General features: G+C 54.9%; 4 protein-coding genes across 6 annotated transcripts; all 4 read left to right on the plus strand.

Annotated features, from left to right (window-relative positions):
- Positions 1-7,104: 7,104 nt before the first annotated feature.
- On the plus strand, positions 7,105-65,338 carry TRIOBP (TRIO and F-actin binding protein). Of its 2 annotated transcripts, XM_060025632.1 has the most exons (23): positions 7,105-7,230; positions 8,180-8,340; positions 13,391-13,530; positions 15,033-15,222; positions 16,677-16,845; positions 22,365-24,717; positions 28,813-28,927; positions 29,625-30,755; positions 34,115-34,192; positions 36,391-36,528; positions 45,851-45,907; positions 48,506-48,574; positions 48,697-48,786; positions 49,178-49,287; positions 50,758-51,283; positions 51,926-52,057; positions 57,230-57,377; positions 59,369-59,471; positions 60,039-60,198; positions 60,277-60,390; positions 61,370-61,456; positions 62,216-62,379; positions 64,342-65,338. In XM_060025632.1, exons 2-22 carry the CDS (start codon positions 8,227-8,229, stop codon positions 62,375-62,377), a joined length of 6,186 nt encoding a protein of 2,061 aa, XP_059881615.1. In that variant the 5' UTR covers positions 7,105-7,230; positions 8,180-8,226; the 3' UTR covers positions 62,378-62,379; positions 64,342-65,338. The 2 variants fall into 2 exon arrangements, with proteins under 2 accessions (XP_059881615.1, XP_059881616.1); XM_060025633.1 differs by lacking the exons at positions 7,105-7,230; positions 8,180-8,340; positions 13,391-13,530; ... (5 more) ...; positions 34,115-34,192; positions 36,391-36,528 and adding an exon at positions 40,701-40,883 and having other exon boundaries at positions 64,342-65,326.
- A 23,201-nt stretch (positions 65,339-88,539) lies between these two features.
- Positions 88,540-90,876, plus strand: H1-0 (H1.0 linker histone). The gene has a single exon (XM_060025635.1). The coding sequence runs from the start codon at positions 88,931-88,933 to the stop codon at positions 89,513-89,515; it is 585 nt and encodes a 194-aa protein (XP_059881618.1). The 5' UTR covers positions 88,540-88,930; the 3' UTR covers positions 89,516-90,876.
- Positions 90,877-91,355: 479 nt separating this feature from the next.
- On the plus strand, positions 91,356-97,626 carry GCAT (glycine C-acetyltransferase). The gene is made up of 9 exons (XM_060025634.1): positions 91,356-91,607; positions 93,095-93,225; positions 94,468-94,569; positions 95,042-95,188; positions 95,762-95,916; positions 96,052-96,134; positions 96,330-96,501; positions 96,882-97,003; positions 97,280-97,626. Exons 1-9 carry the CDS (start codon positions 91,409-91,411, stop codon positions 97,429-97,431), a joined length of 1,263 nt encoding a protein of 420 aa, XP_059881617.1. The 5' UTR covers positions 91,356-91,408; the 3' UTR covers positions 97,432-97,626.
- Positions 97,627-101,042: 3,416 nt separating this feature from the next.
- On the plus strand, positions 101,043-104,161 carry GALR3 (galanin receptor 3). Of its 2 annotated transcripts, none has more exons than XM_060023948.1 (3): positions 101,043-101,325; positions 102,383-102,760; positions 103,384-104,161. In XM_060023948.1, exons 2-3 carry the CDS (start codon positions 102,402-102,404, stop codon positions 104,153-104,155), a joined length of 1,131 nt encoding a protein of 376 aa, XP_059879931.1. In that variant the 5' UTR covers positions 101,043-101,325; positions 102,383-102,401; the 3' UTR covers positions 104,156-104,161. The 2 variants fall into 2 exon arrangements, with proteins under 2 accessions (XP_059879931.1, XP_059879932.1); XM_060023949.1 differs by having other exon boundaries at positions 101,200-101,232.
- The last annotated feature ends 847 nt before the right edge of the window (positions 104,162-105,008 follow it).

Here is a 105,008-nt window from a genome sequence, read left to right on the forward strand (position 1 = left end):
TCCTGACTTTCCCAGGTGTGTCTTCCGTGTGTGCGTGGCTGCCGCTGAGACACCATGCCGGGCTCTCTTCTCCACCCCCAATGACATAGGAGGTTTTACAACTTAAACCTATATTTGTAATGTTTACTAGTATTAAGTTCTCATCCACTTTCTCCCACGTGTGCCCTCGGAAACCAGCAGACCAAGGAAATTGAATCATGGTAATTTTTGCCAATCCTAAGATTGAAAGTGATAGAGTCAGAACTCTCTGGAGAACTTGTCTTTTCTCTCCATGTTCTACCTGGATTCTTCCTGTCGCTCCCCATCCTGTGGGCCCTGTGGTTTGGGACCTCTAGGAGGTTAATCAGGAAAGATTAGATTTAGCTACATATAATATGAAACGAGATTTTAAAATAACTGGCTTATGTAAGAGAGGAATTCTCAGGTTAACAAAGATGGAAGGCAGCTAGCCTGGAGTGGAGATGGCAGGCTTTTAGCTTTTTGTTTTGTGCCATTTTCAACACATGGGTTCCACCTCGTGGTCCAAGATGGCTGCCTGAGCTTCAGCCATCATATCTGCCCCTCAGCTGCAGGAAGGAGGAAGGGATGAAGGTCAGGGCCCTCCTTTTAGGAACACTTGATGCTTGTGCTATTAGGCAGGCGGCAAAGGCTTAGGGCAGGAGGAAGAGGGAGCTCCTAGTTGCAGGGAAGGCTGGGGTCCGTGGTCTGTTCTGGAAAACCGTGTACCCACTAAGAATTGGGGATTGCGTTACTAATGGGAGAATTGGTGTTGGGGTGCAAGCAGCAGGTTCTTACACAGGAGCCAAATATGTAAAGGGCTGTCCAGAGGGGATCCAACTGTGGAACTAAAGCCATAGCAGACGCTCATCCAGACGTTCCTGTGACCGCACTGAACTTCCCAGATGGGTCAGGCCTGTGCTGGTAAAACAAGGAGCAATGGCCATGGTTACTGGGAGCCAGGCTCAGCCCAGTAGAGGAAAGAACTCTCGTAGTAGGATCCGTTTTGGGGTGGCCTGATTCTCCCCCGGGGGCTGAGGTGAGCAGGCTGGGTGGAGCTGCCCGCCAGCGCCTGAAACTGAGGAGGGGAGGGATCTGATGTTAAGCCTCAGCTTCCTTCCTCTCCAGAAACCCCTTGACCTTGATGTTCCCTAGACTTGAGCTGTTGCCCTCCCTTTAGCTGTGTGGAGGACTCTGGGGAGGGGTTCCCAATTCATCCTGAGCTCGGAGGGCTTACTGCCTGCTCTTTTGTGAGCAGGTCCATCTTAGAAAAGCCCTCCTGGGACTTCGTTGGTGGTCCAGTGGTGGTTAGGACTCCGTGCTCCCAATGCAGGAGGCCCGGTTCGATCCCTGGTCGGGGAAATAGATCCTGAACGCTGCAACAAAACTAACAGATCCCACTTGCTGCAACTAAGACCCGGCGTAGCCAAATAAATAGTTATTAAAGAAAAAGAAAAAAGAAAAGCCATCCTGTTCTGAGCAAACATCTGCCTCCTCCAGATGCCAGAGAAGCCCTTTAGGTGTTTGCACGCTGCCCTCCACCTTTCTCACCTCGGCTCTGAGCTGCCTCCTCTGGGAAGCCTTCCCTGACACCTGGCAATCAGTCATTTCTCCATCTGGGCTCCCGGGATACTTTGCGTTTCTTTCTTTTAAACACTGAACGTATTATAACCTGGTTACCTCTTTCCCCCCAGCCAGGCCCTGAGCTTTCTGAATGGGAAGTTGTGTCGGTCATTTCTGTGTTTCTGCTGTTGAAACAAGACCTGAATCGCTGTAGGTTTTTGGCCAGTTCTGGCTGGATTACACTGGACCCATTCCCCCTCCTCACAGGTGTTCCCACGTAACCCTTGAAATAATCTTTTTGAGATTTTCTTGGCCCTAGTGCCATTCTTTCCTGTCTGCAAGTTTCCGAATCTAGTTTTTTTTTTTTTAACATCTTTATTGGGGTATAATTGCTTTACAATGGTGTGTTAGTTTCTGCTTTATAACAAAGTGAATCAGTTATACATATACATATGTTCCCATATGTCTTCCCTCTTGCGTCTCCCTCCCTCCCACCCTCCCTATCCCACCCCTCCAGGCAGTCACAAAGCACCGAGCCAATATCCCTGTGCCATGCGGCTGCTTCCCACTAGCTATCTACCTTACTACGTTTGTTAGTGTGTATATGTCCATGACTCTCTCGTCCTGTCACAGTTCACCCTTCCCCGAATCTAGTTTTTTCTCCTCATCGCCACAACCATCTCCCGTGGGCCCTTGCTGAAACCTTCCCTGTCCAGTGAGCTTTGCCCTCTCCCTTCCCCCTTAGCCATCATGATTGGCAAATAACCAAAAGAAGGACGGAAAACAAATTTACCAAGCACCTCCAATGTGCCAGTGATGACATTAACTCAACAGCAGCACTGTGAAGTGGGTACTAGCTCCATTCGACAGTTGAGAAAACTGAGTCTCAGTTTAAGTTATATCAAAAGTTACCCCGTTATAGATAATAAGACATGATCCTCACGTCTCATGAGGGAGACAGACACATAGAGATCACCCTGGAGGTCGGTTCAATAAAGTATAGGCCCGGGGGGCACAGAACAGAGAGGAGGCGACATTGAAAGGAGTCTTGGAAGATGGCTTGGCCAGGTGGATGGGAGAGGGGATGGGCAGGCCAAGAGCCCTTGGTGAGCAAAGGTGGGGGAGGGGTGGTCAGAGGAGAGGAGAAAGCTGCAGAGGCCGGCGGGGACCAGACCCTTAAGGGCCTCAGATACTGAGCTAAGGATCTGGACCCTTATCTTGGGGCAGCGGGAGCCTCCGATGTGGGAGTGGGGGTTGAGCCTGGGGAGAGTCAGTCAGGGATTCATTTGAGAGAACTCTCCCTGGTGGCAGCGTCAGGGTGCACCAGGGGGACTGGAAGCTCCAAGACCCTCCAGCAATAATCCGGGGGAGGGGTGGGTAGACCCTCCTCTCATGCAGGTACCACTTGCTCTCTCAGCAAGTGTTTACTGAGCACCGGTAGGGAAGTGCTTAGTAAAGCACCAGTATTGGGTGGTTAGCACTGGGGATACACTGGTGAGCAAGACAGCGTGGTCCGTGCCCTCCAGGGACTTAGATTGCCTGAGCTGTTTCTATAGGGACAGAGAGGAGGAGAGATGATAACACTTATTGAGCACTCACTGTATACCAGGCACTCTTTACCTGGTTCAACTCACTGAGTTCTCACCATAACCCCACAGGGTAGGGAATTCCATTAAGCCCATTTTGCAGGTGAGGCACATTGAGATGCCCCCCAACCCTACCCTGATGTCCTCCAGGACACTGTTTCAGCTGAGTTCTAACTGCTCACTGTCTCTCAGTTGGAGCTGGGATTTAAGCTGAGGGTCATCTCTGGCTGGGCACATGTACATCTCCAGGGAAGGATCAAGAAGGTAGATATACCCAAGCCATGGGTCCTTCCGCAAAGAAATAAGTCACACCCTAGATACCTACGTTAACACTGGTTAACACTGTCGGAGTAGCTGAACAAACCCAAAGAAACGGGAGGCGGAGATCCAGGATCTTACCTCCAGGGGGCGCCACTCACATGGTCGACAATGTGAAAGACACCCCAGGAACAACGGGAGTCTTGCACAGGAGCCCGGCAGAGTGAGCCCTCACTTAAGGCTGGGGAAGCCAGGGAGGGCTTCCTGGAGGGGGTGGGCATTTAAGCCATAACTAAAGGATGAAAATCTGTGATTTACCATTTCAGAGACACTGCATAAAAGAGAAGTCCTGAGGGTTAGTTTGATTTGACTCACATAATGTTTGAAAACAATTTGATTTAGCCATATTTAAAATTTTTTGAGGCTTTATATAAAAGTTCAGATTTCCAGCTTCAGCTTCTGTAGGCTTTGGATCACCACTTTACAGGGTAGGTAGCTTTGGGCTGGAGCCAGCCCTGATGACCGTTTTAGAGACTCATACCTTCCAGCCCCTGCTCCGCTGGGTCACAGCCCCCTGCATCGCTACCTTGTCTGCCCAGACCATGTGACACTCCAATAGGCCTGTGAGCCCGGAGGCCTGGGATGACCCTTCCCGCTTGATCAGTGAGGAAGCTGAGGCTCAGGAGGGTAGAGTGGGATTAGAACTGTCACTTACTGTTCTGCTTCCCCAAATCTCTGAAGAGGTATGTCTGCGCCGAGGGGAAGGATGTGAGCCAAGGGGTGGAGGTGAGCAGGCACAGACTCTTCAGGGAGCAGAAAGGGGAATGGGAGGCTGGGGCTAAATGGTGACAAGTGGGACGCTGCCCTGGCTGCCACCATTATGCCCTGAGCCATCCCACAGAACTTGAGTGTGTTTTCAGACCAGGCACTGTCATCGAGGGTCTGGGTGGCTTTGGGCAACTTGCTTGAGTCTTGAGTTTCCCATCTGTACAATGGGGTTGTAGCTGCCCTTCCCATCACAGGGATGAAAGTACCACTGTCCCCCACAGGAAGGGGCTCCCTCCAACAGACCCCTTCACTCATCCCAACACACCCTTGGCTCACCGGCCCCCTTCAGGACCCTGGCTGCTGCCCAACCCCGATCCCCCCACCACAACTGTTTTCCCTGCCCTGGAGGAATGCAACCAGGTAGCTCCAGAGCTGCGGAGAGCACTCAGGACAGCCCACCAGTCCCACCCACTGACTCTCCCCCTCACCTCCTTATTCTTTCCCCTCCAGCCTCACTGCTTCCTTCCCCTCAGCCTGAAATGCTTTTCCCAGGACCTGCAGGCTCACTGCCACGTCTTCTCCAGGTCTTTACTCAAAGGTCGCCATCTCAGAGAGGCCATCGCCGACCACCTTATTTATTTTTGAATGTTTAACATTTTCTAAATAATTTATTTTTGGCTTTTTGTAATGTTAAGAAATAGAGCCATTGGAATTGTTTTATTGACTAAATATATGTGTATATATATGAGATCCAGCTGTAAATACTTCCTGACCACCTTATTTAAAAAGTAATGCTCTTGGGCTTCCCTGGTGGTGCAGTGGTTGAGAGTCCGCCTGCCGATGTAGGGCACATGGGTTCGTGCCCCGGTCCGGGAAGATCCCGCATGCCGCGGAGCGGCTGGGTCCGTGAGCCATGGCCGCTGAGCCTGAGAGTCCGGAGCCTGTGCTCCGCAATGGGAGAGGCCACAATGGTGAGAGGCCCACGTACCGCAAAAAAAAAAAAAAAAATGCTCTCCCCACACCAGCCACTTCCAACCCCCCGACCCCTTCATTTTTCTCCTTAGCACCTATCACCAGCCGACATACTCCATGTATTGCTTCTTTATCTTGTTTGGGATCTGATCTGTTTGTCTCCACTAGAATGTAAGTGCCACAAAAATAGGAGTTTCGCTCTTTTGTTCACTGATGTGTCCTCAGCACGCACAACAGACAAAGTAGGGGCTCTGTAAGTATTGAATGAATTGAAGTGTCAGGAGTGCCACGCTGAGTTGGCCCCAGATTTTACTGGTTGGTGGGGGCTAGAGAGCTGGGGCCATACCCAGAGTTTCAAACTCAAACCAAGCACCCACCCACCCCCTGAGTCAGAGAGGTCAAGTAACTGTCTCAGGATCCCATGGCCTCACTACAAGAGCTAGAGCCTCGCTGCTCCCTGTTTTGCTTACAGTCATTGGGACTAAGCAGAAAGATCATTGTCCTTGTTATGAAGGTGTGCTTTCACCCACTCCGTCCTGTGCCAGGATGACCTGTTCAGGGGTCTGTCTCTCCCCCTGGTCAGTGGGCTCCCCCTCTCAGAAGAAGCCACGTTTTATTCATGTTACCATATCCCTGGTGCCCAGCATAGGCCTGGCATGTTCCAGGTACCTGTGAATGTCTGAGTGAACTAGTGAATGAAGATGCTCTGTATTGGCCAGTGGAGTCCAGACACACCAGGGTTTTAGTCTTGGCTCTGCCACTTACTAGCTGGGTGACACTGGCGAATTAGTTCATTTCTCTGATCCTAGTTGCTGTGAAATGAGGATCTTGGTACTTAATCCTTCAGGTTACTACGTCCTCATAGATGTAAAGATTTTGGAATAGAAGCTGGCATAGTGCAGAATGTTAGAAAAGAAGGCATATTTTTTAAAAAGGAGGAGCTTTGCATTTTGTGAGTGAGCTCCACATCAGTGGAAGTGTGCAAATGGATGTGCAAATGGTCGAAAACCCCTGGGCATTTCATTTCATCCTCACAGGTACTACTGCCACCTCTATTTTACAGATAAGAAAATTGAGACGCAGAGCCAAAGCCAGCCGAGGAGACTGTGGCGGGAACGAACCGAAGGGAAAGATATTAAAAAGAGCCAGAACCGCCAGTGCCAGCCCTCTCAAGAACCCCCTGGGAACCCTGCCACTGCTGCTCGGGCTGAGCGTGCAGCGGGTCTGGCACTCCGAGGCATCTGGGCGCCGCCCGCCTCTGCCCCGCCCCTTGCCCTCGGGTTGTCCAATCCCAAGGTCTTCATGTAAATGAAGCACCTAGAAAGAGCCTATGCGAGCGGCAGGGGCGTGGTCTTCGTCCACCTTCAAGGCAACGTTCTGATTCATTGTTAAAATAGAAAGGCTGTGACCCCTGGCACCTCACCCCAGCACCCCCTTGTGTGTGGAAACCCGAGCCGAGGTTAGTACCGCGAGCAGAAAGGTTGAGAGGGAGGAAAGGCTAGTGGGAAAAGGTAGAGGGCTGAGGGACACGAGGAGGGACTGTCTGACTAGCTGGATGGAGGGAGGTCCAGGGGTCCATTCCCCGGGTGGGGCATGCATGTCCGCTGAAGGTTTTTCATTGTTATATCCACACCTAAAGTGCATTTTAGAGAAGGATTCTGCCAATTGGTTGGGGGTGGGAGGGGGAAGCAGGAGCAGTGAGGGGCATGTGTATAAGAGCACCCCACACCCGCCCACAGGGGATTAAGCTGCTTTCTCAGTCCGAGGCGTTGCTCCTTTATGTGGCGGGATTGGGAAGGAACCGCCCAGGCTGGGCAGGACGGATGCCTACTCTCTGCACTACTGGGAACAGGGAACGACGCAGGGAGATAACAGCTCGGGGAGAATTGGAGACCCCGGGGCCACTGAAGTGCCAGTGGTGCCCCCAACCTCCACCGTGCCCTGCCACTTCCTCAGGTTTGATGGTGAAGGAGCCAGGAATCTTCTCCCTGGTTGCCCCAGGGGAGGATGTGAAATTCCCCAGCTCTCCGCCAAGATTGGCAACTAAGGCCAGATCCCCTGCGACGCTTTGGAGGAAACTCGACAGGTATGAGCAGACGACCTGGGGTCACAGTAAGGTGCATGTGTGTTTGGGGATATGGATTCCTCTCACCCCACCCCGCTTGCTGGGGTGAGGAGAGCATCTTCAAGTCACTCTTCTGACGGGGTTCCCCCGCCCCGCCAGGGCATGGGGTTGGAGCCCTCAGTGGCGCCCAGAGGAAGAGCCCTGTGCTCAGCACAACACCAGGGGTTCTCTTTGGCTGAGCTCTGCCAGACTTGCAGAGTGACCTTATGCTGTTCACTTTCATCCATGATTTTGTCCTCAGTTCTGAAAATACCTGGCTGGCCACTTGCCTCACTCTCAGGGTTTCCCAAGGGACCTGTGTGAGTTGGCAGTGTGATCCAGTGTCCCTCACGCCCACCTCTGAGAGGATGGGGAGGCACAAAGACTGGGTTTGAATCCAGTTCAGCCACTGGGCCTTTGAACAAGTTATGGAATCTCTGTGAGACTTAGTTGCCTCATCTGAAATTAGCATTAATTTTATCTACAGTGCAGGATAACTGTAAGGCAAGGGTACGCAAACTTTGGGGTGCATTGGAATCGCCTAGGAGACATGTATAAAATGCATTGTATAAATGCCTTGTATGAGTGCCTCACCTCCAGAGGTTCTGGCTGGGTGGATCAGGGAAGGAACTGGGGATATGCATGTTATGAGCAGCTCAGCTGAGTCTAGTGCAGGGTCCTCAAAATACACTTTGAGCAACACTGCAGTAACGACTAGAAATCACGTGTCAAATGTTTGGCAGAGTGCCTGGTGCTCAGGAGGTGCTTAATGAGTGTTTGTTGAGTGAATAAGTGAACAGGTGAAAGAATTGATGGATAACCTCATTTCCTCGGTCCTTGGCGGTCTGGGGGCAAGCTGGGGCTGGAGTCCGGGTGGGCTGCCAGCCAGTCAGCTGGTCTTTGCCTCCCCCCGACCCCTAATTCTTCCCAGGCCCCACCATCGGATTGCAGGAGCTGCCCTGGCCTGATTCAACTGATATGGAGGGGGTGGCTGGGAATGCCCCCTGTGACCACTTTGAAGCTAATGTGCTTGCCCAGAGATGCTGTCAAAACTGCTTCCACCCTGAGGAGGCCCACAGAGCAAGGCATCAGGTAGGCAGGCTTTCCTGAGTGGTGGTTTGGGACAGGGGTGTCTGTGATGGGGGTGCCTGGCTGGGCCACTAACTTGCAGCTGAACTCAGACACTGACCTTCCTTGTGGTCAGAGCCTCAGTTTTCTCAGTCTGTACAATGAGGTGGTGGGACCATGTTAATGCTTCTCAAATGCCAGTTATTCTCCTCCTGCTCTTATGATTTTCTGCCAAGCCTCATATAACCTATTACTTACCGTACTGTCCATTAAATCAATACGCATTTTTTCACTTATATTAAAACAAAACTTTACATCACCACCACAAATAGAAAACTAGAATCATATTCTTTATATAGAAGGTTCAAAGGAAAGAATAAAAGAGGAAAAAAAAACCAACCCAGAAATGTCACTAAATTCTAACTAGAGAGTGTTGTCAGCTCAAGGTTCTGAGCCTGAGCCCTGCTGTCTCTCTGTTAAAAAGGGAGATTGGTAGGTGTTAGCCATTAAAGATACACACATCCACTGGAGACTTTGTCCTTGAAGGTACGGAAGGAGTGAAAGGGGAGGCATTTTCTCACTTTGTGAAGGATGAGGTTTCAGGCTAAGCCCTGGTCCGAGTAAACCCAGAGCTATGCGAAGCACGGGACTGTGAATCTCCAAGGGCGCTGCAGCCTTGACCCCCTCATGGCTCTGTGTCATTCTCAGTGAGACTCGAGGCTCCCCTTGAGCCTGGCCGCCATCTCCGTGCAGGCATTAGCCTCTAAGAGGTGGCCATTATAAGCGAGTTGCTGTTCAGCTTTAGAGCCAAGCAGACCAGAGTTCCAGTCCTAGGTTTGCCATTTACCCGCTGTGTGACCTTGGGTCATTGACTGCTCTGGTTTCACTCTCCTAATGGGTAAAGTGGGGCAACAAGTCTTCTCACCCAGGGCATCTGGCCCTGCTTAGCCCAAGTCACATGTGGCTAATTCGATACACATTCGTTTCCTTTCTTCCTCCTTCCCGACCAGAAGAGTCAACCTGGGAGATTCTTTTCTACCTGTCCTGATACCTCCAAAAACAGCTCCCTTACCCTCACCCCCAAGTTCAGGGAGCAGTTGCCTGAAATCCCTTTGAGTCCATCTCCCATGCAAATGACCTTCTCCCGGTGGGTGGGGAGATGGCAAGCCTGAAACAGGAGGAGAAGCTTGGATTCAGACAGGTCTGAGTTCTAGTCTCAGTCCCACCACTTCCCAGTTGAGACCAGTTGGGCCAGCTCATGTGTTCACATATATTGAATCGGTGCTTAAAATGTGCCAGGCATTATGCTAGATATTGGGGAAACAGTGACAAATAGAACAGACACAGTTCCTGGTTCATGGGCTTGTAGTCTAGCAAGAGAAATGGAGACTAAGAAAGTAATCATGCAAATAATTTTTTAATCATGGTTGTGATAAATGTTGTAAAGGAGCAGCAAGTGGCATGAGGGTAAATGATAGGGCATTCGGGGAATGTTTCTCGAAGGAAATGCTACTTTAACTGCTTGGTAAGGGCTGGGAGGGCATCGCCAGTGAAGCTGGGGTAAGAGGAGTGGAAGGGAACAATAAGTGCAAAGCCCCTGAGGCAGCAAGGAGGAGGCACACTGGAGGGTGGAGAGAAGCCAAGGATGGAGAATGGGGTGGGGGCTGGGTCTCACCGCCTGTGGGGACTTGTGGACATGCTGAGAACCTTGGACTTTTTCCTGAGACGCATGGGCAGCCACTAAAGATTTTAAACAGACGAGTGATGTGATCAGATTTGCATTTTCAGAAGTCACTCTGACTGCAGGACAGAGAATGGACAGCAGGGAGTGAGAGTGAACAAGGCGACCAATGAGGAAAAAGTGCAATTACTCATATCAGAGGTGACAGAGACTTTTTTTTTAATTAACTAATTTTATTTTGGCTGCACTGGGTCTTCATTGCGGCACGCGGGCTTCTCTAGTTGTGGCGCACGGGCTTAGCTGCGGTATGTGGGATTTTAATTCCCCAGCCAGGGATTGAACCCAGGCCCCCTGCATTGGGAGCATGGAGTCTTAACCACTGGAGTACCAGGGAAGTTCCTGATGCTGGAGATTTTGAGATGGAGACAAATGGACACATTTCAGAACTAACTGAATAGGAGAATCTAAAGGATTTGGTAAATGAGTAACGTGGAGAGGCTGGAACATGGCTGACTGCTGTGTTATTTTCTGAGGCAGAGTTCTTGGAATGGGAGGCCCGTTTGGAGTTGTTTGGGGTGGTGAGTGGGAGGTGCCTGGGGGACACACTGGAGATGAGAGGAGTTTACTTAATATGAGGAGCTCAGGAGCCAGACCTCTGCAGGAGGTAGAGGCTTTCAAGTCATCAGGATCTGGCGCTGATGAACAGTTTCAAACACGTAGAGTCCCAAAATCTGTGTGTTACAAAAGCATCCCCCAGCCAGATCCTTAATTACACTCCAGCACACACTCATCCCTGAGGGGCCTGATAAAGGTATCACCTGGGGCTAGAGCCAGTTCTGACATCTTCACCTATGTTAGAAAATGCAGGGACTTCCCTGGTGGCGCAGTGGTTAAGAATCTGCCTGCCAATGCAGGGGACATGGGTTCGAGCCCTGGTCCGGGAAGATCCCACATGCCACGGAGCAACTAAGCCCGTGAGCCACAACTACTGAGCCCATGTGCCACAACTACTGAAGCCTGCGCGCCTAGAGCCCGCGCTCCACAAGAGAAGCCACCGCAATGAGAAGCCTGCGCACTGCATTGAAGAGTAGCCCCTGCTCACCCAAACTAGAGAAAGCCCGCGCGCAGCAACGAAGACCCAATGCAGCCAAAAATAAATAAATAAATAAATTTATTTGGAAAAAAAAGAAAGAAAAAGAAAATGCAGAAAGGGCCCCAGGTCACAGAGCAAACCTTTCGCAGAAGCTTGCTCCAGTTCCCCATGATCCTGGGCTCTGGATGCATCTCTGCTCTGCTCTCAGCTGAGTCTCCCAGGCTGGGAGGTGTGAGGAGGGCTTATCCCTGGAAATCACACAGCCTAGACCAGGTCATGGCCAGGTTCTGGATGGAGAGGGGAGGGTCTTGCTGTATGCCAGGCCCCATACATTCCTTTTCAATGCATCTATTCTTAAGTGTCTTTAACATTTTATTGACTTAACACTAATAAAATTCTATTGAATGTTTTTACATTATTTATTATATTTAAGATGTACAGACCTGGCGGTGTTCTAAGCCCTTTTACTCATATTAACTCATTTAATTCTCATAACACCCCTAGGGAGTGGGTCCATTAATCACCTCCGTTTTGTAGATGAGGAAACCAGGCTCAGAGAGGGAAGTCACTGGGCTGAGGTCACCCAGCTGGGAAGTGGAGGCGCCAGGATTGGGCCTGATGACTGTCTGAGGCCAGAGCCCGTGCTGACCCGCCAGACAGGAAATCAGAGCTGGGGATTAGTTGCTGGGCCTACTCGTGTGGATGGTGGGTAGTGACGGGGGCTGGAGGTGAAGGCAGGGAGGAGGTACCACGACAGGCTGAGGCTCCTGCCGGGCCCAGCTGGGCTGGGACCCCTCGATGATGCCCAGAGTGCCGCTCCCTCCTTATTCACGCGGCAAGGTCCCCAGGGTAGCCAAGGCGCCAGGCCGGGCTGCAGATCTGACACCTCCCGCTATGGAGCGCTGATCAGAATCTGGCTCCCGGGCAGGGGGCGAAACTGAATCCAGAAGGGCCTTCCTTCTCTGGCTTGGATGGCGCGGCAGACACCCCAGCCCCACTCCTTGGCACTGCCCAGGTCCCAGAGTGGCGGCCTTCTTGGAACCCGGAGACTCTGTGCCCACCCCAGGGCTGCGGCCAGGCTGTGGCCTCCGCCCCGGTTCTGGGCTCCAAGGTCCCCAGGGAGCCCGGGCCCAGGCCCCCGCCCGGCCCCGCTCTCAGGTGAGCCGCGAGGATCGGGTTCCTGCGGTTTCATGTCCTGCATTGTTCTTGGCTGGGCCCCGGCTTATGAAACAGTAATGAGGGGCCCCTGCTCCCGCAGCCGGCCCCTCTAAGGTTTCCACTGCCTCGGCTGCCGCCACCTCGGCCCAGAGTCGGGGCCTGGGAGGGCAGCAGCGTGGGGGCCTGAGTTGGAGCCCCCCGGGTACGAGGGTGCTGACAGCCGCCAGCCGCCACTGCCGGAGCCCGCCGCACAGGTAATCCGAGAGGAGGCGGGGTGCAGGGTGCCGTGGCCGCTGTCCCCCTCACCGGGGGGAGGGCCCTGCCACCCTGGGAGGTGGGGAGGAATGGGGGGGCCTTCCCGGAGGCGAGCAGCCGTTCCCCCGGGTGAGCCCAGCACCAGCCTTCGCAGGTGTGGCCCTGCTCAGGGCAGGAGGGAGAGAGAAACCCTCAGCCAGCTCAGGGGCCCTGACCCCAACCCCTGGAGCCTTGACCTTCCAGCCCTGGAGGCCCCTGGCCCTCCTTTAGGAGCGCACATCTCTCCTTTTCTCCAAGGTCTTCCTTCCCATCTCCTCCTCCCTCAGACTACCTCTTCCTGCCTCAGACATTTTCCTTCATCCTCCGGACTAGCTTAATCCTCCCTCTCCCTCCTCATCCTTGAGTTCTGGCAACAGAAGACCCTTTTGGATCCTTTAGTGCCCTTCACATCCTCAGGCACAGACTCATACCTATGTGCCGACACACACGTGCTTGCTCGTGTACACAGGTCAGGTGGGTATGCTAATGCGCGTGTTTATAAACACATATAAACAAACGTCCACGCACTTTCGCAAACACACATCAGTGTACCCACCAGACATGCACACACATGCGTGCACATGCGCATACTTGCACACACGCAGGAATTTATACGAACACATACCTGTAGACATGTGCGCATGCACATAACCTGTGCCTCTGCCAGCCCCCAGCTTGGGCCCCAAGGAGCACTTCCAGTCTGATGGACAGCTCTCCCTGAGAAGTGGAGGTCCCAGGAGGAGCTGTCTGGAGACTCTTCCACACCGCCTGGTGGGGGGAGGGGCTGCACAGGGGGAGGGGAGCCCCCACGTGGGCGACGAGCTGCCTCCTCTCCGACTCTGTCTCAGGAGCCCGGGAGCCCTCCAAGTGCTGAGGCGCCCTACTGCGACCTGCCGCGCTGCCCAGCCGCCCCTGAGGACCCGCTCGGTGCCTTGACCTCCAACTGCCAGTCTGTGGCGGGTTCGGGCCTTGGGCCAGGGCCTGAAAGGTGGGTAGAACCCTGGGGCCTGAGGAGGGGTTCCCGGGGTTGGATGCCCTCACCCACCCCACCCCACACCCCTTCATGCTGGCAGCCTCCGTCTGTGATGGCTGCTGTCGTGGGTCACATGGTCAGTCCACTCGGCCTGGGTACAGGCAGCAGTGGGCATGTTCCATGGGCCCTAGCTCAGGGGATGGAGCGTGTGCACCCACCCTGAAGTGGGCATGGCCCACAGCCCACTCACATTTCCTGGTTCCCTTTGCACTGCTTTAAAAGATTAAACAGTCTCAGCACCCAGGGGCGCTTTTTATCACCCACCTACCTGACCATGCACTGCCCCTAGGCTCTGGAATCCCTCCACCCCGGGGCCTGAGTTGGACCGAAGTCCCTCTTTGGGGCCATGGTGCCTTGGGAGGACATGGCTGAGGGTCTAGAGACCTGGGTTCCAGCTTCAGCCATCCTTTCCTGATGGGCTGTGGGACCTTGGGCAAGTTATTCCCTCTTTTTATACCTCAGTTTCCCTGTTTAAAAAAGAAGAGGGATTGAATCAAATCAGCATTGTTTTGCGAACATGTGTTCCTCATAGGTAGGCATTATTTTACAAAAAACAAAAAACAGCTCTGCCGTCAAATATGTTTCAGAAAGTCTGGTATAAACAAATTGGAATATTGTTTTTGCAGGACTTGTCAGAGCTTTTAGTTTGCTAGCATGCACTGTGCTTTTGGGTGGGGAAGGTAGGAGAAGAGTGTAATATGTCTCAAACTTATTTGACCACAGACCTCTATTAAGAGTCATCACTCATTTCTGTCTCATAGGCCAATTTGTGGGTCACTCTTTTTTTTTTTTAATTTTAGAATTTTATTTATTTTTTATACAGCAGGTTCTTATTAGTTATCCATTTTATACATATTAGTGTATATACGTCAATCCCAATCTCCCAGTTCATCACACCTCCCCACCACTTTCCCCCCTTGGTGTCCATTGTGGGTCATTTTTTGGGGATACTGCCAGCTCTAACCTACTGGCTTCTTTAAAGCAGGGCTTTCTCTACAGCTCCCTCCCTTGGCATCCAGACCGGTGGCACTGTCACTGCCCCTGGAGCCCTGCTCCCTCTCAAAGCCCCCTGTTAGCCCAGCATGATTCTGTCTTAGTCTTACAGAGCTTGGGGTCCTCTCTCCTGCTCCAGTAACATGGTGGGGGTTGAGGCCACAGCCCTGGTTCACAGTGCATCTCTGCCTTTTCCTAGCTCTGTGACCTTGGCCAGTCCCTTGACCTCTCTTAGCCTCAGTTTCTTCATCTGTAAAATGGGAATCTTTACACTCACTTCGAAGGGAGGCTGTTGGAGCTAAACGAGGCAGCCCACGTGAAGGGCAGAACACAGGCAGCCCTCGGTGTTAGCTCCCTCCTCCACTAAAAAGTGAGGTGTGTGTGCACCTGGGTGGTGGTGGGGTGTTACTCCTTAATTCCCATCACTTTGAGGGAAAAAGTCATGGGCCTGTCTCCTCTCCCAGGGGCCCATCAACAGGGCTCTCTGCAGAGGGCCTCACAGCCACCCCCAGGAGCCAGGAACCCGAGGCAGCACCCTACCTGGAGGGCCTGACCTCCTCCCTGTGCGGCAACTTCACCGAGAGCCCTGACTCTGGCACCAGCTCCAGCCCTGACTGCGAAGCCCCTGATGATACCAGCGACTCGTCTTCCGTGGTGAGAGGGGGGCGGGAGGCCAGGGCAAGAGCAGGTGTCTGCCCCTGGGCCAGCCCTGGGGTCCCACGCAAACCCCCAGACGGGGCTGAGCCTCTCACAACAGGGAACGGAGCCGAGGTCCTCTGGAGCCTTAGCCAGCATGTTGGGCTGCCCCAGACCATGCACCTGGGAGGGACCGGGGGCTCTGCAGGGCCAGCCCAGGGGGGCTGAGGGCCTGGCTATGAAAAGGTAGAGGCAGGTGTTTCCGTTGACAGGGAGCTCGTGCATCGTCAACGGGCTCCAGCCGCCAAAAACTCTCAGTGCACGGAGGGCCGGGATGTTGGGTGTGGTACCCAGATCAGGAGTGGGACTGGACCTAGGCCCCGCCCTGGTCACACACTGCTAAGCCCCATGGCCAGCCCTGGCATGGATCTCCAAGGGTCAGAGGAAAGGGAGCAGGCTGTAGGGCCTGGCAAGGGCGGGGGGCCATTTAGCCAGGAGAAGAGGAGACTCAGGGGAACTTCTTGGGACATGCGACCCTCAAAGTGTTGTCCCGGGACAGAAGAGGCCGGCTATCCAGGAGACCCCAGGGGAAAGTGATAAGATTCAGAATAAAACGACCCAGCCCTGCAGGCATTGTCTCAGGAAGGCTCACCACCCGCCTCTGAGGTGGAGAGTTTTATGTCCCTGTTTTGGGGCAAGAAATCTGAGGCTCAAAGAAGGGAAGTGACTTACTTGAGGCCACACATCTGGGAAGTGGTGGGGCTAGACTTTAGGGGTTTTTTTGTTATTATAAATTTATTTATTTTTGGCTGCATTGGGTCTTTGTTGCTGCGCGCGGGCTTTCTCTAGTTTTGTTGAACGGGGGCTACTCTTCAATGTGGTGTGTGGGCTTCTCATTGCTGTGGCTTCTCTTGTTGCACAGCATGGGCTCTAGGCGCGTGGGCTTCAGTAGTTGTGGCATGCGGGCTCAGTAGTTGTGGTGCACGGGCTTAGTTGCTCGGTGGCATGTGGGATCTTCCCGGACCAGGGCTCGAACCCGTGTCCCTTGCATTGGCAGGAGGATTCTTAACCACCGCACCACCAGGAAAGCCCCTGGGGCTAGACTTTGAACTCACCTACTTCTCTCTGGATCCTGGGGGTGTCTCTGGGGCAGGGACCGCTATTCGAAGGCCCTCCTACCACACGGAGTTTGACTACCCTGGATTCAAGTCCCCTCCCATATAAACCATTTCCTAGCTGTGTGACTTTGGGCAAGTTCTTAGCACCAAGGGACATACCTACTGCACAGAGTTGATTGAACCTTCGCTGAGTTCACACCTTCCAAGAGCCCAGCACAGTCCTGAGCATACAGCAGGTGCTCTTGCAATGTCAATTCCCTTTCCTTCCATCTATCCATCTCATGCTGGGAGTGCAGGCCCTGGGCTCTCTCTCCTTGCTCTCCAAACAGGCTTTCTCCTCCCCTTCCCTGGCAGGACTGGGACACTGTTGAGAGGCAAGAGGAAGCCCCCAGTGGGGACAAGTTCACCGTGATGATCCCACGGAAGCCACAGGAGGGGCCAAGGGCTGACAGTGCCCGAAGGGCTCCTCCTCTCCTCACCCGGTCCCCTGTAGGAGGAGACACTGCAGGCCAGAGAAAGGAGGGTGAGTACCTTCTGCCAGGCCAGGTTGGTCCCTGTGACCACAGGTGTGGTGATGGCCAGGGGCCTGGGAACCAGATAACCATTTCTCTGGCCGCGTGGGCCCCTGGGTACATCTTACTTTGACAACTTGAGTCTTAATAACAGTAACGGTCCCCATATAATTATGGAGCAGGCAATGTGCCATGCAATCTGCTTTAAATACATCATCTTGCAACTGGTGGGTCAGGATCTTCAGGTTGCAAGTGATGGAAACTGGCTGAGTAAAAGTCTAGAGGAATGCCTTCGGGCATGGCTGGATCCAGGTATGCAAATGGCATCAAAAATCTGGTGTCTGCTCTTCTCTCTTCATTCTCAGATCCTCCCCTGATGGTGGCAGGATGAGTAGCAGCGGTATCAGGCTGTATCCTACCTAATTTTCAACTTCCACAGTAAGCGGGCACAATCTTCCCTATAGATATAGCTAAAGTCCCAGGAAGGGTTCTCCCTGGGACCCAGCATGGGTCATGTGCCCAACCTGGAGATCAGGGATGGGATCAATCCCCTGTTCAAACTTCATGGTCTGAGAGTGGAAGAGAGGAGATGGCTCAAAGGAAATCAAGGAGGTGTTGTTTCCAGAGAAAGGCAGAAGGCTGCTGGTCAGGCCAAGCCCACAGATGCCCATGACACTGGTCAGCGTCTCACTGGTATGTGAACCCAGGATGCTGGACCCCCAAAGTTTGGGCCCTCCATCACTACTGCACTGTGTTGCCTCCTGGTCTGTGTCTTCAGCATCATCAGGATTTAGAGATGTGGGGCGGGGCATCCATGTCCTAACCCCAGAAGGCAGTCTTGGCTTCCTACGGCTCCTGTAGCATTCAATCATCAAACACATGAGCACTAACCATGTGTAAGACCTGATGCTAGATACCTTGGGCATTCAGGAAGAGCCAGACATGGTCCCTGCCCCGAAAAGCACATCATCTAGTAAAGCAAACAGATGGGAGATGACAAACAGCAGCTCAGGACAGAGGAAGGGTAGAAACAGCTGTGCGGAGTTGTGAGAAGGGCTGGGGGTGAGGGTCAGGGTAGGTCCGGGGCCTGGGGAGAAAGAGCTTCATTCCAGCCAAGGAAGGACTCAGAGGAACACCTTTTGGATGTGGCACTGTAGCTGAGGAAACAGCTGGGTAAAGGCATGGAGGTGTGAAAAGGGAGTATCCTGGTATGCACAGCTTTAGCAGGGATGGTGGTATATAGCTGGGCCAGACCATGCAGGGCCTCAAGAGTCTAGCCAAGGAGTCTGGACTTTCTTTTGTAAGTAGCAGGGGGCCACAGGAGGTTTTTGCGAAGGGGAGCGATGTAATTGGTCCTGTGCCTTAAGAATTTCACTAGGGCAAGGTGTGAAGGATGAATTGAAGCAGGACGAGGCAGAGGAGACTTTTGCAGTTTAAGAGACCATTGCAGCCACTGTAGTGATAACTGGTTTAGGCATGAATCACCGGCTGATGCTAAATTCCTGGGTGAAGGGTTGTCAGGGAACAGTATATTCACACGGTCTCAGAGTATCGCCCCTCAGATTACATATCGATTACAGAGGGAAAAGGCAGCCTTAGGATGGGAAGATCTGGCAGACAGCACCTTAACCAAGTGGACACTCAGCATCCCAGCATGGGGCAAACTGGCCAGGTGCCCCCATGTGTTGCACGGGGGAGGACGTGGCATCTTTTCCAAGTCCAAGAGAGTGGGAACTGATTTTTGGACAATTAGACAGGAGGCTGTGAGAGCAAGTGGCCCGTGGACAGGGAGGGCCTCTCTGGGGAGGCGACATTGTAGCTGAGATCTAAGTTCAGAAACAGAAGAGCCATTGCAGAGCCTTAAGGAGTGGGCAGAGGTGGCAGGTTCGAGGAGAGAAGAAAGATGGGGTGATAGGAGCACGTGGAGTGTAGGAGAAGGGGGTGCAGAGGAGGCCGGTGTTGGGGGCCACCAGTAACCTGACCCTCCCTCCCAGCCTGTTCCTCCTCCAATCTGTTCTATGTCACCACCCATCCGGAGGCTCAGGTCCCAAATCTCGTGTTATCCCGATTCCCCTTTCCTCACCTTTCACATCCAATCAGCAGCAATTCTGGCCAGCACCTCCAAAACACACCCCAAATATGTCTCCTTTCTGCCATCTTTACCACTGCTCCCCGACCAAACCAGGGGTTATTGCCACAGCGCCTTCAGATCTCCTGTTTCTGCCAGGCCCCTTTAGTCCATTCTGCCCCCAGCAACTGAGCCATCCTTTAAAAACATTCATCAGATCTTGTCAGCACCCCAGCCTCCACTGCCCTGCCCCATCAGGCCCTGGGGAGGGTGTGTATGGGAAGAAGCGCCTCCCCAGTGCGAATGGCCTGAGAGCTGGTGGGGTTTTGTACTAAATCCCTGCTTTCTTGCTCTTAAACACAGGGGCCGTGGGGTGGGGGGACCCTCACTATGTGACCTGCTTGATCAAAGGCAGTCACCACTGTCTGCCTGGCGGCAGGTTCCCAAACTGCAGCAGGAGGCCACGGCCTGGGGGGAATTAGCCAAGTCCAAGATGCTGGGAATGCCTTGACATCCCTCTCGGGGCACCTCTCAGTTTGCAGACACACTCCATGGGGCAGGCTGTGCCGAGCCCGGCTAGCTGAGGGACAAAACACAGATGCCCTAGAACCTCTGCACAGCCTGCCCTGTGTGCTCACTAAGGGGGCTGCAGGAATGAAGTCAGATCCTGGGTGGGCCAGGCTCCAAGGGATGCTTGTGATGGGTGGGAAAGGGAAGAAACCGGGGCTGGGGGTGCTGACCCAGCTGTGAGCCACTGGGAGTGGTGGTAAACGCCATCTCAGCCAGTGCACATGCTCAAAGGGTGGGAAGACTCCAGGACGAGGTGCAACTCAGAGCTGGAAGGTGGTGGCACAATATTATTGCTCACTTATGGTGTGCTAGACACTTTCCTAAGCCCAGTAGACACAGTAATAAACAAGAAGGCGAGGCCCCTACCCACAGGGAGCTGGGAGGCCGGTGGGGGCAGGCAGAGCCTTGCCACACATGGGAAATGCCTGAATTTTATTCCAAGTGCAGATGGGAGCCCTTGAAGTTTTTGCTTTTTTTTTTTTTTTGCGGTACGCGGGCCTCTCACTGCTGTGGCCTCTCCCGACGCGGAGCACAGGCTCCAGACGCACAGGCTCAGCAGCCATGGCTCACGGGCCCAGCCGCTCCGCGGACGTGGGATCTTCCCGGACCGGGACGCGAACCCGCGTCCCCTGCATTGGCAGGCGGACTCCCAACCACTGCGCCACCAGGGAAGCCCTGCATTTTTTTTAAAATCTTTTAGAAGAGTTGCAAGGATAGTACAGAGAGTTTCCATTATACCCCTTACCCGGGTTTTCCCAGTGTTGACATCTTACATAACCATAGCCCTATTATCAAAATTAAGAAATTAAAAAAAAAAATTAAGAAATTAACACTGGTAACAATACTACTGACTAAACTACAGACTTTCTTTGGATTCACCGTTTTTCCACACATGTCCCTTTTATGTTGCAGGATCCAATCCAGGATCCCACATTGTGTTTAGTTACCATGTCTTTCAGTTTTCTCCCATCTGTGACAGCTTTCGTCTCTCCTTGTAAGCAGGGGTGATCTAGCTAGATTTGCTTTTGGAAAGGATCTCCCTGGATGGGTGATGACCTTGGGCCCAGAGTGCACATTGTTGGGGGGCTATTGCAACCATCCAGGTGAGAAAGGAGGGTAGCTGAGAGCGGGGAGGTGGGAAGAGGTGGATGAGAGGAGCGTGCAGATTTGGAACGTCGTGGGGCATCAGACCATCACGCAACCACAAGGCAAATTTTTTTTTTGGCCGAATCGCCGGCTTGCGGGATCCTAGATCCCGGTCTCGGCAGTGAAAGCGCCGAGTCCCAACCCCTGGACTGCCAGGGAATTCCCAACAGCACAAATTTTAAGTGCTGCTCTGTGCGTGGTTCCAGTTCCTCGATGGGTGCTGGAAACTCAAGACTTCAGTGACACCAGCTCAGAGAGTTTGGAGGAGGCAGAGGTTTCAAAGTGTGAGAAGAGGGTTTCCATTTTTTTTTTTTTTTTGGCCACGTTGCGTGGCTTGTGGGATCTCAGTTCCCCCACCAGGGACTGAGCCCTGGGCCAAGGCAGTGAAAGTGCAGAATCCCAACCACTAGGCCATCAGGCAACTCCCCAGAGAAGAGGGACTCTTAAGTGTGGACTTTAATGAATGCAGTCGTGGCTCCTTCAAGACATGGCCACAATACCCGTTACTTCTCTCCTGAAGTACCAGCCCAGGGACACGCACACAGCTGGTGGCCACCACATGCTTGGTGACCAAGGGACTGAGGGGGGTGTAGGGTGACACCATGATCATGGCGGCCCCTTCATGGGGATGGGAGTTGTGAGGGGGTCACTGATAAGCGAAGTTACATGAATCCCTTAGATCAGGGCTTCTTAAACTGTAACGTGCATGCAAATCACCTGGGAATCTTATTAAAATGTGATTCTGATGCAGTGCACCCAGGGTGCACCTGAGATTCTGCATTTCTTAGCAAACCCCCGGGTGAGGCCAATGCTGCTGGTTCACAAAAGGAACTTTTTAGAGCGATCACACAAGTCTCACTGGAAGAGAGGGGGGAGTTTCTCGGAATCCAGTTGCAGGAAGTAGAACAGAAATGAAAATTTGTTGGTAGCTGCTATTGGATCCAGCTCTCCCTCTCGGGGTCACACAGGCTATTTTATGCTTCGTTCTTTCTTTTTCTTTTCTTTAAAGATTTTTTGATGTGGACTATTTTTTTTTTTGCGGTACGCTGGCCTCTCATTGTTGTGGCCTCTCCCGTTGCGGAGCACAGGCTCCGGACGCGCAGGTTCAGCAGCCATGGTTCACGGGCCTAGCCACTCTGCGGCATGTGGGATCTTCCCGGACCGGGGCACGAACCCGTGTCCCCTGCATCGGCAGGCAGACTCCCAACCACTGCGCCACCAGGGAAGCCCAATGTGGACTATTTTTAAAGTCTTTATTGAATTTGTTATAACATTGCTTCTGTTTTATGTTTTGGTTTTTTGGCCGCAAGTCATGTGGGATCTTAGCTCCTCGACCAAGGATTGAACCCGCACCCCCTGCATTGGAAGGCGAAGTCTTAACCACTGGAGGACCAGGGAAGTCCCTCACAGACTATTTTCAAAACTGCTCTTTACGAGTTTGCCTCTTTTCTAACTTGTTCGTGAACCCCCAGACTATGTGACCTTCGGCTCTAGAGCCCACCCGACTTTGACCGAGTCATCCTGGTTTTCAATTTCAAATTTCTGACATCAGCTTGAGAGTGGCATCTAAGCCCTCCTCCAATCTGTTGCTCAGAGGGGTGGAGTTGTGTGATAGGGAAAGTGGGTCCTCTAAGGAGACAGTGTGGGGTCTGCCCCAATCATCTGTCCCAGGGGACAAAGAAAGGTAGGCTGTGGGAGCTGCCTAGACCTCTGCCTTTACCTTGAACCTAACTCTTCTCTCTCTAGGCTCTGGTGGTGGGAACCGAAGCGCCGGACAGCACTGGGCGAAGCTCCGGGGAGAAAGCGCGTACTTCTTGGAGCGGCACCGGTCGGCGCTGACCCCGGTCTCTCCCGCGACACCACAGAGTGGTGCTCGAAGTACCACCCCCCAGGCTTCCTCTCTCCATCGCTCTGCTTCCACACAACTCGATACCTCCCGAGCCTCCTCTCCCCCACGACTTGCCCAACGGGACAACCCCAGAACCTCATCCACCCAGCAGGACACCCCCAGGACCTCTTCCACACAGCGGAACACCCCCAGAGCATCCTCTCCCTCAAGAGTCGCCCAACGGGATAACCCCAGAACCTCGCCCACCCAACAGGATACCCCTAGGGCCTCTTCCACGCAACAGAACACCCCCAGAGCATCCTCTCCCTCAAGAGTCGCCCAACGGGACAACCCCAGAACCTCGTCCACCCAACAGGACACCCCCAAGACCTCTTCCACACAGCGGAACGCCCCCAGAGCATCCTCTCCCGCAAGAGTTGCCCAACGGGATAACCCCAGAACCTCGTCCACCCAACAGGACACCCCCAAGACCTCTTCCACACAGCGGAACACCCCCAGAGCATCCTCTCCCTCAAGAGTTGCCCAACGGGATAACCCCAGAACCTCGTCCACCCAACAGGATACCCCTAGGGCCTCTTCCACACAACAGAACACCCCCAGAGCATCCTCTCCCTCAAGAGTCGCCCAACGGGACAACCCCAGAACCTCGTCCACCCAACGAAATAATCCTCAAGTTTCCTTTCCCCCCAGAGCCACCCAACAAGACAACTCCAGAGCCTCTTCTACCCAACAGGACAGCCCTCAAGCTCCTGTCCCTACTTGTACTCCCCAGAGGGACAACCCCAGACCTTCTTGTATTCAACAGAACACTCCCAGAACCTCTTCTACCCAAAGGGACAACCCCAAAACCTCTTGTGCCCAACGGGACAATCCCAAATCCTCTTCCTCACGGCGGGAAAACCCAGGAAGCTCCTCCTCTCAGGGCTGCACCCAACGGGACAATCCCGGACCTTCCTCTCCCCGTCGTTCCTCTCAGCAGCGGAACAATCCCAGGAATTCCTCTCCCCATCGTACTAACAAAGACATTCCATGGGCTTCCTTTCCCCTCCGGCCAACCCAGGGTGATGGCCCCCGAACCTCTTCCCCATCTCGCTCCAAGCAAAGTGAGGTTCCCTGGGCATCCATTGCCCTCCGGCCAACCCAAAGCGACAGGTCTCAGACCTCATCTCCCATCAGACCAGCTCAGCGTGACTCATCCCAGCGCTCCTCCAGCCCCACCCAGCACAACTCACCATCCCGGGCCACCTCCTCCTCCCACCCGCCAAGCCACCACAGTGCCTCCCGGACCTCCTCGCCTCTGCACCCTGCTACCCGCGGTGCACCCCAGACCTCTCCGGAGCCCTCCCAGCCCCCCTGCCCTGTGTGCATTGGGCACCGGGATGCCCCTCGAGCCTCCTCGCCTCCTCGCTATTTGCAGCATGACCCCTTTCCCTTCTTCCCAGACCCCCACGCATCTGAGAGTGAATCGCCCCACCATGACCCCCCCTATATGCCCCCAGCCGTATGCATTGGACACCGGGATGCCCCTCGGGCTTCCTCACCCCCCCGCCACACCCAATTTGACCCCTTTCCCTTCCTCCCAGACACGTCAGATGCTGAGAACCAGTCCGCCCAGCACGAGCCTCCTCAGTTCCCCCCCACTGTGTGTATCGGGCACCGTGACGCACCCCGGGCCTCCTCCCCGCCGCGCCAAGCCCCAGAGCCCTCCCTCTTGTTCCAGGATCTCCCCAGGGCCAGCACCGAGAGCCTTGTCCCCTCCACAGACTCTCTGCACGAGCGCCTCCACATCCCCAGCCCTGTATGCATTGGGCACCGTGATGCACCCTCCTTCTCGTCCCCGCCCCGCCAGGCCCCCGAGCCCTCCCTCTTCTTCCAGGACCCCACTGGGACTAGCATGGAGAGCCTGGCCCCCTCCACCGACTCTCTGCGTGGCTCCCCAGTGCTGCACCCTCAAGTGTGCATAGGGCACCGGGATGCCCCTCGAGCCTCCTCTCCACCCCGCCACCCGCCCAGTGACCTAGCGCTCCTGGCACCCTCACCTCCGCCAGGCAGCTCGGGGGGCTCCCGGGGCTCGGCACCCCCGGGTGAGACCAGGCACAACTTGGAGAGGGAGGAATACACCGTGCTGGCCGACCTGCCCCCACCCAGGAGGCTGGCGCAGAGGGAGCCAGGGCCCCAGTGCAGCAACGGGGGCCGCACCCGCAGCCCTGGCCGCGCAGAGGTGGAGCGCCTCTTCGGGCAAGAGCGCAGGTGAGCCCAGGGCTGGGGCAGCCAGGTGGGCTGGGGCGGAGGCTCGGCGGCGGCAGGACAGGTGGAAGGTTCACAGGCTTAGGTTCCAAACCAGGAAAGGGTTTAGGCCCCCGCCCTGCCGCTTACTGGCTATGTGACCTTAGGCAAATCACTTCACCTGTTTCCGCACCTTAGGAGTTGTTTTTGACAATTAAGTGATATTGTGCATAGCCTAAGAGTAAGAGCGAAGACCAGGGTCAGGCAGGCTGGGTTCAAACCCTGGGTCAACGCCATTCACCAACTGGTGTGATGTGGTAAAGTGATTTAATCTACCTGAGCCTCAGTTTCCTCATCTGTAAAATTAGAACATTAGTACATTAATTTAAATGAGGTTAAATTCTCAAACCCTTTGTTTGATCCAGAGTCACAGGTTTATTTATTTATTTATTTATTTTTTACACCTTATGTGAGGGAGAAGAAGGTGTCCCAGATTTTTTTTCTGCCTTAAAGAAGAAAGCTCACAGGTCCCTTGCATTTCCGAAAACAGAGATGTCAATTTAAAACGTATGGCCAGAGCCACATATTTTAAATAAGAGAACCCACAGGATGACAGACTTTTTTTAGAGGTTAAATATTCCTTTCCTGGGACGCAGCGACAGCACCTGAAGTCCAGGAGTCCCACAAGTCTCCTTGGTCAGTGGCTCCATTCATGCGGGTGTTTACAACCCAGCAGAACGTCTGCTTTTCCCCAGTCTTGGGGAGGAGAAATGTTTCCTCCAGATCCGGCTGAGATTTCTTTCTCCAGCAGTTCCAGCCTCAGAGTCTTTAAGGATCAGGGCTGAAATTCCATTCGCTAAGTTCAAGAGAACAAAAAAAACATAGGTCTGAAAGTCTCAAAACTTTCAGTGTAGAATTCAATAAATTATAGCATATTTACCGAGGCTGAGGTGTACAACCACCACCACAACATAATTTTAGAACATTTCCATCACCCTAAGGAGTGGCTAATATTTTGCATCCACAATTCCTCTCTTTGTTGTTCCTTAGAAAACATTTTCTCTTAGATTTGAATCTGCACGAGAAACCTTATCTCTTATTCTTCAAATTTCCTTTTCCAGTAAGTTTTATCCATTTAAAACCCAGGCGACAACCTTTGTGGTCTCCAGCATTAGTGTAATTCTTTCTTTGGCCTCTTAAAAAAAATACTTTCGTTTTTTTAGAGCAGTTTTTGGTTCACAACAAAATTGAGCAGAAAGTACAGAGATTTCCCATATACGCCCTGTTCCTACACGTGCACAGCTACTCCACTATCAACATCCCCCGTCAGAGTGGTCCACTTGTTGCAATCCATGAACTTACACTGACACATTATCACCCAAAGTCCATAGTTCACATTAGGGTTCACTCTTGGTGATGTACATTCTGAGTTCAGACAGATGTATAATGACGTGTGTCTACCATCAGAGTATCACACGGAATAGTCTCACTACCCTGAAAATCCCCTTTGTCTTTGGCCTTTTATGATGACTATTTTTGGTCTGATGTCAATTTGCATACCTTTGACTTTACCTGATGACTCAGCAGGGTCTTTGAACCAAAGTTAAATTTTCTTTCCTTCTTTTTTTTTCTTACCGTAATTAACTTTTAGAGAGATAAAGCGTTTATAGTAGAAGTCTGGAATATTTATACTTTTATTAATCATTTAATTGTTTTTACACAGATACTTCTATTCATTTTGCTCTCTTTGAAGTAGATTTACCTTTTTTTTAAAGCTTTATTGAGGTATGACTGATATATAAAAATTGCATATTTAGCATATATATTTTGGTGAAGTAGATTATTTGCTTTTAACCAAGGCTTTACGACTCTACTGAGTAATTAAAATTTTCCCTCTTGTATGGCATTTTTTCCAAGTAGAAAACCATTCGTCCTCTGAAGATAAAATTTTAAAACCTACTTAAATATCTCTAAGGGACAGACTGAAATTTATGAGTGGGTGGCTATAGAGCTGTACTCTTACTTTCTCCCATTCATTCATTCAACATGTATTTATTGAGCATCTACTCTGTTCAAGCATTGCTCTAACTGAGGCTGGACGTTTTTTCTTAAAGGGCTATTATCACATTAAAGCATTAGGAATTTTGGCTCGATATCTTCATTCCTGCCCTCTTGATGCCTTTGGAATTTCTTGTCTTAGAATCATATAAGCATTTCCTAGTATCTTGAATTCAAAACAGAGCCTTCATGGAATTTACCTGACTTGATGGTCGCTGTCCTTTAATACCCTCTGGAGGTGGAAGAGCCCATCCAAGCTTCTTTGTCATCCTCGGTGCAGAGCCACACCAACCCTCAGGAACAGGTGGCCCGAGGAAATACTGTTGCTTCAGCATCAGGAGGCTGGGTCTCTGTCCAAGTCTCAGAATTTTCTTGAGTTCTCTCCCCTCTCTCCATTCCACACGGGGGGAACCTTCTCAGATGGAATGCTCACTGAACAAGCTGGAGTTTATATGGAAAATGCATTCATTCGGAAGAGAACGCACGTTTGCCTCGCCACCCTGCACAGGGTAGTTTCTGCCATTATCCTCCCCACCTAGTCAACGTTGGGGTTTTTGCTTCGCAGAGGCTCCTACACCCCGGTTCTGAGGGAAATTCACTCTAAGGCATCAGATCTCACAGAGCAAGGAAACTCTCTCGCTTCAAATTGGATTAAAAATTGAACCTGATCAGGCAGCCATCAAACTTAGAAACAGTTACTCCAGAGCAGGGAACTTTGGTTTCCTGTGAGTCCAATGCTAAGAATGGCTAAAAAATCAAATTAGTTTATGGATCTGATTCCAATAACATTGGCAAAAGCCATAAGACAAGAACAAAGCCCAAGGCCTTAATTGTTTCACTTTCTAAAGCCTCTGTAGAGTTTCAGCCTAGTCCCCAAGCTGGAGGCAGACTGCAGGGTATGGGTCCTGGCTCAGACCTGAGGAGAGATTCTTCTTCCTGTTTCACTGGCTGGGTCAAGGTCAGCACCTGGTCATCTTTCCCAGCCTTCTGGTTTGGTTCAGCCACCAGAGACACAGCTCCATCTGCCAATTTAGATGAAGTCTGACTCTCAAACCCTCTTGCAATAAATATCCTAAATACCCAGTGGAGTGGTTAGGTCTTTTCTTTTGACCCCCTCACACAGGGGAGGGGAGAGATGTACCCAGATTCTGTTTAATGTTCCTACATTTCAACAGAGATGTCACGTTAAATATTAATAGCCATGGCTAACGATTATTAAGCAAGACAACTAGCTGGAACTAGGGACTTTCCACAGCTTAGAGGTTGTCTTCGCCGGACGTGGCAACAATGCCTGAAATCTGGGTGTCTTAGAAATGACATTTGCATGGGCGGTTTTATGTTGGCCTTTCTGGAGTTGTGGGGAAAAGAGGATGTTTCTTCCTTCTGATCTTGCTAAGAGCTCTTTAACCAACAGCTAGAGGGCTGCAGCTAGTACTGAGGGGAACAGGTTGGCCTGGGAAGTCCAAAATTTACCATATGGACAGAAAATGGGCAGAAAGAATGGAATATGGGGGCATATGTCATTCTGCCTCTCCTGTCTCCACCTCATGGATTGCAGGAGTTGAAATGAGATAGTACAAGTGCCTGGGACACAGGAAGTGTTCCATAAATGTTTGCCATTATGATCACGCATGCACACTGCCTGCGACACGGTAGGTGCTCAATAAATCTTAATTCCCACAAGGACCAGTCTAGCCTTTGTCTGAGGGTGAACTGTGGGCTGCCAGTGGGGTGGCGGCCAGAAAGGAAGTACTGAGTGAGACAGGAGGCGGTCAAGGCCAAGGCTGAGCTCCCCGACCTTTGCCCACCCCTTTTCTCATTTCGTCTTCCCAACAGCCCCATGAAGCAGGTAGAATAGGGCAGTGTCGACTATCCCCATTTTGCAGAAGGGGAAACTGAGGCCCTGAAAGGATCCTCCCTCACTTAAGGCCCTTCAACGAGCTTGTGGTGGGTCCCTGGATCTGCTACATCTCTTCCACTGGGGGTGGGAGTAGAGGAGCTGGGGTGCCGGGAGTGGGGCAGTCCCAAGGGCCCTCAGAGGGGCGGTGCGTTTGCTCATAGGAAGTCCGAGGCACCGGGGGCCTTCCAGACCCGGGATGAGGGGCGGTCGCAGCGGCCCAGCCAAGTTCAGAGCCAACCTCTCCGAAGACAGTCCAGCCCTGCCCTCAGCAGGGAGGTGAGCACTGCCAGCCTGCCCGGGGCCCCTGCACCCCCAAGGGGTGAGCCACAGCTTCTCCCCTCCCCCAGGTGCTGGGCGGGGGTCCTGGGAAGGGAGGTTCTTTACGAAAGGGTCAGAGTCCCAATCATGGGCGTCCAGCTCCTCCCTCTCCCAAAGAGCCAGCAAAATTGAGCCAGACCCCATCAGTCCATCCTGAAGACGGCCCTTCCATGCTGCCCCCGTCCTCCATTAGGCACCTGCCATCTTGAGAAGTTTTCAGGGAAAACCTCCCCATACGTCAGTCCAGCTCTAAGGGCTGTCTCTTCCAGGGTGGGGATTGGCATTTTTAAAGAAACTCTTAGATGGCAGGGCCCAACCCAGTGTGAATGGAGTATTGGTGGTGGAAATTCCGGCACCTGATAGCCCAGGTTGGAATCAATATCTTGGGGGGGAGGGGGAAGTCCGGAAAGTGAGCAGCTGTTTGCAGATCTTTTTCTGGAACTGAGGAAGGTGGGTGAGAGGTAAGGGCTGACACCCCCAGGGAGGGAAGCCAGAGACCCTAGGTACTTTTTGACCTGCTTTAATCCAGCCTGCCGTGAGGACAGAGCTTACAACTCCCTGAAGCCTGGCTAAGACCCCAGTTTCCTGTCCTCCTAGACAGACACCACCCAGTCAAGGTCCTGGAGCCTCACCCACTCCCTCACCTCATCCTCAGGTAACCAAGCCCCTCGCGAAGCAGGCAGAACCGGCCCGGCGGAGCCGAGCAGAGCCCCCTCATCCCAGGAGCCCCGAGAGGCGGCCTGAGGGGGAACGGCGGCTCCAGGGGTCCTCGCCGCCCCCGAGGACGTCAGCCAGGACTCCTGAGAGGGAGCAGCGGACAGAGAGCCCTCTGGAAAGAGGCCGGGCGGGCCCAAGACGGCCCCTGGGAGGGCAGCAGAGTCTGGAGGGACCGCCAGGATCCGGGGACCCACACGGACACCTGGAGAGAGGCTGGGGCAGGCAGGAGGGCCCAGGCCTGGGGGGCTGGCTAGGACTTGGGGGGCCCAGGCAGGGGGCTGCCAGAGCCCCAGAGGAAACCTGGAGGGGCCCTCCCAGGGAGTCTGAGGAGAGCTGGAAGCTGCTGGCTGGCCCCCCCTGCCACAGGGGGCAGGCAGAGGCCTGGGAGGAACCCCCCAGTGCTGGGCCATGGGAGCCCTCTGGCAGGCCAGCTCAGCGGGGCTGGGGCAGCCTGCAGGAGCTGTCCAGTCCTCACCAGCCTATGAGGCCCCCAGAGAGCTCCAGGGCAGGCCCAGGAGAGTTCTCGAAACCCCAGAGGCCTGAGACCACCCCTGCCACGGGCTGGGGGGCTGAGGGAGCCTGTCCACACCTGCGTGGCCCCGAGAGGCAGCCCGAGCTTGACTGGAGGGACCTGGTGGGCCTCCTCATGGCCCCCAGAGAGGGGGCCTGGACCCACTCGGGGGAGCCGACACTCGCCTCCACTCTTCCGAGGCTGGACTGGGAAGGCCTCCTGGAGCTCCTGCAGGCCCAGCTGCCCCGCCGGGACTCGGCTGGACACTGGGGTGGGCCAGGCACAATTTCCCCAGGCACGAAGGGTACTCTGGAGCTGGAGCCAGAGCGACACACCCAGTCTGAAGGAGGGGCAGGAGCTACTCTGGTCAACGGATACAGCCCTGGGCAGTGGCCCCAGAGCTCCGCCCAGCCACCCAGCCCTGCCGGCATCTCCACCCAGTGGCCAAAGACCAAAGTGACAAGTGGACCAGAGACCTCAACTATGGCTGGTCTGGAGGAGACAGGCCAACTGAGGGGCAGGAGCCCTGCAGAGGGCCCCAGCTCGCTACAATGGGAGGTAAGTCAGCCTCACTTCCGAGGGGCAGCCTGAAAGTCAGTCCCACCGCACACAAGTGTCCCGAAAGGCCTCCCCTCAGCTTCTGCACACAATCCTCCTGACCAAAAGCTTCCCCTAGCACAAACTGCACAGCGATAATGAGAGCACTGTTTCTGAGCATGTACTGTGTGCTAAGCCTTGGTCTCAATGCTTCATGGTATTTTCCTCATTTAATCTCCACAGCAGTCTGATGAGAAAGGCACTATTTATTTACAGACAAGGAAACTGAGACACAGAGAGGTTAAGCCACTCACCCAAGATCACACAGCTAGTCAGGGCCAGGGTAGGGGTGGACCCCGGGTCTGCTCCGTGCAGATCACCCTGAGGCCTCAAGCAAGATGCACTGGCCAGGCCCTTCTCCCCTCCTGGCCCTACAATACTTGGTTTGTGTTGCCTCTGGTGGCTTCTACCTGGCCCTGTCTGGGACTGCAGCCAGCGTGGTCGTGTCCCCTCGCCACTGCTGTATTCCAAGTTCCTTAAAGTCCAGGAGTGAAGCTTGACAGCTTCACTTACCTTTCTCTGGCCCATACAGCTCCTCTCAGGCACAGAGAAGGGGTTGCATAAATGCTCATTGGGCTGAGCTGGCTGCTGAGACAGCTGCTTAAATGGGGGCCTATATGTAAAGTAGGCCCAGTGCCTGGCGCATAGTAGGTGCTCACTAAATCCCTTCCTGTCTCTTTGGCCCAGGGGCAGGGTCACAGAGTCAGCAGTGCTCTGGTGCTGCCCAGAGCATTTACCTGAAGACGGTCAGTGGGAAGGGTCCTGGAGGCCAGAACCCTGCAACCTGGCCTCAGCTCACCAGGAATGCAGCAGGTGGTTTTGGACACCCAGACTCTCTTGGTCCTGGTCTTCCTCTGTAAAACGGGACCAACTACTTCCCTGACAGGCACTACTGGGGCGACGCGGCAGCTCCTGCTCTTTCATCCAGACCCTCCCCGTCTCCACAATGTGCAGCCCAGTACTGCCTCCCCCACAGATGACAGGGGAGGGCTTATGGTGTGCCGGGCCTTGGCCTTCGGGCTTCGCATGCTTTGCCACATGTGCCTCAGCTCGATACGAGGCCCAGACTCATTCAGCATTTGCTGGGGGTCACACAAGTATAAGTCGAGAGAAGTGAGATCAAAGTATTGACTCCAAAGCCCGAGTTTTTACTTTTTAAAATTTTATTGAAGTAGAGTTGATTTACAATGTTGTGTTCATTTCTGCTGTACAGCGAAGTGACTCAGTTATACATATATATACTTTTTCATATTCTTTTCCATTATGGTTTATCATAGGATATTGAATATATTTCCCTGTGCTATACAGTAGGACCTTGTTGCTTATGCATCCTATATATACTAGTTTGCAAGACAAAAGACATTTGTCTTTCTTTCTGACTTCATTTTGTATGATAATCTCTAGGTCCATCCATGTTGCTGCAAATGGCATTATGTCATTCTTGTTTGTGGCTGAGTAATATTCCTGTGTGTGTGTGTGTGTGTGTGTGTGTGTGTGTGTGTGTACACCACGTGTATATACACCACATCTTATTTATCCATTCATCTGTTGATGGACATTTAGGTTGTTTCCATGTCTTGGAAAAGCCCAAGCTTTTAACCACTATTTTGTGGAGCCTCTGAGCCCATGGAAGGACTAGGGAGCCCCCTTCCCTGCATTTCCCTGAGGCTGCTCTCGATTTCTCCCCTGATCAACTCAATGCACAGACACCAGAGATGCAGGGATGAGCCAGCTTGGTCCTGCACATGAGAGGTTGCTATCAGGCTTGTTGGGCAGGCAGGTGGACCACCACAGGCAGCTCAAGGAGAAGATGCTGCGTCCCAGTGGACGCTGGGATGCTGCAGGCTGGTCTGGTCAAAAGAGAAGAGGGAGGAAAGAGATTCTCTAGCTAGAGTTACTCCATGGTGAGGCTCAGGGGTCCCTGGGTGGTTAGGAGATGGTGACTGGGGAGGGGCAGGAACACCAGGTGCTTCAGGCCATTTCACAGATGACACAGCAGAGGCATTCACCAGGTCCTGCTGGGGCTCCAGCTGGTCACCTCTAGGAAACCTTTGGCATGGCGTTCAAGGCCTCCTGGCCTTCCTTCCCCCCCAGATTTGCCCTCTAGCTGTGCTGAGCTGGCTGCAGAGCTCTGTGAGCACATCTCCCTGCCCTTGTGCCTGCTGTTTCTAGCTAGGAAGCTCTTCCCTTCCCTCTTCACTCACCAAACATCTGTTCATTGTTTGAGTCTTAGATCAGCTGCCCTGTTCTGAGACGCCTTCCCTGAATACTCACGCCACCCCTGGATTGGTGATGTTTCCCTTCCGGGCTTGGTAGTTCTGCTCCTCTTCATCTGATCACACTCAGTTGTCGTCTTCCCTTAAAAAACATGAGCTCCATGCGGGCAGGAGATGCACCTACTTTATCTCTGTACCTCTGGCCCCTGGCCCAGGGTCTGACACAAAGGAGATGAGCTTAGTGGCTGGTTGACCAGTGAATACATGGATGCTTGAGGGCTTGCAAGAAACAGACGGAAGGTGGGTAGGTCCGTGGGTAGTTGATGGATGAATGATGGATGACAGATGTATGAACGGGTGATGGATAGATGATATATGTTGGACAAATGAGAAACAGATGTTGGATGGGTGGATGGATGAATGGATAGACGGGTGATGAATGGAACAGATGAAGGGTGCTGGATAGATAGATGTTGCATGGATGGGTAAATGTTGTGGAATATGGATGATGGATGGTGAATGAATGTTGGAAGGATGGGTAGATGGATGAATGGATGTTGGATGGATTGAGGAAGGATACGTGGATATAGTTTTTTTTTAATTAATTAATTTATTTTTGGCTGCGTTGGGTCTTCGTTGCTGTGCGTGGGCTTTCTCTAGTTGCGGTGAGTGGGGGCTACTCTTGGTGGCGGTGAGCAGGCTTCTCATTGGGGTGGCTTCTCTTGTTGCGGAGCACGGGCTGTGGGCGCACGGGCTCAGTAGTTGTGGCTCACGGGCTTAGTTGCTCCACGGCACGTGGGATCTTCCCGGACCAGGGATCGAACCCATGTCCCCTGCATTGGCAGGTGGATTCTTAACCACCGCACCACCAGGGAAGCCCCGTGGATACAGGATGGATGAATAGATGATGAATAAATTGAGGATGCATGTATTGGGATAATGGATGTTGGCTAGATGAGTGGGTGGATGACATAGGATGGATTCTGGATGGTTGGATGGATACATGGGTCTATTGATGTTAGATGGATGGATGACGAATGGATGCATAAGAAGTTGGAACCTGGGGAATAATCTGACCTAAGCTGTGTTCTTTCTTACCTCCAGTTCCAATCAAAGGAGCCTGAGGAGTCAGAAGGAAGCAGAGGCCAAGACTCACTGACTGACCAGAAGCAGGCAGACTCGGTAGTTGGGTCATGGGTGTGGGCACAGAGGGAGGGGAAGGGAAGGGAAATCAGGTTGGAGGTGCGCTGAGGCCCTCAGATCAGCTCTGGGGTCATCCAGGCCAAGGCTGGCTCTGCCATGGGGACATCGAGAAGAGGGGCTCCACCGCCTCTGGGTGGGTGGACAGTCCTAGGGTCAGAAGCCTAGGGCTCTGCTTTCAACTTGCTAGGATGCCCTGAAAGGTCGCTGCCCTTCCCTGGGCAAATGGCAGTTTGGCCCTGATGGTCTCTGAAGGCAAGGTCCTCCTGATTCTGGAGGGTTGGCCAGGCTGGGAGAAAGGGTAGAGCTTCCAGGAGCTGGAGCCAGAGAAGCACTGAAGAGGGCCAAGGAGGTACAGAAGTCAGCTGGGCCTGGAGGAGCTCCAGGGTCCTGGGGCGGGAGAGATGTGTGCAAGGGGTGGGACCCGCCGAGGCCGCTCTGAGGCCTGGCTGCAGCTGGAGCACATGCTCTGCCCCGCCCCTCCCCACAGACCTGCCAAACAGACTGTTCTCATCACCCGCAGCCTCCAGAGAGGTGAGGTCAGAGCTGAGGGCCTGGGGCAGCGGGGGGCGAGGAGAACACCAGGCGGTTTGAGGCTGTGCTTTTCTAATCCTGCTGTTGTTCTGCTGTTCCCCATGCCGCTTCCTGAGAAGCTGGGTGTGACGGGGGTGGGCGGGGGGGGGGTGTCTGTCTGGCAGTCTGGAGCCCCCAAGTCTGGCCCTGCCGCTAGTCAGAGCTGGAGGGATTCTGCCCAGCCCCTGACTGTGCAGATGAGGAAAGGAGGGGTAGGCAGTCATCTCAGATCACATAGCTGGTCGGTGGTCGGGCTCAAATTAGGACCTAGGGCTCAGGATCTCCTACCCAGCGCTCTCTCTGCTACCCCCAACGCCGCTTCCTGGCTCTGCCCTGATTGCCTGCGTGGCCTCGCATAGTAGAAGCAGCATTCTAACTGCTTGGTGGGCCAGTCTTCCCATCTGTGAAATGGGAGGGAACGGGGACTGGTCACCAAAAGCACTTCCAGCTCTCACAGGGACTCCGGCAACTTTGCTCTTCCTCTTTCTGGGTTATTTCTTCATACTTCCTGGGGCCAGAGTTTTGTGAACAAAGAGGAAACAGCAATACAGGTGTCCCCCTCTAGTCTCCATGAAATTGGCCTGCCCCAGCAACCCAGAAAACCTCTCAATCCCCCCCCAGGAAGCCTGGACTGGACAGAATTGATAACTGCCTCACTCATTCATTCACATACCCTTCGTGAGCACCTTGTGTATGCCTGGGTGTGGGCCAGGGGCGACGTGAAGCACCAGCAAGGAGCCCACGGTCTAGTGGTCAGGGCTGTGATGGCGATGAGGAGCAGGGTGGAGGCAGGCCTTCCCCCCAAAGCCCCCTCAAGGAGCCCACGGTCTAGTGGTCAGGGCTGTGATGGCGACGAGGTGCAGGGTGGAGGCAGGCCTTCCCCCCAAAGCCCTGGATCTGTGCTTTGATGCTTCATGTCCCACGTCCAGAGAATCCCTGGATTCTGAAGAGTTGGGACACCTGGGCTCTGCCCTGCCTCTGCCAGTAACTTGTTGTGTGACTTTGGGCAAATGCCTCTGCTTCACTGGGGCCTCAGTTTCCCCAACAAGGATGACTCCAAAGAGGGTGCACTGGGGACTCTGCCGGGTGTGTGGCTGTGGAAGTCTGTGACTCATTCCTTTCACAAAGGGGAGGAGAGTAGGCAGATGGAGGACTCAGGATTAGGGGGCCCTTGAGTGACCCCTTGGCTCCAGAGGGTTGTTGCCTTGGGGAAGAGGAGCCCAGAGTTTCTCCATCTTTAGATATTTCAAGAGGAGCTGGAAATATGTAGCTATGTGTTAAACTACATGATTATTTAACACTGGAACCTAATGCAAAATAATCTGAAAACCTTATGCGGGCTGAATACACATCTATGGTCCGCACTGCCCTCCCGCCGGCCACCTGGGGTCTGACCTGAGGGTGGAGAAGTGCACATCCCCAAGGGCGCTGAGCCCCAGGAGCCCTGTCAACCAATACCACGCGGTGTGAACACGTGGCAGTCCACCTCGGCAGTTCTGGGAGAGGAGAAAGATGGCAACCCTGGGCCTTTGAGGTGGGCATGGCAGCATGGGCAGGGGAGGCTGTCGTCAGGGACGTGGGGGCCAACACTGGACCCTGTTTGACAGGCAGACAAGAGGCCAGCGGAGGGCAAGGCTGAGAGCCCACTCAAGGGCCGACTGGTGACCTCATGGCGGATGCCCGGGGACCGTCCCACGCTGTTCAATCCGTTCCTGCTGTCTCTGGGGGTCCTCAGGTGGCAAAGGGTAGGCTGGCTCCAGTGGGGTGGGGCTCGGGTGAGGGTGGGGAGAGTGGGGGAGGGGAGGGAGGAGGCTGGTGTCAGTCAAAGAAAAGCCAGTAGGGGCTCAGAGTGAGAGATGTGGAGGCCCCATGTGAGGAAGGAGAGCTGGAAGCAGAGCCCAGAGCTTCCGTGGTCTCTGCAGCGAGGGGGACGTCCCACCTGCTGGACCAGGCTGGGGCTGTTTTCAGCTTTCAGGGTGAGGGGTGATGGAATAATCCACCCAGCTGAAAGCTCCCAATCAGCAAATAGGCCAAGGGGAGCCAGGCTGGGAGCAAGGGGGAGAGGGAGGGAGGGCCTGCGAGGGGCTCTGGGATTGCAAAGTGTGTCTCAGACCTGGGTCTGAGCCAGTTGCACAAACATCTGGCATTACGTAACCCATTCCCTGCCCAGAGAGGGCTGTAAACACTCAGGCCTCTGGTTGGTGGTTTTCTCAAGGGCAGGCAGCTGTGACTTGTGCTCTCCTGCCCCCTTCACGGTGGGAGGGAAGAGGCCTGGCCATCTCCAGGAGCCACAGCCTGGCTCATGGGGTCTCTTCTCTCGGTGACAGGCTGACTCTCATAGTCTCATCAGCTTGGGGTCTAGCTCTAGGCTGAGAGCCTGTATACCCATTCTACAGATGAAGGGACCGGGACTCAGAGAGGTGAGGTAGACTTGCCCGAGGTTGCACAGCTATGGTTTAGAGCAGCGTTCGCCAACCTTTTTGGCACCAGGGATCGGTTTCGTGGAAGACAATTTTTCCATGGACAGGCGGTGGGGGGGATGGTTCAGGCGGTAAAGCAAGCGACGGGGAGCGATGGGGCGCGACGGGGGAGTGGCAGATGAAGCTTCGTTCGTTTGCCCGCCACTCACCTCCTGCTGTGCGGCCCAGTTCCTAACAGGCCAAGGACCAGTACCAGTCCACAGCCTGGGGGCTGGGGACCCCTGGTTTAGAGGAACTGGCCTCTTGCTGATTTTCCTCATTCCTAGATGAGAGAATGGCAGCAGCCAAACTCACCAAGCCTCAGTTGCAACATCTGTCTAATGGGGAAAAAAAAATCTATGGAGATGATCAGGGCTGCAGGGAAGGCTCAGGGAAATCAGGATGCACAGAGGTGTGATGGGGTGGGGTACGGGGTAGGAGGGCGTCCAAACACTAGCTTCTCCATCCACTTCTTAATTTCCTCGCTGCTGCTCTTTGGGGGTTAAGGCACAAGGGTAACCAGGCAAACGTGGTTATCTGGGCAGAGTGGTATCTTCAAGCCATGGGCGGGAATTACCTTATCAACCTAACTAAGGGTCACTAACACACAGCAGTTCCGGCAGGAGGGGGCAGGTAAGTTTTTGGCTGGAGAGAAGGGGGAGAGAAATGGGGAAATGGACTCTGGGATGATGATGATGGTGATGATGGCCAGCATTTATTGTGCACCTACTATGTGCTCAGCTCTGTGTTCAGTGCGTGGCACATCTGATTGCATTGAATCCTCACCACTAGGCATACTAGGTACAGTTCATATTGTCCATTTCATAGATGAGGGAATGAAACTCACTTGTTCCAGGTCACACAATGGGGGAGAGCTAAGATTTGAACCCTGCTCTGGCCGACTTCAGAGCCCACCCCCCCACCTCTGTGCATCCGTATCTCCCTGAGTCCTCCTTGCAGCCCTGAGAGTCTCTGCAGATTTTCTCCATTGGACAGATGTGGCAACTGAGGCTCAATGAATTTGCAGCTATTCTCTCACCTGGGAATGAGGAAAATCAGGAGCTGAGAGACGGAACTGCTAGTGGAACCACCCAGTTACTTAAAGCAGCTTCACACATCTCTTGGGCTGGACAGTGAAATTAGTCCAAGGTCAAGAGCTAGGAAGCCTGGGCTTGAGTTCTGTCTCTGCCCCTAACTTGTGTGACTTTGGGCCATCGTCTCCCTTCTCTGAGCCTCACACTGTTATCTTCAATAGAGTAATGCTTTGAGACTGGATAACCCCAAGGTTTGGTGGCTCTGTTTAATAAGTCAATCCTGGGTCCCTGAAGCCGTGCCATCTCTGTCTTACCGGGGCAAGTTGCAATGAGGCAGTCATTCCTTCATTTGTGCATTCATTCACTCGACCAATGTTTACTAAGGACCTAATGTGGGCTGAGGCCCTAGGCTTACCATGATATAGACAAAAACCACTCTGTTCCTGCCCACAAGGAGCTCACAGTTTGTGAGGACACGGACATATAATTGATTAGAACACTGTGTGGTCATCAGTGGAGTTGGGGAGTGTACAGATGCAGGGAGCTCTGGGCAGGGAGTTCACGCAGGCAGCCCTGGGAAAGGAGCTTCTAAGTCTGTGCTGGGGGCACTCTGGCTTCCTTTGGGCTGAGACTTGAAGGGTAAGGAGGAATTTTCCAGGCAAACAAACATGTGGAGGGAGGGAAGGGAGAGAGTGAGTGTGCGTGTGTTGGGGCATAAGAGGACGGGAAGGGAAGTGTTCCAGGCATGGCACAGCACATGTGCAGTTAGGGAGGCACAGAGGACCTGGCTCGTTCTGGGACTTCCCAGCGTTGTGTAGCCCTAGCACGTGAAATGTGTGTGTCTAATGATAGAGGACAGCAGGCAGGGGCCAGATGATAGTGGACATGACTGCGGGCACAAGGATGTGTGTATCAACAGTGGAGAAGTGTTGAAGAACTTTGAGCAGGGGAGTGTTCTCATCACTGTGTTGAGGGTACTAGAAGGGAGTCCCAGAGGCCAGGAAACCAGCAAGGAGGCTGGTACTGCCAGGTGTCCACGCCACTGCGGTAGGGCATTGGTGGTAGCTGAGGTGTTCTGTTTGTCCATGCACTCTCCCAAGGACCAAATGCCTGAGTGAGGTACAGGGTAGTGTGGGAACACTCAGCACAGGGATGCCAGAAGGCCAGTGTCTAGGAGGACTTACCCTTGGTCTCATTCCTCAGGGTGGAGGAGAGAATTCCAATGGGAAATGCTGGGAAAACTTCAGCTCCCTGGGCCTCTGTTTATCTGTGAAATGCAGATAGTGATTATAATCATGACAGCAATAATTTTCGAACCCCAAACTGAGATGGCAGAATCATTGAAGTGGTAATTATTCCAAGCTCCCCTGCGCCCCTACCTAAGGAGAGCTAACTAGGGATAAAGGGGTTGTTCTAGGTGCTTTACTTAAATTAACACTTAATACTTACAGTAGCCTGTGAGATAACAGCATTATCCCATTTTACAGAGGGTGAAGTTGAGGCACAGAGAGGTTAAGGACCTTGCTTAAGGTAATATAGGGTTTAAGTCACAATGCCCCATAAGCCACCTCATGCAGTTAGCAACAAATTCCACCACAGTACCTCCTCAGCTGCAGGCTTAGAGGAGATTCTGCAGGGCAAATGTACTCTTACAAACCACCAAGTGTTCTGGGAAAGTGAGAAACGGGTATAGCCCACACCCAAGAACCCAAAATGAGGTTCTTAAGGCGAGAAAGACCCCCGGTGAGGAGGGCACGTTTAGGAAAGGCCCTACCAATTCCAGAACTCACTTTGTGCTTAGATTACTTCCTAGGAATCCCTTCTCTTCTTACTGTGTGACCCTGGGCAAGTTGGCTCACCTCGCTGAGCCTCCGTTTTCTCATTAGTAAAATGGGGACAAGGATATCACCTGTCGGGTTTGTGGTAAGGTTGAAAGTCCATTACATGGGTAACGAACAGGGCTTGGCGTGTGGGACCCGCTGAATTGGTAGTAATGGGTGCTTTGCCCATGTCGCCATCAAACCGAGGCGCCGAGGCCTAATGGACCCATCGCTCCGTCCGGCGGCTGGCGTGGGTCGGGAAGCCGTTGCTGGGCGACGAGGGTGCCACACCCGGCTGCCCCCACCCCGCACTCCCTAGCCGTGGCCCGACAGAGTCACCTGCACGTTAGGCCCTTCCTTCCTCCTAGCTTGCCCGCCGTCAGAGCTCGGCCCGCCCTCACTTCCCTCCGCCCCCATCCGCCCCCATCCGCCCGCCCCGACTGCCCCAGCTCACCCGTCCCGTCGCGGCAGACCCCGCCCCCGGGCCCCTCCCGCGCTCCTATTGGCCTACTCGCGGCCCCCGCCACTGTTTGTCTCGGATTCCCCGCCGCCCATTGGCCCGCCCGGATCCTCCCAGGAAGTTTGAAAAAAAAAAAAAAGTTTTATGGGCGGATGGAAGGGGCTGGGGCAGCGCCGGGGAAGGGAAGGGCCGGACGAGCGGCGGCGGCCGGCCGAAAGGGGCGGCGGCGGCGGCGGCGGCGGGATTCCCGCGCCGCTGAGCCCGGCCCAAGAGCCCTTTCCACCTTCCTGCCTCCTGCTCTCGCCGCCCCGGGGTGCCGCCATGACGGTGAGTGCCTCCCCGGGGGGCAGCCCCTCTGCGCCCCAGGTCCGGATGAGAGCAACGGCCAGAGCCAGAGCCGAGCCGCTCCCCTCCTGGGCAGCCCCCTCCTCACTTCTCGGAGGCGAGAGGAGGTCTCGGCCGGAAGACAGGGCGACCCCGGTGGCACGGGCCGGCCGTCCTGCCTCACCTTCCCCCGGCCTCCGCCTCACCTTTCTGGGCCAGAAGCCCGGGCAACCCCCGAGAAGATGGGAACTCTCGTTCCCAGGCACCACCCCCTCACTTTTGCGGGACCAATCACGGACAGATTCCGGGTGGCCTTTTCCCTTCTCCTTTCCAGCTCCCCCCTTGGTGAAAACCTGATCTGATCCTCCTAAGCTGCCAGATCCGTAGGGTCTCTCAGGGTTCTGGGCCACGGGAGGAGCGGAGATGGGCCTGGCCTGGATCTGGGTCTCGCCGGGGCCTGGAGAGAGGCGCTCCCTGGTTCGGATGGGTCGCGCTGATGTGGGCCTGGGAAGGCTGTACGCCTGTGTGGGCGCTGGCCGGAGGTTGGGTGGGTGAGAAGGGGCCGCCTCTTCCCATCCTGACCAGAGCCTGTCCTGGGACTTCTGAAGCAGCAGGATACCATGTTCTCTCGGGCTTGCCACTTCGAGCTTGCCACTTCGCAGCGGCGCTGGGACCTTGGGTGGGGCAGGCCCGCTCTTGGGGGTGGGGAACACGATGGCAGGGATTTGTCTTTCTCTTGGGGATGAGCCCTACCCAAGCTCTCTCAATACATGCGCCTTATTTATCATATTGCACCTCATAGCTGAGTTCACCATTACCCCCATTTTACAGTCAGATAAACTGAGGCTTGGGGAGGGGCGTTGGTGAGTTGCCAGAGGTTACCCTGATTGTAAGGGAAGGAGTAGCCCTTTTCCACGTCACTCTGGCCCCTTGACTGTGATGTTCTGGAAGAGAGGGGCAGGACTGCTTTTGGTTTCTGGCAAGTGACTTAGGGAGGCTCTGACAGCCTGATGAGGAGGGTGGGGAGAGTTGAGCAGGGTGCTGTGTGCAGGGGCCCTGCCCCTGTGAGTGTGATGACCTGCTCACTGCCTGGACTTCCTCAGGCTCTGCACATCCTGCCACCTCTCTGCCGGCCCTTCCTGTTGTCAGCAGCCTCCCCTTCCCTGTCAGGGAGGAGTAGAGAGGGATGTGGGGGGAGGAGCTGAGTCAGTGTCTTGGCCGCCCGCCCCCGCCCCCGCCCCCCCAGCAGGCTAGTGGGGGGTGGTTTCATTGCTGACTGGGTGCCTGCCAGGCCCTGAACTGGGTGCTTTCACATTACCACATTGGAACCCTGAAGGTTGATGGTAACTCCCCATCTAACAGATGAGGACACTGAGGTGTAGAGAGGTGAAGTTACAGGTGACACAGCTGGGCCCTGGCCGAGCCAGAGTTTGTAACCAGGTCTGTCCCAGTCTTCTCTCAGGATGAGATAAGAAATGTACACAGTTGCCTTTCCTGGGGAAGCACACACTGAACAAGGGTAAGGCTGCTAGAAGCAGCATGTGGAGGAAGACAGCACATCCCTGCTGATGGGAGGGGGCTTCCCGAGGGAGATGTCCTCCTGTGACTGTAGGACTTGGTCAGGTGGAGATGGGCTGGGGGAGGAGGGACAGTGTGGACAAAGGCTGGTGGCCATATTTGGGGAATTAAATGGTGAAAACGTAGAAAAGGGACTTGGGGAGGAGGCCTCAGAGGCCAGGAAGAGCAGCTTGGGCTTTGGTCAGGGGCACTGGGGAGCCATGAGAGGTTTCAGAGCGGAGGGGAGGCTCACAGTCACCTTTGACAGCGTTTACCGGATTCATCCTGGCCGCTTTCAGACCTGAGCCTGCTCCAGGCCGGGGTCCTTCCTGTTTCATCTTCATACCCTTTTCCTCTCTTCTGGCCCCATCTCCCCGACCTCAGGAATCTGAACGAGCAAGTGGCAAAGGTGCTGTGACTGGGTAAATGCTTAGAGGCTTCGGGAAGCCAGGCCTGGAGTCAGGATCTGCTCCACCTCCTTTTGCGCTAGCCGGGTGCAGCCTTGCCCCTGGAGCTTCATTCCCCAGCTGCTACCCGGCATCAAATTATATACCTGTGCGCTTGTTTATTGTCTGTTTCTGCCCTGAGTTTTCACCAGGGCAGGGGCCACATCTCTTGTTCACAGCTTATTTCCTGGTGTAGAACAGGGGCCTGGTTCCAAAGGAAAAAAAAAGAAAGAGAGAGAGAAAAAAAAAAGAAAGAAGAAGAAAGAAAGAAAGAAATTTTTATGAATGTTCCCTGAGTCCTCGGGTCTTGGGGCATGAACTCCCTGACTGAGTTGCTTCTAGTCTAGCCTGTGAGGGATAAGTAAATGGCTTCAAGACAATCACAGATGCAACAGAGGCCGTGGGAGGTCGCCTGGTGTGGTGTGTGGTGTGTACTGGGAAAGGGGCCTCTGCCGTGGCAATTAAGCCGGGTCTTAAGGCATGCGAAGGGGTTTGCCTGGTCGAAGGAGGAGGAGGCGGCGGCCTGGTATTTCAAGCAGAGGACACAGGCATGTGTGGAGGGCCCTACTAGTCCTGATGTGTTGGGCATCAGAGAGGATGTGTGATGACATAAACATGGGGCCCCCTAAGCAGTGGGGAGTCCAGGTTGAGGCTTTTGTGCCATCCTAAGGCAGCTGGACCTTGTTCTGAAGCCATCTGGAGCCATCCCTGGAGGTTTTAAGCGGCTTGTGACATTCGGCCTTTTGGATCGGGTCCCCTGCCAGAGTGTCCTTACAGGAGGCTGTGTCGATGGTCCAGGCCAGCGGGAGGCAGTGCTGACCTGTGGCCAAAGGAACGAGGGCCCACTGTGAGGACCTGTCAGTGCTCCGGAAAGGAAAAAGGAGAAAGGGAGCTTCCTTCGGGAGGAGGAATGGTGTCTGGGCCTGGGGGCCACGCGTGAAGGTGCAGGGGAGGCGATTTATGTTATCAGACCTTGTGACCCCTCGGGGGGTTCCAGGGTGACTTCAGGACCTCTCCTGCCAGCAGGTTTAAAAGCTCCTGTCCCCAAGGTCACTGCACCATCTCGTGCTTGATGCGGCACGTGGGCGGCACGTGTGTGGTGTGTGTGCTGGCGTCTCCACGTGTGGCCCATTCAGTTCTCTCACGGAACCGGCAGGAGGGCAGGGTCCTGCTATCATTAGCCACATCAGGCAGCCGGGCTCAGGGAGGGCATGTGACTTAGGCAGGTCACCGTGACCCCACTTCCCAGGCAGCCCTCAGGGTCCCAGCCTGTCATTCCTGCCCTTCCTCAGCCTCTGGAAGCCCACGGCTGGTCTCCCAGCCCTGGCTCAGCTCAGTCCGATTGGCTGGGTTATCTGCTTGTCCTTTCCGGGGGCTCTCTTCGGGTCAGCACAGTGATGCCAGCTCCGTGGTCCATCCCAGAAGGCCTACCTTCTCATTCTCAGCGCCAGGAGGTGGAGGTGCGGACTGCCTCAGCAGCACAGGAATTTAGATCAGGGAGGTAGAGGAGGGTGGATGTTTCTTCAGCACGTTTCCCCTGGGGCCACGGGGGCGGTCTCCATCTGCATGTGGACCCAGGTGACTTGGTGGCCCTGAGCGTGGCTAACCGGTTTTCAGTCTTAGCTTAGAACCACGCTGAGCGGCTTCCGGCCCACGTGGGGAACAGGGTGGGGAAGGAGAGAGAGCAGACAGGGCATATGCAGCCTGGGGTTTCCCAGGTCTGGGCAGAGCCTGTGTCCCTTCCCTCAGACAGGTCTCCGGGCAGGGGCTGCGATGCAGGAGTTGGGCTGCCGGCCTGCCGAGATCCAGGGGCCCTGGTCCCAAGGCCATGGCTGGAGACGGCTCAGGATGTCCAGGCTGCTGGCCCAAGCCCCTCTCAGGTCTCTTCCTCCACCTGAGGAAGAGGAGAATGGGGCTCCCTGACAGGAAGGCGGGTCAGGGGAGGTGGCCAGGTCAGGTGGCTCCGGTTTCCAGGTTTCCAGCCGCCACCGCCATCGCCGCCTACCCCACTGAGCCATGCCACCCGCTCCCTCCATGCAACCGGACACCTTGGCCTGGTGAGGCTGTGATGCAGGTGCTGATAGGTGGGCTCAGAGCCATGGCAACAGGTGGCCGCCTCCTCCCTGCCTGCCAGCCTGGCCCGCCAGTGGGCACGAGCTGAACCTCTGCAGGCGGACCGGGACTTAGACGAGAGAGTGGTCTCCCCAGCAGGCAGGGAGGGTCTGTGGATAGGCCTGGCCAGAGAGAATGCCTGGATGAACAGTTTCGTCATCTAGGGTTAGGTGGGGGACCTAGCTCACAGGCCCCTGTGGAACATGCTACAGCTGGGAGCCCCCAGACCCCGGGGCCGTGCCCCCCTGAGCAGCACCCGGCAGGTAGGGCTTGCTGGGACTGAGGTACCATCTCCCCGGCCCTTCCAGAGATCTAGGGGGGACCAGGAGGTCTCTGACCTCAGCCTGGGCCTGGCTCCATCTTTCAGGCTCTCCAGGAGATGAGGGAAGTGCAGGGCTGGTTGGACCATGGGAGGGTTAGTGGGTTGGGAATGGGTAGGAGCGTTAAGGCATTGTCCTGCTGGGCTGCTTGGGCCTCATCAGCGAGAAGAACTGGACGGTTCGCTCAGCCCTGCTGATCTGGCCTGTCCTCTGAGCTCTCTAAGGGTCCCTTTTTACAGTCAGAGATCTCCTGCCCCCTGTCCCACTCTCAGGTGAGGAAGCCGGCTGGTGGGAAGGGAGCTCAGAGGTCTGTGGTGGGTGGCCAGTCACCCAGCCCGCCTCTCAGAGATTGCCGGATGTTCGGGAAAGGGACCAAGGCTGCCTCAGTGGCTGGGGAGCCTGCCTGGATTTAGGGGGCTACCTGGGCCCTCAGCCCTCCCTCACTCGGGGGCAGGATGGTCAGCCCCCCCCTTCCTCCCCAGGCCCCTTTGGTTCTTGCTGGGCCTGACTCATCTGCCTCCTCCTCTCCCCATAGCCCGATCTGCTCAACTTCAAGAAGGGATGGATGTCAATCTTGGATGAACCTGGAGAGGTAGGAGGGCTGAGGCAGGGGTGGGGTGGGGGGTGGGAGGTGGGGTTGCTGCAGGGCCCAGGTGGCTGAGCTGCTTCCCTGGCCTGTCCGGCTTTCTAGAGACCCTGGCTTCAGGATGGAGAGGGTACAGGGTGGGGGCCGGAGTGGGAGGCTTGAGGGTAGGATGTTTCTTGTCCTGTTGGAAAGAAGGCCTTGGGCTGTGGGGTAGGAGGGCAGAGGCTGCTAGTCATCTCAGCCTCTCGGAGCAGTCTGCAGTCTGTAAAGGTCACCAGGGATGGCGGCCTCCTGGTGCTTCACGCCCTGCACCCCATCCCCTCCTCTCACCAAGAGCCCCTCAGCCCTCCCACCTCTTGACGACCCTGGCTGGGTATCCAAGGGTCTGGGATGGAAGCGTTCACAGAGATCATCCAGCCTGAGGCACGTACAGATTCCCAAAGACTCAGCTTTGCAGCAGCTCCCCCCAACCCTGGGGGTGGGGCTCAGACCACATTTCTTGAAGTCTCACCAACCTGGGGCCCCATCGGGTGAGTCACAGCTTCCTCTGGCCTCGGTGGCCTCATCTGTGAAATGGACATACTGGATAGTAATAGTTCTTTCCAGGGTGGATAATGGAGTCACAGAGATTAAGCATGTAAAGGGTCCCACACAGCCCCCAGTGCCTGATGGGCCTCAGCTAATAACCCTTCCCTTTTTCTAACGTGCGCCTCTTTACATCCAGAAGGGACAGTAGCCTTGCACCAGCTCTACCTTCTGGCTGCCAAGCTGAAGCTGGAGCTGGCCTCCTGCCCACCCAGCCTGAGAAGGGACATCTCCCCGCCCAGGTCCTGCATGCGCCTGTGGCTTGAGTCTGTGTGCAGCCCGCATGCCGGGGAGGGCATGGAGCCAAAGGGAATCTCATTGTGTTTCCTACCCACACGCTTTATTCCCTCCAGCCTCCAGCCTTCGTACCCGCTGCCTGCTTGCCAGTCCTCTGGTGGCTGGGCTCCAGGCTCACACAAGGCTGGGCACCCTGCCAGTGACCCTTCCCGGCCTCCCCCACCCAGGGTCTCTGGAGGGCAGAGATTATGGGCTCCACCCAGAACTGGCCGTTACTCATTCTCTTTCACAGGGTTTTGGAATGTCCGAGCTGACAGGGCCCTGGGAGTTCAGCCAGCCCAACCCCTCAGTGCACAGACAGGAGACAGGCCCACAAGGGCTTTAATCTCTTCCGGACCTAGCAGCACTTTGGGCAAACCCTGGCCTAGAACTCAGGGCACCTGAGGCCCATGCAGCTGCCATCTCAGGCAGTCACAGACTAGGCCTGGAGGGGCCAAAGAGATCAGTTGACACAGTACCCCTGCCCCACTTTACAGAGGGACAGTTGTCCTGAGCAGCAGCTCGGGCCATTCAGAAGAGCAGGGTGGTTCTAAGGCCAGCCTCTTAGAACGATCCCCAACAACCTAGTGCCTGACCCTATGCGCAGTGCCACGAGAGACGTTCCAGGGAGGGTTAGGCATTTCTAACTTCACTAGGAGGCTTAGGGTCTTATTAGCCCTACTTTATAAGTCAGAAAACTGAAGCTCAGAGAGGTCGAGACACTTGACTAAAGACACACAGCTAGCAAGGCATACAATAGTTGTAACCTTGGTCTCTTGGATGCTAAAATCGTATTTGTTAGGGGAGGCAGTGTGGAAAGAAGTAGAAAGTATCATCCTGGCACATCCTTGAAAACTTACTGTCTTCCTGAGGAAAGAAAACGAAGTACTTGAAGTAATAAACAAGGGCCTAGTGATGTGGGAGAGCACCAGGAGGACATGCACTGACCCTGGCAGTGGGTGGACCTCGACTGGCCTTTCAGTGAACGGTCAGAAGCCCAGAGGTGGGCTGAGCTTGGCACTTTCATATCAGGCTGTTCTGATGCCCCCACCCCTCTCTTATGTGTCCTGCCAACCTAGTCCTGGTTGGAGCAGAGAGAAGCCCACATCATAAATGTAGAGATAATGTATTCACATAGCTGAACACGCATGTAACCAGCACCCAGATCGAGAAACAGAATACGACCAGCACTCGGATGCTTCTCCCTGGGCACCCTTCCAGTCCTGCTCTCTGGTAGACTTGTCTTTGACCACTGGGGTGATTGATCTGGGGTCAGTGTACGGAAAAAGGTTTTTGAAGTTCTGGCCCCCGACTTGCTAGGCAAATGACCTTACACAGGTCATATCCCCTTCCTGGATTGCACTGGGTGGGATTTGCACGTAGGAGCCTTGGTGATCTTGGTGGAAAGTTATCAGGAAGCCTGTGGAAGTGTCAACAAATCAGAGAAGGGCCCCGAGAAAGAAAAGAAGGGTGTGGTTACTGAGGAAAAGCCGACCCATTTCACAGATGCTGTCCCCGCAGAGAGGAAATGGGGGGGCTTACTTCAAATGTGGATTTTGTGACTCTGCACTGTCCCCTGTCCCCCACCCCTCAGCAGAGCAGATGAGGGTGCCAGGCCCCTGCTGCAAACAGAACGGTTGACCTGGCAGCGCCCAGGATGCCCGCGGAATGGTGCACACACGCACGCACGCTGTCATTCCACACCCCCGCACCCCCTCCCTCACCACCATCTCTCCTTCACAGTGGAAGAAGCACTGGTTTGTGCTGACCGATTCAAGCCTCAAGTACTACAGGGATTCCACTGCTGAGGAGGTGAGACGATGAGATGGGAGGGCTCTCTCCCCCATCAGGTGCCGGGGGACACCTGGACGGGGCTTGGGGGTCCCGGTAGGGTCACTGGAGTCCAGGGACCATCGTGAGCCCTCCTGCTGCAGGCAGATGAGCTGGACGGTGAGATCGATCTGCGCTGCTGCACGGACGTCACCGAGTATGCGGTGCAGCGCAACTATGGCTTCCAGATCCACGTGAGCCTGCGGGCGGCTGGGGGGCGGCATGCCTGGAGGGCCCCCCAGAGGAGGTGTCGGGGTGGGGCGTGGCCCAGCAGACTGGCTCCTATCACTCATTTACCTGGAGATCCTGTCCTCAGAGCCAGTCAGAAGCCCTGCTGCCAGCGCTGAGCATTTCTGGGGCGATCCCGGATATCGTTGGCAGGGCTATTCAGATGTTGGAGAGATCTTGGAGCCGATGGGGCTCTCCTGAGGCTAGTGGAGGGGAGGTTTTGCATGCTCTGCTCACCTCCAGGCTTAAGACCTTAGATACCCACCTGGGAGGGAAGGGCACCTCTTTGGAATCCATAGTGGGGAGGGAGCAAGGGGGCTGGCCAGGTGGCAACCTACCTGTGGGGTGGACTTACAGACCAAAGATGCTGTCTATACCTTGTCGGCCATGACCTCGGGCATCCGGAGGAACTGGATCGAGGCTCTGAGGAAGACTGTGCGTCCAACCTCAGCCCCAGATGTCACCAAGTACGTGCTGGGCTGGACCGGGGCCTGCGGGGAGGCACTTACCCCGCATCCCGAGTGGGTTTCCGGCACTCACCTGAGGGCCCTGTGGCTCTACCTGCTGGGCCTCAGTTTCTCCACCAGCAAAATAGGGAGAGGGAGAGGGCACGGGGTATCCGTGGCACTCATCCAGAAATACGTTGAGGATTTGAGGTTTGCCTCTTGTCCCTCTCTATCTCCCCACATCCTGAAAAGGCGGGGAGAGGCCTTGGCTCTTTGGAGAAGATGCCGGTCAGTCACAGCCCCGTGAGGTGGCTGATTGACTGTGTGCCGCAGGGGCTGCGTCTGAGCCTGTGTCAGGGAGAGGGGATGGCTACTTAGTCTGGGTGGGGAGCTCACTCCCTGTGGAGGTCACTGAGGGTAGAGGGGCAGGAGGACCGAGTGACCTGGTGGTAGAGCCCCACACAGGATAAACCCCAGATGCCCGTAGGGGCTGGGACTCTGGCTGCTGGGCAGTAGGAACGGAAGCGTGGTATCGAGGGGTGCTGAGTGCGCGTCCACCTGCCTGGCCACACCCTGGCTGGTCAACCTTAGGCCAGTTGCCGTCTGGCCTGAGTTTCACGTTCCTCACGTGTCACACCGAGGTGTGTCATGCAAGGACGTGCATGGAGGCCCCTTGTAAACTCTCAGCTGCCATGCGGCTGGACTGTGACTTAGTATATAGGCTCCGCTGCTACAACAAAGAAACCCCAAACACGGGTTTAAACAAGGGACAGGTTTCTTTCTCGCTCCACAGCAGCCCACAGTCTTGCCTCTGCGCCAGAGCACTGTTCACATTCTCATGGGTCCCAGCCAGGAGCCAGGCCAGGGCACGGCTGGTCCTTCAAAACGTGCCGCCTCTCATATGCACTGGGCAGAGTGGAGTCACACAGCCACGTGTAGCCCCAAGGGGTGCTTTAGTGTTTGGCCGGGTAAGCACGTACTCAGTATTGCTATGGAAGAAGAGGGGAACTGCCTCAGTCGTTACGGGTCTCCACAGTTTGTGCTCTGTGCACCCACCCAGAGGCCACCGTTCATCTCACCAGCAGTGACCCTGGGCATCTCCCCTATTCCGCTGTGAGGCTCTTGAACCTAGGGCCTTGTCAAACAGTGCACCCTTAATACTAATGCTTCGATCACATTCTCAAAGGGCTTCCTGGTCGCTTTGCACACGTTTGCTCACCTAGTCCCTCCTGTGCGTGGCACTGTTGTCCCATATCACAGATGAGGTAACTGAGGGTCAGAGAGAGAGGCCAGGTATCCTGGACCCTCTGCCGGTAAGTGGCCGAGCTGGGATGGTTCCCAGGGTCTGTTAATGATGAAGCTCTAGTTCTAAGCTGCTTCCTCCACTGGGGTCTGTCCCCTGACCCCGGTGCACGGGCGACACTGCAGAAGTGCTTGTTTGGGGACCAAGAGGGCAAGGTCTCGCCTGATGTGGCTCTGCTGGCCCCCTAGGCTCTCAGACTGCAATAAGGAGAACACGCTGCACAGCTACGGCACGCCGAAGGGCTCCCTGAAGGCGGGGGAGCAGCGGGCAGGCTCTGAGGTCATCGGCTGGGGCGGCCCCCGGAAGGCGGACGGGCAGCGGCAGTCACTGGACTACGTGGAGCTCTCCCCGCTGACTCAGGGCTCCCTGCAGCGGGCCCGCACCCCGGCCCGCGCTCTCGACCGCCCGGCCAAGCAGGAGGAGCTGGAGCGGGACCTGGCCCAGCGTTCCGAGGAGCGACGCAAGTGGTTCCAGGCCACGGACAGCAGGGCCACGGAGACACCGGCCGGCGAGGGTCCGCGCCGGGGCCTGGGTGCCCCCTTGACTGAGGACCAGCAGAACCGGCTCAGTGAGGAGATCGAGAAGAAGTGGCAGGAGCTGGAGAAGTTGCCCCTGCGGGAGAACAAGCGGGTACCTCTCACCGCCCTGCTCAACCAAAGCCGCGGGGAGCGCCGGGGGGCCCCAAGCGACAGCCATGAGGCACTGGAGAGGGAGGTAGGCGGCACTGGCCTCTGGGAGCCTCCTCACCCTACCAACACCCTTCCTATCCCTGCAGTCACTCTATGGCATTTATCTTGCATACCTACAATGATGGGGAGCTCACCCCTGACCACTGACACCCTGCCCCCGCCCCCCCCCCCCCCCCGATTCCTTATGAACTAGAATCTTCTTTCCTGGACCTTGGGGACTTTTTGTTTTTGTTTTCCCATCTGAGTTCTGTCCTCAGCAGTCACATAGAAGGGAAGAGGAAGAGAAGGGAGAGACCATTTATTGAGTACCTTCTGCATCCCAAGCCTTGTGCTAGGCCCTCTTTACCTACATTGGCTCATGTAATCCTCACAGCAGTCTCATGGTCCCATAGGGTAGACCTCATCACCATTTTACTAATGGGAAACTGAGGCTCCAAGGCATTTCTCCCCACCTACATAACATGGGGGTGACCGCAGTGTCCTGCTCCCAGCCCTGTCGATCCTACTCTGGGCCAGCACTCTCCTGGGTTTCTGACCTGACCATCCAGGAAACACCTAGAATGTCCCCCTTGCCTGCATCTCCACACGAGGGCCACTTCCTCCCATCAGCTACATCCCCACTTTCAGGCCCTCACTGACCTCGCCTTCCTGCCCACCCCTGCAATAGGTCCAGTCCCTTCGTGCCCAATTGGAGGCCTGGCGTCTTCAAGGGGAGGCTCGGCGTCTCCAAGGGGAGGCTTCTCACGGTGCACCCAAGTCCCAGGAGGACGGCCACATCCCCCCAGGCTACATCTCACAGGTAAGGCCAAGAAGCTGTTGTGTTGGGGGTGGGGGCAGGTTTCTGGTTGCCACGTTGTGAGAAAACGGCTAATATTCTGGGAGCCCTTCCTGTGTACCGGAACCCGTGTGAGGCATTTGACATTCATCATCTCATTTAATCTCCCCAGCGGGTGGACGTGAGCACTGTGCCCATTTTTACAGACAAGGCCACTGAGCTATGAGAGGTTATGTGACTTGCCTGAGGTCAACCTGCCTGCAGATGTCAGAGGTGGGATTTGAGCTTGGGTCAGGCTGACTGCAGAGCCTGTGTGTGAGCCCCCACGTGATCCTCTGTACTTAGACCCCTTCCCCTGCATGTCTGGGGAAGAGGGGGCCTGGTGGAGAGTGGGATTCCTAATGGGCAGGCCCCTGGAAGTCGCCCCCTAAACACAGGGAAATCCTGCCCATGCCTGCCAGGCCGAGGCCCTGCGCAAGGTGGTCTGCGGGACGTGGGCGCCTCCAGTGGCCCTCGGGAGACGCACGGTCTGCCTAGGACAGCGGCTCTCAACCAAGCTGATTTTGTTCCCCTGGGGCTATTTGGCCGTGTCCGGAGACACTTTTGATTGTTATGCCTGGGACAACTAGCTCTCCAGAAAAAATACATGTGTGTGTACACACAGACACACTTGTATATGTTTATTGTAAATTTCACTGATATAAAGGATGTTTAGTGTGCAACTTACAAATAAAAAATATGTAATGTTTTTTATTGTGAATTCCATATAGCAAATTGATTTTTCTCAGAATACTTTCGTTGATTTTTTCCGAATGCTCGTATCCACAGCCAGCTGACAAGCAAGTATCGTTCTAACACGAATGTCGTTTGGCCTTTTCGTTTGTGTGAGTGAGTAAGACAGCAAGACAAATGTTGAAACTTTACTTGGTCAATGTCATAGCAACTTCTTTGCTGAATTAGAGGATAGTTTTGTGTTGAGACTATTTGAGGATATTCTTTTAAGAATATTTCTCAGGCTTTTGTTCTGTGTACAGCGTGACGGTCGTGGATAGGGCGCGCCGATTTGAAGTATAATCTGTACTGTGAGCATTATCAGCTCTTTCTCATCTCTTGCTTAAATCTGGACAATCAACAAAACAATAAATCAAGCCCTGATTTGTAACGTTTACCAATTTCCATGGTGTAAATACTCCTGCTATGGCTGATGTCCCTGAACACAGAGTTGGGAAGCTGTGTGCCCGCCGTCATAATGACATTTCCACCCTATAGATACAGGAGACGTAAATAACCTCAAAGCATAGCTACTAATAAAATGCAGTGAAATGATTAGGAAGTGATGAGTTTTGAGTATCAGCTTTGTTTTTAATGTAACAATTAATTATAAGTTTATATAATTTCTAATAATGGGTATGCTAAATAACCGTGCCACAGAATTCCTAAAAATTTTGACAGTCGGCTGCCCCCAGCCAGCACGCCCTTGACTGAAGCAAAAAAGAATGCTGGGATCCCAGGCTCTGGGCAGGGGGACCTTCTAGAAGTTCTGAGGGGGCGTGGGGCTCTCAGGAAGTCTTCCTGGAGCTGTGGGTGGGAGCGTGGGCTGCAGCAGGAGGTGGAGGGCCAGTGGGTGCCTATCGTGGAGACCCCCACTGCCAAGCTAAGGAGCTGGGATCGCATCCCACAAATCTGAGGAGGTTTGGGGTCTGACAGTGACATCGGGAAGGTGGGGTTGGAGTGCAGGGGGCTTGGGAGGGGGTAGGGCCAGAATCAGGAGCTAGGACTTTGCTGAAGGAGAGAGATATATGGGAGGGCATGTGGAGGGAGGTGAGCTTAAGGCTGGGCCACTGCCCCAAGGAAGGCAGAGGGGAGCGGCTGGGAGCTGGGGCCTCCATGCAAGGCCAAGGGCCGTCTGGGGCTGAGTGGTTGATGGAACGTTCAGCTGAAGGGAGACCAGGGCCAAGGGGAGTTGGGGTGTGATATAGAGGCCTAGCTTGGGGATCACCTGACATGGGGAAGGGGGAGAGGGAGGGCCCAGTGTTGTCAGGGCTCCCTTGAGGCCAGAGGAAGGTGGGGCATCTCTAGACAGGGTGAGGTCCAACACCACCACCACCTGAGGCATCTGGGGACCTCAGAGACCCCCACCCAGAGGGCTTCAGACTTTGCTCTGTGGAGGGTCCATTCTGGGTGGGTTCATTCACAGTCACCAGTACCAGAGCAGCTCCATCCTTGTCCATTTTAGTATTAGAACCTGCATTAGATTCCCTTTGGAAGAAGGTTTCTGTAACTAAAATGAAGTTTGAAAAGCACTGCTCTGACTTCTCAGCTTACAGATGGGGAAACTGAGGCCCAGAGAGGGAGCGAGACCTTGCAGCTGGCAGCAGACCTGTGTCTGCAGTCCAGGTTTCCTGGTCCCCAGGCGCCCACTGGGCACCCCAAGGCTGTCAGCATTTCATCCTGCTAGGTTGGGATGGGCAGGAGGAATGGGGGGTGAGAAGGGCATAATGGGGAGACGGGGTGGGGGAGGGGCACCAGAGGAGAGGAGCCGAGCCATCTGCGTCCCCTCGGGTCCCTGGGGAGGCAGCCGGAGAGTCACTGGACCCTGGAGAGGTGACAGCAGGGGAGGGATTCCCCAGCCTGGTATCAGGCCGAGTGGGCACCCCTCTTCCAGCTTGTGGGGCTTTGCCACCACAGGACAGCAGCCAGGGGCCTGGCGCTTCACCCCGCGGGTGCTTACTGCAGTGGGGGCCACGCGTACTTCTTTATCTACTTTGATCCATGTCAGAGGTGGCGGCCAACACGTTGGGCCCTCGGGAAGGCAGGTCAGAGGGAGCAGCGCCTGGCCTTCTGGGAGCCCCTCATCGTGGGCTGGTTCCCACCTCCTGATGTCAGCCTCCAGACGCCCTATTGGCTGCCGGGTCTGCCTGCCTGATCTAGCTCTTTAAGAACAGCAGTCCCATCTCCCACAGTGCTCCGGTCTCTACAGGTCGGCGATCTCTACAGGTGGACTCTGACTTACCTTAGGGACCCTCCTGAGTTGGTCTTATGGGGTCTGTTTTACAGATGAGGAGATTGAGGCTGAGGGAGGGAAAGGAGCTTGCTCGAGTTCGCTCCATGGTACAGCCAAGACTAGGACCCAGTCTGTGGAATTCCAGAGCCATGTTCTCTTGCCCTTACTGGGGGCACACACAGAGGACAGGCACAGAGGCTCAGTGGGACAGGTGTCCCTTGTCCACCACTCAGAACACCTGGACCCAGGGGACCTGGCCCTTGCCCTTCCCCCAAACTGGCCCGTGCAGCCCCCAGATGTGGCTGCTGGCGAGGTGGGGGTCAGTCCCCACCGGCCGTGAGGTGCCCTGTGGCACGGGGGAGAATGCAGCCTCTTAACTGGCCCTCCGTGCCTCAGTTTCTTCCTTGGCTCTTCCCCTTCCCTTTTTAATGATCTTAAACATTTTTAAATTATATAATGAATTTGTTTACATTTTCAAAAATAATTCAAACAAATCAAAAGGTTAGAAACAAACACGTGAACTCTCCTTCCCCTGCCTGCTCCCAACCCCAGGGAGCCTTGGTTACCATTTGAGCACATCTATAGAGTTTCCTGTTGCAGCCGTAACAAATTAACCACTAACATAAGACACAAATTTATCAGCTCACAGTTTTGTAGGGTGGAAGTCTAACACAGGTCTCGCCAGGCTAAAATCCAGGCATCCACAGGATCGCGTTCCCTTCCATAGGCTCTGGGGAGGCTCCGTTTCCTCACCTTTTCCAGCGTCTGGCAGCCGCCTGCATTCCTTGGCCCGTGGCCCCTTCCTTCACCTTCAGAACCTGCGAAGGAGAGTCAAGTCCTTCTCACTTCCCACTGAGCTCCTTCCGTAGTCCCTTCTGCCTATCCCTCTGCTCCCCTGCCTCCTCTTCCACATCCAAGGACCCTGTGATTACTTTGGGCCCAGAGGATAATCTAAAATAATCTCCCTGTTTTCAGGTCAGCTGCTTAGCAGCCTCTATTCTCCTTGGCCGTGTAAGGTAACGTATTCGCAGGTTCCGGGAGTAGGACATAGACCTCTTCGGGGCACCATTGCTTTCCACTGTCTCTTTCCATACCTTTCTCTGTGTTTTCGTGTACATGTACTCAGACCTACAGCTCTAAGTGTCTTGTGTCCGTGACTGGGGTCCCACCATGTGTATTGTCAGAAACCAGCTTTCATCACCTAATTTTTGGGACACTTTCTACAGCAGTCCATGTGGGCAGCTCTGTCTTTTAACAGTTGCCTGGGTCCTCTGTAAAACTCAATCCCATAATTTATTCAAGGGCTTCCCTGTTAGGTATTTAGATTATTTCCAGTTTTCATCTGTTACCAACCTTGCCACAGGGAATACCCTTGTCCAAGAGTCTTTGTACACGTATGACTTTCTGTGGGATCATTCCTAGGAGTGGACCTGCTAGGTGAAGGGGTCGTTAAAATTAGATGATGCCACCAAACTGCCCTCCATGCACCCGGTCGCGGCTGACTCTCCCAGCAGTGGGTATTATCAATCATTTAAAAACTTGCCTGTCTTGTCTACACAGCCCCATTCTGCAGTGAGCCATTAATTTCAGCTGACTTACTCAGCACCTGCCACAAGCCAGGCCGTAGCCCAGACCCCGGGGGCTCTGAGCTGGATCACATCTTCCTTCTTTTGGGGGCATTTATGATCCAGCAGAAGCAGAGCCTTTGGAGGCAGGGGAGAGGCTGCCCAGAGTCAGAGCTAGGAGGATCTTTAAACTGATCTGCTGGCCAAGTGAATTACCCAGGAAGAGAAAGTTGTAAAAGAATGTTCCAGGCAGTGGGAACATGAGCTAAAGCTCAGAGGTGTGAACATGCCATGAACTGGTTGTGCTTTTTTTTTTTTATATAATTACGGGACTTCTTGGTGGGGAGGGCCAGGGATGAGACCACCAGGGTCAGAAACTGGAGCAGGGACTTGGCTCTGCGGGATGGGGAGGCTCAGAAGGGTTCGAAGCAGGAGAATGACAGGGTGAGGTTTGTGGATGGCGGGGAGCAGGGGCAGATACAGGCCGATGATGCCAGGGTCTTGGGGGAGGTGGTGAAGCCTGGACCAGGGCAGGCCTGCCCCTGAGACCTCTTGTCACAGGCTGGGAAAGGGCCACCAGCCAGACAATGGGGGCAGCCCCGTGACCGCCTGGCCTCCCACCCGCAGGAGGCGTGCGAGCGCAGCCTGGCGGAGATGGAGTCTTCGCACCAGCAGGTGATGGAGGAGCTGCAGCGGCACCACGAGCGGGAGCTGCAGCGGCTGCAGCAGGAGAAGGAGTGGCTCCTGGCCGAGGAGACGGCGGCCACAGCCTCAGGTGAGGTCCCTGGGCAGGAGCGGCACAGGGGGGCCCAGCCCCATGAACCTCCAAGCAGAGGCTCCTCCTGACCGCATTCGGGAGGCCTGTAAATAGGAGGTGAGGGCCTGATGCCAAACCTGGGGTGAGGGGTCAGGAGCCCCTAGATCTGGCCTCTAACCCTGCTTGCAAAGAGGAAACCGAGGCAATAAAAGACCCCGACTCACAGACCATGGGTTGTGACTCCTCTCCCTCAGGGGCCTGCGGCCACTGGGAAGCCCCCCTCAAGCCACACACATGCCCTGAGCTGCAACTCCATGTCCGGGCCCATGCCGTGTGCTGGGGGGAGACCGCTCAGCCATAGACCCTGCTCTCATAGCAGTGCCGTCTCACTGGGCATGTGGTCTGGACCGTGGGGAGAGCAGGGAAAGGTGTGAGGATTTACCAAGCCCGTTACCCACGTGAGCAACCTTAGTCCTTGCAGGGCCCGAGGGAGTGAACCCATTTCACAGATGAGGTAACTGGGGCTCAGCGAAGTTAGCGACTCGTCCCAGATGGCATAGCTTGGAGGTGGCAGAAGCTGACGTTGGAGCTCAGAGCATTCTGACTGCAAAGCCGTTCTCTGAACCCTTCCCTCTGCTCTCCCAAGTCAGAAACAGGAATGCCCAAGATGCTGGCCAACTCTCCCTCTCCCCTCTGCTCTCCCAAGTCAGAAACAGGAATGCCCAAGATGCTGGCCAACTCCCTCCGTACACCTGCTGTGTGTGCCTGGCATCCTAGACACTTCCATAGGGTTTGCAGAATAATGGAAATGATGAAAGAGGCCACATGATCTGGAACTTAACCACCTGCCAGTACTTCAAGCACTCAAGCCCAGGGCCCCTCATCCCAAACCCTGGGGTCAGTGCGTTTTGCATTTTAGAAAGATAACCTGGTATGTATATTAAATATCCTCTCCCAGCAGGGTCTGGGCTTCACCCTGAAATCTAGCACTAAGGTTTTGGCAAATTTTGGAAATTTCTCAAAGTCACTTTCTCAAAGTCTCAAAGTCACTTAAGTGGGATAGTCATGATCACAAACAGCCTTGTGTCCGTTCAGGTTGGGGGTCGCCACCAAAAGAGTCCAGGGTTCAGAGCTTTGGGATTTTGGAATTCTGGATAAGACTATGAATGAGGGCTTGTTTTTTTTGTTTTTCGTTTTTTGCGGTACGCGGGCCTCTCCCGCTGCGGAGCACAGGCTCTGGATGCGCAGGCTCAGCGGCCATGGCTCACGGGCCCAGCCGCTCCGCGGCATGTGGGATCTTCCCGGACCAGGGCACGAACCCGTGTGCCCTGCATCGGCAGGCGGACTCTCAACCACTGCGCCACCAGGGAAGCCCAGGGCTTGTTTAATCTTCACAACAACCCCGTTTGAGCGTGGAAAGAGACTCAGTCCTTGGGGTCTCACAGCCTGAAAATAACCAGCGGGGGCCAGCGTCTGAGTACTGACTCTGTGCCATGCATTGTTCTGCTTGCTCTACACGTGTCTCCCAACAACCCACGAGAGAAGGTGCTGTTGTCATCCCTGTTCTCCAGATAAGGAATCCAAGGCACAGAGGGGTTAAGTCCCCTGCACAAAGTCACACAGATTTGTACCGACCGCAGAGCCTGCGTTCTTGACCACTAAGCTGGGCCAGGCAGATGGACCTTGTTAAAGAACCTTCCAGGCTCTGCAGGGAGGACTGTGTGGGGTCTTGCCAAGAAATCACTAACAACAAGAGGTACCAGTGGTCAGACATTGAGGTGTCTCCCCAGCAGGGTCCATCAGACAGGCACTGTCATCCTCCCTTGATAGACAGGCTCAGAGAGGTTGAGCACCTTACCCAAAGCCGCTCAGTCCATGACACAGCCCGGCCCAGTGCTCTTTCATTACCACTCTCTGCTCCTGTCTCCATATGGAGTCCCGGAGGAAGTGGGGCTTGTTGCCGCTGACCCCTCCCCAATCTCCCTTCCACCTCTCTGCCCTGCTTCCAGCCATCGAAGCCATGAAGAAGGCCTACCAGGAGGAGCTGAGCCGGGAGCTGAGCAAGACACAGAGTCTCCCACAGGGCCCGGATGGCCTCCAGAAACAGCACCAGTAAGATGGCAATTGGGCCCTGCGGTCTGGGGACAGGGGCTCCCTCTGAGCCAGGAGCCCAGCTGTCCACCCTGATGATTATGCGTGGGGGACCTGTGCTAAGACCCCTGGCAGAGGGCATGTCAGTTTGCCCCCAGCTGAGACGCCTGCTCCGGTCGCATGGCACCGGGAACAGAAGCAGTGGGACCTCAGCCAGACCCGCACGCCAGTGCACACGGCAGTTCTCAGGCCCCTTCTTGTCTAGCCAGTCTCAGTCTCCACCCTTCTCTTCCCCTCTTTAGTGTCTCCCTAGAGCTGGGCTACAGTATCAGCCAGTAGGTGCCCCTCTGCCGTGGAATGTTGGGGCTATGGAGGCTTTAGAGATGGGCTTCTCCGACCCCTCCCCTCATAGAGGAGGCGCCTGCAGCCCAGAGAGGCTGTCACCAGTTCACAGCCCCAGAGCTGGCTGAAGGCAAAACTAGGGCGGGAACCAGGAGCCCTAAGCTGCTTTGAGTCTGTGTGACCTGACCCAGCCTGGCAGAGGGCGAGAGAGCCTGGGCCATCCTTCCCCTCCTCTGCCCTGGGCAGGTCAGATCTGGAGGCACTGAAGCGGGAGCTGCAGGTGCTGTCAGAGCAGTACTCGCAGAAGTGCCTGGAGATTGGGGCCCTGACGCGGCAGGCGGAGGAGCGTGAGCACACGCTGCGGCGCTGCCAGCAGGAGGGCCAGGAGCTGCTGCGCCACAACCAGGTGGGCCTGGCCCCGCTGGGGTGGGGGTGGGGCGTGGGCATCCCGGCGCCCCTGCACTGACCATCCCACCCCTCCCAGGAGCTGCACGCCCGCCTGTCCGAGGAGATCGACCGGCTGCGCAGCTTCATCGCCTCACAGGGCACCGGCAACGGCTGCGGGCGCAGCAGCGAGCGGAGCTCCTGTGAGCTGGAGGTGCGTCCACCCCCTGTGCCAGGCCGCCCAGCTGGTTCTTGGGGCCTGGGTGTGGGGAGTGTATCCAGACAGGTTGGGTCTGCCCTGTAGCCGGGAGAGGACGGGGCAGCTAGGAAGGATGCCTGCTGTGCACCCAGCACTAGTGGGTGACTGGGTGAAAGCCCTCCCGTGGTAGGTCCTGCCACCCACCTGCTGTGTGACCATGGCAAGTCACCTCACCTTTCTGAGCCTCAGTGGCTCATCTATAAAATGGAGCTAGCACCTCCCTTACTGGGAGAAGCCGGGGTGATCCCAGGGCCACCCTAGCCTTTTGTTGTATTTAACAAAAATTTATATACAGCTTTACTCTGTGGCTGGTGCTTCTGTAAGCCCTTATATCTGCTAATTCATTGAAGCTTCCTAACAGTCCTATGAGAAAGATGCCATTACTGTTCCCGTTTTATAGGTGAGGAAACTGAGACACAGGGAGGTCAAGTATCTTGCCCAAGGCCACATGGCTAGTCAGTATGGGAGCTGGGATTTGAACCAGGCAACCTGGCTCCAGAGTCTAAGCTTTTAAGCCTCCTTCGTCCTGGCTGAACCTGTCTCCTCCTTGGTCAGGTCAGGGTAGCAGTACCTGCTCATCAGGGTTTGGGGAGGTCTTAACGAGGAAGCCCAGCCCACTCTGGTTCACACTAGGGCCACACTATGGCTTCTTTTCGTGCTCTTTGCCCTGAAGTGGAGCGCCTGGTACTGTGTTGAGGCCATAGCAGAGGTGACCATAAGCTACCCACTCACACTGTATGGACAGGGTGAGAGAGCAAGGAGAAATCAGAGAGGACTTCTTGGAGGAGTCTGCTCCTGGGGACATGGGTCTTGGTGCAGGTTGGGAGCTGCATTCTAGGGGCCTGAGGCAGAGAGAAGCCATGCTTCAGCGGTGCGGTGAGCCAGGGTAGCTCTGGCCTCTGGCCCTGCATCAGCCTGGCACCTGTGACCCCAGGTGCTGCTGCGAGTGAAGGAGAATGAGCTGCAGTACCTGAAGAAGGAGGTACAGTGCCTCCGGGATGAGCTCCAGATGATGCAGAAGGTGAGTCCCAGCCGGCCAAGGCAGGGCGTCAGCGGGGTGGGGAGCCCCTGGATCTAGCTGTGTCCCATCTTGTGAGCGCCTGCTCTGTGCCGGCCACTCCTGGCCTCATCAGGCTCTCCCCGTGCCTCCCCCACGTAGGTGTCACTATTCCCATTTACAGACAAAGAAACTGAGGCTAAGAAATGTAAGAGGCTTGCTCACGGCCACATTTGCTTTTATTTAGTCAGAAAATATTTATTGAGCACCCACTATGTGCCCAGCACTGTGCTGGGTGCTGGGTGACAGCCGTGGGCAAGACCAAAACCCCGCACGTGTGCAGCGTGTGTCGCAGTGAGGGATAAGCCGTGTTGCTGGGAGTTGGGGGACCAGGATTCGGGGCCCAGTCTGGCCCACCCTCGGTGCCATGTCCCTTTGTCTTTGACACCCGCTGCATGTTGGTGGCTCTGAAATGTGTGTGAGCCAAACTCATGGAAGGGGCCCAAGCACTGGGCCAGGCTGACCTGGTTCTCCTCCCAGCCACTCACTGCTGTTTGATCTCGGACAAAAGCTTCACCTCCCTGGGCCTCAGCTGTCATCTTGAATGGGATGAAAATGACGCCGAAACCTGTGTCACTGAGTGGAGCCAGGGGCCATCTAGGGGGGCCACCTGGAGGGAGGAGGCCATGGGGGCAGTGGAGGGGCCTGGCTGCTTTGTGCCGGCAGGTGGGCAGGGCCAGGAAGGAGGGCTTCGTGCCCTCACAACCCCTCCCCGCCCCCCAGGACAGGCGCTTCACCTCGGGAAAGTACCAGGACGTGTACGTGGAGCTGAACCACATTAAGACGCGGTCGGAGCGGGAGATCGAGCAGCTGAAAGAGCACCTGCGCCTCGCCATGGCCGCGCTGCAGGAGAAGGAGGCCGTGCGCAACAGCCTGGCCGAGTAGAGGTGGGCGCCCCGGGCTGGGCGGGGCTGAGGCCACGCGGGGCCTGGAGGTGTGAGCTGAGGCTCATCTGCACCTGACTCCCCCTGCCGTGGGGGCCAGGGCACCTCCCTCTCCTAGCCTCCGTATCCACACCTGACTCCCCCTGCCGTGGGGGCCAGGGCACCTCCCTCTCCTAGCCTCCGTATCCACACCTGACTCCCCCTGCCGTGGGAGCCAGGGCACCTCCCTCTCCTAGCCTCCGTATCCACACCTGACTCCCCCTGCCGTGGGGGCCAGGGCACCTCCCTCTCCTAGCCTCCGTATCCACACCTGACTCCCCCTGCCGTGGGGGCCAGGGCACCTCCCTCTCCTAGCCTCCGTATCCGCACCTGACTCCCCCTGCCGTGGGGGCCAGGGCACCTCCCTCTCCTAGCCTCCGTATCCACACCTGACTCCCCCTGCCGTGGGGGCCAGGGCACCTCCCTCTCCTAGCCTCCGTATCCACACCTGACTCCCCCTGCCGTGGGGGCCAGGGCACCTCCCTCTCCTAGCCTCCGTATCCGCACCTGACTCCCCCTGCCGTGGGGGCCAGGGCACCTCCCTCTCCTAGCCTCCGTATCCGCACCTGACTGCCCCTGCCATGGGGGCCAGGGCACCTCCCTCTCCTAGCCTCCGTATCCACACCTGACTCCCCCTGCCATGGGGGCCAGGGCACCTCCCTCTCCTAGCCTCCGTATCCCTTTCTGTAAATGCGGACAGTGACACTAGCGACTCGGGGTTGTCGTGGGGACCTGTCAGACTCCGCCAGAGGCTGCTCTGTAAACTTGAGCATGTGTCTTCAGAGGCGGGCCAGTGAGTTCAGGGTCTGATTTTCGCCCTGTCCCTGCCATGTGACAGCGGGTGCTTCTTAACACAGAGCCACAGCCACAGCCCGAGCAGTCCACACCCCTCCTCAGGGCTGGCAGTGCCCTAACTGATCTGCCTGGGCTTGGGTGGCAAATCCGGTGTGGCCACCCCCTCATTAGACCCAGCAGCACGGCGCGCATCACTGGTCACCCACAGCGTTCCTTCCTCCGTGCTTCACACCCCGGACATCACTGGAGGCCGTGCTCTGCCCTACTTCTGCTCACGGTCATCCCTGACTTGGCAGGGTGTGAAACATTTTTATGATGCCTTTTCCTACTGCTCTGTCTACCTGGAGCTTCCTCTTTCTAACACATCCCTGGAGACTTCCTAAGGCACTCCGGAGAGGCCACCCTGTGGGCCAGGCTTGGGGAGAAGCCCGGAGGAGAGGATCTGGCCCAGCCTTTGGGGCCAAGAGGCATTGGAAGGACCTGCCAGCCACCCTTGCCTGGCCTAAGCCAGACTCCCACACTCTTTTTTTTAATTGAAATGCAGTTGACTTACAATGTTGTGTCAGTTTCTGGTGTACAGCAAAGTGCTGCAGTTATATACAGAAATACATACATACATTTCTTTTTCATTATATTTTATTACAAGATATTGAATATAGTTCCCTGTGCTCTACAGTAGGACCTTGTTATTTGTCTGTTTTATATATAGCAGTGTGTATCTGCTGACCCCAAACTCCTAATTTATCCCTCCCCCCACCCCTGCTTTCCACTTTGGTAACCATAAGTTTGTTTTCTGTGTCTCTGTTTCTGTTTTGTAAATAAGTTCATTTGTATCATTTTTTTTTAAGATTCCATGTATAAATGACATCATAAGATATTCGTCTCTCTCTGTCTGACTTACTCCACTTAGTATGTTAATCCCTAGGTCCATCCATGTTGCTGCAAATGGCATTATTTCATTCCTTTTTGTGGCTGAGTAATATTCCACTGTATATGTGTACTTTATCCATTCATCTGTCAGTGGATACTTAGGTTGTTTCCGTGTCTTGGCAATTGTAAATAGTGCTGCTATGAACACTGGGGTGTGTGTATCTTTTCTAATTAGTAGACTCCTCCACTCTTGTCTTCTAGGTCCTCGTGGTCCAGCCCTGCTGCAGACCCCCAGCCCAAGGGGACCAATCTCCCTCCTTCCCTGCTGGATGGACGTCAGAAGCCAAGCTTTCTCCCCACCCTCTGTGGGCCGCACATGCACTCACACCCACTATACACACACACACACACACACACACACACACACACGCACGCACACACGCACACACGTCCACACACATACACATACACACGCACACTCTCTGCGTATCTGAGCGCGCCCCTAGCACTGGGTCTTACCTTGCACCTTCTTCAGGATTTTATATGTGAAGAGATTTTTATATAGATTTGGTTTCCTTTTTTTTTTTCCCCCAAACACTTTATACTTTTTAAAAAGCAATTCCTGGTGGCGTGTGCCTCTAACACTGGCTCCCCCTGTGTCTCCAGACGCCTGCTTGGGCTTCTGGGCCCACAGCCTGGCCCGGGGTCTAGCGGAGGCCCAGCAGCAGCTATGGCAGGGTTGACTCTGCTGGGAGAGGCCGGGAGCCAGCCACCCTCTTTCTACCCTACCTCCCACTAACTACTTCCTGCCCTGGGGGGACCCACTCCCTGGGACTCTGGACAGAGGGACAGATGGACAAAGGGAGCCAGCAGCTGTCCCCATGGCCCCACCCCCTCCTCTGAGGGGTGCTGGGCATGGATCTGCGGGGACCACCCCGTGCAGGCAGGCGTTTCTCTCCTGCTCTGTGAGCCTTAACTTAATAAAATGTTCCGGCAGCTCTGGTGTCCTGGGTGGCTGGGCAGGGAGGGCAATGGAGGTTGGGGTTTCTTAAAGTGGCTTCACCACCTGCCCCCGCCAGCGCTCCACCCTTCCTGAAGGGGCAGCATGTGGGCTTCTGAGGGTGGGGTTGTGAATCTGGTTCCTCCACCAGGCTTTGCAGCTCCACGTGGGGTTTGCAGACCAGCAGGAACAGCAGTGACACCAGGGAGCTTTTTAGAAACACCAAGTCCAGGCCCCGCCCTGACCTACTGATTCAGGATCTGCACTTTAACAAGGCCCCTCAGTCTGAGAAGCCCGGGAGTGGGCGCTGGGCCCAGCCTTGGAGGGAGGACTGGAGCTGAGGCTTTGCCGGTGATTGACCTTGGGCAAGCCACGCCCCTCTCTAAGAGCCTTAATCTGCTTCTGCATCAAATGGGTACCTTTCAGCCCCAGTCCTGTACTGAGGCTGTGCCCAGAGGGCTTGTCCAGCCCTGGCAGGGTTGGGGGCGGGAGCAGTGGACGAGGCCACCCCAGGCCCATCAGGCCAGGAGGCCTCATCCCTGCTGGCTGGCTGTGCTGATTGTGGCTCCGTGTGGGGCTGAGAAGAGGCCCCAGGTACTGCCAGTCCTCTCCGATTTGCAGGGCTGTGGCGAAGGTGATGAAGATGAGGGGACAACTTGAGCCGGCCCCATGCGCTTCCCATCAACCCTCGGGCACCTCCTCTGGGCTGGGCACTGGGTGTATAGAGTTGAACAAGAACTGGCCCTACCCTGCACCGAGGCCACAAAAACAGGTCACATTGGGTTGGGTCCCGGAAGGCTGTGGGAACCCAGAGGAGACCCCCAACCCAGCCCGCAGGTCAGAGAGGGTTTTTGGAGGTGGCTTTGGAATATGACTTTTCTAGATGGAAAAATCAGGAAGGGCATTCCAGTTCCAAGGGAACAGCATGATCAGATGCCCTGTGAACTTCCTGGTACGTTCAGGGAATGACCCGCAGGGGAGTAAGCTTGTGGGCTGTGGGGGAAATGTGCCCCATTCCCTTGCCAGTGACGGGTTTAGGAATGAGCATGGGATGCGTTGCAGTTCCAGCCAATGAGATGCCAGGGAAAGTCTTCGTTGGGGTGGAGGGCTGGAGGGGGTCATCTGGAAAGGTCTGCCTTGCTCTTAAAAAGGAGCACAAGGAGGGAACCCCTTGGCGGTTCAGTGGTGAGGACTCTACGTTCTTACTGCCGAGGGCCTGGGCGCAATCCCCGGAGGGGGAAATAAGTTCCCACAAGCCGCATGGTGTGGCCAAAAGGGGGGTGGGGCACAAGGAAGGGAGGCCTCTTTCTCCCAGCCTTTGGACACTGTTGGATGAAGTCCCCACATTGCCACCATCTTGCCTCATTAATATGCTAAAAATGGCCGAGCAGAAAGAAAGAAGAACCAGGACCCCGAGCCATCAAATCACCCAGGCTTGGCACTGCCCTGCCTCGGGACTTCTGTCTCATAAGGAGCATCCCATGGGCAGCCCCATCCAGCACCCTGCCCATCCTCACCACGCTCTGTTGTCTCCCACCAGCACCCCCAGGCTTCCCTCGAGTCCATCCTCTGTCTTCATGACTCCCTCAGCCCAACTCGGGCTGCCTGTGCAGCACCTGGGCTATGGGAACGTCCTCCTCACCGGCTCCCTCCCACGCCACCCTCTCCTCAGGCAGGGCTTCCTGGACAAACCAAAAACTCTGGCCAACCTATGAACAGGTGCCCCACCTGAACCACTTAAAGACAATGAGAGATCACTTCCACCCCACCCCACTAAAAAATAGCTCAAATTAACAGGACTAATGATACCAAGTGTCTGAGGATATGAGAAACTGGAATTCTCACGAACTGCTGGTGGGGGTGTTCTTGGTAGTAGCACAGTGAGGAACTGTTGGCTTTTTTTTGGCCCCACTGCACACTATGCGAGATCTTAGAAGTCCCAGCAGTTTCTTATAAAGTTAAATACGCACCGACCCTGTGACCTAGGATTTCCACTCCTGCGTATACACCCAAGAGAAATGAGTGCTTAGGTTTATAAAATGACTAGTACAAAAATATTCATATCAGCCTTACTCACAGTAACCCAAATCTGAAAACAATACACGTCTATCAAGAGTAGAATGAATAAACAAATGGTGGCATGTTCATCCATTAGAATACTATACTGCAAAAAAAAAAAAGAATTATTAGGACTTCCCTGGCGGTTCAGTGGTTAAGACTCCGAGCTCCCACTGCAGGGGACACGAGTTCGATCCCTGGATGGGGAACTCAGATCCTGCATGCTGCGCGGCACGGGCAAAATAAAAAAAAATTACTGCTACCTGCAACAGCATGATGAGTCTTCTAGACATAATGTTAAGTGAAAGAAGCCAGCCACGAAAAGTCCATTTACAGGAGGTTCAAGAACAAGCAAAACTGTCGCTATGGTGATAGTCATCTGGGCTCCGGGTAGGGTGGGGCACATTGACTAGTGGGAACTTTCTGGGGTGCCAGAAATGTAGCATATCTTGACCTGGGTAGTGGTCACATGTAAAAATTTGCCACTTTGCACACTTAATGATTTGTGCATTTGACTGTGTGAATCACATCTAATTAAAAAAAAAAAATCCAGGGTTCCAGCAGGTGCCCAGGTGAGGCTCCTGGGGAAAACCCCAATAACCTGTCACACAGGGAATCTGGCCGAAACTACAAGGTTTGACTGCTAGGTCTGGCCTCCTCAGACAGCCAAGTATGTGCTACGGAAAGAGCACAGGGTGGGGTATCAGACAACCCCATAGGGGTTCAAACCCCAACTGCTGCCTCCAGCTGGCTACATGAATCTCACAGAGTCACATCCCTCTCTGGGCTTTATTTTCCCATCTCTTAAATGGGGATGATAATGTCTACCACAGAGGGTTGTTCAGGTATTAAATTACCAACTGGTTCAATGATCTATTACTGTGTAATCAACTACCGTAAACTTAATGGCTTAGAAAAACAGTTTTTTTATTATCACTCCTGGTCCCGTGGATGGACTGGGCTCAACTGGACCATTCTCTTGGTATCTGTTTTGCAGTTGCAGTCAATGGTGGCTGGGCTGGACGTCCAAGACGGCTTCTTCATTTGTATATCTGGTGCCTCAGCTGGGGTGAAGGTGGCAGCTGGGGGGCCCCAGGACAGATCTCTCCCTTTCTCCACGTGGCCACTTCACGTGACTAGCTTGGGCTTCCTCACAGCATGGCAGTCTCAGGGCAGTCTGTAGTCCGACTTCTTACATGGCAGTTCACTTCCCTTAGAGAGTTTCAAGTGATGCTGGTGGAATCTACAAGCCTCTTATGACTCAGGCTTGGAAGTGCTGTGGCACTTGTTCCGATCAAATTAATCAAAAACAAGTCACTGGACTTCCCTGGTGGCGCAGTGGTTAAGAATCCGCCTGCCAATGCAGGGGACACAGATTCGAGCCCCGGTCCGGGAAGATCCCACATGCCGTGGAGCAACTAAGCCCATGAGCCACAACGACTGAGCCTGCGCTCTAGAGCTCACGAGCCACAACTACTGAGCCCACGTGCTGCAACTACTGAAGCCCGCGCGCCTAGAGCCCATGCTCCACAACGAGAAGCCACCGCAATGAGAAGCCCACACACTGTAACAAAGAGTAGCCCCCGCTGGATGCAACCAGAGAAAACCTACGCGCGGCAACAAAGACCAAATGCAGCCCAAAATAAATAAATAATAATAATAAAAAAAGCAAGTCACAGGGCCGGCCCATAGTCAAGGGGAGGGGACAACCCCTGATCATGGATGCTGGGGGGTGATTCCCTGGGAGCTAGCTTTCTTCTCTGCGCTCTGGCTTCTCCACCTAACTCTCCACCTCCTCCTTCTCAGTCTCCCGAGAATTCTCTTCTTCTGTCCAGCCCTCTAATGTTGGGGTTCCCCAGGGTCTGTCCTCAGCTCTCCTGTCTTCTCCTTCTACGTGTTTTCCTGTGACAAGCTTGATCTCTGTCTTTGATCTCTTGTCCTTGGCTTTTGTCTGTCCGCAACCCAAGCCTTTCTTGGGAACTCCAGACCTGGGCAGCCTCAGTCTCAAGGCTGCTATCAAGGCCCTGTCTTCCCTCCAACTTGTTCCGCTTCAGTTACTTACAAGAGGCCACAATCAGCACAGAGGATGCAGCAAACCCAGCCTGGGAGGTCAGGGGAGGCTTCTTGGAGGAGGGGGCCCTGGAGCTGAGGAGGAACTAGCTAGACTAAGAGGGTGGAGAGAGTATTCCAGGTCAAATGAACATCACATTCAAAGGCACTAGATGGGAAAGGAAAGCCCATTCGGGGACAGAGCAGCTGGGTTTGGCTGGAGTTTGGAGTGCGTACAGGGATCCAAAATGAGGCCAGAGGAACAGGCCAGAGCTAGAATAGAATTCAGTCTGCAAGGAGGGTGGGGACCCTGCATCCAAGCTCTAGCTTCATTCTTCTTTTTTTAAAAATATTTATTAATTTATTTGGTTGCACTGGGTCTTAGTTGCAGCTTGTGGGCTCCTCAGTTGCGGCTCAAGGGCTCCTTAGTTGCCGCTCACCAGCTCCTTAGTTGTGGCGTGGGAATTCTTAGTTGTGGCATGCGTGTGGGATCTAGTTCCCTGACCAGGGATCAAACCTAGGCCCCCTGCACTGGGAGCTCAGAGTCTTAACCACTGCACCGCCAGGGAAGTCCCTCTAGCTTCATTCTTAACCCAGTGGGGAGCCATTGGGGAGTTTTAGGTGGGCGGTGCCCTGGCTCAGGACGGAGGTCTGGGCAAAGACGGGGCTGTGGGCATCATCAGCAGGGGGGGTTGGTGAAGGCTCTGAGTTGGTCTCAGGGTGGCAAGTAGCAGGGTGGGGGCGGGGGGGTGGAGAGGGGGACAGGACCCTAAGGAAGAGCAGTAAGTAGGTTCCCAGCAACCGGAGGGAGCGGATGCTTTGAGAAGGGAGTGGCCGACTGGGGCTGGGAGAAAAGGCCCACCAAGGGCCCACTGAATTTCGTCAGGCCGCAGAGGGTGGGGAGCCATGAGGGGGACAGAGGCTGTGAGGGGAGGTCAGAGAAGTTTTGTCACTTCCTTGTCACCTTTACTCTTTACACCTTGTCAGACTTTACTCTAAGGCCTAGCGCTTCAGTCACCCCAGGCCCACCCCATCCAGGGGCTCTGGGACCATCTCACCCTCAGCTCCAGGGACCTGCAGCTCCTCTGGGAAGGGGGGGGCAATGTCACCTCAGAAGGCACTAATGATGCAGACCCTCCCCTCCCCGTCCCATGATGCCTGAGAGAGGCAGGATGAGGAAGGAGTAAGGGTTGAGGTCAGTGGCGGGGGGTAAGGGGACCAAGACAGCCCTCCATCCGTATCCTAGCTCCTAGCTCTGCAAACTTGGGCAAGTTATACAAATTTTCTGTGCCTCAGTTTCCTCATCTGTAAAATGGGGATAGTAGTTCATACCCCGCAGGAGTGTTGTGAAGCTCAAAAATGAGCCAATACATATAAAATGCTGAGAAGAGTGCCTGGGACAGAGTAAAATGCAATGAAAATGTTAGTGCTCATTGTGGTGTTGTTATTGTTATGGGGTGGTGATGAGGATTAAGTGAAATGATGGAAGTAAAATGCATGGCATGGGGCCCAGAATACAGTAAGTATTTCAAAAACAGGAGCTATTATTTTATTATTATTAGTCAGAAGTCAGCTGGCTGTCCCTGCCCCCTGCCATTCCCAGGAGATCTGGTTACACTTGGTCCAAACCCCGACTCCATGTTCTGTGAGAATCCAGGCCTCTTCCTCCCATTTTGGCAGATTCCCACTTGTCACTTTTCAGGGCGTCCTGAGACTTCCCGTCTCTCGGGGTGGGATGTGTTGCCAGGTACAAAGCCAGACCCCTTCAGGGGCTCTATGATAAATCCTCTGGAAGAGTGTTTTATTAGCAAGCTCTCACCAACTTGCCCCTGCGCCGTCTCGACCCCAGCAGGTGGGGGAAGCTGGCAGTCTGGGAGGAGCCCAGCGTGGCCGTGGGGTACTGCCCTCTCCTCCTGGCCACCCCTTTTCCACCCTTGGATGCTACTGCCTATCTTTGTCCCCAAGCCCATGCCTCATTCTGCATCTTTCCCAGTCCCCAGCCTCTGATTTTTCCCCTCCCATCCAATCTGCACACCACCAGTGTGGGTTTTCTAAAACAGGGTTTTCCCTTTGTGAAACCCTGCTCTGAGCCCCTGCTGCCCCTTCAGGATCCCTGGGCTCTGGGTTTCCACTCCACGAAGGCACCTGCAGCTCCTAAGGGTGCCCAGCCAGGCACTCATCTGTCCTCACCCCTCTCCTCCACATTCACCTGCCCACTCCCCGCCCCTCCTCTGGGAGACCCAGTAGAGTCAAGACTCAGATCAGTCATCACCTGCCACCTCCAAGATCCCCCAGATGGGGCTAGATGCCTGCTCTGGCTTCCACAGCCCTTCTACTTGACATGTTGTCTCCACATGGCTCCCCCAGACTGTGAGCCCCCCAAGCCAGGGGCCAGCTCTGATTCACTTCTGTTTCCCCAGGACCCAGCACAGAACACATGGAGTCTCGGTATGATGTATGTTTGTTGATTGACTTACTGACTGACTGACTGACTGGAAGTGAATGACTACCCAGCCAGGCACCCTCAAGACAGGGCACAGCCACAGCCTCAGCCTCACCCTCACTCCCACGCCAAAGGGCAAAGGTCTGGGTCTCCCCGTAAATCAGCCTGGAAGCCCAGCAACCAGCCTGAGGTGCTAGGAGATAATGGCAGTTTCTGGCACATGGAAGAGCCTACGCTGTAACTGTGAGTTATCCCTGTCATCCCAGCGTCCCATCTGACTTTACAAGCGGACTCTGAGGCCCGGGAAAGGAGGAGCTCGCACTGAGGGAGCTCCTGCCGTGAGCAGACTTTTAGACAACAACTCTTTGAAGGGCTGAGCCCATTTGCAGAGGAGGAAACTGAGGATCAGAGAGGGGACATGACTCACCAAGGTCAGTAATTTACTGAGTCACATCATGGCATGTCTGGCTCCAGCGCCCAAATCTTCTTACTCAGGCCACCTGCCCAAACAGAAAGATATCTACCTTTTGTGGAGCACTTACTGTGTGCCAGGTCCTGGAATAGGCATTTGCATTCACTATCTCCTTTAGTCCCCTGAACAGCCCAGTGAGGGAGGTGCGCAGTTACTTCCATTTTCTAGGGGAGGGGACTGGGACTCAGTAGCGCCGAGGTCACAGAGCTGGAGTCCAGGTCCATGGCTCTCATAGCAGGGGCTTCCCAAGCTGACCAAGGTCTTCTCATTGGAAACTGCCCAGAGACCAGGTGCCCTGGGTCCCTTCCTTGGGGCATAGGTTTGGGGGGAGGTCTGGGTGCACCTCTGTTGGACTGACTTGGATGAGTCACCTCCACACTCCTGCCTCAGTTTCCCTGGTTAAGCAGATCAAGAGGTTCCTCCCAAGGGGGCTAGGAAGGTTGGAGGCCCCTAGAAAGGGCAAGAAGGTGCCTGAATTGTTGCCCCTTCACCATCCGGCAGCTCCAGTCTCCCCCCTGTGTCACGAGGGGTGCCAATCACACCTTCTTCTCAAAGTCCCTGAGCTCTTGCAGTGTGGATCCCTGCCTGGACCTCCAACTCCACTCCCTGAACTCCCAAAGCAGACCCGCCCCAGCTCTGGGCACCCTGGACCCAGTCGGCCACTGTCTCCAAGCTCCCTTGTGGTTCCTGGTTCATGGTTCAACGAGGTCAGTGGCCATCTCTGTGTCTCCATCTCCCCCATCAGGGCAGGGCATGGAACCTGCGTCCCAAAGATGCTCATTTGGTTTGGCCACCCACTGGCCCGGCGACCTCAGCGGAGGCATCTCTAGCTTTGAGAGGGGGGCGGCTGGCTGCACTGGCCAAGCAGGTGTGAAAGGTGACTCATGGCGGGCACACTTCCCCAGCAGCGTGACGTTGCTGCATTGTTGACGAGGAGCCGAGGCGGTCCTGCCGAGAGACCCTCACCTGGGACCCAGCTGGCGGTGACCCTCAGGACTCCAGCGGATTCTCATGTTCTCCCATTTCCTTAGAAAGACAGGTTTGGAGGCACCTCTGGCCCCACGCCCAGGATCCCCCCATAACCCAGGCCCCAACCTCGGGCATCCTCTCTCCCCTTCACTTGTTCCTTCATTGATCCATTCATTCAGTCAAAGTCTGCGCCTGTACGAGAACATTCATGGCCGCATTGGGAGTAGGAAGTATTTAATAAATTCCCCACCACGTTTTTATAACTTTTTATAACAGTTATAACTTTTTATAACTGCTCCAGGGTCAAGCAGTTATAAAAAGCAGTGAGGACGTTCTTACATGCTGATGCGGAGAGATCGCCAAGATGTGCTGTGAAGTGAACAAAGCAAGGTGCAGATCTGGGTGTGGGGTGTGCCACTATTTATGTAAAAGAAGAGAAATAGGGCTTCCCTGGTGGTGCGGTGGTTAAGAACCCGCCTGCCAATGCAGGGGACACGGGTTGGAGTCCTGGTCCGGGAAGATCCCACATGCCGTGGAGCAACTAAGCCCGTGCGCCACAACTACTGAGCCCACGTGCTGCAACTACTGAAGCCCGCGCACCTAGAGCCTGTGCTCCACAACAAGAGAAGCCACCGCAATGAGAAGCCCTCACACGGCAACGACGAGTAGCCCCCGCTCACCGCAACTAGAGAAACCCCACGCGCAGCAACGAAGACCCAACGCACCCAAAATAAATAAAATAGATAAATAAATGCAAAAATACAAAAATAAAGAGAGAGAGCGAGAGCGAGAGAGAGAGAGAGCGAGCGAGAGAGAAATAACAGCAGGTATGGTTGGCGTACGTGCTTAGAGATGCTCAAAACCTCTCGGGAAGGAGTCACACGCGTGCACGTGCTCATGCACACGTGTGTGCGCCCACACACATGCATTCACATGCACACACACAGCGTGAGAAAACGCAGCGGGAAGGGGGCCCTGGACATGCAAGAACCTGGACCAGCGGTTGCCTCGGGAGTGGGCTGGAGGGTGAGCGACAGGGGTGGAGGGATGCTTATTTCAATGTTAGATGCTTTTCTGAATTGTTTCCCAGGGGTGTGTGATAGCTAATCGCAAATAAATAAAAGCTTAAAAAATAATAAAATTGCCCCAAAGGAACATGGTATGGGAACGACAGAGCTGAAGCCAAGCCCGGGGTTCAATTTCTGGTTCTGCTGCGTACGTGCTCCAATCACCCTCTGAGACCTCGATTGATAAATGGGATTCAGGGAGGTCACGAGGGCGCCGCTTCCGCGCACGCCAGTCACAGCGGCCGTGCCCACCGAGTGGCAGCTGTTATCATTGCTGTTAATGTCCCGGTCAGACCTGTTCCAGACACCTGAGTGACACAGATATAAAGGACACACCCTCACCCCGACGGAAGACAGCGCCAGGGAGGGCCAATGTTGCAACTGACCCAGCCAGAGGAGCCAGGGCCGCCTGGGGGAAAAGGTGACACCCACAGTGAGTCTCCGGGGATACATAGGCGTCACCAGGAGACAAAGGCGGAGAAGGGCGCTCCAGGCTGGGGGAGCAGGGCAGGCACGCCTGGAGCCACGCCCCGTAAACAGAGTTGTAGATGCGTGCTGTCATGAGCACCTGTGTGCACTCCCGCCCCGTACTGTTCACTCCCACACACGTCCCCCTGCTCACACGTCCAGCCTGCGCAGGTGTCCACACATGCTCCAGAGGCTTGCAGATGGGCCAAGCATGGAGGCGGCTTGAGGCTCAGGGGTGTGGGCTGGGGACAGACTGCTGACTACCTGTGTGACCCCAGGCAGGTCACTTAACCTCTCTGGGCCTCAGTTTCCTCACTTCTAACCTGGGGATAACAACAGTACTGACCTCGTCAGGATGCGGTAAGGATTAAATGAGGCAGTTCCTGTAGGGTACTGAGAACACTATTCAATACATATTCACTGTTATGATTTCTAAAACACACTCAATGATACATTACTATCATTACACTGTGTTCATATTTCATAGCCTATGTTAATGTTTTACTAAATGCATGCCTAGTGCATGCATTTATATGTATTTTACGTATGCATACACACAAGCCTGTAGGCACCCACCACACGTCTCATGTACGCCTGCGTGCTTGTGTGTACGTATGGATACAGCACACTCAAACACACGCACCTGTCTGCACACATGCACCCTCTCTGCGTGCCCACTTCCCCTCTGCCCTCTCCTCCCAAGTTAAATAAGCGCACAGGGCAGTGAGGCAGGTGGTCTGAAAGGTCGCCCCAGCCTGAACAAGGCCAGTCTCCCAAGCCCCAGCTGCCCAGTCAGACCCACTAAGAGTAGACCCAGACTGATGACAGGCCAGGAACCACATTCCAGAGCCACTGAGTCAGAGGCCACTGCTCTGGATGGAAAGAAGGCTCCAGGGTCACGGCGTGTGTTCTCAGCATGGGGGCCCCTCGAAGGCCAGCCGCGTCAGTGTCCCTGCATTCAGCGCAGTGCCTGGTGTCGAGCAGAATCCCCATCTCTTGGTGAGATTTGACTATGTGAACAAACGGTTACCTATTGTATGAAACTGAGAATAGAGTAGTCCTGGGGTTGTATATTTCATCTTCGTCTCCCCTCTGAACTGTGAGTTTCACGAAGATGGGCCTCATGTCTGATTTGTCTTTGTTCCCAACACCCAGTTCAGGTTCTGGTAAAGACTGGTCATCAGTGAGGTCATCAGACCCAGCACAGCCAAAAAAATAAATTAATGAATTAAAAAAAATAATGCTGCAGTGAACATCCTTGTACAGAAACATTTGTGTGAGGGCTTCCCTGGTGGCGCAGTGGTTGAGAGTCCGCCTGCCGATGCAGGGGACACGGGTTCGTGCCCCGGTCCGGGAAGATCCCACATGCCGCGGAGCGGCTGGGCCTGTGAGCCATGGCCGCTGAGCCTGCGTGTCCGGAGCCTGTGCTCCGCAACAGGAGAGGCCACAAGAGTGAGAGGCCCGTGTACAGCAAAAAAAAAGAAAAAAAGAAAAAAAAAAAAAGAAACATTTGTGTGAATTCCTGGTCATTTCCTTAGGCTAGATTCCTCTAAGTGGACCTCTTCCATGTTTTAAAAGTTCTGGTCGCTCAGACAACCTACATTCAGAAATAAGAGATTCCTCCGTTTAAAAAAATTAAGGAAAGTCATATGGAGCTGCCAGTCAAAACTTTGCATCAGCAGGAGCAAATCCGCTGTTCCCACATTGAATTGACATAAATCTTAGCCAAAAGTAAAGACACAACACCATTTGTGAGTCTCTGCCGCCTTATTGTGGGTAAACACATCATTTCCGTCCAGGTGATGAGATACCAACAATGATGACAACTAATGCTTAAACTGTGCTGAGTGTGTGTCTGCCATTCTTCTAAGTGATGTATATATAATCATATCACATTATAATATATGTAATACTACAGGTGTCATATATAATATGACATATAATTTGTTATAAACATATTACATATACACATATATATACATTCAGTCTTCATGAAAACTCTATGAGGTAGGGGCCACTATTATCCCCAGTTTACAGGGGGAGGAAATTGAGACACAGAAGGGTCAACTTGCCCAGAACCTCGTACCTGTAAGTGGTAAAGCTGGGATTTGAACCCAGACAACATGAATCTATGGTGCTTGGACCTCACCACCATGCTAGACTTTGTGGACTTCTAGTGGGTCAATGAAGTCCTCCCAACCCTGAGTTTACAGGAGAGAGCACATGAACCCAGAGAGGGTTACCAAGCTATTTTAGGTCACACAGCAGTTTCAGGGGCTTCTCCCACCCACACTGTCTCCTAAGGTGTGTTTAAACACCTTCAGTGCCCATGGGAAACGTTTCCTGAACCTTTCCAGAGAAGCTGCAGTGACCAGGAGTTTATACCCCCTCGTTCCTGGGAGCAGAACTTTGCTCTCCACCCCAGCCAGCACCAAAGCATGTTTTGAGCACTTGCAGGGAGTGATGCCAGCTGTGTTTGGGCCCCAGTTGGGCATGGCCCTCGCCAGAGAGCAGCCAGGCCGAGTATGCAGGCCCTCCTCACCATCCTGGGCATACCAGCCTCGGTTCCAGGTTCCTTTAGCCGCTGGTGCTGGGCAGGGTACCAGTTAGGGTATCTGAGAATGCGGTGCATGGAGTAGAAAAATGATATTTACCCGTCTATCTAGCCACTTTCCAGATATAAGAGATTGTGATTCCAGTATTTTAGAATTCAACATAAGTGAGAATTCTAATATGAGGACTGAATTCTTAGCTTCCATAATTGCTCTGAATTCTTTGATTCTAGAAGTCTTTGCTCTTCATTCCCAAAAGCTGTGGCCAAGGAAGGCCAGCGCTCCTTCCTCTGGGCAATCAGGGAGTGGCTGCCTAGAAAACATCAAAGTGCTTGGAGGCAGCTGGTTTTTCGGTCTCTCAGAGGAAAGGGGCCTCGATCTGCGTACTTTGCCATCTTTTCCTGGAAACTCTGGCTTTGTTTGTGTTGCGTGTTGCTCCCAAGACGCCCTAGTCCCCCTGCCCCCACCCAGGGACCCCTTTTATCTCCTCGTCCAGGCGGCTCTTCCTCACGTGAAGGGCCCCAAGGTCAAGCTCAGCTGACCATTTCCATAGCAGAGCTCGTGCCCCGAGGTTAGGAAAACAACTGCTGCTGACGTTGGATGTTACTGCTTTTGAAAAAATAAACACAAACAGACCCTCCACGTGCCCTGGGCTTCAACAGCGGGGCCTGCACTGAGTGGCAGAAGCAGGGCCTTGGATCTGGGGTGGGGTGATCCCGGCTTCTCCCAGACTCCCACCTCTGGGGGCTTCCATGACCCTCCAGGCTGTGGCTGCCCATCCAACACTTCCACTGCAGGGGGCACGGGTTCGATCCCTGGTTGGGAAACTAAGATCCCGCGTGCTGCGCAGCCGTGCAGCACAGCAAAAATAAATAAATAAAACTTTACCAAAAAAAATAGTCCAATAAATTTCCATGTATCCTTTGCCCAGGCTCACCAACGGTCATGATTTTGCCACCCTTGCTTTCTCTCTGGTGTTCTCTGTTGACACCTCTGTCTACATATATACAAATCTGTAAACCAATACTTTTGTCTAAGTACATGTATTTTGCTCAGTGATCTGAGTTGCAGACATCATGACACTCTCTCAGCCCTTCAGCATCCATCTCTTAAGTTAAAGGACATTCATCCACAAGACCACAGTCTAATGAGCGCATTCCAGAAATGGAACGCAGGTGCAACGTTATCTAATATACAGCCCACATTCAAACTTCCTCAACTCTTTCAATAACGTCTTTTAGAACTTGTTCTTTTTTAGACCCAAGGTCCATCCAGGAGCACGTACAACATTTAGCGGGGTCTCTCTTGTCTCCTGTAATCTGGGATATGTCTCCGCCTTTATAGTCTTTCATGACTTTAATATTTTTGGAGGGTCCAGGCCAGTCGTCTTATAACATGTCCCTCGGTTTGAGTTTGTCCAGTTCTTTTCTCATGATTGGATCCAGGTTGAGTTTGAACAATTCAAGGCCTTTGAGTCCTAGTAGCAAACTCTTATCCAAACACGTTCATCTAAGGTCCACTCCTGCGAGCAGGGGAAAGGAGTGGACGACTCACTCCCAGCACTGTTACCATTTCTAAAACTCTTACTTAGGGAAGTCCCTGGCAGCCCAGTGGTTAAGACTCCGTGCTTCCACTGCCAGGGCCCTGGGTTTGATCCCTGGTCTGGGAACTAAGATCCCGATCCCACAAGCCGTGTGGCACGGCAAAAAAAAAAAAAAAAAAAAAAATCCTTAGTTAAACTGAAAGGTAAAAAATATGACATTGCTCGTTTAAAGCTGCACATCTTGGCTCACGTATGAGATCAAATTAGCTGGTATTTACTTGTCTATAATTTATCTGTTTACGTACTAGCTCTCACTGTGGTGCTACCATTTTTCTCCTAAGGATTTGTAACACTATTCTATATGCTATGAATACTTACCGTTCATCATATTTACTCTGAAGGGTTTTTAAAAATATTTTTTTGCCTTCTCCTCATATGTATGTTTTTGACATTATGAAGGTTCTTTATTAGAAAAGTAATACATACTTATGGGACTTCCCTGGTGGCGCAGTTGTTAAGAATCTGCCCACCAATGCAGGCGACATAGGTTCGAGCCCTGGTCCAGGAAGACTCCACATGCCGCGGAGCAACTAAGCCCATGCACGACAACTACTGAGCCTGCGCTCTAGAGCCCGTGAGCCATGACTATTGAGCCCATGTGCCACAATTACTGAAGCCCGTGCGCCTAGAGCCCATACTCCACAACGAGAGAAGCCACCGCAGTGAGAAGCCCGCGCACTGCAACGAAGAGTAGCCCCTGCTCGATGCAACTAGAGAAAAGCCCACGTGCAGCAATAAAGACCCAATGCAGCCAAAAATTAAAAATAAATAAATTAATTTAAAAAAAAAGTGATACATGCTTATTGTTTAAAAAATTAAAACAATATGGAAGTGTAAAAGTAAAAAGTAAAAGCCTGCCATGACCCAATTCCACTTCTCAGAGAAAACTGGCAATAATAACGTGGACATACGCACACACATCCGCAGTCCACTTGTCCAGCCTGGAAAACAATCCCCTCATCACAGTGCAGTGTGGTTGTTTTTTAAAACCATCTCTCATGCACCCTCATGCATTTATTGGTAAGAAGCCCAGCATCTCCCTCTCGAGGTCTCTTCCAGAGTAGTCTGAGATTCCCAGGGGCTCACTCCATCCAAAGGAGGCCGGTCCCACTCCTATAAGGCCCAGCCTGCCTGCTGGTGAGCTCCGAGGTTACAGCCCTCTCGTTCATACCAGGAGCTCAGTCCTTGCTCCCTGAAGTGGGAATGATGCCAGAATGGGGGGAGGGAAGGGCCCAGCATGGCTTCCAGCCCAAGCCACACATGGTGTCTGTCTGCCTCACAATGTCCATATCCCGTTTCCCACAGAGTGAGTTCCCTCTTTGGGGGCATAGGTGTCCTCTTTGCCAGATGACCTTGGTCAGGAGTATCCCAGTGGGTCAGATGGCAGCTAATCTTACTGACCCGTATAGGGGAGGGCTTGGAGCCCAGAGCTCATTCCTCCCAGGGCTCCCCAGGACAGCCACAAATTTGCCCATCTAGTCCCCAGATTAAGGGAGGGGAAGCTTTGAGAGTTGGTTAAGGGCATGGAGTCAGACCCCTTTAGACAAGTTTCTTCCCCGTCTGTCAAAGGAAGTGACAATAATAGCAAAAGATCCAAATGCATTAGTACCTATCAGTAGAGCACTGACCGCAGTGCCGGGCACACAATAACTGCTCCATAAATGTGAACTATTGTTATCAATCTATACCTGGATGGGGCTCCCTAACTTCCCTATTTCATAAAAACGTGATCCCCACGCATATTTTTGTCAGCTTGCTTTTCTGAATTGGTGCACTGCAGACACATTCCAACTCTGCACTTGCAGCCTCCTCTCCTGTGTAAGAGCCACGTGGCCTCCCAAAGGATGGTGCCCATGCAGGAGATTATCTCTAAGAATCAAAACCCTCAGCCTTTGCCTTGGTGGTGTCTCTGTTGCTTTAAATCTTAGGAAATCAGTTAAAGTTTAGTTCAGCTAGATCAGTTAAAGTTTAACCGTGAAGCTATCACCTGCAGTTTCATTCCTTTGTCATGGAGTGTGTGTTTGTCTTTCTGTCCATCATTTGGCTTTCAACCCACATGGGATTTCGATTATTTTCCTAACTTGGGAGAAGTGGGTGAGAGATCAGCTTCCAAGGCATGAGGTTGTAAAGGATGAGGGGGGACCGGGAGAGCTGCCAGCTAGGACAGGAAAGGGGAAGGCCCACGAGGAAGGGTCCTGGTGTCAGACTCCGTGCCATCACCATCTCTGGTTCCACCACCATCCTTGCTTCTGCTCCAGGAACTCGGGAATCTTTCTGGTTGCTCCCTCACCTCCAACAAGGAACCCTTTAGGGAGTCCTGTGGACTTGTCATCCTAAATATTTCTCACATCTGCCCCTTCTTCCGGACTCCACTGCCACCTCTTTAGCTCAGTACCTGGCTTGCTGAGATGGCCCGTGATGGTCTCGCCACGCTCATTCTGCCCTTCCCAAATCCATCATCCGAACTGCAGCGTGTGAGAAGCAGCTGCCACAACCAGGCCAAGCTGACGCCGTACATATTACACCAGGACACTTGCAGAAGGAGAGTCACAGCATCACTGTCTGGAAAGCAAGAGGCTGGAAACAGCCTAAATACCCAACCCAAACAGTAGTGTATTCGTTTCCTAAGGCTGCTGACACAAATTGTCCCAAATTCGGTGACTTAAAACAGCACAGATTTATTGCCTTACAGTTCTGGAGGTCAGAAGTCCAAAAAGGGTCTCACTGAGCTAAAATTAGGTGTTGTCAGGTGTGTGTTCCTTCTGGAGGCTCTGGGGAGGATCTGGATTTTGCCTTTTCCACCTTCCAGAGGCAGCCTGCATTCCTTGGCTTGTGGGCTCTTTCCATCTCAGAAGCCCACAGTGGTCCACTCTTTCACGACACCAGCTCTCTGGTTCCTACTCTTTTGCCTCCCTCTTCCCCCACTTAAGGACCTTTGTGATTACATTGGGCCTCCCTGGATAATCCAGGGTGGTCTCTCATCTCAAGGTCAGCAGCCTTAACTCCATCTGCAACCATAATCCCTCCTTGCCATGTGACAGAGCATACGCACGGGTTCCAGGGATGAGGGCATGGACAGGTGTGGGAGCCATCTATCACAAGCAGCATGGAGAGAAGCGGCAGCCTCTTCCTACAGTGGAACAGACCACATTCTGAGAGAGATTCACTGTGAAGCTGTCTCACTGGAGCCTTAGGGTCTCTGCCTTGCCCAAGGCCCTGAGAGGGATCCTAGCAATACGGGTCAGACAGTTCATTAGTAAAAGTATATTTCTGGATTTCATGATCTTTGTGGTATTTATTAGCTTTTATTTTTTTTAAAAAAAATATGATTTGTTGTGAGTTCTTTTCTCATTCTAAATATAAACTCACTTTTTACCTAATATTCTATTACTGTATTTTTATTTATTGGCCACACCCATGTGGTTTGTGGGGTCTTAGTTCCCTGACCCGGGCCCTCAGCAGTGAAGGTAGGGAGTCCTAACCATTGGACTGCCGAGAAATTCCCTATTATTGCATTTTTTAAAAAAAGGACTTCAGGGCTTCCCTGGTGGCGCAGTGGTTGAGAGTCCGTCTGCCGATGCAGGGGACACGGGTTCGTGCCCCAGTTCGGGAAGATCCCACATACCGCGGAGCGGCTGGACCCATGAACCATGGCCCCTGAGCCTGTGCGTCCGGAGCCTGTGCTCCGCAATGGGAGAGGCCACAACAGTGAGAGGCCCGCGTACAAAACCAGTATGTGCTCTGACCACTGAGCAACAGCTGCTTGCACCAACATGACGACTCTCAAAAATACAGAGTGGGGCTTCCCTGGTGGCGCAGTGGTTGAGAGTCCGCCTGCCGATGCAGGGGACGCGGGTTCGTGCCCCGGTCCAGGAGGATCCCTTGTGCCGCGGAGCGGCTGGGCCCGTGAGCCATGGCCGCTGAGCCTGCGCGTCCGGAGCCTCTGCTCTGCAGCGGGAGAGGCCACAGCGGTGAGAGGTCCGCGTATCGCAAAAAACAACAACAACAACAAAAAACAAAAATACAGAATGAAAGAAGCAAGTCACAGAAAAGAATACCCATGATACGCTTCTATTTGTATACAGTCCAAAACCAGGCAAAAGTAAGCTATGCAGTGTGTATGGGGTTAAGTTCACATAGGAAAACTATAAAGAAAAAGGAGAGAATTGTTTTACAGAATTCCAGGATAGAGGTCACGGAGGTATGGTTAGGGAGGGGGACACAGGGGGCTTCCGAGGGACTGATGATGATTCTCGTGTTAACTTGCGTAAGGGAAACAGTTGTCTCCATATTGGTTTTAGAATTGTATTACATTGCATAATCTCTTGCATGGATGATGTATGTCATCATTTAAATTTTTATTTTAAAATAACTGGGTTAATTATTTTAAGAAACAAAATTTTAAGCTTAAAATTCTATAGTGGCTTCTGAGTGCACTCAGAACAAACCTACACCCCTTGCCGTGGCTTAAAGCCACACGTGCTCCAGCCGGCTCTTCAGTCTAACGGCATCTCCCTCCACACTCCTCATCCTGTCTCCATCCAGCCACACAACCTCCCCTGGCACTTGATGTACATAAGCCCGCCGGTGACCCCTTCCCAGGCCCCAATTCTCATCCTTATCTGCGCTTGACACAATCACAATTTGTAATGATATCAATGCTGTCTCCCCAGTGGACTCTGAGTCCCATGAGACCAAGCTGGGTCCATTCTGTTCACACCTGGCACTCAGTCAAAGTAGAGGGTCCTTAAATGGAGGAAGAGGGAGGTAGAGGATCTCTCTCCTTGAACTCCAGACTCAGGATTCTTCCATGTACCTGACTTCTCAGCATCTCCACTCACACACCTGGGAGGCATCTCAAACCTAACCCGGCCAGAACTCTCAAACCCTCAGTCTTCCCTGTCTCAGTTAATGACAGCTCCATCTTCGCTTGTTCAGGTCCAAATCTGTGGGGTCCTCCTGGGACCTGACCACTTCCCATCCCCTCCACTGCTGCCATCTGGGCCAAACTACCATGATCGCTCACCTGGATTACTGCAACAGCCTCCCAACCCTCTTCTGTCTTTGCCCTCTGCAGCTTCTTTTCCACACAGTAGCCAGAGTTGACTATGATTAACTATTTTTTAAAATAAATTTATTTACTTTTGGCTGCTCTGGGTCTTCGTTGCTGCGCGCGGGCTTTCTCTAGTTGCGGTGAGTGGGGGCTACTCTTCGTTGCGGTGCGCAGGCTTCTCATGGCGGTGGCCTCTCTTGTTGCAGAACACGGGCTCTAGGTGTGCGGGCTTCAGTAGTTGCAGCACGTGGGCTCAGTAGTTGTGGCTTGCGGGCTCTAGAGTGCAGGCTCAGTAGTTGTGGTGCACAGGCTTAGTTGCTCTGCAGCATGTGGGATCTCCCTGGACCAGGGCTAGAAACGGTGTCCCCTGCATTGGCAGGCAGATTCTTAACCACTGTGCCACCAGGGAAGTCCTATGATTAACTATTGCCTGGGTCCCACCATGTCCCACCTCTGCTCAAAACTCTCCAATGGCTCCCACTTCACTCAGAGTAAAAGTCAAAGTCCCTACAATGGTCCCCCAAACCCTACATGACCTGTGCCTCCTTTACTTCCCAGACCTTACCTTTTAAAAAACTCATCTCTTCCTACTGTCCTCCTTAATTCAGCCACCCTGTACACTCCTGCCATAGGGCCTTTGCACTGGCTGTTCCCTCTGCTTGGAAGATTCTTCCTCCAAGAATAAGAATGGCTCCCTTTCTCACCTCCTTTGAATCTGTTCACATGTCAGCTTCTTCTTCTCTGACCACCCTATTTAAAACTGCAAACACCCTCTCAGCACTCACCCTCACCCGGCTCTAATTTTGTCTTTGCAATTATGGCTTTCCAACATACGATATAACGGACTTATCTTTTTCTAAAATATTTATTTATTTGGTTGCATCGGGTCTAGTTGCGGCAGGCTGGCTCCTTAGTTGCGGCATGCATGTGGGATCTAGTTCCCGGACCAGGTATCGAACCCGGGCCCCTTGCATTGGGGGTGTAGAGTCTTAACCACTGCACCACCAGGGAAGTCCCTATAATGGACTTCTTTATTTTATAAGTTTATTGATTTATTTTTGGCTGCGTTTGGTCTTCATTGCTGCACACGGGCTTTCTCTAGTTGTAGCAGGTGGGGGCTACTTTTCATTGTGGTGCGCAGGCTTCTCATTGTGGTGGCTTCTCTTGTTGCGAAGCATGGGCTCTAGGTGTGTGGGCTTCAGTAGTTGTGGCTTGTGGGCGCTAGAGCACAGGCTCAGTAGTTGTGGCACATAGGCTCAGTAGTTGTGGTGCATGGGCTTAGTTGCTCCGCAGCATGTGGGATCATCCCGGACCAGGGCTCGAACCCGTGTCCCCTGCATTGGCAGGCGGATTCCTAACCACTGAGCCACCAGGGAAGTCCCTGGACTTCTTTATTTAGTCTATTGCTTATCTATCTTCTCCACTAGAATGTCAGCTCTACAAGGGCAGGGATCTCTTGTCTCTTGTTCACAGCCCTATCCCAGTGCCTATCCCAGTGCCTGGCACATATCAAGTGAACACCTTAGAGTTCCAAAGACCAGAATGAATGCATGTCTGCAGTGGGAAAGTCATTGGCTGGGGAGTCTGTCACCTGTCACCCTCCTTCCTCCAGGTTGACCCACCTTGGACAAGTCATTTAGCCATCGTAGACATCCTCTCTGAAAATGGAGATGTTATATATCCCTTGAATGTGCTCAGTAAAGGCTGGCACACTCACACATGCATATTAGTAAAAACAGGACCCCTGGCATTCTAGTACGACTTACCCTTTTCCATACAGGATTTCATTTCACCCTCACACCAACCCCAGATATAGGTAGAGCCCCTTTCTGATAGGTGAAAACACTGAGGGCTCTTTTGACAAGTGAAAAAACAGCAGAGAGGCCTGGGCCCCTCCCTAAGTGAATGAACAGGCGATGTCTGACCCCCCTCCCCACGCCTGGGGCGGCCCGGCGTTCTGAGGCTCGAGAGGGTCCCAGGAGGGTCTCAGTGCGGGGCTCGACATCGGGAGACTACATTTCCCAGGAGGAATTGCCCGCAGCTCTGCGGCTCCCGAATTTTTAAAGGGCTCGCGTTAAATGGGGCGGAGGGAGTTCTGCCGTCTGCCGGCCGGTAAACGGCTCTAAGCTGGGTGGGGACCCGAGACCGTCCTGCGAGGGTACGCGGGCCGGGCCGAAGTCAAGAAGCCCCCCGAGCTCTGCAGTGTCAGCGAGGCGAGGTGAGGCCAAGCCAATCTGGAAGCAGCCGGTCCTCTTCGTGCCCACCTCGGCCTCGGACTCTATGCCCAACTCCCGGGGAACCCCTCCCAACACCCCCTTCCCCTCAAGTTCTCCCGAACGGGGGGAGGGGCGGTGAATCTCATCGCCAGCAGGGAGAAGAGCTGTCCACCGGCGGTAAAAGCCCCCGAGACCCCGAGGCGACCCCTCCCTCCATTTCTGGCTTCAGTTCTGGGAGAGAATTTACAGGTTGCTGGGATGGGCTGGGACTCGGGATGTGAGAGCTACAAAACGAAGTGAAGGCCTGCGGGCGCCGGGAGCTGAGCCTCGCAGTGCGTCCCCCATCCGTCCTTCCTAGTCCCGTGGCCTCCACTGTAGATGAGGGTGATGGGGGGAGTGATCGCGTTACCTGCCTCCCCAGGCAGGAGGCGCAAAGGATCAGGAAACGGGTGGAGAGCGCTGTGCAAATAAAATGATTTCATCATGGTGCCACTGGACTCGTTCAGTCCTTATTTTTAGACACCCAGGGACCTGGGATGCGGGGATGACATGTCTCTGGGAGCACAGGGTGGAACGACATCTCGGACCTGGGGCTGACTATGTGGATGCCTATTTTCCCATCTAGATCTTAGTGGGAACCAGAAGAATTGTCTTTGAAAATAACCAAAACAAACCCACCAGAATGTTGTGTTTTCAAATCAGGAAACTTCGGGGTAATTGACAACATCCAAATAAGAAGGTTGACCTTTTAAACTAAACCTGGCCCTTCCTGGCTTCTCTTCCCCGCCTGCGACACCAAGATAAGCCCGGGAGAAGGCATCCCATACCGATACCGAGTCTCAGGACTCCCCCTCCCCTTTCCCAATCATTTGGATTAATCCATCCCTTGCTGTGTGTGTGTGGGGGGGACCCATTAATTTCCCTGGCCTCAGAGACTCCCAAGTCCAGTAGGAGCCCTTCCCCCAACATCTCCCAGTTACGACCAGTCCCCCCATCTAAACCTTCCAACCCTTCCCCTCCCTCTTCCTCAATAGCTGGTGTCTGCAAACAGCTCCGGGACCGTACAGGAGAGCCGCCTTCATAATTTTGACCAGCTATAACCCCCCACTACCAGCGTATTGTTTAAGGGAAGAGTGGCCGCCTCTTTGCTTAGGGAATAAAAGCGGGTTGTTGTGGGAGGAGGCTCAGAGAGCGAGCATCCTAGAATCTCAACCCAGGGCCCCTGCCAAGCGGGACCCTGCGGGACCTTGCACGTGAGTAGGACGTCTGTTGCAGACAAGGGGTCCCAGGAACTCTGGGGTCCCATCTGCTGGCCTCTAGACCGCTAAAGCCCCTCTGAGCCCCCAAGGTTCCCTACAGATGGTGGCGCCCCTTGCTTTCCTCATCTATACCTGCCAAGCAGCACGGGAAAAGATGTATACATTTTAACAAAGACATCGCATCTTCCCAGCAAAATGGCGGTGGTCCGGGCCACGGCTCCCTGAACAACTCACACTTTCCGAGGATTAGTCAGGACTCAAGCAGCGCGACCCCCTCCTCGACCTCCCCGCTAGAGCCCCATTTTCCCAAGCTCCCAAAGCTCTCAGGGCCTCTCCTCATCCCAGGGGCCCCCAAGACAGTCTTTGGTTAGAGCCTGCGGGGCAGCTCCTTCATTGTGGACCGCCCCCCTCACTGCCTTCAGGGAGCCTTGGGAGGGGGACTGGATCCCCAGGCTGGGCCCTAGGGGTAGGGGCAGCGAGCTCTGTCTCTGACACCCCAAAACTCCTAGGCTGAGGGAGGACTATAAATGAATTCTCAGTTAGGACATATGGAGGATGTGGGGGTCTTTGAGGAGAAGAGGCGGCTCGGAGACCCCTCCTCATTCCCTCAGGGGACCCGGGCAGCATTCGGGGTTCGGTCTCAGGAGAGAACCTCGACGTAGAGGTCAGGGGGCGCGCTGGGGGAGCGAAGACAGAGGAGGGGGAAGGGACAAAGTTTGAAAGTGCCCTTCCAACTCTTCCAGGGAAAGTTTGCTTAGGGGCCCCATGGACAGAGAGAGGGTAGAGGTGCGGGGGGCCCGGTGGCGGGATGACCCCCGAGAGGTGACCGGACCCCGGGGGAGGGACCCCTCCCCCCTGTCCCGGCTCGGCCCGGCTGGGAGTCGCCCGGCTCGGGGCCGCGTGTGTTAGTTGGGGCCGCTTTCGGGCCGCTCCGCCAGGCTGGGGGGTCCCGCCGCGGGCCGGGAGCGGGGTCCCCGGTAGCCCCAGGGGGGAGCTTTGCTACGGGGGGTTTCCCGCACCGGGGCTCCCCGGCCCCGCAGAGCCAGCCCCCGGCAAAGGGGAAATGTGCCGGCGCGCCAGCGGTCCTTGGCGCCGTTTGGGGCGCGTGGCGGGCGCGGGGGGCGGCGGCCGGGCCGGCGGGACGCCCGGTGGGGGAGCCCAGAGAGCCAGGCAGCGTCCCCGGGCGGCGGCGGGGAGCGGGAAGGCCCGGGCCGGGGGGAAAGGTCGGATTTGCTCAGCGGAAGAAACACAGATGGCGGCGGCGCGGCGCCATTCCGGGCCGGGAGCAGGCAGCCAGCAGCCCTGTCCTCACCGCGGTCCGCCCGCCGCCGCTAAATACCCGGATGCGCCGCCCGAGCGCCAGACGCGGAGCTGGGAAAAGGGAGGCAGAGGAGGCGGAGGCGGAGGCGGAGGCAGACCCGGGCGCCGAGACCGACCGACAGACCGGCGAGGCTGGGCCACGCAGACCCGGCCCAGCGAGTCCCCCCCCGCGACCCGAGCGAGGTCCCCGAGAGACGGCCTCGGACTGGCTTGGGAGCCAGAGGCACCAGAGCAGATCCCGAATCAGGCTTTCCTGGGCTTCCGACGAGGGCTGGCCCTTTGGAAGGTGCCTTCTTCAACAGCAGGACCAGGCAGGCCACCATGACGGAGAACTCCACATCCACCCCTGCGGCCAAGCCCAAGAGGGCCAAGGCCTCCAAGAAGTCCACAGACCACCCCAAGTATTCAGACATGATCGTGGCTGCCATCCAGGCGGAGAAGAACCGTGCTGGCTCTTCGCGCCAGTCCATCCAGAAGTACATTAAGAGCCACTACAAGGTGGGTGAGAACGCCGACTCCCAGATCAAGTTGTCCATCAAGCGCTTGGTCACCACTGGGGTCCTCAAACAGACCAAAGGCGTGGGTGCCTCGGGGTCTTTCCGGCTGGCCAAGAGCGACGAGCCCAAGAGGTCAGTGGCCTTCAAGAAGACGAAGAAGGAAGTCAAGAAGGTGGCCACGCCAAAGAAGGCCGCCAAGCCCAAGAAGGCTGCCTCGAAAGCCCCAAGCAAGAAGCCCAAAGCCACCCCAGTCAAGAAGGCCAAGAAGAAGCCGGCTGCCACGCCCAGGAAAACCAAAAGGCCCAAGACTGTCAAAGCCAAGCCAGTCAAGGCATCCAAGCCTAAGAAGGCCAAACCCGTGAAGCCCAAAGCCAAGTCCAGTGCCAAGAGGGCCGGCAAGAAGAAGTGACAACGAGGCTCTCCTTGTGGACACTCCTGCCTGTCTCCTATTTTCTGTAAATACTTTTCTCCTTTCTTCTCTCTTGATCCTCATCTGCAGCCCTTTGCCCCCTTTCCTTCTGACTTTATAAAGAGACAGTTTGTATTCCTCAGAAATTAGGGAATAATTCATTTCTCCTTAACCAATCATGCCAGGACAGCAACAACAAATCTCATCTCTGTAATGATGAGAATGTACTTATATTTTGTTTTGTTGATTTGTTACTAATATGCTTATGGGTTTGGGGATTTGGGTGGGTTTGTGTGTTTTGTTTAGTTAGATGGCTGGTTCACTCTGAAGGTCAAAGTCGTGGGGAGGGGGAGAATGGGCAAGGCAGCTTCTTGAGGCTAGATGACAGCGAGCCCAGGAATTGTAAGGTTTGTAGGAATACCTGTGAGGCCATCGAGTTTTCTTTAAGTTGAGCACTGCTTGTGAGAGTTTCAGAACCTAGGCGCGGAGGAGAGGGGTGGCAGCAGCTGGACGGCAGAGGAGGGAGGTGGAAAAAATACTCTCTCCAGGCTGGCTTCCACCTCCCGGTGGTGAGCAGTGGGGCGTCCAAATCCAGTTTCCTTGTCACTTCTGTTAAGTCTGCCCCAGTGGCCTCCCTATTGTCCTAGAGACGTGGAGGGGGTTGAAGTGACAGCTGGTCTGAGAAACTGGCTTCTCTCAGCTGGAAACTAGCCACTGGAAGTGGGGGGTGGGGGTGGGGGGTGGTCTTTGGCTTCCGAAAGTCTCCTGTTAAACAGGAGTGGAAACTTTGGGGGAAGGGTGGAGAGTCATTCAGCCAAGTGCCTCAGTGTGCCCTGTTGAAACTTGGGTTTTTCCACACAATTGGATTGTATCCTAGGAGGACCTTTTTGCTTTTCCCCTGATTTTTGGTTCCTCCTGTACAAGAGGTGGCTTTGCTTAGCAGTCTGGTGGGGCTCCAGCCCTGCTGCCCACCACTTAAAAACCTCCCGACCTCTTTACTTCTGAGTCTTTTATAAGTAGTTGTAGACGGGGGAGGAGGGGAGGGAGGGGAGTGGACAGTAAGACATACTGCAGTCGAGTTTGAATCGCTAAGTAGTTGTAGAGAGCTAGGTCTGTGTGATGTCTGTGTATATGTATATATACATATCTAGGGCTAGTACTTACGTTTCACACCCGGGAGCTGGGAGAAAAAACCTGTACAGTCGTCTTTCCCTTGTTTTTAATAAAACAGAAAAACGTGCAATTGCGCGTCCCCCCCCCCACCCGCCTCCTTTTTGTTTGTAAACAAGTGTTATTTGTGCCTGGAAGAATTTGCTGTCTTTGTAATTTTCAAACTTTAAAATAAAATTGAAAAAGAAAAACCTGAGCGATGTGTTTTTCCGTACTTCTAAGACTGGAGGAAAATGCGGAGCAATTGGACTGGCGATCAGTGGGGGAAATCGGGGGGCGTTTGCACCTGAGAACCGGGGAGGGTTCCAAGAGCTCAACAAAACCCGGGAAACGCTAGGGCCGGAGCGCACAGAATATGCCTCAGCCTGCTTCTAGGTGTCTGCTTCCGGCGTCCAGAGGGCATCCCCTAACCTTCCGAGAGGTGGGTGTGGAGGCAGGGCATGGGAATGGGGTGGGGGTCTGGTGGGCCCGGCCCTGACTTGCCTTCCAACCCCCGTCGCCTCCCCTCCCCCCACACGGACAGCTCCAGTCTCAACTTACAAATCAATTCACTTTAGTCCACTGCAGATCCCGCCAGGCCCCGCCCGCCTATCCCGGGCTCCGCCCCCCCTGCCCCGTAGCTGAGTCCCTCTCACTCCTATTGGCTGCCGGAGCCCGGCCCCCGCCACGTGATCAGGCCGCGGCCGCAGTGCGCAAGGCCGGGAGTGGGCAGGCGAGGTGGGCATGATGTGGGCTGGCCGCGTCTTCCGCGCTGCGCTCTCCGGGGCCCCCCGCGGCCACCGCGCGCAGTCAGCGCTGGCTCAGCTGCGTGGCATCCTGGAGGAGGAACTGGAAGGCATCCGCGGAGCTGGCACCTGGAAGAGTGAGCGGGTCATCACGTCCCGTCAGGGGCCGCGCATCCACGTGGACGGCACCTCCGGAGGTAACTCCCCCTCCTGGGAATCCTCAGACCTGGCCGGGTGTTCGAGGGCCGTTCCGAGGCTTTCGCTGAAATGCGAGGTCCTGGAGGCAGTGGGCGGGCGGGAGCGCACACGTAGCCGCTGGACCGTTTCCCGTCTATCAGACCGACTTGCCGCTTCCCACAGTTAACTCTAACCTGGTTAGACCAGTTTCCACGGAGGCAGGTAATTTGCCCTTTGAGCACCTTTCTGGCTTAGAGGGCAGGGCTGGATCGATCCAACCCTATGAAAACGTGAGAAACAAAGAGAGACAGCTGGCTCCCACCGTACCGCTCAAGGAAGGGTGGTAGGAAGGTGGCAACAAGAAATCCCGCATTTCTGGAGCTGCTGCTTTGTTCAGGCTTCTCCTAATTGCTTCACGTGGACTCCTGCAAACGTCAGAACGTGGGAATGACTAATCCCGTTTACAGACGAAGAAGCTGACGCTCAGAGATGTGACGTGGCTTGCCTAAAAGCCCCCAGCTAGCTGCAGGCAGAGCTGGGCTTTGGCCTAGATCTTCTGGTATATTGGAGCTGGAAGGTCAGCTAAATGGCCATAGAGACCAACCTCCTGGCCAAAATCACAGGGAGCAAGGGGCTCAAGGACTGTTGCAGAAGTCACACCATGAATTGGCCCACCAGGCCTCCCGGGTTTCTGTCTCATCAGTGGTCACTGCCCATCTTGTCTGTGCCAGACCCCAGGTGGGTGCTGGTTACAAACAGACCCCCCCAAACTGCCTTCTGCCAAGGAAATAGGCATGGAATCCTTGGGGCTGTTGTGCTCGTTTGAAAAACAGAGGCCCCAGGAATTCACTACCTTTCCCCAGGGAAGCTTGGAGCAGGGCAAAAAATGGAAAATTAGCAGACCTAGGTTCTCATCGTGTTTTTGCCTCTCCCAAGCTGAGTAAACCTTGCCCTCTTGAAGCCTTAGTTTCCTCCCCGGGTCACCTGTGTTCACTTTGGGCTTTATAATTCAAGGGTCAAGGTCTCAGAGGCAACCCTGCTGGGCATGCAGTTCTGTACCAGGCAGCAAAGTCAGCTGTGTAGAGTTTGGGGACCAAGGCAGGCGTCTGACACAGCCCTCTTCTTTTACCCACGAGGAAACCAAGGCCCAGATGAGGGGTTGTTGGTGGTCTTCAGGGACAGAAGAAGCCAGTGAGGAAGGGCTGGTTCCTCTGGGTGAATGTGATCCAAAGCCAGAGTTTAAACTTCTCATCTTTGAAGGTGTAGCCCTGAGAGTCATTTTCTAACCCTCCCTCTCCTGTAGCTGTTGGATTTGGTGCTTCCGAGGGGCTCCCAGCTCCCCATCCTGGCCTCTGCCCCAGAACAGACTATACTGTGTAGTTGTTGCCTCCTCAAGGGTGAATCCAGGTTCATGTCCTCTCTGAGTCCCCAGGGCCTAGTACTGACACCTTTCCAGGCCCTTCTTGGCCCTGAGCTGCTGTGTCCGTTCCCCCGTCCTCCACCTCAGGAATCCTTAACTTCTGTGCCAACAACTACTTGGGCCTGAGCAGCCACCCCGAGGTCATCCAGGCAGGTCTGCAGGCCCTGGAGGAGTTTGGAGCTGGCCTTAGCTCTGTCCGCTTCATCTGTGGCACCCAGGTACACAGTAGGTGTTGCCCAGGCCGGGGATGGGCGGGGGAGGAAGGGGGGTGGTCCCCAGCGTTGGGCGCTGACTCCAGATGTCTGCTTCTGCTGTTAGCAGGGCTAGTATAGGCAGCTTAGCTCATCCCAATAGAGCTGCCCACTAGAAAGGCTGGGTTCAGGCTTCTGTTTTGCTGTGAAGCCTTGGGCAAGAAACTTTCCCTCTCTGAACATCCATTTCCCCACCTGCAAAACAGAGCTCCTTACACCTGTTCCTCCTTGGGAAAGGAAGAAGAGAAGGCAGGGATTAGATTAAGGTTTCCGGAGCTATTCTGCCTGATCTCAGTTCCCAGCACCATTTACTGGTTCTGGTACTGTGGGCGAGTGTCTTAACTTCTCTGTGCCGCAATGCCTTCATTGGTAAAGTGGGGATAATTTTACTTAACAAAATTATCCCAAATTAAAGAGTTAATACGTGTAAAAATGCTTAGAACAGTGCCTGGCACATAGTAGTGCTCAGTAAATGTTGGTTATTCATTTTATTTTGTAAATGTTACAAAATGAACTTTTATAAACATGAAACTTACAGTGCTTGCTATGAGTCAGGTGCTATTTTAAGAACATTACAAATATTAACTCATTAATGCGTATAATAATCCTACGTGATAAGTGCTGGTTTTGCTCCTGTTATAGAGGTGAGGACACTGAGTCCCAGAGAAATTAAGTGACTTGCCCAGGGCTACACAGCCTGTTGTGGTGGGATTTGAACCAAGATGGCCTAGCTCAAGAGTCAGTGCTTCTGAGTTCTGGTGATTATTATTACTTGTCCTTTCAGAAAGGTGAAGGTGAAATGAATGGAACTCTGGACTCCCATCCAGGGCACTTTAGACGGGACAGCTTTCAAATCTAAGAAATGGAGGCCCAAGTGAACCTAGAGTTACTTATGTAATCCTCTTTTTTGCCATTAAGCAACAAAGGCACTCAGTTTGATATCGGGGAGACACATCTTCCTTTGCCATTAGCACCCATAATTCTACCATCAAACCCCCATTATAAAACGAAGACCCAACCAGGAAGAAGGGCGCCTAGTGGGCCCCTAATTCCTCAGTGGGAACCATGTGCCAGACTCCTGTTGGCTCTGGGTGAACCTTGTGGTGCAAAAAGGAGGAGGAGGATCTGTTTGTGGCCCTGGGAGCCTCTGTCCCCAGGACTTGTCCCAAGTGGCCCAGAAGGCGTTAACACCTGTTTCACTCACTTCAGAGCATCCACAAGGATCTAGAAGCAAAGATAGCCCGCTTCCACCAGCGGGAGGACGCCATCCTCTATCCCAGCTGTTTTGATGCCAACGCCGGCCTCTTTGAGGTGTGTGAGGCCACGGGTGGGAGTTGGTGAGACCTGCGAGGCTGTGGAAGGCTTGGGAGTGTGCAGTCCAGAGAACTTGGCTGGATGCCCAGTACCACGCCTAGAGGCTCCAGTGTCTATTTCTTATGGAGGTCAAGGGTGGGCCAGTAGGTCTCCAGGAGGAATCCTGGGGCTTACAAGGAGGCCAGCTTCCAGGGCATTTGGAGGATAACCTACTTCAGCTGGAAGGCTGAGGGTGTTAGGGGCCACACATCCACCAAACATGTTCTCGTCTCCTTTGGCTAGAGCAAAGGCCTTGATTCAGCCCAGTCCTGGGGCTCTGGGGACCAAGATAGAAGCAGAGGGCTCCTGGCCTCCCTGCCCAGGAGAATGCCCTGGTTGGCAGTGAAATACTGATTAAGGGGGAGTCATAAGGGAGGGAGAGCCCCAAGGTGGTTGGATGATGGCTCTACTCCTAACTGCCTTCTGCCAGGCTCTGCTGACCCCGGAGGACGCAGTCCTGTCGGATGAGCTGAACCATGCCTCCATCATCGATGGTATCCGTCTGTGCAAGGCCCACAAGTACCGCTACCGCCACCTGGATATGGCCGATCTGGAGGCCAAGCTGCAGGAGGCCCAGGTGGGGCAAGGCCTAGCGGTTCTAGGGGCCAGGACTGGGCTTATCCTCAGTCTTGCTGCTGCACCCAGCACTCCCCCCACCCCCACCCCCACCCCCCGGTGAAGGAAGCGAGGCTTACAGAGGCCAACTCCTCACTCACAGGCAAACAGCCTGAAAGTTCGAAACAACCAATTTGAACCCAAATTCTCAGACCCAAAGCTTTATTCCGTTGCATAATACTGCCTTGAGTTTTAGTAAGCACCTTATGCATGGCAGTCCCCTGCTAGGCATAAGGGTGGGATGAGCTTATGGGCAGGACTGGCCACACCCCATCCTGCCCTCTGGGAGAGGAGGCTGCGGACATTCTTCCTGCCCAGTGCTGAGTGTGGCTCCAGACTGCCCCGGAAGAGGTGGGTAAAGCTCAGAGAGGCCCCAGTGAAGGAGAGGATGCACCAGCTTCAACATGTGGTGCTTATGTGCTCACCTCTGTGCTGGGCACTGGGCGAGCTGAGCCTATAGAGCCCCGAGCAGCGCAGAGAGTGAGTGGTTTGGCCCAACTCATGATGCCGGCCACCTTCTGTATCTTCCCTGCAGAAGCATCGGCTGCGCCTGGTGGCCACCGATGGGGCCTTTTCCATGGACGGCGACATCGCACCCCTGCAGGAGATCTGTTGCCTTGCCTCTCAGTATGGTGCCTTGGTCTTTGTGGACGAATGCCACGCCACTGGCTTCCTGGGGGCCACGGGACGGTGAGAGCACACGGCACCTGAGGCCTTGGGTTGGACTCCAGGGCGGGTGGGAAGCCGGGAGGCCAGCCCCCAAGCCCAGTCCGTGATCCTGGGCACTCAGGTGGCCAGTGGTGGCAGTGGCAGCTTCCCTTGCAGGGGCACAGATGAGCTGCTGGGCGTGATGGACCAGGTCACCATCATCAACTCCACACTGGGGAAGGCGCTGGGCGGAGCATCAGGTGCCTATAGGCTTGTGCCCCTGGGCTCCCCTCATCTGCATGCAGGGCCCTGGAAGAGGGAAGGTGGGGAGGGGAGACCTGGGGCTGCAGGGAAGAAGACAGCAGGGACTGTCCTCTCGGGAGGGGCATGGGGTAAGCTCTGGCTCCTGGCCTCTGACTGCCCCCCTCCATCCCCACCTCTGTCCTTGTTCTCAGGGGGCTACACTACAGGGCCTGGGTCCCTGGTGTCCCTGCTACGGCAGCGTGCCCGGCCCTACCTCTTCTCCAACAGTCTGCCACCTGCTGTCGTCGGCTGTGCCTCCAAGGCCCTGGACCTGCTCATGGAGAGCAACGCTATCATCCAGTCTATGGCGGCCAAGACCCAGCGGTGCGGTCTCGGGCAGGGTGGGGCCAGCGGGGGCGAGGAGGCTGGTGAGGGCCTGCCCTGCGTGCCTGCGCAGGCCCTAGCTCCCTGCCTACGGGTTCTGCCTCTGCCCACCCCACTTCCCCAGTGGGTTGCACTGGGACTCGGCTCTTAGCCAAGGGCTGCCTGCTTGCCCACCTCCCTCTTCTCTCTGCCTCTTCCTTCCATGTCCTGGCACATTTCTCTGCAAATGCTCCCCAGCTGCCTCTCTGGGTCTGCATCTCTGTCTTTGTTGGTCCCTCCTGCAGACTTGGCCACAAACCTTGGGTCACATGCCCATCAGGAGAGGGTGTGGTTGCTCCACAGCCCTCCAGCTCCCTGTGACACCCAATTTGTGCCCACAGATTCCGCAGTAAGATGGAGGCTGCTGGCTTCACCATCTCGGGAGCCAATCACCCCATCTGCCCTGTGATGCTGGGTGATGCTCGGCTGGCCTCTTGCATGGCGGATGACATGCTGAAGAGAGGTAAAGGGGGCCGGGGCATGAGGAGTGGCTGTAGGTCCTAAAAGAAAAGGAGGGAACCCCTAGACTGTGAATACCCCCCTTCCCCCTGCTCTACTACCCCTTTTAGACCAGCTGTCTGTCCAAGCTTGAAAACCCTAGGCCATGAGGCAGCCCCATGTCTGAGATCTTGGGCAGCTCCCTTCTCTGTGGTCCTCAGAAAAGGAGGAGCTATATATCATGCCCCAAAAGCCTGTCTGGCTCTGTTGAGCCCCAGGTTGACTCTCTCTACCCTCCCAGGCATCTTTGTCATCGGGTTTAGCTACCCTGTGGTCCCCAAGGGCAAGGCCCGGATCCGGGTCCAGATCTCGGCGGTGCACAGCGAGGAGGACATTGACCGCTGCGTGGAGGCCTTCGTGGAGGTGGGGCAGCTGCACGGGGCACTGCCTTGAGTCCTGGGTAGTGACACGCAGAGCCAAGGTCCCCCTCCTTCCACAGCGACAGAGAGGGGGGCCTTTGACCAGCCCAGGCCAGAGGCTCTGAACTCTGTCAGTCCCGGGGCCGGGCGGGGGTGAGGCCTGTGCTTGTGGCTGTGAGTGTGAAGGAACAGTGTGGAAACTGGCTGTGACGCGTTGGTCTGCTTTATTCTCTCGGAGCAGCCCCAGTCCTGCGCTGGTCGAAGAATCGGCAGGAGCTGGGGCTCTGAGGGCCAGCTCCTGAGGACTGTAATAGATCTCAGAGCTGACCGCCTCCCCCAGATTAAGATGGGACCCAGGCAGCTCGGGTAATAGAGGCTGGAGCCACTGTTTGGCTCCGTTGGATTCTCTCCCGCTGTAGAGGGCAGCTGAGCCCCAGCCCTGCAGGCCCCTTCCCGCGCCACCCACCCGCCTACTCTGCAGCCTTGGTGGACACCTCGTCCTCTGCTGCACATCCAAAGGATGGCCTACAGCTGCCCAGATAAGAAGGGGCTGGGCACCCAAACCCATGTTTGGGAGAAGCAGAAGATTCAGCCCCAGAGGAAAGATTGTCGCTATTGGAGAGGCCCCCGATGGTCTGGAACTCTGTGTTCTAGCCCACTTTGTTCCTGCCTCTGTGGCCTTAGGCAGGCTCCTCCCCCGTGTGTGCCTCAGTTTCCCCCGCTGTACCAAGAGTGGCTGTTATATTGGTATCGGGGCCTTTCCATTTCCGTAGTCCCGAGGCCTGCTGGTCTGAGGATCAGCCGCCAGGGGGCGTAGCGAGCTCAGGCTCTGCTATCGCCCCGCCCCCTCCAGACTTCTGGCCTCGGACTCAGCCAACAACCCCGCAGGCGAGGCCCCACCCTGCCTTGCCCCCGAGGATGGCTCACCGCTTCCCTGCTGAAGATGACTGTCCCCTTCCCGCAGTCGCAACCCGTGGTGCTTCTCTCTCCATTGCCCTCCCCGCCTCAGCCTTACGGGCGCCTGGTGGGGGTAAAGGATGGGTTCTGAGTCACCGCGCCTCCAGCCTCAGCATGTTGTGGGCTTGGGAGGCTCGTAGTTTGCTGGCGATAGGGCAGGGAGGATGAAAAGGCCCTTCTTCATTAACGATGGGACCATGTTTCTGGCGCCCCCCATCCCCAGCCCCCCCTTCAGCCTGGGTGTCTAGGGATGGACAGTCTGGGTGAGCTCTGGCCCGATCCATCAGGATCTTAATGCTGGGATTCTGAGAATCCTAGCCTGTGATCCCGAGGAGCTCGAGGCTGGGGTCCAGGAGTTCGGGGTGCTAGGGGATGCAGCCCCGGGGGAGGGGGCTGCTGTGGCCACATCAGGGGCACAGACACGCGTAGGGCATCTGGCACCAGGTGCACTCCTACAGCAGCAAGTACACACAGCCTGATGCCAGCCCCTGGCCAAGCCAGCAGCTTGACGAGCATGGTCTGCTCAAGCTGGCAGGTCACAGTGGGTGGCCATGAGCAGCCACGGGGGGACAAGTCGCAGCAGGTGAGGCTGAGATAAGGTGGACCTAGGTGAGGTCCATCAGCCAGTGGCGCACAGCGAGCACCGTTGCGGCCTGTAGTTCCCAGGCGCCGCCGCTGACATTGTGGGGCGGCGGCAGTGCCTCGACACCGTGGGCCAGCTTGTCGCGGTAGAGCACCGCGTCGTCAGCCAGCTTTCGGCTCAGCGTGTGGAGCTGTGCTGGCCCAGGTCCACCGCGGCACAGCCCCTCCGCCACCATCCAGAGGGGTCATAGGAGGTGCCAGCAGGTGCAGTGGCAGCTCTGGGCACACACGCTTGGGCTTGGGCACGTACTGGTCATCGCCAGAGGCCAAGACAGGCTATAGGGCCGAGGGCCAGTCGCGGACAAGCTGCACTTACACACCCTGCAGAGCCTGGGTCTCTGGGGACCACTCCCAAGGCCCATCATCTGTCCTCTACGTTGGGTGCAGGGTTCAAGGCCACAGTCACCAGGAGCAGCAGTTGGAGCGAGGGAAGAGGGGTGCCTGGGGCCCGCTGGGACTCGGGCCATAGCGAGGCGCCCTTCCTGCCTTCCCCACAGGTGGCCTCTCTGGTTGCCACCATCCTCCCTCCTCCTCTGCTATCATTTCAGCAGCTCAGCCTTGCTGCTGCTGGGAGCTCTGCCCTAGTACTGCCCCTGCCCATCCAGAGCTTAGCCTCCAGCAAGGAGGGACATGGTGGGCTGGGGGCTCCCAAGCGGAGGGAGGACGGTGTGTCAGGGACCTCGGGGCTTTCAGGGTCCAGGCCTGCCACCTTCGTGAGTCCAGGCTTCTGGGAATCTAACAGTGCATTACTTTCATACAGGGTGGTTGTGGACCCCTAAATTCTTAAATCCCACCACACCAAGTCTGGATCCTACAATTCTGCTCTTCAGAGATCACACGATTCTACGATTCTAATTCCTTAATTCAATTTTGATAGCTCTGAATTCAGGTTTGGAGAATCTAGGTATGATCCCTAATATCTTCAATTCAGTGAGCCTCTGCTTCCAGAAATTGGGGGATGCGCTGCATCTGGGATGGGTGACGTGAGGCTTCAGAGGTGCCTGGGCACTGGTGAAAATCCCAGGGCCCGTGGGAAGCCAGTTCTGAAGAGTCTCTTCCCGGCTCCTCAGGCCTTGGTTACAAGTCCTGTCTTCATCAGCGTCCCCTCAGACTGTTTTCTCTCCCCTTTCACAGACTTCTTGACATTCGCCCCACCCTCCCAGCTTCTAGAAAGACACCACACAGTGCCTACCAGCTCTCCTCTCCCTTGATTCATTGCAGACAGCATCCTGGCCCCACTACACTTGTCTAGTTTTCAACAACCACCTTGTTGGTGAATCCAATGCACCTCACACCCCGGGTGCTGGTCTCTAGCCCTCTGGAAGCATGTGGCCATGTGGCCCACTCCTCCAAGAGGTCCAGACCAGAACCCCATGACTGAATGATACAGCCATTCACCGAGACCTAGTAACCTCTTCGGCTGTTGTCTGGACAAGAGGCTCCTAGTGGCTCACTCATTAAATCGCTCCCCTTCTATTCATCCTTTTAACCCCAGGCCGTAATAAACTAATTACACAATAAATGGGCAGGTCCTGTCCCTGCTCTAGAACCTCCTCTAGTTCCCCATTCCCCTCAGGCTAAAGCCAGACGCTTTGGACAGTCACATAAACCCTGCAGGCTTCGGGCAGACTGAACCCCTACAACAATCTTAGGGAAACTGATGGGTCTCAGGATTCCCAGGGGCCAGGAAGAGTAGTTCTATCTGAAGTCTGCAGCAAAGGGGCTCCTGGATTCCTAGCATAGGACACCCCACTCAAGACTAGGAGTCCTGGGACGTCCCTGATGGTCCAGTGATTAAGACCCCGCGCTTCCAGTGCAGGGGGTGGTTGGGGAACTAAGATACCACATGCCACACAGCATGGCCAAAAAAACCACAAAAGACTAGGGGTCCTTTCTGAGCTTTGGTTGGAGCCCTTCTTGGAGCAGGGAGCAGAGACGATGGGGAAGCAGGACCACAGGAGGTGAGAGGGCCAGGAATGGACTGGGCCCTGGGCACAGAGGGGTTAACTACAAAGCGAGAATCTCAGAGAGCGAGATCAATGGGTTACTCGCTGCAGAAAGAGGCAGAAGCAACGCAGAGAGGCAGAGGAGAGCCGGACAGAAGAGCATGCCATCCGGGGGAAATCAGGGAATGAGGAGGAAGTGGCTACTTCTTCGGAAGGAGTGCCCAAGTCCAGCTCAGCAGAGGAAGGCCAAGGAGAGGAGGGAGCCTTGGGAGGCAGACCTGTACCTGCAGGTAGGCACCAAGGGGTGGCCACTGAGCCAGGAGGCAGCTTCAGCCTGGCCGGTTCGCCCAGGATCAAGCAGGAGCCCAGTGCCCAGGGTTGAGGTAGGTGTTGCCCATCATGGGCTTTGCGGGGACCTGCTGCATGCTGGGGTGGGAGACACAGATATCACCTTTCCTTCCTCCTCCCTGCCTGGCTCCCTTGCCCTTAATACGTCCAGCCACCCCAGAGGTCCAAGCATGTAGGGAGACCCCCAGGTAGCAGTCGATATGGGCCATGGGTGGGGCAGGGGTAAAGAGTGAGCACAGCTTGCGTAGATGCTCGTGTGCGCACACACACGCGCGTGCACAGATTGTCAGAAGCGCTACCTGTTACAGGCTCTCAGATGAGTGCTCCAGCCTTGGAGTCAGGGTACCAGGGCGGCAACAGTCTCAGATCTGCCACTCAAAGTGTGGTACTAGCCTCCCGTGTCCCCTCTCTGAGCCTCAATTTCCTCATGTGTAAAAAGGGGGCAGTGACTTATATGGTTCCCCCAGCTGTGCCACTGTCATGCTCTCACTAAACTGGACTATCAAATGACTCAGGGATGTCACCCATGTTTGGCTGAATTTGACCTATGTCCCAAAGTCTTCCTTAGGACTTCCCTGGTGGTCCAGTGGTTAAGACTCCACCCTTCCAATGCAGGGGGGCGTGGGTTCGATCCCTAGTCGGGGAACTAAAATCCCACATACCGCTCCCACATACCGTGTTGTGTGGCTAAAAAAAAAAAAAAAAAGCCTTCCCTGTATTTCAGATCCCCATTGAAAAATCAGCTCCTGGGGTTGGAGCTGCCCCTCCCCCCACCCCACTTTGCCTGTGTCTTTACCTGCATCATCGGTTGAAGGTGTCTATCAACTACCTAATCAGCCCTTCATGCCCTGGGCTATGGGGGTGTTCCCCAGGAAATTGAGAAACCCACCTTAGACACCAATGAGACTCTGTCAGGAGCTTGCACAGTGGGTCCCAGTGATAACTTTTGTCTCTGTCCCCACCCCCACCCCTATCCCCCACCAGCTTCCAGCCCATGGGACGTGACCAGGCCCAGGGTGGGGGACTAGACCCCTGAGTTGAGTAACCGGAGCTGGGGGCTCCTGCCTGAGGACTCCAGCTTCTCTTCCTCAGGTGCCTGTCTGATGAGGAGATGGCTGATGCCCAGAACGTTTCGCTGGACAGCCCAGGGAGTATGGGGGCTGTGGCAGTGCCCGTGGTCTTTGCCCTCATCTTCCTGCTGGGCACAGTGGGCAATGGGCTGGTGCTGGCAGTGCTGCTGCAGCCCGGCCTGGGCGCCTGGCAGGAGCCGGGCAGCACTACGGATCTGTTCATCCTCAACCTGGCAGTGGCCGATCTCTGCTTCATCCTGTGCTGCGTGCCTTTCCAGGCCGCCATCTACACGCTCGATGCCTGGCTTTTTGGGGCCCTCGTTTGTAAGGCTGTGCACCTGCTCATCTACCTCACCATGTACGCCAGCAGCTTCACGCTGGCGGCTGTCTCGGTGGACAGGTGAGCTGTGTCGGGGACCTGGCCGGGTCTGGGCTGGGGAGGGAAGACCTGAACAGATTCTCATTGGCCTTAGAAAGGAGAGAATGGGGGACCAAAAAGGGACATAGGAGGGGGAAAAGGAACAGCTCCCTGGCCCCCACCAACCACTCCCTGGGCACCTGCAGGGCATGCTTGAGGGGATCATCCTGCCCTCCCCCCAACTCCATTGGGAGCTTCCGGAGAACATCTCTGTGTCCCAAGTGTTAGCTCAGGGCCTGGCACATGATGTTCTGTAAGAGTGAAATGAATGGCAAAAGGAACACACCAATGAATTCATCAGATATTTTATTACCGCCCACACCTGGCTCAGGTTGTGGTCAGACTGGCTTTCATGGCTTGAAACTTGGGGTCAAACCCAGGCTCACTCTCTAGCTGACAACCTCGGGCCGGTCACTTCTCTCTGAGCCTCTGACCCAGCCCCGCTAGGTGCCAGGCGCTGCTCTAAGCGCTTTGCGCGCTGACTCCGTTCATCCCCACAACCTCCATGCGAGGCCGGGCGCGCGATGCCCGCCCACCCCCGAGGTTCAGACACGGGCGTCTAGGCGGCCACCCGCCCGCCTCGCTGACACCGCGCCCGCCCGCAGGTACCTGGCCGTACGGCACCCGCTGCGCTCGCGGGCCCTGCGCACGCCGCGCAACGCCCGCGCCGCCGTGGGTCTGGTCTGGCTGCTGGCGGCGCTCTTCTCGGCGCCCTACCTCAGCTACTACGGCACCGTGCGCTACGGCGCGCTCGAGCTCTGCGTGCCCGCCTGGGAGGACGCGCGCCGCCGCGCCCTCGACGTGGCCACCTTCGCCGCCGGCTACCTGCTGCCCGTGGCCGTGGTGAGCCTGGCCTACGGACGCACGCTGCGCTTCCTGTGGGCGGCCGTCGGTCCCGCCGGCGCGGCGGCGGCCGAGGCCCGGCGCAGAGCCACGGGCCGCGCGGGGCGCGCCATGCTGGCGGTGGCAGCGCTCTACGCCCTCTGCTGGGGCCCGCACCACGCGCTCATCCTCTGCTTCTGGTACGGCCGCTTCGCCTTCAGCCCGGCCACCTACGCCTGCCGCCTGGCTTCGCACTGCCTCGCCTACGCCAACTCCTGCCTCAACCCACTGGTCTACGCGCTCGCCTCGCGCCACTTCCGCGCGCGCCTCCGCCGCCTGTGGCCCTGCGGCCGCCGCCGCCCCCGCTGCCCCCCGGGCGCCCGCCGCGCCCTCCGTCGCGTCCGCCCGGCGTCCCCAGGCCCTGCCGGCTGCCTCGGGGACGCTAGGCCTCGCGGGCAGCTGCCGACGGGCGGCGGCTGGGGCGGGGAGCCGGGTCGGGAACCGGTCCGCGGCACAGAGGCTGGCCGGGCCCTGCCTGCCCGAGGACCGGAATAAACCTTGTCTGCCTCCACTCTGCCGGGTGTACGTCTGTCTGTCATTCCCCTTCCCCCTGGACAGGACGCCCCTAGGGGATGGGGCCAAAGCCAGGAGCCCTCTGAGGAGGAGTGGCTGAGCTGGGGACAGACGCTAAGTCCCCTGAGTGGACATCCCTGGGCGGTGAAAATGGTTCAGCGCAGCCAAGTGCAGGCCCTTAGCTAGGCAGCCCCGAGACGCTGTCCATAACCAGTCTGGCAGGAAGGAGGGCAATCCGCCGGCCCATCTGTATGGGGTGCTACATTTCTCAATCTAATTATCAAAACAGCTTTGCAAGGCAGATACAATCAATTCCACTTTATAGATGTAGACAGCAAGAATCAGAGAGGTTGAGTGGTTTGTCACATAGCTAGTGTTTGGCAGAGGTTGGGTTCAAACCCACTGCTGTTTAACTTTTTCTACTCAGTAGAACCGAATACGGTTTTTCCCTTTTTTTTTTCTCCTCAGATCCCATGGTTTCCAAGGTTTTTCTTGGTTTTTCCTGATCCTCCATCAGCCCTCCTCCCCAAACCTGCAGCTCCCCACGCTCAACTGGATGCCCTAGAAACCTGAGAGGGCTCCCAGCCCCCTTCCTTAGGAGAGCTCTGTTCAGGTACAGCGAGTGCTGAGGGCTTCCCCCGGCCGGCAAGTCCTAGGTCCACTGCCTGACCCAAACCCCTCGCATTATTCTTTCAGCCATTTGGTGCTCCTGGCTACGGGGAGGCGCTGAGCCACACTCGGGCCCCAGCTGGCCTTCCAGCAGCCCTGATTACCCTGTGGCCCCCTCCCTACCTGTCCCTGCACACAGCTGGGGTAGTCTGTGGTGTGGAAACCT

Source organism: Delphinus delphis, chromosome 11 (assembly GCF_949987515.2).
Source record: "Delphinus delphis chromosome 11, mDelDel1.2, whole genome shotgun sequence".
In the NCBI taxonomy this organism is placed as follows: Eukaryota; Metazoa; Chordata; class Mammalia; order Artiodactyla; family Delphinidae; genus Delphinus; species Delphinus delphis.

What these genes read in the sequence shown, in the direction of transcription:
- TRIOBP (XM_060025632.1), top strand. Translation starts at nt 8,227, where the DNA reads ATGGAGGGGGTGGCTGGGAATGCCCCCTGTGACCACTTTGAAGCTAAT. An exon ending in TCTTGGATGAACCTGGAGAG is followed by an intron (nt 45,908 to 48,505) that starts GTAGGAGGGCTG and finishes TCTCCTTCACAG; the next exon opens with TGGAAGAAGCACTGGTTTGT. An exon ending in TCAGCCCCAGATGTCACCAA is followed by an intron (nt 49,288 to 50,757) that starts GTACGTGCTGGG and finishes CTGGCCCCCTAG; the next exon opens with GCTCTCAGACTGCAATAAGG.
- H1-0 (XM_060025635.1), top strand. Translation starts at nt 88,931, where the DNA reads ATGACGGAGAACTCCACATCCACCCCTGCGGCCAAGCCCAAGAGGGCC.
- GCAT (XM_060025634.1), top strand. Translation starts at nt 91,409, where the DNA reads ATGATGTGGGCTGGCCGCGTCTTCCGCGCTGCGCTCTCCGGGGCCCCC. An exon ending in CCAAGCTGCAGGAGGCCCAG is followed by an intron (nt 95,189 to 95,761) that starts GTGGGGCAAGGC and finishes TCTTCCCTGCAG; the next exon opens with AAGCATCGGCTGCGCCTGGT. An exon ending in GGCGCTGGGCGGAGCATCAG is followed by an intron (nt 96,135 to 96,329) that starts GTGCCTATAGGC and finishes CCTTGTTCTCAG; the next exon opens with GGGGCTACACTACAGGGCCT.
- GALR3 (XM_060023948.1), top strand. Translation starts at nt 102,402, where the DNA reads ATGGCTGATGCCCAGAACGTTTCGCTGGACAGCCCAGGGAGTATGGGG. An exon ending in GCGGCTGTCTCGGTGGACAG is followed by an intron (nt 102,761 to 103,383) that starts GTGAGCTGTGTC and finishes GCCCGCCCGCAG; the next exon opens with GTACCTGGCCGTACGGCACC.